Genomic DNA, 144,179 nt, shown 5'->3' on the forward strand with positions numbered 1-144,179 from the left:
TTTTAAGATTTATGGCACAAAAAGGTAGCCTAGGTGATTCACTTTCCTTAAATGCTCAGTGATATAATGGCTACCTGGCTGGAGCCCAAATATGATACCAGGTGAGGATACCAGCTTAATGTAGGTCATTTGTTAAGTGCCTTCTGGAACCTGAGTTTAGAGACACCATGTGAATAGCAATCAAAATTTCCAGCAACTGTGGTGGGGTGGCAAAAAATTAATGAGTTGATAGATTTTCTTTTGGCTGTCTTACCAGAGCTATGAAGATCAAGGTGAAACAGGCATGGTGCCTACAATGATAGTATTGGGTCTACATTTTAAAGTGCCCTGCCAACTTCAGGACATCATCCAGCAAAGTTAGAACATTTTTAAAATAACATTGATTTGGAAGACAGAACCAACATGTTTTTAAATTTATGCCACCAAAATTAATTGGACTGAAAGGCACTTAACTTTGGCTGGATATGTGCCCAGAGTGAGGACCCTGAACTATGAATTTTGTAGTAAGGGTAGATCTACATCTTTTCCTGGTGCTAAGGTAAACACTCAGATACATTAATGATTAGTGATTGGAAGTTTTAGTGTACAATAGCAGTAGTCTTTGTACTTGACCATCAGCATCTAAGTTTTGTATTGAAAAATATTTCATCCCATCTAAAAGAAAATTAACCTTACCAAGAATGTTTGGTGGTGGTGGTGGTGGTGGTGGTGGTGGTGGTCTTCTTCTTCTTCTTCTTCTTCTTCTTCTTCTTCTTCTTCTTCTTCTTCTTCTTCTTCTTCTTCTTCTTCTTCTTCTTCTTCTTCTTCTTCATCATCATCATCATCGTCCATTTATTTTCTTTGCAACAATGCAGAAGTAGCTTGCCATTGCCTTTTCTTGGTTTTTTTTTTTTTTTTCAAATTCTCAGGCTAGCCTATGTTTCTGTGATTTCCTGTTTCTCATCTAGAGAGGCCCCAACCTGCTTAGCTTTTCAATATTAGCCAAGGTCAGCTAGCTCTTGCTACCTAGATAGGCTTGAATAAGCTAACAAGCATGCAGACAATTAGAAATAGAAACAAAACAATTACTTGTTTTTAAAAAATGAGCTTACGGTATATATCCTTCCTAAAGGTCAGTTGGCGATAATGGCACTGGGGAAGGAAATGTCAACTGAGCAGGCTTCTGGGATGGTCTTGCCTGCCTTTTTCTGTTCTGATCCCTTCCAGGATCTTTTCCACAAAACAATTAATGGTAATGGCTGGGAGGGTGGGGTGGGGGATGGGAAGGGAGCAGGGGAGGATGGTGGAGGCAGGGAAGGTAATATCCAGCTTATTTCTGTTCAGTTTTGTAGCCTTATCCACCAGCATGTTTCATGATATTTATCTTGGAGAAGACAGGCCAAATATGCTTAAGTATTCTCAGTTAAGAATCATTATGTTTTAAAGGAATGATTGCTCTAACGTCCTTACTCAGGCAAGTTCCTTTTGTGTGTGAGTCACTGTGGAAATGGTAGTTTTGCAAAATGCAGTTAGTGCTTAATAGGTACATGACAAAGAATCTGGGGCAAAGTCCTTTGATTCTAGAGTGTGAGCATCTTGTCGCTGCAGAAGAAATAGGAGGTGCTAGAAGGCACTAATTGCAGCTGTGTTTATTTTAGTCCAGTTTTCTTTCAGCAAACCTGGACAAATTTTAACCACCATCCCTTTATTCTTGTGGATTAACATAGGATTATTATTTTTTATACAATCGATCCTTTCTCGTCTACCAGCTTCTTTGGGGAAGCAGAGTTTAGGGGTGATCCTACCTCTCATCAACTCTTGGTACTTTGTCTATTCTCCAATCAATTTCAGAATGTATAGAGCATTTTATTATAAAACCAACCCTCACTAGTGTTGATTTTCCATTCTTATAGATGAAACATGGATTTTCCCTGAACACATCCCAGTGTGAAAGTTATAGTACCACACCTTATACTAAATTGAGGATTAAAACTGTGGCTGTCCAAAATATTATCCTAAATTAATTTAGGGAAAAATGGTGTCAGGAGAACAGGTTGGAGCATGTGTCATATGTTCCATGACTGAGGTACATTCACACCGATAGGATATTACTGTGAAAATCTAATCCCTGAAAGTGGAATATTATTGTATGGACTTTTAAACATGCATCCTAGATTGAAAATGCCTCTAATGAGCAGAAATGAACCTGTGACTATCATGAGATAATTTTTTTCAAAGAACATGAGCCATCTGTTTTCCAGGTGTGCTACTGCCGAATCTCCAGATGGAGAGCAAGATCCTCCAAAATCGCTGGCCAGTTTATGGGTCAACCGATGCCTCTTTCCACTCTTCTGACTGTCCAAAAGCAGCTTCTCATTTTTGCTGCGCAATAAGAAAAAGAAGGCTGTATTTCTGTAGTTCTACTTCTTCCAACTCCTCCCAGCTGCCATTGTTTAGCTGTTCTTTATCATACAACAGGAAAGCAGCCGTGGGGTGTGGGGGGGAGGGGACCAGCTCTTAAATGAGGCAGTTCAGATAAACAGTTGTGCTGGGGTACAATTAGGCTGTCATGCTATTTGGCCATCCTCTTCCTGGATGCTACTAATGCTGAGGAACCTAAGTCTATGATTTTTTAAAATTATTTTTATTTTTCTAAAAAAATTATTCATACACAATTAACAAAACAATCTTTCAACTTAAAAAAAAATCTTACAACAGCTAGAAAAGAGGTAATCCCAAACAAATTAAAAATACAAATTAATAGAGAAAAGAAAAAGAGAGGGAAAAAATCTACCTTATATTTCATACTTATGAACCTAAGTCTATCATGCAACAACCATCAACAATCCCAACTTCATGAATTTGTATTTTGAAGCATCCAGAAGTGGCCATCCCTATACCATGTTGAAGCAAATTCCAGAAGTTAGAGATGAGCTCAATAAAGGATTGGTTCCTTTTACAGCATTTCCTTCCATTCTTGTCCTGCAACAACTTTACATTACAGTATACCATGGTGCTGAGCAAAAGGCCTTGTCTCAGTTGTTACATAATACTTCTATTCCTTAGATGACAAGGGGCTTTCCAGTGAGAATGTCCCCACCACACTTCCCCCAGCGTAACGCAACCATCTGCTCAAAAACATACTCAAGAAACTTATCTCTAAAATGGAATGAAAGGCACGCGTTTCAGAGTTTGTGGCATTCACCATAATATCTTCAGCTTTCAAAGCTCTGCAAGTCCAAATTGAATCTGTAGGCTAAGACTGGAAAGGATGTGAGGCTGATAATCATCCTTTGTTAACTTGGCAGAAACTTGACTTGAGCGAGAGTGCTTTTCAAGCCTTTTTCATTCCTTGGTCCTTTCAGGAGATTGTGTACATATCTATTTATTTCTAGCATCATTGGAGCTGCAAAGGCCCTTCCTGTACAGATTCCACTCAATTTGCTGAGCAGAGGGCAAAGCAATTTGCAGCACACTTATCTAAACATTTCAAAGTTTGCTTTGTCGCACTACAGAGTGAAGCACTGCAGCCTGGCAAAAGGCAATTAATCTGAAAGATGATTTTCTGTGTTTGCTGTTTTAAAAAATACACAAGAAAGATACCCTAAACAAGCATAGCTGTGTGCTATAGGTTCTTTTCTTATTACATTTTGCCCAGTTGTTAGAAAGAGAGACATGGGGAGGGAAGAGAATCCAAAGACTGTTAAGAGCAGTACAATGGATTTGTCAGAAGCAGAAGTTAAGGTAGTAGAGCTGTTTTATGGGCCATAGTTTAAATTGTTAAGATAATAAGTGAAAGCTTGTGTTTATGTTTTAACAATCCCATGGTTCTGATAAACTAATGTGAACAATCCTCTTCAGAAAGACTCATAAGAATAGCCTTGCTGGATCACACCAAGGCCCTATTTGCACATAGCATTTAAGCTGCACCTGGCTCTAAGTTGACTTAGGAGAATCCTGTTGGGCTGTGACACTTTGGCAACAGCTTGCAAGTTATTCAGTCCAAGCTGCAGCTACCGTGTCCTCCCACCAGACAATTCCCCTGTTGCGGTACTCTCCTGTTTTTCTCTGCAAGGAAAGCAGTGACCAATGATCTTCCTGGAGATCTATGTACACAGAGAGAGAGACACACACAAAATTTAATTTAATCTAATCTACAGAAAGTTAAGTTGAATGTGTCTTATAAGATTAAAGCTTCAAAACGCACATACACGGAGGCACAGCCCAAAGCTTTAAAAATCCTTTCTTACCACTATATTTGTTCTCAAGTGTTTTTTGACACACATTAATCCTAAGTATTACAACAGTAAATCAGTTAAGCTCTAGCCTTGTAATATAGATTTTTTAGTTTGAATCCCAGCAGGAACTTTTTTTAAAATTGTTTTTCTTTCCAAGCTTCCTCCTCACTTTATTTCACCCATTTCATTTCACCCATTTTCTAGTCACCTGGGGTAGAAGACTTTCATTCCAGCCCCCAAACAGCCCATAGGAAATTTACGATGAGAAAAAGGAGACAAATGCATTAGTGGATAGCATCTATTATTACTTGGCGCTTTTAAAATTCTGCTTTAACCAAAATATATCTGGGTACTATTTTGTGCTATTTCCTTGCTTCCTCGGCAACCTTTTTTGTGCCCCTTAAATCTGTTTTTGGGAAACAGCTGGCTGATTTTGAGCAAGATTAAGGACATGCACAAGGAGAAGTTCGCTCATTTAATAGTGGATGGAGCTGCTCAAAAGAAAAATAGGAATCTCCTGAAGTACCATTGATTTCTCTTGACCTGCCAGGATTTTTTTTTGCCCCTCTCATCAGAAAGGAATGAGCAGATATTGTAAATAGTCTAATCTTCATCTGAATATTCTGCTGAAACAGCAAGAATGTCAGAAACCTAAACCACCCATCAGATACAGTTGGCAGTAATAAAAGAAATGGAAAAATAACCTATTACAGGAGAGAATGAAGCAAAATCAATGCCTTTAGCCTTACTTATTTTTTGTCTTTAGCCCCACCACCTTTTGACTCTGGCTCCCTTTTGGTCTGTGCCCAGCCACTAACCATCTTCCACCAGCAATTTGAAAAATTGCCTGGGCCTTGCTGGGAGTGATGTGGAGGGATGATCTCTACTAGTGGAATATTTTAGGACATCAGTTTTCTGTGGGTTTGAGTGCCAGGAGATGACAGGATTAGCCATCTTGCTTGCAACCATGGCAGAGACTTTTAAAGGATACTAAGTTCGCCAAACCTCACTTTTTAATCAATTTCATAAATTGCTCATTAACTACCTCTAAGCTATTAGAAACCTTCAGAAAGACAAGTCTGAAAATGCCAGGTGAGTTTGCCTTCAATCCTGAACAAAAGAAAATTTTAATCATAAGCTTAAGAATTTAAAGAATCTAAAATAAACAGCAGAAAGCTAAATAAGATTTTGATTTTAGAAAGTTATAAATGGACTAAGGGCCCAGATAAAATTGGAATATCCAAATCTTTACAATAAGATTTTAGAATTAATTATAAAGAACAAACAGCTTCTTGTGGGAAATAGATCCTGTTTTGGTTTTTACAAGACATAACAAAGATAACCTATTTCATGATTTCAAAAACTGGACACTAGAGGGGACTAAAGATTTTAGGTAGAGGAAAGATATACAAACTTACAAAATGATGCAAAATGCTATAACAATAAAAATACTGAAGGAGACTTTTGAAGAATGGAATCAGAAAAAAGTAGCCACAAATATCAACAATGTCAGTAATGATGTCTGCTTCTATGGATAGACTGTGTCCAAAAGATGTTATTGAAGAAATGACAGATGTGGAACACATTTTATCTGACAAGATAGAGATGGTATTGAAAGTGGATTTACAACTGACAGGCCAAGAGGATGACTTAGAAAAGGATGCCTCACTGGAACTACAAAAGAAACTGGCTGAGGTCTTAAAATTTAAAAGGGAAACACAAATGACAAACCAAGAGAGTGACCTGGATATTTTTGTTCCTATTGGATTTACGAAAGAGGCTTGTTAAAGCCTTGAAGAATTCTGTGCAATGGGACAAAGAAGCAATGAAGAGAAATCAAATCCAATGAAAATATTTGAATGAACTAAAGATTAAGACTATTAGAAGTAAAAGAAAGGAATATTAAGTTGGTTTATTCAATCAAGGTTAAAATATGTGTTACTTCTGGCCACCCTTTATGGACTTTCTGCTGGCACTGGGTGATGATTTATGGATTTGTTTATAGATAAGAGATGGGATATGGAATGAACAGATAAATGTCGGCAAACTTTGAGGGGGTAAAGAGTCACTAAATTTGTTTATAGTGATGATGAAGGTTGGAGGTCATATCTTTATATATTTCTTTTCATTATATTCTTTTCTTTTCTTTTTCCTTGCACTTTTTACTCCACTCTAGTCTCTTTTCTTTTAGTTCATACTAGTATAATCATACTTGATTACAAGAAAAATTCTTAATATACACACACATACACACACACAATTTTCTGCATTTCTTCTTGTTCATCAACTCATACTGCAGCCCAACATTGTTGCTTGTACTCCAGTTAACTCTGCATTTCTTTCATTTTTTTTCCTTACGAAAACTGTCCTATTTTTTAAAGACAACTACAAACCAGTTGGCATTTTTATTCTGCACAGTGTTTTCAATTTCTTCTTGTCTAGAGGCACCCAACTTTGATTAGTGAAGAAGTTTATTTCATGTTACAGGTAATTTATAAAGCTATCAGGCAACATTGACCTCAGTTGGCTTCTCTTTCTCATTTTTTCCAATATGTTGGTTGGTTAAAAGTCTGTGATAAACAAAATTCAAATATTTTAGCGAGCTGACCGCACAATCATGTTTTCCTCACAGTATTTTTTGCTAGGAATGCTGCAAAGATTTATTTTATCCACATTTTAAAGCAAATTAACCTATTTTACTCCTCTGACAACTTTGCAGAATAGAATACATCTTCTGGATAACACACTCCTTAAACTTGGTAATGCAGTCCTTGGTTAAAAGAAATACATAGAAAATGTTCATTTCAAAGAAAAAATGTGTATAAAAACATTAGGGATGTGAGATTTGCCCCGTTCGACAGAGAAACTCTCGTGACACGTGTGGTTCACAAAGAAGGTTTACTCATGCGTAACGTAGTAGTCACAAGCAAAGCCAGGACTGGCTTGGTACAATTGCATCACTTGTTATATTCCCCCCTTCCCGTGCTTTTTCCCGCCTCGTGATCGCGTTGCGGCTGTGGGCTATTAGGCCCCCCAATGTCCCCCCTGATCGTTCATGATGGCAGGGTCGGTCAGAGTCCATTGTCCTTGATTGCCAGTCCCCCTCCGGCTGGGTTGGCCCCTCCCTGCTACGTGCAGACCCGCGGGTTCTGTGCTGCGTTGCGATCTTGTTTCGCTGCCCTGCGGCCCCGTTCCTTGCTTGCTCGCGCCGTTATCAGTTCATAATTAAAAGCTTCCGCTGCGGTTTTCCTGTTTAGCTGGCCGCAGGTGGCTCGTTAATTAGCGGCGCTTTCGGTTCCTCTTTTCCCCGCTAGCTACCGCCGGTGGATTCCGCGTGGTCTGGTTGCGAGCTTCCCTGCAACCCCGTGCTTCCCTGAAGACTCGTGCTGACCGAACCTGACATGCCGCCCCCCTGACAACTCCCCCCCCTCGGTCCTATTTCGGCTTCCCGGGGTATTTACTGTAAATGTCCCGCACTAGGTCCGGCGCCCTTATGTGGGTTTTACTCACCCATTCGCTGTGGGACTTGGGGAAATGTTTCCATTGCACTAGGAGCTGGGTCTGCCCCTTGTGCCTCCGGGTGTCCAGTATCCGGTTGATTTCGAAATGCTGCTCCCCCCCGACCATGATGGGTGGTGGTACTCCCTCCGCCTTGTGCCAGGCGTTCCCCGGCTGGTGCAACTTTAGCAGGCTGCAATGGAACACCGGGTGGATCTTCCCGAGGCTTTTCGGGAGCGTCAGCCTGACGGTCACCGGATTGATGATCTCCGAAATGGGGAACGGCCCCACAAACCTCGGGCTGAGTTTTTTCGATGCCTGGTGCGTCTTTAGGTTTTTGGTTGGCAGATACACCTGGTCCCCCACTTTCCACTTTTCCTCGGGGAGCCTCTTGCGGTCCGCGTGCTTCTTGTAGTCGGCTTTGGCTCTTTGCAATGCCGCGTGCGCCGCTCGCCGGGTCTCGTCGATTTGGGCGAACCAGGCGTCCAGGGAGTTGATCTGGGATTCCGGCTGAGGCAGCTCCGGCATGGGGACGAAATCTCTCCCGGTGGCTACTTTGAACGGAGAGAACCCGGTGCTCTTGTGGACGGCGTTGTTGTATGCCACCTCCGCGAATGGTAGTAGCTCCGCCCAATCGTCCTGTTGGTGCCCCACGTAGCAGCGCAGGTACTGTTCGAGCCCCCGTTCAGGCGTTCCGTGGCTCCGTCCGTCTGCGGGTGCGCCGCGGAGGATAGGGCTTGTTTCGTCCCCACCCGCTTCAGGAACTCCCGCCAGAACCGCGCGATGAAGTTGCCGCCCCGATCGCTGACGATACGTCGAGGTGCGCCGTGGAGTCGGTAGACATGTTGCACGAACAGTTTCGCCAGCCCCTCGGCCGTGGGGACTCGCCGGCACGCTACAAAGTGCGCTTGTTTGGAGAATAAGTCCGTGACCACCCAAATGGCGGTCTTCCCCTTACTCTCCGGGAGCTCCACTATGAAGTCCATGGCGACCTCTTGCCAAGGCCCGTCGGGTTCCGCTACCGGCTGGAGTAGGCCTCTAGGTTTGCCTTTGGCTCCTTTCGCTGTTGCGCACACCGGGCAACCCCCCGAGTACGCCTCCACGTCCTTCCGGAGCGTGGGCCACCAAAACTGCCGCCGGATTAAGTGGAGTGTCTTTACGAAGCCGTAATGCCCCGCGCTCCGGCTGTCGTGGGCTCTCTCCATGACCTCCCGTCGGCAACCCTCGGGCACGTACAGCTTTCCTTCGTGCCACCACAACCCCTCTTGGCCGGTTAGCGCCTCTCGGTTCTGCTTGAGCCAACCGTCCCGCTCCGCTGCCTCCGCGAACCCTTGCCTTACTTCAGACGCCGCGTCCCGTCGCTCCCCCTTGGTCTGGCTTCGGGTCACCGCCTTTGCAGCCAGCCTGCTGGCGGGGATGACGGAGTCCACGATCTCCTCCCGTAGGCTGGCGTGTTGGGGCATGCGAGACAGTCCATCCGCTAAGAAGTTGCGCTTCCCGGAGATGTGTTTCAGTGTGAACCTGAACCTCCCGAAGTATTGGGACCACCGTGCCTGTTTGGGGGATAGCTTACGCGGGGTCTTCAGGGCCTCGAGGTTCTTGTGGTCCGTCCACACCTCGAACGGTTCAGTTGCCCCCTCCAGTAGATGCCTCCACGTGGCCAGCGCCCACTTGACCGCGTACGCCTCTTTCTCCCACACCATCCACCTCCTCTCCGTCTCGGTGAATTTGCGGGAGGCGTAGGCGCACGGGTGGATGGCCCCCTCCGGGCTGGGTTGGAGCAGGACTGCTCCCGTTGCCACGTCTGATGCATCCACTTGGATTATAAACCGCCGGTCTGGGTCGGGATGGCGCAGGATCGGCTCCGCGGTGAACCGCTGTTTTAGTTCCTCAAACGCCCCCTGGCATTCTGCAGTCCACGCGAGTGCCATGCTGGGCTTGGGGGTTTCCCAGTGCCCTTGGTTTTTAGCAGGTCGGTTAGGGGAAGGGCGATTTGGGCGAAGTTCGGGATGAACTGACGATAGAAGTTCGCAAACCCTAGGAAGCTTTGGAGTTGCCTCCGGGTTCGCGGCGCTTCCCAGCCCAGGACATCCCTTACTTTCGCCGGGTCCATCTCAATTCCCCGGCTGGATATTCGGTAGCCGAGGTAGTCTAGTTGCTCTCGATGGAACTCGCATTTCGAGAGCTTTGCGTACAGCTGTGCCTTCAGCAGTCTCTGGAGCACCGTGCGCACCAGGCTCACGTGCTCCGCCAGGGTCTCGGTGTAGATGAGGATGTCGTCCAGGTAGACCAGGACGCCCCGGTAGAGTAGGTCGTGCAGCACCTCATTAATTAGCTGCATAAATACCCCCGGGGCCCCTTTTAATCCGAACGGCATCACGGAAAACTGGTAGCTTCCGAGCGGGGTGTTGAACGCCGTCTTCCACTCATCTTTTGCGCGGATCCTAACTCTGAAGTAGGCTTCGCGCAAGTCCAGTTTTGTGAACACCCTCCCCTTCGACAGATGCGACATCAAGTCCTTCATCAGGGGGAGGGGGTATTTGTACTCCGTGCTGATTGCGTTCAGCCCCCGGTAGTCTACGCACATACGGAGCGAGCCGTCCTTCTTCTCCCGGAATAACACCGGGGCCGCTAATGGTGACTTCGCGGGTTGGATGAATCCCCGTGCTAGGTTCTTGTCTATGAACTCGCGCAGGGCTCCCATCTCCCTCCTCGACAGGGAGTACATTTTTGGCTTAGGCAGGGTCGCTCCTGGCTCTAGCTCGATGGCGCAATCACTGGGCCGATGTGGTGGGAGCTGGTCAGACTCCTTCTCCCCGAACGCTGCCGCCAGGTCTCGATACTGCCTCGGGATTCCGCCGCCCGTTGGGGGTTCCCCGGGTCCGGCCCCTCGTTTTGCGGTCGCCTCGCCAGTCGCCGCTGCCTCCCCTCGCCTCGGGATCGTGGCGGGTCTCCGGGGTCCCGGCGCTGCTGCTGCTGCTGTTGCTGTTGCCGCCCGGGTCTCGGGCCCCATCTGCTCTCGCCCCGTCTCCCGGTGTCCCGGACCCTCCGCTTGTCCGCCGGTGGTTGCGGCTGCCTCCGTCTCCACGGCTCGGTCCCCTCTGCTCTCGCCCCTCGCCGGCCTGTCGACCCCGAACCGCACTGCCTCCGTCGTCCAGTCGACTCGTGGGTTCCGCCGCCGCAGCCACGCCAAGCCGAGTACCACCGCGTAGTCGGCCACCGGGACCACCACGAACCTCAGTTCTTCCCGGTGACTCCCGATCGTCATCTGGACCGGCTCGGTGTAATACTGAGCTGGCCCCCCCCCTGCCAGCGTGCCATCTAACTGGCTGAATGAAATGGGCTCCCGGAGGCGCCTCAGCTGTAGCCCGAGCCCCGAGACCACCGCTGGGTGCATCAAGCAGTGGGTGCAGCCCGAGTCCAGTAGCGCCCGTAGCTGCGCCTCCCCTCTGGATCTCACCCCCCGGACGTGTATCCTCACCCGGAACGGTGGGCAGTCCTCGTCTCCTATTGGGTCCGCGCGCCTCGACTCCCCTGCTCGCACTGGGACGCCGTTCAGTGCGAGCGCGCCTCGTTTCCCGCCGGCTCCGAGTCCTCTCCGGAGGATGCTGTCTCCGGGGTCGACCACCCCCGCGTCCTTTCTCGGTCACCGCCGCCACTGCCCCCTTCCGCGGTCGGTCACCGGTCCTTTTCCCGTTCGCACGCGGGGTTTTGACTTCGGGCCGTGGTGGGGCGCCTTCCCGCTCCGTCGGGCACTGCGCCGCTCGGTGGCCTCTGCCTCCGCATCGGAAGCACAGATTCGGGGCTCTGGTCGCCTCTCGCCTCCCGGTGGACTGCCGTTGACCGCTCCGTCTCTCCTCGGGGGTCCTCTCCCTCGGCCGGTCCCTCGTCTGGTCCCGTCGTCTTGTGCTCTGTTGGATCTGCCGCCACGCCGATTCCGCCGTTCCGGCCAGCCAGATCCAATCCTTCACTGTGGCCGGGTCGTCCCGCCCCAGTGCCCGTTCCAGGATCTCTGGGTTGAGTCCCCTCTTAAAATACTTCACCTTCAGGGACTCCGGCCAGTCCGCGAGCTTCTCGGCCAACCTCCGGAACTCCAGGGCATATTCCGATACCGATTTGCCCCGCTGCCTGAATTGTAGGATGTCGTCCTCCGCCCGCTTGGCGCTCAATGTGTCCTCGAATCTGTCCCGGAGCGCCTGCATGAAGTCCGGGAAACTCCGTAGTTCCGCCGCGTTGGCATCGTACAGCCCGATCACCCAGCTGGCGGCTTGGCCATCTAGCAGCTCGGCCACGTAGGATACCCTGTCCTCGTCTCTAGCGAATAGGTGACCACCCCTCTGCATGAACCCCCTGACGTGCGTCAGAAAGTGCGGCAGCTGTTCGGGGTCCCCTGAGAACTTCCCAGTGATACCTCGAAGTCTCAGGGCGTCTGCCGCCCGTTGGTCCTCCGACCGGGGCGCCGTGGGTGGTGCCGGCGGGGGTGTCGGACCGCCCCCCCGTCGCTCGCCTCCTCGTTCACCGCCGGTGGCCCCACTCTCTGTAGTAGGGTCTGGAGCATCGCCTCCACGGCGTCTAGGCGTCGCTCGACTCTCTCCTCTAGTCGGGCGAATTTCTCGCTCCACTCACGGTTCCGGAACCCCGAACCCCGGGTCATCGTAACGCCCGAATCGTCTGGTCCTTGGTTCACGCCCATCGACCACCGCTCGGATGGAGTGCGCCCGGCCCTGGCCGCTGCCCCGTCGCTCCCGGGCGGCTCCGACCGCCCTTCCGCGAGCCTGGATCCCTCGCGCTCCAGCTGACCCACGGATTCCTCGTCGCTGGTCATGCCTGTATTGAGAAAGAAAACGCTCTTCGGTGGTACCGGGTAGCGCTGACGGTGAGTCCTGGCTTTATGTGAGATTTGCCCCGTTCGACAGAGAAACTCTCGTGACACGTGTGGTTCACAAAGAAGGTTTACTCATGCGTAACGTAGTAGTCACAAGCAAAGCCAGGACTGGCTTGGTACAATTGCATCACTTGTTATATTCCCCCTTCCCGCGCTTTTTCCCGCCTCGTGATCGCGTTGCGGCTGTGGGCTATTAGGCCCCCCAATGTCCCCCTGATCGTTCATGATGGCAGGGTCGGTCAGAGTCCATTGTCCTTGATTGCCAGTCCCCCTCCGGCTGGGTTGGCCCCTCCCTGCTACGTGCAGACCCGCGGGTTCTGTGCTGCGTTGCGATCTTGTTTCGCTGCCCTGCGGCCCCGTTCCTTGCTTGCTCGCGCCGTTATCAGTTCATAATTAAAAGCTTCCGCTGCGGTTTTCCTGTTTAGCTGGCCGCAGGTGGCTCGTTAATTAGCGGCGCTTTCGGTTCCTCTTTTCCCCGCTAGCTACCGCCGGTGGATTCCGCGTGGTCTGGTTGCGAGCTTCCCTGCAACCCCGTGCTTCCCTGAAGCCTCGTGCTGACCGAACCTGACAAGGGAAAGGTTAGGAAATATGTACCTTTTGGCATAAATGCATATAATACAAAGGTACATTTGTGTTTTAAAAATAAATACAAAACCGAATGGTTTAATCTGTCCATCCCTAATTTTAGTGCCAACTAACATGGCACGAAAGCAGTAGATCAGAGAAAGAGTCCATCTTCTCCCCACACCAAGAATCCTGTTTCTAGGAAGGTCCTTCTGTTGCCCAGTATACAGGGATAAACTGCTTCTGAAGATGTGGATTTGGCCAAGGAGGCAGATTTAAACTGAACATCAGAAAGAATTCCCCAACGGTAAGAGCTGTCAACAGTGGAACAAGCTGACTTGGGAGGTTATTACACAGAGGTTGGATGGTGATCTGTTAAGATGCTGTAGCAGTGGAGTTCTGTACTGGAGAAGTGGTTGGAACAAACCATCTCCAAGTTCCGCTCCAGTTCTTAAATCCCATGCTATGCTAACGGTATTGTTCGGTTTTTAAAGACTAAGTACAGAATGGCACGGGGGCCTATGCCAATAGAGTATTGACTGCATTATGGGACTGAGCAGAATAGTTCCTGTTCAGTTTTACAAACCAACCTCTTTGTATCTGCATATGGGCTAAACTTCCAGGGAATTACTGACTGAATAATCGGCAAATGAGACAGAGCAATTGGATTAGCTATATTTGCAAGTTTATGTTGTAGTAGATCATCTAGTTTAAGCTGTGGCTCCGTGCAGACAAATAAGAGTTTTTCTTTCTTTCTCATCCCACTCTGATTCTTTTATGATATGAAAATGAGCAAAGCTACTGGAGGGAGCAATGCTGCAATTGCATATGGTTCATGGGGGTAACATCCGTTGGATCTGCATATTCAGCTGGATATAATTTTGCTTCCGTTCGCAAACTCCGCATCGGGTGACGAACACGACCCGTGGCCATCTTCCCTGCTCTGACACGTGGTCGTGGCTTCCTCTAGGCGAGATTGCGGTAGCAGACAGAGACTTGCTGTGAAGCTTTTTGGTGTCGCCTCAAGCAAGGTTAGTGTTCTCTCTCTTCATACTGTACTGTACTGTACTTTGTTTCATATTTTTGTGGTTAAAAAAAAAATACATATGGTTCAGAATGGATTAACTTTATTTACATTGTACCTTATGGGGAAATTTGATTTGGCTCGCGACCAATTTGGTTCGTGACCAGAATCGTGGAACGAATTAAGTTTGTGACCCGAGGTACCACTGTATTGCAGTGTATCCCTGGCTCATATGAGTTACCTGACTATGCTATTTTGGAACTCTGGTTTTTTTGTTTTGTTTTACAAGGAAGTGTTTTATACTAGATAAGCACAATTACGAAAAGCAGAAATGTTTTTGCCTGGGTATGTAGATGCTGGTGCCCAATGTCAGTTGAATGAAAATCTTTCATTTCTCCTGTTTTTTATTTTATTTTTTTTAAGAAACAGCTCTCAACCTTTTGTATTTGTATTCTGAAATGTATTTTTAGTGTTGAGCTTCATCATCTCTTTTGTAGAGTTTCAGAGGAAGAAGCAGAGAAAGAGGAATGGAGAAAGAGGCTGAACAATAAGTACTCACCATTCACTCTTCTCTTTGCCTTCCCTCTCATCTGGGGGCAGGCCCATGATCAGTTAATTTATTTCCCCTCCCTGCTTTACTTTTTCAAGGTTATCGAGCATGCTAAGTCTTCCTTAGGCTATTTGGATTGGCGGGGGGGGGGTAATTGTGGTATTTCTGCAAACATTGATATTGTTCCAGGTCTGCATAGAGCTCCCCTCTGTTTTGGTTATATAAAGGATGGCATTCAATATATGAGTTTTGCATACAGGAGAGATGTACTGTATAATACAGCTAATTTCTGCATCTCAGATTATATGAAAACATACGTGAAGGCAGTGTCCTGGAGGGCAACCTTCCAGCACTCCAGATTTCAGTTCCTAGAATTTACAACAATGAAGGATTCTGAGTCTGGGGCAGGCTGATATGGGAACCTCAGCGGAGCTCTCCTATGGGGATGCCACACACGATCCCATTATCTATTACCAAAGGAGAATCAAAGAATGAATTTCACTCTTTTAAAAACAAGAAACAGAGGAGCTGATCATAGCGAGCCAGCTTATATTGAAGATGCAGAAGAGGAGGGACAATAACATACATCCTGCAGGCTTAATGTGAATGCATAATAAAGTCACACGGCTTACAGAAGCAACTGGGTTTAAAGTATTAAGGAGAGCGGTGGGCATTTCTGGGGATGGTGGAATTAAAGAGTATAGAGTCAGATATGCAATGTCAAGGACAGAGATCCTGTGGCCCTTCAAAAGCTACTGAAATAAGCATTAGCTATGCTTCTTAGGGTGATGGGATCTGAGACTTAGCAGCATTGGGAGAACTGCAGCATTCTCCATTCCTGTGCTGCACAGACAGGCCAAACAGAAGGAAGGCATGCTAGTATGGGATTTATTAAATGTTAAGAATACTCATGTTGTCACTGTATTTTAATCAGAGATTAATAAACTCATACTCAGGAGCAGATTTTCTTCTGTACAGAGTTTAGAAACAGAGAAGCACAAGGAAGCTGGCTTTGAAGTATATGCTTACAAATCGAGTTTAAGAAATGATATTTATTCTGCATAGTTTCTCTGCATAATTTATTTTGATAGGGATACTGTTCTCTCTAGTATCTTTAAAACTGATATAGAAAGCACATTTTGGCAGGTGAAGCTGCTATTGTGCAGGTACTAGAAAAGCTGTGCCTACTAGATTTCTCTCTTCAAAGCCATTATAAACACCTCTGCCAACAATTAGAGACGTCCAGTGAAGATTGTAATTCTAAGAGGAACTAATGGATGAGCTCATCACAGATACCCCAAATATTTACAATGACATAAAAAAATTAGTTTGCCAGAAACTGACTGTGCTATAACTCAAAATGAAGTCTATCCATTTTATCATCCCATGTCAAGTCAACTCAAATAAAGAATTTAGGAAAAGGATTCACCTTTTATTCTGCTGCTATAGTGAATATTTAAAAATAGGGTTACGATGGGGAAGACCAATCTTCCCAAGTTCTCCTATCTTTGCACACAGAAAGTGTTTCTCCCCACTGCTTATAAATTGACCTACAAAGTTTCCCAGCTTGCAGATGGAACAATCAATCAAAAGAGTTTCTGAGCTTTGTTCAAAGTAAGTTAGGCTTAAAAAAGAACACTGGATTTCTCTATTCCAAGCCACAGCTGTTGCAATCTATGTCGTAGCCAACATCTTAAATCAGTGCTGGAGCTTGCTGGCTTGTAATGTGGCAACTCCAAATCTCTTGGAAGAAAGACAAAGTGAGATGGAATTCACTGATGCCATTGTCCGAACATCCCGGGGTGCATATAGGTTTACTAAAAATGAAAGACCCTTGCAGATACAGCCAGTAGCAAAATAAAAAATAAGCAAAAGAAAATATCAATAGTGTCTCAGTGAACCTGTATTCTGTTCAAGGACATTTTTTTCCTGAATATTCTCAGATTCAATTCAGAGTTTTAGATATTAGTTCTTAACTCTGTACAGATGGATATTCTCATTCAACTCATTTCCTGTTCTTTCCAGGAAGGATATCTGTAATCCAGTAGAGAAACAAAGAAGAGATTGCCGTGACTTGATCTGCAAAGGAGAAAACAAATTCTTCACAAAATGTCACATAGTTTTTAGTAAAGCAGTATCTTATGATAGAACTAAACATCTCTGCAATTCCATTTATGAAGCGTTTTAAGAATCTTGATAATTGTTTGTAAAAAAAAACCTCAATCAGTCCATCTCCAATACAAACTGCTTCCGGCAAAGATGTCTCCAGACTTATACCATGAAGCATTGTACTTTTTCATACTACCAGTTTGATCTAGTGGTTAAGGTACTGGAATCTGAGAAGGTTAACCTGGCTTCTAGCTCAGTCTTAGGCAGAGAAGATCTAACTGGGTGATCGACCACTCACTCTCTTTCAGCCGTAAGAAAAAGGCAATAGCAAACCATCTCCAAAAAGGCTGCCTAGATAACTACCCGGACTTGTCTATGCAGTCACTAGGAGTCAAGACTGACTGGAAGACTGAAAATAGAACCCCACACCCTTCCTTCCAATGCCCTGCTTTCCATAAAGCTCAGTTAATATTTTAAATGTACTTGTTTATACCCGATGCTACTAATTGTACTGGCCTTGCTGCTTTTCATTTTTTTTCCTTTTCCTTTCAATCCTCAGTTCTGCTGCCAATCTTGGCCCCTTCCCCTCCTTGGGCTAAACGTTTCCTCCGTATTTTATTTTTTTCCACTTTGCCGGCCAGTCCATGGTCTTTGTAGATGCTGTCTTACTTAAGGCCCAGGATTCTCTTTTCTCCCTCCCTGCCTCTGCTTCTTCAAGCGCCTTCTTGTTCTTTAGCCCTTGAGTCTAATTTCAAAAGCTTTCTGGAAGACCTGACCCTCTCCAGTTCTAACTGTGGTGCCACTCCCAGCAGAAGGCTCTGTAAAACATTGGTCCTGAGGGACTGAGGTCTTTGACAACACCTCCACCAATAACAATCCCATCCTTACTTTAAGCTTCGCTTAAACTGATCTTCTGGTTAGGACTCCTAGTTCCTTAACACTTACTCAGCTTCAGTTCTTTGGTTTTGGTTTCTCTTCTTACTCAGAAATCTCTCTCTTTCCTATTCTCTCTCATCTGCTAGCTCTCTTTGAATTTTTAGTTCAAAATCCCCTCTTTTTGCATTTCATTGTTTTTTTCCCCCTTCCCCATTCCTGCCTTTCCCATCTATTCCTTTATTCTTTCAAATAGGAACCAGTACATAGGCAAAGTCCTGTTTTGTTTTGAGTTTTAGAGTGGCTAGTAATTTACACATTAGATCAATGAAATATGATTATCCACAACTGCACCCCGCCCCCCTGGGTTTCTTTATTTAAAATCACGTTGTTTCTAAGTATGCAAATATGGGCAAATCATAACTTTTTATTTTTGATAATAGGGCAGAGAAAAAAAAGTTTATCTCCACATATTATATAAACTGTATAACTGGGAATAACCCAGAAATGTTACTTTCAGGGACATTCCCTTGAATATGTGATGGAGGGCCACGTGCATCAAAAATGTGGGGACTTGCACCACAGGCCTGTAATAGACCCATGTTAACTTAGAAGCCAGTCTCATATATATCATTAGCTTTTCATCTTGGTAAGTATGCACAGGCTTGGAACTGATGTTTACTGCAGAAGCCATATAGCACAAGCATAAATTAAACACATTTTAATATTTTTAAAGCAAAAATGCAAAGCCTGTCTCAAAGGCTCTTCGTGTAACTTGTCACACATGAGTAAGTGCCGCTAGCAATTTTTTTAGTAGATTCACCAACTTGTTTCTTCAAGTACACTGATTTCATATCCCAGATCTACAGTCCTTGTGGCCCATCAGATACTACATATATTCTCACAGAATTTAATTAGAATATTACCTCTGCAGGAACAGAGGAAGGTATAATATTGATAGATAACATCCACCTCTGGAATACATGCAATCAGTGCAATTTAAATGCTCAAGACAAGTGGCTGTACCTGGCTAATCTTGTCTTGGTTCAGACTAGTTAGTACTTGGATGAGGGACCAAAAGAGAATACCGGAGCTGTAGGACAGAACTGAGAAATAAAAAGCCACCGTCACCATATCCTGGAAGAGGATAAGACCAGACCACTTCCATATGGGTGCTAAGAAAAATGATGTGGACATGTCTATGAAGTCACCAGGAACCAAATTTGACTCAAGAGCACCTTTACTTTCGAAGAGTAGAATCTAAATTCAATAAAGCCAGCCCCTGTTATCCCTAGTCTCGTTATTCCTAGTTTTGCATATCCAGACTTTGGTACATGCATAAATGTTTTGCATATTCATAGTTTGGGACTTGTTTTTTGTTACTTTCTGTACAAAATTTCATATACAAATTTATTCATTTATTTTTAAGGGTTAAGGCTAGGTTATCTGTGCCTATATTTGCTCCTCCTTCTCACTCGGTCATGGCAGATTGTGCTGGGGCACACTAGTCATGAGATTCTACCCAAGCAGAATTGATCCAATGGAGTGATCAACAGCCCCCTTCACCATGATCATGAAAAAGTCGTGTGGAGCAGCGAAGCCAGCATGAGCCAGTTGTTCTGAAGGCCAGTTGCTACAACAAAGTCACGTGGAACTTCACCCATTGTGAGCATAAAGAAGACGATACCTTGCAGACAACAGCTACAGGAGGGCTTAATCTCCCAATTCCCAGATGCAAAATCTCATTAGTCACAATTTTGTTATCTATAGTTTTATGCTGCACTGGAATGCCACTTGTATTAGTATAACTGCAGCCGCTTATCTATCTAGTGCTATGTTTGTTAAATTCTAGACATCTTCTACAGTAAGATTTAAGGTAGCACCTATCTGATTTCTCTTTCTTTGGTTATGATTTCTATTACATGAAATACAATGAGGAATCCAAATTGTGCATGGCAGATAGAATGTAAACGTCTACTAGTCTACAGAATTCAGAGATATATGGAGGAGAATTATTAGAGGACAGTTCTATAGTTTCTTTCTTGTTAAGTGCTCAGAAGACATTTTTAGCTCTTTAGTGGGTGATAATTTCCTAGGCAACACAAGAGAAGACTATTTTTGACTTGATGCTTGCTGACAAGAAAGAAAGTGTTAACAGTCTGGCTTAAAAGAAAAGGGGATCTTGAGGCCAGAGAAACAGTTCAGTTATCTGAATGAAGGAGGACTTCTTAATATCCTCTTGAGATAATGACATTCCAAACTTAAGAGTTTTGGCTACTCGTTCTCTACTCTTTGGCTAAGCATATCTCAAATTTACATGTGAAATGCTGTTCTTGTCAGCAGCTTCATATTTCCTGGTTTCCAGATGTGCTAAAATCCATGAAGGACCTGCCAGAAGGTGTTCTTTTGCATCTAGCTCATTACTCTCGTAATCCAGTCAATCTGTTTCATTTGATCAAGAGTATGAATGGAAGCATCTGGCTGAACAATGATTTTATACAACAACAAAACTTTTGTTGCCGAAAGCAAGAAAAATCCCACTTGAACTTGGGAAACAATATATTTTCCAATATGTTTATTACAAAAGGGTCCAGTTGGTTCAGTGCTGGCCTTAATAACCAGAAGACCTGCCTCCTACCCACACAACACTTAAGATCTTCAGACGGATTCAGATCAAGAGATGGTCATGACTCTTTTAATTTTGATGGTTCAAAAAGTGCCATCAATTTTCTGTGACTTCAACAGTAGGGAAGTATTAAATCTCTCGGGGTGCACATGCAGCTGCCTTTCAACCTGTTGGGCTGTAAACTGCTTCCTGCTATTAAACATCCAAGGAACCAGTACACAATTCTCTCTCTCATTCCCTACAATTGCTGAGAGCCAGAAGCAGATACTTATTCCAAATGTAAAAACAACCTTATTGCACTCCCACGGCCAACATGCTGAAAATTTCATGGGGAGCAACCATATACCATTGGTCACAGACACACTGCAATTGGATTAGTGGTAGGGGAAATGCCAAGATCCTCACTATTGATCTAAATAACATGAGCAAGTAGAGAGCCCCAGTAGAATCTTTGTCCAGAAAGCAATCAACCATTATAAACAATCCCTTTATTTTTTATCCTCAAGGAACCTGACAGCCTATAAGGTGTAGGTCATCCATCATGAACATGGGTGCTAAGTATAGCAGAGGGAATTAAAGTTTCTTGACTGTCTGGGCAAGAGAAACTGAATCTGTGACTCAGGATCATGCCTGTACTTTTAGCTGTGCCAAGCTGCTGCCTGGTCTTTGCCTCAGGAAACCAAAAATAACAAAGAAACAGGAAAAGGTATATGACGCACGTGCATTTGTTCTGCAGGGAAAAGAGTACCCATGCTCCTCTTAATCTAATTTATATCACACTGTTTTAGGAATGTGGACTTACGCCTGGGTTTGTTTTACAGTATTAAAGATAGCTTGAGAGAGAGAGAGATATTTTAACGGCTTGTTTCATAAAGTTAAAAAGGAATGGCTTTCCTGTGGCTTTATGTTCTATAAAACAAAGAAACAAAATAAAGGCAAGACAATTACATTCATCATTCAAGTAGGACATGTGGTTAGGATCACTACAGAAAATGCATTCCAAGCAGTCATTCCACACTGAACAGCTGGAGATTCAGGAGCAATAAGCTTGCAGAACTGTTATGTTGTATAAAAGGCTGCAACTTTAGCAACTCTCAGTTGTGAGATTAGATTAGGGCCGCTTAGAATGACTAGACATAAAAATCTTATCCACCAAAGAGGAAATTACAAGTTTATTCCAGAAGCAATTTCTCAGGCTGCAATACTATACCCAATTCTATGTAAGGCTCAAAACTCCAGATGATCACTAGATGCTAGCAGATAATGCAGAAAACTCTCTTTGTTGCCATCTTCTGGTCATCTAGATTTCTGCAGCCTAGATGTAGTAGTTATTAATGAGTAAGATACCCTCTACCTTTATTCGAGTACAAGTCCCAAGGCTGCAGTGTACATGCGTTCTGTACCGGATAAGGGACTGATATTTCCTCTCTCACTATACCAGTGTTTCTATACTACTATAGTAGGTAAGAAAGATTTATATAGTTATGCCCATTCATATACTGATACAGATTATACTGTATTTACAAGAAGGAGAAGCCCTGAATATGAAGGGAAAATAAATATGATAGAATATCAGTGAGAATTAGTTCAGAATAAATATGTCTAGCTTTACCAAGTAAAACACAGGCATACAACTTTTTATTTCTTAAAAAAGCATCTCCAGCTTTAATTACATGTTTATATAAAGTTATAAGTGAGTTTGTTATTTCTTTTAACTGTATTTAGGCTTTTCTCCAATGAACTTGGTGCTATATATTCCAATAAAATCCAACCAGTGATTAAGCTGATAGACTTGGGCAGAGCATATACTATGAGCCCTCCAAGGTAAACCAAACTTGGAAACCAAAGACATGCAAGCTAATACTACTTTTATTATAAGGTTATAGTAAGAGAACCTTGCAAGTCTGATCCTTTTATCAGCATAAGAACTATGGAAGGTCATGTCTGAGACACCTTCTCAATTTCATATTTCTTCCCTGGACTCAGATTTCTTTTATCTGACCATGTCTTGGTTGTGGCTTATCCTCCTGTTCCTCAAGGTTATTCCTTCTGTCCATTACATATATTCTGCATCCCCAAACTCTCAGATTCAATCCCTGGCCTCTTGGAACAGATCTGTCTGAATGAAAGCTGGGAATCATACTTCCACCAATATAGTTACCGAGACAGATGGGCCAATCATCTTAAGACAGGGTCCTTTGTTCCTAAATATATATTTTAATTCCTTAAGTATATAAGAATTGCCTTGCTAGATCGGGCTAAAGTCCGTCTTAATTCAGCATTTTGTTCCTCACAGATTCCTTTTAACTGCAACTTCTTGAACCAAAGTATGAAATATATAAAAATAACAAAATAAACTTGTACATTAAATAACAATCTTTTGGAAATCTTTCCTTTCATCATTGAAAAACTGAATGCCTTATATGTGGCTCTTTCTTTTAATCCACTTATAAGAGGAATGTATTTTGAGATTTAAAATAATTAAAATTTCACTGATTAGCTCAAAGACAATGATTAAATGCTTTAAAATGCAGGAATGAAAACATTTTTTGCAGGCTGAAAGTCTACCCATATGATCTACTTTGCATGTTTTGACTGATCTGTGGTGGTCATAAAGAAAGCTAATATCTGGCCAGGCTTTTAGATGACCGAACCTTTGAAAGTATTGTTGAATTTTGAAAAATCAACAACACAGGAAGACTTTCCAGTTATTTTGGTTTTATTTGGAAGTCTCTGAGAGAAAGATTCTTACACTGTTACTGGTTGGAAAGTGTAATGAAATCTGAGACTCAAAATGATATATTTTTTAAAAAGAATACTTTGCAGTACAACACATGATTTACCAGAATACAAGAAGAGCAGTCTCTGGATGAGTAACAGAGTATATCACCTCCAACATTGCTTGAGATGTTACGGTACTATTTGTTACTTCTCTATCAAAGAGAATTTTTATGACTACACTGGTACATATGTTGTTTTACAACATAACCAGGACTTCCACATAGGCATACACAAGAAAGTTTACAAAAGTTTGAATTAGAAAATGTATTTCCATAAAATTAATTGATGGGTTGGAGATTGATTCAATACAAAATCCTTACATGCATATGAATTAAAAGGAGGCCATGTATTATCCCTCTGATCATCTCCAAACACAAGGATCTACAGAACCTGTTTTACCAGAATGATGAAACAAGCATGGCAATGTCATGACACAAACCCCACCTGTTTTTATGAGCATGTGATGCCACACTGCACATACAAAAGTATGGAGCTTGTATCATAATGCTCATTTTGTCATTTGCCTCCCTTTTCTCCCCGTGGATGCTGACGACTCCAATTTTTTCATTTGGTGCAATAATTCAAACTCTAGCTATTCTGAGGTGAAGACTATGTTTGACTCCTAAATTTCCAAAATTGCCATACTAAGCATACCAGAATGTTATGAATTCCTTATTCCACTGACAACAGCTGTCATCATCAAAGATAAAAGGACAAAGCTGTACTTTAGAGAGGGTAATATATTGTCCTATAATCCCTGAAGTAAGCTGCAAGACTACTGATTAAAGATCTTTGCTCACAGGAACAAATAGCCAAATATGGAACAAAGTCCCTTGTGCACCAGATCTCTTTCAGTGTTTAGTGTATTTCAGATGGCAATAAATGTTAAATAAGCAGAATTGAAATCTGTGTGCAAATTAAACTGGGGGGACTGATCCATAGGTAACTCCCTCCTCAAATGTTTGTTAATCTCACGGATATAAGAATATTTTATTGCTAACATCACTTGATACATTGGATCAATATATTTCTAGCTAGCTGGATAGTTAGCTCCAAAGTATAAGGGATCTAGATCATTCTCTCTTACAAATTAATCTTGGAACAAACTTTTGTTTTTGCTCAACTGAACCCATGAGGGCTTAACTGTATCTAAATCAGCTTTTAATTTACTATCATCAAGGGGAGTACTACCAAGAAATAAATCTCTAACTTTAATACCTTTCTGCTACTAACTATTAATTGCAAGAATTTATCCCAGTGGTACAGTAAAGGCTGGTATAAAAGAAGACAACTAGCGGATGACTAGATGCCAGAAACTGTCCCCCTTTTTTCTAAGTAAGCAAACCATTCTATAAAATTGATTCAAAATAGATTCAGTAACTTTCCTTGGCAACAGATTGAAAGGATAATGCTCCTTCCAAAAAAAGAAAAGAAAAGAAACCACACCAGTTTCAACTGCTGGCCCTGGTCCAGCTTACTTGTTGCAGATCACAGCCATCACAGAAAAAGCTTTAAATACAATTATATATTGGAAACAGCTTTTGCTCCATTTACTCTCAAGTAGAACAGAGCTGATTGGAAAATCCTAGATTCTTCCCTCCACATACAAACTAATCCCATATACTCTGCAATTTTTAAAATTTAGTGGCGATAAAAATGGATCAAAAGAAAGAATTTAGGCAATACATACTATTTTGAAAATCCAGTCTTCATAACAAAGAAAAAAAAGCAATTATTCTGATTTTTGTAATGTCTTTTTTAGCTGCTTAATTATTGCATTATAATTTTAAGCAGCAACTGGCCTATATCTTTAGTCATTTGGATTTCCAAGCACAAACTAGTGAAGTTAGTTGAAGAGATAACTGTAATCATTGGAAATGCATGCCAATAAAGGGTTCCAACTTTTCACAATTTTTTTTTTAAATCTGAAAGGCTTGAAATAGAAAAGACACTTAAACATATGTACCTTAAATAACTGTGGTCTTATTTTCAACAGATTAGATAAAAACAGTAAGTATATCATACACAAACATTGAGAGTGTGAAATATATCATTAAGTGGTATTCCCTTAATCTAGGAATCCTCTCTAATGATTCTAGCTGACAGCTGTAATGAACTTGCAAAATGGATTAACAACAATGCAAACCCTATTATATCCCTATTTGAATATGAAAAAAATCTGGAGTTAGAACTAGTAACAAGGATTTGCACTTTGTAAGTACTAAGAAGCTGATATATTAACATAATAAAAATATTCCTGATTTTTATCTTTTTGATAGATAGAGGCTGTGGCCAGGAGAGCCTTTGCAGAATTACATCTTCTCTAACTACTGAGGCCTTTCTTAGATCAAGCGGCTTTATTTGCAGTCACTCATTTACTTGCCATCTTTAGACTAAAATACTGTAATGTGTCCCATATGGGGCTTTCTTTGAAGACCATTCAGAAGCTTCAGCTAATGCAATATGGGTCAGTCAACAGCTTGGGGTGACTGACCCATGTTGCATTAGCACACCAAGGTTCACACAGATAAGACCAATACTATGAGAGCTGCATTGGCTGCGAGTTAGCTTCTGGATGCAATTGAAGGTGCTCACTGACACCTTTAAAACCCAGCTTGGGTCAATGCCTGAATATTTGCATAAATACATTTTCCAAGTTGCATCTTCCCACTTACTAAGATCTGGGAGAGAAGGTTTGCTGAGGGTCCCAATACCAAGAGAATGGCATCTTCAGGGACCCTGGGCTTAAGCCTTCTTAGTGATGTCCCCCCTCCTTGGGAGTAGCTTACGCCAGATATCTTCTCATTATTACATTTTCAGAGATCTGTAAAAACATGTCTTTTCAGAAAGGCATCTGGGGATGAGTAAGATGATGTTACTCCTAAATAGTAACACATCAAATTGATTGATTATAATGATACTTATTTTTGTTTGTAATCTTATTATATTAATATGGATATACTGAAAGAAGACGTATTAATATATTATTATAATAAATCAATAAATCATATTGATTAAATTATATTCAATTAGTAAATGCAAATTGTAGCAGCAAACAAACAGATAAGTACATCTGTAAATAAATAAAAACAATCTTTCAAAGGCCTTCATTCCATCTAGATAAATGACTAATAAACAGCTAATACACAATAATGTATTATATTAGTTATCCAAATTATGGAATGTTATGTTTCAAAGAAGCTCACTGGATCAGCTGAAATAACATGGTCTATGTATCCGTTGATCAATTTTTCAATTATAGAGGCTATGATGTTATTATTTTAATTTAGCAATGCACTTTTTATTTTACTTTATTTTGCTGCCTTCAAGTCAGTCTTGGTTCCTGATGACAAGTCCAGGCAGTTTTTCTTAGCAACATTTTTGAAAGCAGTTTGCCCTTGCCTTCTTCCTAGGCCGAGAGAGAGGAACAAGTCACCCAGCTGGCTTCAGGCCTAAAGAGGAACTAGAATTCACAATCTCCTGGTTGCCTTAAACCACTACACCAAACTGGCTCTCATAAATCTATTGATCAATTTTGCAATTGTAGAAGCTAGGATATTATTATTTTGATTTAGCAAGGCAATTAGAATACATGAATGTACTAAAAAAAAGTTCTCATATTGTTGTTTTACTTACTGGATGCAATGAATGAATTTCCCACAAAGTGAAAGTATAAATATATTAACTAGAACTAAAGGTGCAGACATATCTCTAATGTTTAATAGATGACAATTAGGGCTCTTTGTGATCATTACAGCCAATTACTTCCTTCCTCTTTGCTATTGGATATAGTACCCACTTGATACACTTGTTCTATTCTACTTCTAATAACAATGTTTTCCTTTCCTTTTTATTCTCCTTAAACATTAATCACTTATTCTCATTGTACAAAACAAAGCTGTCTCACTCCTGATGGGGTTTTCTTCTTTTTCAGTGCTAGAGATCAAGCATTCCATGAACTCTCATCTTGATATATGCCAACTAAAGAAATTCTGGCAATGATGCTATTCTTTATAGTGGGGATATTATATGGCATTAAGCAAATCTGACAGATCTGCACATTTTTTCCTCTGGGTTAAGGGCCTCTCCGTAAAGTAAGGGGTGGGGCCAGGATTAAATTTGATTTCATTTAAATTAAACTAAATTAAATATACTTACAATGATTTTTCTCCTGTCATATATTTCATAAATATCTCTTATCTGTCACAATAAAAATTACACTTGGGAATTGTTTTTAGAGGTGTCTGGCAGTTGCACAGACACTGTGCAAAAGATCATGGAAGACTATGGCTGACCAGAAACATATATCAAGATGTAAATTCTCTTTGCCTGTACAAGGAACTCATTTTAAGTTAGAAAAATAATTACATGCAGAAGAGAACATTTTGTCATGCAAGGACACATTAAATAAAACCCTCTGTATTTATACAAACACTGATTATTAAAAAAGAAGAAATTAAAACACAGTACTTGCAAAGAATAGTTTTGGTCTTCCTACTGCATCTTAGTTCACAAGGAGAAATCTCATAACAAGCTTGGGTGCACTCAACATACCAGGAGGCATCTCTGAATGTGTGCAGAAGTCTTTTAGGGCAATATTTAGTTCCTCAACATTCTGCAGAAGAATAAATGATTTCATCTGACGTAGCCAGGTGACATCTGATGATGACAGGGTGCGGGATTGAAGACTCTTTAAAACCTCATGGATGCTTTTGGAACTCTCAGCTGACTCTGCACATTTCGATAGCTCTTAAGGAAAAGACAAAGTAGCAGTTAGCAAGGTTTCTCGTTTACAGTGTATGTTATGATTCATACTCACTTTGGTGTTTTGCTTTTGACAGACTTATTTTTAAAAAATGATATAGAGAAACATTTACCAGATTTGAGATGAAGAAAGACTGTGAGAGACTCATAGCACTATGTTTCTGAATCCTGACATCTTAAATTTTGCCAGGTCCATCCTGGTCTGATGGGTCTATATGAAATCCTAAAGTCACACGTCCTGAGTCCAGTCTGGATGAACGTCAAGTCTGCTTATGCTGAGAAGATACAGGATGACCTACAGACCTCACTCTGATATTTATATGAAGAATGCTGCGTTGCACAATTTTTAAAGGCTGAGGTGCACCTTTATGTGCATAATTAATGACTGGACCCCAAATTATGAACTCACTCCATTTAAAAGGATTATGGGATGAAATGGCAACTTTGGTTGACATATATGGAAGATCCATGAGACAATTACTTGGTGCCACAGCCTCAAAAGAGGAGCATACATTTGTAAAATAACTCATCCTAGTACAGTCCCACAAATCCCTAATCTATGAATTAAAATAAAACCATTACGATTATTAAAATAATATAAAGCATACATAGAAGGATACTCAGAGAGGGAGAGAAGCTGTCGAACTGAAATGGAAAACTTTGGAAGGAAAGTGAATAGAAAGCATTAAGATGCTAGTTATGCTAATATTTGTAGTAGTGCAAATTGAACATTCCCAGTGACAATGTAAATCAAAGGAGTAGCCGAAGAAAAGCTTTCTTTCTGAACCATAGTTGGTTATCATATATACACATACATACATACATACATACACACACACACACACACACTCACATACACATACATACATACATACATATACACATACAGTGGTACCTCGGGATACGAACTTAATCCGTTCCGTGACTCTGGGCGTATCCCGAGTTGGTCGTAACCCGACGCAAATTTCCCCATAGGGTTCAATGTAAATCCAGTTAATCCGTTCCGCCCTCCAAATTTGGTCACACCCCGAAGCAAATTTTCCCATAAGGTTCAATGTAATTACCATTAATCCGTTCTGGCGTCCGCGGACCACGTGTCGGGGCGGGAAAACGGCTGGGCGCCACGCCGCGGGAAAACGGCCGGGTGCCGCGCGGCGGGGCGGGAAAACGGCCGGGCGCTGTGCGGCACGGCGGGAAAACGGCTGCGGACCATGTGTCAGGGGCGGAAAAATGGCCGCAGACCACGTGTCAGGGGCGGAAAAATGGCCGCAGACCACATGTCAGGGCGGAAAAATGACCGTACCCCGAGGCGGAGTTCACACATCGAGGTAAATTTTTGCGGCCGGAGCTGGTCGTAACCCGAAAAGTTCGTTAGTAGAGGCGTTCGTATCCCGAGGTACCACTGTATATATATATTGGTTATCATATTCTTGTCTTATAAATATTTATAGATGGGAATGGCAATTTTTTCACATATTTTTCTAATACAAAAATGAACTTTCCTCACTGTATGTCCTCTCACATCCAACCCTTTCTTTCTGTCCTAATATCACTTCTGGTGGTAAAGATTCAAGTTTATATTTTGGAGAGAAAAGTGTTCCAACAAGGGTTTGCCGATTTGTTTGAAATTTAATTTGAACAGAATAAAGAAATCAGCATTCAGTACAACTACTTCCAAATCTGAAAAATGCAGGATCATTTTCTTTGAAATCTCTGCCTGTGGGTGTATGATGACTGCTCATGAATAATTTACTGGGCCTTTGTGCCATTGTATCTTCTGGAAAGTATAGCATGAAATCATACTCTATACCACTGTTCCTGTACTGCAGGAATTAAATGGAGACAGAGAAAAATAACAAACTAAAGTCTACACCACTGTAGTTTATGCTGAAAAGGGTATTTTCAATGCATGTACTTAGAAATACACTCCATTAGAAGAAATTATGGTTCTTCATGTATTCAAGTACATCTAATAGCATAGTTCCTTATGTTTGTTATTGTTGCAGAGCTATCCTGGAAGTAGGCATCAAACAGAAGACAAGAGCAGGGCAGAAAGAGTGTGCCAAGACTGTCCACAGCAAGACACACTCATTAACTACCCAGGCCACCACATTCTGAATCAGCTGCAGCTTCCAATGTAGAACACACTGCAATAGTCCACATATGAGGTGACTAAGGTATGAGTAACTATGAGAAGGGATTCCCAGTTTAAGAAAGGGTACAACTGGTATACCAGATGAATGTGGGAAAAGGCAGTTTTGGCCACAGCTGCCACTTGCTCTTCAAGCAGGATCTGCAAATCCAGGAGGACCCCTTAACAGCTTATGTGTTCTGCTTGAGGGAGTGTCACCCATTCAAAGCTAATGATGGAAAATCCATGGCACTAGAAGAACCAAAAGCACACAGTCATTCAGACTTGTGTGTGCTGAGTTTGAGCCTGTACCTTCCCCTCCAGATTCTAACAGCCTTCAGGCACTGGGACAACACGCAACAGCATTACTTGATTGACCCAGGGTCAACTAGGTATTTATTTATTTTATTTATTAAATTTGTCCCCCCACCCATCTCCCCCAATGGGGGACTCTGGGTGGCTCACAACACCCTAAAACAATAAATAAATATACAATTAAAACCTATAACAATTCACATTCACAAAAATAAAAGGGAAAAAAATCCAGGAGGCCAATGGTTCAAGGGCCAGGCCACTAAGGGACAAGCCAACCCCACACTTGATGATCCCCCTCCTCGCCCCAGACCAGATGGCAGAGCCAGGTCTTCAGATCCCTCCGAAAGGCCAGGAGTGAGGGGGCCAATCTCACCTCCCAGGGCAAGATATTCCAAAGGGCAGGGGCTACAGCAGAGAAAGCCCGTCTTCTGGACCCCGCTAGTCGGAGTTCTTTTGCCAAAGGGGTCCGGAGCATGCCCTCTCTGTATGATTGGGTGGGATGGGATGAACTCATGGGGGAGAGGTGGTCCCTCAGGTAACCTGGTCCCATGCCATGTAGGGCTTTAAAGGTGATAACCAACACCTTGAATTGGACCCGGAAGCAAACTGGTACCCAATGCAGCTCGCAAAGCAGTGGTGTTATATGGGTCCTTCTTCGGGCCCCAAAAATAGCTCGCGCGGCTGCATTCTGGACCAGCTGAAGCTTCCAGATACTCTTCAAGGGCAGCCCCATGTAGAGTGCATTGCAGTAGTCTATCTGGGAGATAACAAAGGCATGAGTGACCGTTCAAAGGCCATCCCGATCCAGGAAAGGGCATAACTGGTGCACGACCCGAAGTTGTGCAAAAACCCTCCTAATACTAATTATTAGGTTATATGTATACTAATGATGCCCGACCTCATATCAACAAATGACCTCACCCAGTAGCTTAATGTATCTATTAAACAGGAGGGGTAAGAATGTGGAACCCTGTGGCACCTTCAAATGAGGGGCCTTAGGATCAATCTCTCCCCACCTCAACACTGACTGGAACAGGCTATGGAACTGTCACACTATGCCTCCCATTCCTAATCCTGCAGTCAGTCGATAAGAATAACATGATCAATGCTACTGAAAGCCACTGGGAGATCAAGGAGAACCAGGACAGTTGCATTACCTCCATTTCAGCACTGCCAGAGGTAATCAAGGGTAATCAATGCTGTCTCTGTATTATGTCCCTTCCTGAAAAGGGTCCAGATTGTCTACTTTCTCAAGGGCCCACTGAAGCAGTAATCTGACTACTTTCCGTTTTTAGTTAGAGACCGATGGTAATGTTGTAATGTTGGAGACTAGACAAAAATTGTCCAGAACCATTGGGTCCAGAAATGGGTTCTTGACAAGGGAGGACACTATTCCAAGGCAGGTGGAATCATCCTTTCGCTTAGACCTCACCACAAATCATCTCCTGGGAAGCCAAACCAGGAAGGGTATGGATATAAAATACAGATGGTCAGGTTAAAAGTCCCAAGATTCCTATCTACCCTCTCAGGAGTTAGAGGGTTAAACACTTCTCAGATAACAAGACAAGACAGTGCCTCAAGTCAACTCACACAGATTTGCCTAACTGGAGTCTAATTCTGAGTGGATCCAAGCAACTTTATTTGACAGATGCCCAGAATATTCCTCACATCGGTCCTGAAGGTTACTCCTGTGACCCTTCATTCCCCAACAGAAAGCAAATCACCTTGAACTGGGCTACTAGACAGCTACATGATGATTCAATAAGAACAGAAAAATAAGCACATTTTGCCACTCTTATTGCAGTGATGAAATATCTAACATAGCTCTTAGACTTGTTTGATCAGATTTACTTTTTGTCTTTCTCCAATGGCACTCTAGGTATTTATTCCATCATTTCAACTCCCAAAGCTCCTTAGGAAACCAGGGAGCTTCACCCTTCATCACAAGAAATATAAACAATTTTAGTAATTTATCACCTTCTTTTAAAATACAACAAATAATCTCTTCTTCCCATATCCCATCTCTTATCTATAAACAAATCCTCAAAATCTCGTTATTTCAGTCCTGATGTCAGCAAAAGTCCTGTAAGGGTTACCAGAGATAACAACATATCTACTTTAGCCTTGACCAAATAAACCAACTTTATATTCCTTCCTTTTTCTTCTAACAATCTTGATCTTTAGTCCCTTCAAATAATGTCCTAGAACTTGGTTTCTTTTCATTTTTTCTTTGGCCCTTCTCACAAAATTCTTCAAAGCTTTAACAAGCCTCTTTTGTAAATCCAGTATAGGAAAATTATCCAGGTCACCCTCTTGATTTCTTATTTGTATATCCCTCTTAATTATTAAGGCATCAGCTGGTTTCTTTTGTATGTCCAGTGTAATACCTTTTACCATGTCATTCTTGTAGCCTATCATTTTTAAATCCATTTTCAAATCAGTCACAATCTTGCCAGGTAAAACTTGTTCCTCTTCCATAATTTCCTCCTGGGTAAGCAGGGGTCAGAGAACCTTTTGCAGGTGTGTGCATAGGAATTTGCTCAGCATCTGTTGGACAAAGTTGTTTGGATTCACTCTCAGTTGGACACTGGCCTTGTTGCAGGTCCAGTGGAGATACCTAGGGAGGAGTCTTGCCCTGTTATCTGGGAACAGTGAACCTGTTGGACCTGAGGAAGTGGACAGTGTCCTTAGGGCTGTGAGCTCAGCCACCTGCTTCTTAGATCCATGCCACCCCTGGCTGGTTAAAGCAGCCCAGGGGTTGTCATGTGAGTGGTTTGTAGTGATGATTAATTCTTCCTTGAGTGAGGGGGTTTTCCTTTACCTCTTAAAGAGGCCTTGGTTCACCCCCTGCTCAAGAAGCCATCGCTGGACCTACTATACTGGACAATTTTCGTCCAGTATCTAACCTCCCCTTTTTGGGTAAGGTGATTGAGAAGGTGGTTGCGCAACCGCTTTAGAGGACTTGGAAGCAGCAGATTATTTGGATCCCTTTCAGTCAAGATTCAGACCTGGGTATGGGACAGAAAGAGCACTGGTCATCCTTTTGGATGATCTCTGGCAAAGACAGGATGGGGTTGTGCACTTGACCTCTCTGCAGCTTTTGATACCACCAACCATGGTATCCTTCTGGATTGGCTCAGGGGATTGGGGGTGGGTGGCACAGTGCTGTGCTGGTTCACCTCCTTTCTTTGGGGCCAATTCCAGTTGGTGGTGGTTGGGGAGAAGAGATCCCACCCTCAGCCCCTACTATATGGGGAGCTGCAGGGTTTGGTGCTCTCCCCTCTCCTATTTAACATCTACATGAGGCTGCTGGGTGAACTCATACGTCTCCATGGGGTGAGGTATCATCAGTATGCTGATGATACCCAAGTATACATCTCTGCCTCTGGCAAATTAAACAATGCTGTGAATGTCTTATCCAGGTACCTGGAGTCTCTGAGGATCTGGATGGGGAATAACAGGTTTCAGCTGAACTCTGGCAAGGTTGAGTAGTTTTGGGTTTTGGGGCCTTCTTTGGGGCCATAGATAGGACTATGCCATCTTTGGTGCTGCCCCAGATAGACCTGGTGTGCAATCTGGGGGTCCTCCTGGACTCATGACTCCTGTTCAAAGAGCAGGTGGCAGTCATGGCTAGGAGGGCTTTTCACAGCTTCAGGTTGTGCACCAGTTGCGCCCATTCCTGGATCGGGGGGCTCTGCTCACTGTCACTCATGCCCTAGTCATCTCCCAATTGAACTTCTGTAATGCGCTCTACATGGGGCTGCCTTGAAGAGTATCTGGAAGCTTCAGCTAGTACAAAATGCAGCAGCACAGGAAGTTATGTATGCCCCTAGAATGGCACATTACACCTTTGCTCCACAAACTGCATTGGTTGCCAGTTTGCTTCCGGCTCCAATTCAAGGTGCTGGTTCTAACCTTTAAAGCCCTTCATGGCATGGGGCCAGGTTATCTGAGGGACCACCTCTCCCCGATTATATCTGCCCATCCCACCAGATCTGGCAGAGAAGGCATGCTGCGGGTCCTGTCTGTCAAGGAATTATACTTGGCGGGCCCCAGGAGGCAGGCCTTCTTTGTCGTGGCGCCTGCCTTATGGAATCTTCTCCCCCTGGAAGTGAGGTTAGCTCCATCCCTCTTAACATTCCTCAGATCCCTCAAAACCTGGGTATGCCTTCAGGCCTGGTCCGGGGAGATCTTGCAATGGCTCCCTTACTGTGGCTAACATCATCCTCTTTTGTTTTTGTGTTTTTAAAATAGTTTTTAAAAATGAATGTTTTTATATATTTATTGTTTTTTAAATTAAGTGTTGAACACTGCCCAGAGTCATTTTTTTGTGAGATGGGTGGGTGGCCATACAAATTTGATACAGACAGACAGATTAGATGACATCTTTTAAACACAGTCTATCTATAGAGGCAGACATTCTTAAAATTAACTTCTGGGTCCACTGTTCAAAAATATCCTTCAGTATGTCCGATGTTAAAATATTTTGCTTCATTTTGTATTTGTAAGTTGAATGTAAGCGTTCTCCTATAATTGTAATCTTTAGTTCCTTCTACTTCCCTCTAGTCTCCAAATTTTTAAAGTCTTATCTGTTTGTTTGTTTTTTTAAGAATTCAAAATAAAAGCATTTTCCCACTGGAAGGATTCTTATAATTAATTCCAAAATCTTATTTCAAATTTATGTGGACCTTTAATACATTTATAATTTTCTAAAATCAAAACTTTAATCACCCTTTTGTGGTTTATTCCAAAAAAAAATTTTTTTTAAGTCCTTAAACTTGTATTTAACACTTTTTTTTTTTGCTAAGGATTAAAGGAAACTCACCCAGTGTTTTCAGATTTGTCCATCCAAAGGTTCCTAATAGCTAAAAAGCAGTTAATAAGCAATTTCCAAAAGTGATTAGAAAAGGAAGTATGTAAACTTAGTGTCCTTTCAAAGGCGCCGACCACAATTTGAATGAGATGGTTATTCCCTTGTCTCCCAGAGCTATAAACCCACCGGAGACCGCTGTCTTGCAGCTTCCTCATGAGCAGCAGCTGTCTGGAGCACTTGTGGGCAATCTCAAGTCCTCTCCTTGTCCAGAGAGGAATTACAAAGAGCCGGTGCATTCGACGGCTCTTCACTCTGCTGAGGTAATCAGCTCTGCTTTTTGTGGAGCTGTCTTCAGTCTACCATATCTTCCCCATAAGTCCCAGTTGCCATAAATTTCCAGACTTGATGTAACATCCCTAAGAACTAATAGTCTCAGAGACTCCACTGCCAACCCAGTGATGGAACTGAGGAGTTCCAGCAGGAATGTCACCGGTATAGCAGCAACAAACCCAATTTCAACGACAGGAACTCCCTTTTAGTTATCTGTGCTGCAATGCCACCAAAAGCTGTTAAGACTTCCTGAATGACAACAACTATCCCTCCCATCCTACCCTGGTTTCATGATTGGTGCCATACTTGAAATCATCAGAAGAACCACCACCCCCATATGAGCCCATCAGGCCTTGGTAATACATGTCAGGTTGGCCACTCCTCCAGAATAAGGTCATGGATGAGGGCAGCTTTATTAAGACCAACCTGGTGTTAGGCAGCAACAGCCAGAGGTCAGAGCTACTGAGGATACAGAGACTTGGTGCTGTGGCTCAAAGGTGGAAGTGATTTTAAGCACTGACTTTGCTTTCCCATGAATGGCCTACTCCCAAATTCCCATTGTATTTCTCTTCTGCTGCATGAGCGGCACAGTTGCCAGTAAGCTACTATGACCTATAAAGCCCTTCGTGGCATAGGGCCTGGCTATTTGAGACAAAGATCTGACACAGTCCCAGTCCCATCTTTAAACAAGTGTGATCCAATAGGACCTAGAAATACACCTTTTCTGCCGTAGCACATGTTCTCTAGAATGATATCATCTTGGAGGTTTGAGTGACCCCCATCCCTGCTATCCTCTAAACAGGCCCTGAAGACCAGGTGTCTTCTCAGACAGTGGGTTAAGGAAGTATGTCCCTTCTGAGGGAATTGTATCAATGCGTTAGTTATGTTGGTTTCCAGGTTATTGCCTTCTTTTTCTCTTTTATTATATTCGGTATGTTTTTAGCTGGTAGGCTGCCCAGAGTCATTATGAGTTGGGTGATCTTATAAATTTGATAAATAAATGAACAACGCCTAATTACCAAGGACAGTGGAAAAGTCTTCTTGGTTCCTGAGTACAGGAACTAGGGCTGAGTAAATTTTCAAAAGGGGGGGGGAGTTGAGCATCAAAATTGTTTTGAGCAAAGCATCCCCTCAAAGCTGCTTCATAAAGCTATGTTATTCCTTCCTTTCTAAGAGCAAAGCACTGTGGAAGGAGGCTGAAAGAGAAGTCTTCTCCTGCAGTCCTGACTGAAGTGGTTCCAGGTTGGGTGGTTTTGCCAAACAGAAATCCCCACAGTACAGCCTGATGTGACCCATCTGAGAGCCCTCAGTTCACACTCGGGGAAAAGGCTGACAGGACTCTCCTTCCTTGCCTCTGGCCCCAAGGTGACCTAAAAGGCTTTGTGGAGGCAAATCACCCTAACTCTTCCCTTTCCCTTAACCTGCAAAGTGAATCTAAATCATTTTGCACAGGCCCAGTAGGAATGAATGAATGAATGAATGAATGAATGAATGAATGTATATCCTTTCTTTCTCAAATTCAGACCATAAAACCATCAGTCTTTTTCCCTCCCTGCATTTAAAAGAGAAAAATACATTTTCCCCCTATTGACATACGTGATAAAATATGCCTACTGTCAGAAAAGTAGATTTCCTGTGTTGCTTGCAAAAAATCCAGAATGTCATCTACTTTATCTGCAACTTCAAACTCTCTTTCTCTCTTTTCTTCAGGCATATATGTGAAATCAGTACCAACGGGTCTTCTTAGCAAGCCAGCTGCTCTCATCTTTTCTTTTCGCCGCTTTTTTTTCATTTTCCTCTTTTTGTTTTGACTCAAGTTTGGGCTATCCCGGTGTTGCAGTTGCAAGTTATCTCCAATCAGATTTTCAGGCACTCCACATTTTGCTGGACTTCCATGTACATCGGCAGGAGTTTGAAAAACATTTTTCTGTTTTTTCTTCCGGCGCCGTTTTCTTGGGAGTTGTCCTTTATCATTCTCCTCTGTACATTTAAAGAAAACATAATGTAAATATAATAGGTGGTATGAAACAATTTGGCTATCTGGATAAAAACATCCCTTTTCTCCATGATGGTGGTGCTGAAGAATCTCTGATAAGTTAGAGAGACAGAGGGTTCAATTTGGCCATAGCTACTTTTATTCTTTGTTTAGCATAAACAATTCTTGTTTAATTGATTCATTGTTATTGAGTGGCATGAGCTCACACACACAGAGAAAGGAGAGGATGTAGTGATATGAAAGGAAATGCTGGGTGTAACTATTTGGTTTGGTTGGGGATGAGGGCTAAAGGGCTAAGGTGCAACTTTACAAAAGTGGAAGAACTGGAAGGAAGAAACCATTACAATAACACCAATTTTATGTCTCTTCCTCTTAAACAAACCAAAGCTTAGTAGAAGAGTATATACTCTGTAGGCAAGAAGCTTCAAGGTCAACTTGCAACATCTCCAGTTAAATAAGAATAAATAGTAAGGAACATGTGAGATCTCTCTTGAGATGCATTACCAGTCAGAGGAGATTAGATTAGAGCAATCACTGGTCTTATTTATAAGGCAGCTTCCTATGTTCTCAAGTACAAGTATTTTTCATGGCATTCCATTTTTGATGCAAATTTTTCTACTTCTTAGTGTCCTCCAGATATAATAGGACTATAACTTTCAGAACTCTAGGAAACTTGATTGTTAGTCATAATGGCTGGCAATTCTGAGAGTCAAAATTCCAGTAATTCTGGAGTGGGGCTACCATATCTGGGCTGCAAAAATCTGGATGGCCACTGGATGGCAGGAAAGAGTATATCTTTTGAATCATTTAATGATTGTCTGGAGCTTTGCAGTCCAGATACATCTCCATGCTGGTTTACAAACAAAACAGTGGAGGTTTTAAAAGCCAAGACCCTCCAAAGACATGCTAAGCTTTTGAATTTCAGTCTGAATGGCTGTGGGGTAGGTGGGGGGGTGGGGGTGGGGGTGGGTAGCAATCCATCACTGACCTACAGCTGTATAGAATACTCTTCCCTCCCTCTTGCCAGTATATGCTGTCCTCCTGGCGCAGCACTGTAGTATTTCAATGTAATCAGTACTCCTATAGTACTTTTCTGCCTAACCATCCCAGACTCAATTTCATTTTCCACGAGCTTACTTTAAAACCTTAAGCCCTTTGGGACAATCATAACTATTCTCTAGAAAGCACTATGTACACAAATGGCATGATAAAAATAATGGCAATGCCCTTTTATTCTCCCTGACTTCTTCAGAAGAGCTACTGGAATATTAACCCTCTGCCACCTATAAGATATCAGTTCCACGTCTTAAAGTTTTTCTCCCAAATAATGAAAAAGTCCTAATTCGTCAGCCCACCCCACCCACCCTGGGAAGCTCTGGGGGGTTTCAAATGGGGTGCTGGGAGCCCCCTGCAGCCCTCAGACTGGCTGGCTTGAGGTAAAACAACAGAATGACATTAGCGTGGTGTAGTGCTTAAAGTTTACCTTGAGCTCCTTGGAAGATAGAGCAAGAAAGCATACGTATATCCTATGCTCTCTGACACACCCATACCTCTGCAGATATTACATGATAAGACTCTGTTTTCAGCTAATGCCAACAGGAATGATAACACTGTTTCAAGTACGCATTTTATTTTGCTGCTCAGTTCCCTTGATTGTGAATGTTGTATTGTTTTTATCAGTTGATGCTAGCTTTGCCTTGATTTTATTATGTATTACCTTTGCCAGTGTTTAGTGTATCGCATTTCACATTTTTAATTCACCTCTACACTGCCCAGAAGATGCCCTTCACTGGGAGGTCTACAAACAGAATTAATGTGCACATTCACCTGCTGAGAAGTCAGTGATAAAAACATACGAGAAAGTCTGTTTTTGGTTTCTAAATGCTTTATTTTCACTAGCTTGGCTTCTGGCACCCAATACTCATCTGGTGCCTTAGCTATAATTCATCCCCAGCCTTTATACTAATAAATTTGCTCTAAAGATGAGAACTGCAATTTCATTTTTGTAACCTCTCCATTCTTGTGCTTTGTTATCTCCAAAACGCTTCCTCTCTTTTCATAATATCAGCACCAGAGTTCCAAGTTCTCCCTTAACTGACAGATGAGTGACTCACTGCAAGCAGTTCTGATACCTTCTGAGGAGGAGGAACAAAAACGCATTTGCAACTCAACACTGCAGCACAACAAAGGCTAAAATAATTTGCACTACTTACCTACATATAACAGCATGTTACATGTGTGACAACTGAAATAGACATCTTTTGGGATAATATGGGCAGATGAGAGGAAGAACGAAAGACAAACAAGTTCCAGCCCTCCAAGGGCTGGGCATGAAATGACACAGATGTTAAGCTATCATTGTTTAAGCTCCTTTTTTTAAAAAAGAAAAAAATGAAAAGAGAGATGATGCTTGAGCAAAGAGTCATTATGAGTTTTTTCTATGCTGATGGAAAACCATAATCCTATACATGTTTATCTGGGAGGCAGTCCAACTGAAACTCACCCATTAGTTAAATAAACATTGCAACCTTTGTTCAAATTCAGCATCCCTTATGTGAGCAGACCAAAAACTACATCTGTGTGGGACTATGAAGAATGCATGAATCATTTAGAATTGGTTGTCTAAAGCAGCTCACGCAAGTGCTCTTTCATGGTAGTCTGGCAATCTCAACAAAATACAAGTACTTTCTAAACAGGAATATATGAAAGGTTTCTGCAGGAAGCATATCCACCCTGTATTTATTTACAGCACATATGCCTTCCTTTCTACTATGGAATCTCTAGTAATATACTGTAAGAAGGAATCCTCAGTATTTTCTCATCTAAGTTACAGATTCAAACCAAGCATTAATTTCAGCAAAATGGTTATATCATGTGTCCTCTGGCTATGTCCTGCACAGGAGTAAGGTAACAGCTACTCTGTTCACTGGTTTGTCCATCTTCATGGGTATATAGCTTTCAAAAGAGTAGAGCAGAAGTTTACTCTTGAAGAAAACAGTATACTACAGCTCTAGCTGTTTACCAACATTAGATATTCAATATATTTAATATATGGTTGCAAAGGAGTGGGCTGCTAAGAAAGACAGTTCTTAGAATAAACAAGGGTTCTTTGTGAGCAACTGTGATGTTATGAATTATAACTATGCAATTAGGCTTGCTCATAGACCTTCAGCCACTGAAAATAATTAGTCCTGTGCTCACATCTGTGTGATGGCAAAGTTACAGCAATGAGACAATCATTTGCAAGTAACCATGAACACAGAAGGTGGCTGCTTAAAGACTATTATCTATAATTCTTCTCACCAAGCTGCCACCCTGGGACATGAATGGCTGACTGTATGTCATTTTGCACATTTTGGAGGGGTGGGGGAGGGAGGGAATTGTGCTGAAACACAGCATTCATGACAATTCTTTTACTGGAATAATTAGTGCTGCAATTGACCTTCAGGAAGTTATTGGGAAGTCAGCTCTATCGACAAGACAGAGGAATTTCAGGTAGAACACACACACAATTATTTTATATATATAAAAAATAACCAGCAACATTTCCCACCAAATGAAACAATTTACAATAAGGGGGAAAAAACCCTCTAAATTTTTTGAACTCTGAATTTAGAGGGTTCCCCCCCCCCTTATTTTAAATTGTTTCATTTGGTGGAGAATGTTGCTGGTGATATAAACCAGCAACATTCCCCACCAAAAAATCATCAAAACCAATATTAACTAAAAGCCTGGTCAGTGACATCTACTTCTAAAGCCTCCTTCAAGCAACCCAAAGACTAAGGAGCGTATTCTAAATCTCAGAGGTCATTCCAGAGAAGGCCTGACCTTGAATTTCTGCTAGGAGAATTAGCAGCTATTGCAGCATTTCTTCAATAGCCTGGGCCTGAAGGGTCCAGGGCTTTAAATAACGGTCAGCGCTTCTGCATTTTGCCAGGAAACTAACCGGCAGCCTTTGAACCAACCAGGCTGCCAAATTTTGAGCCAACTGATTTTTTTCCTACCACCTCTCCATTCAGACTCATGCACAACAGGTTGCAGTCTGCCAGTAACTTGAAGTCCAACCTTCAAGTTACTGGCAGATGTGCCAGTGCTTTAAAATAACTTTCTTTAGAAATGGACAGAGGTGGTTCATTGGCTAAGCCTGGTTTAAAACAAATTCTCCTGGCTGTTCTCTCAGTTCGAGGTACCAGAGAAAGACCTGGAACCAGAATGTGGACCTGTCCTTTCTGAAGATGTATAATCCTATCAAGAGCAGGAAGTATGACCACATTTCTAGAATCATGATTCCACACAGTCAGCACCACAATCTTGTTTGGAGCCAGCTTCAGTTTATCTTCCTTAAGCCAGCTGATAGCCGCCAGAAGGTAGTCATCTCAGAAAACTGCACCGCTTTGAAAAAGTTGTTGTGGCACATTGGATGTAAGCAGTATAGTGATTGTACTCGGTACCAAAAATCCTGAAGAACTCCCTCAATTATTTCATGTAGACGTAAAAAGGAATGAAGATAGAATGGAGACCCAGGAGCTCTGTATAAACTGCCCCAAATAACAGGGTAAAAAATCAGTCCAAAAGATCAGAAGGGAACAGCTGCAAAGCAAGTGCAGATCCATTCCCGTGTCCCTGAGACAATACAGAATAATATAATATGGTTGATGGCTGATAAAAACAATAGTCACACTCCCTCTCTGTAACAAAACTTCATCAAGCAATCCAAAGCAATTTTAATGCCATAGCCCTCTTCCTAAAAATATGTTGTGAAATATGCCGTGTGACATAATACCATCATACTGAGTTCTCCTATTACCTTTTCTCATCCCTGGCAGTGGTAGTTGCTGCCAGAACACACAGCAGGGATGCAGATTTTGGCAGCCGCCCATGTTTTCTTTAACTTCTATTTTCACCCTCATTCTGCAGAACTGAAACACAATGTTCAAGATGCCTTGTTTCAAAGATCACATTGGAATGTATTTTACATCTTTTCCAGCCTGTTCAAGCTGGTGTTCTCAACATGCCCAACAATTCAACTTTCACGGACATGACAAACATTCCAATGTGTGTTTAGGAGGCTGCATCTTTGAAAATGTTAACTGTGCCATGCAAAGATGGACACTGACCTGCATTACACAGGTAGTCCTCAGTTTAAGAACGAGTTCCGTTCCCAAGGTCTGTCCTTAAGTCAAATTTGTATGTAAGCCAGACCAGTATTACTGGATAATACTGTATAAGTAGTATTGTGTAATTAACTCAAACCATTGGGTATTTAACTCAACTCAAACCATTGTGCAATTAACTCAAACCATTGGGTATTTAACTTGAATAATTCTGTACTTAACTCGAATTTTGCTACAATAGGCTCCGTTTTTAACTATGGGTCATTCTTAAAACCAGGCATTCTTAACCTGGGAACTCCCATATTTCCCAAATTTATAGTTGCTAGCTGTTCAAATACTGTGCCATATCCTTATTCAAGTAACACCATACGAAGTAGAAAGAGGACAGTATTTATAACAGTATACTTTACAATATTAATTTCATGAGAAGGCAACTTATTATAGCGAAACATAAATATTATAATACCCCAAATGCCCTAATAAAAGTGCTGCTGGAGAAAGGAAGGCAGACAAAAGCTGCTCTTGCTCCAGCTGGCTTTTTCCTTCTTTGAACAAGGAGGTCAGTTGCCCCACCGGAAGGAAGCTGATGAGTTTTAACATTTCTACTAATTATTTAAGTCATTTTTATTGATTATGTGCCATCAAGTCGTTTTCAACTCCTAGTGATCACATAGATACTTGTATTATATTTTTTGTTTTTATTTTTAAACCATCCTGAAATGACTTGTGAGTATAAGTATTCATAATATAATATAATATAATATAATATAATATAATATAATATAATATAATATAATATAATATAATATAATATAATAATGTTCCAGATTAAATTTTACAATCTGAATCAGTATTTGTTTCTACTTTTTAATGAGTGATAGAAGAATTAATGTCAACACAGGTGACAAATGTAGTTAACATTTTAGTAAAGCAAAAGAAAAACTTATCAATACTCTTACATTTTACACAATATTATTACAAGGTGTGGAGGAGGGTGCTATGGAGTATGAGATCCCTGGAATCTTATACTCCATAGCAGGGCAAGGGCAGAAGTGGGGGAAAAATGGCAATCCCAGAACATTTTCCCTTGTAGCAGAATATTTCCTTTCATACATGGATAGTCTGAGAATGGTATGCTTTAAAACCCGAGATACATCTTGGCCAGAAGCACCTTGGGTCAAATCAGAAGTTGTTGTCCTGTGCTATTCAGTATGGGCTTTGTGAAAATTTAACATTGTTTAAAGAATAAGTAAGAGTTTAGGAAGGAAGGAAAGGAAAAAGAGTACCACATTTCTGATTTATTTTTAGTTTACTTCAGGAGGGGGCTTAAAAGGAGAAAATGGAAGGGATAGCTTTGAATATGTGTAATTGATGACTATCTTGATGCATTAAGACAGCAGAGTAGAGTGTTTTTTTCAAGCAATTATATCCATCAATCCTTTCAGATTATAGCGGTGGATTAGAGAGTCACTGGCTAGCAACATGATTGCCAAAGTCCATTATTTTGAAGAAATAGTTTTTGCTTTCAGTATCTAATAGAAAACCATGGACGGTACAAGAGTATTTTCAATACAAAGGAAGACAGAAAGCAAAATCAGACAATGTTTTCAGAAATACAGGCATACCTTGGAGATATTGCAGGTTCAGTTCCAGACCGCTACAATAAAGCAAGTATCACAATAAAGCAAGTCACATGAACATTTTGGTTTCCCAGTGCATATAAAAGTTACGTTTACACTATACTGTAGTTTATTCAAATAGCATTATGTCTAAAAAACAATGTACGTACCTTAATTAAAATTTTTCTTAAAATAAGACAATGAGGTTTACCACATTGACTCTTCCTTTCATGAAAGATTTCTCTGTAGCATGCAATGCTGTTTGATAAATGCAATATCTGCAAAACGCAATAAAGCAAAGTGCAATAAAATGAGGTATGCCTGTATTTTGTGATAATACAGTTAGGCCCATTAAAGTATTGCCCAATTATCAATAATCAAACTTGTGATAATTGAGATGCTATCCTTCAGCAAACTAGAAACAAAATTCTAGGTCCTTTCTTTGACAGAAAGTCACTGACATATAATGCAGACTGTCTTAATTATATCTGCACAGTAATGTTTTTTGGCAATTCCTTTAAAGGACTAGATGAACACTCTTAAAAGATTGCTACTTCAGCAATGGATAAGACAGAGTAAGGAGAAGAAGACCTCCCCCCCCCACATTTTCTTACAACAGCATCTCTACCCTCCAGGGAAAGTGTGTCACTAGAAAGAAATGTCAAGGTTTCATTACATTTTGTGCAAAGCTAAACTCTAACTTAATTTTCAGTGAAGCTGCCCATGTGCTGAATGGTAGTAGGGTTATAAATTGCATTACTGTAGTACTGTACTATTCATTGGGGATGACTGCCAGACTATTAATCTGAAAGCCTTCAAAGATTTGCCCACTTCACTTCATTCTGTTGGGTTTCAGCCTCACCCTTATAACAGGTCCCATGTGACTGTCACCTGTGTTTGGGACCACATTCATTCAAATGGCACTTAAAAAGTTTCAGAGAGACCATTGTCAACAGAGATTTAAATTTTATACTGAGAACTTTAAACAACCAGTCAGTAAGTAATCAAAACACTCATACAAAGATTTGGCCAGAAGAATGATATTCTAAAACTCCATCTTTTTTATTTAATTGTAATTGAAGACATGAACTAACATTAACTTGCCTGCTTATATTTATTGCCCCTACTTATCAATGCTGCATCAAAGTAAGCTTCAAGATTTACGCAGAGCACCCACATGAGCTGGTTTCACATCGATTTTAAATGGAAGGGACAACTGTGGCTGTCCAAAGAAGCTCTGTAGTGAGATGTCTGGTGACAAATTTGAAATATAAATAAATAAATAAATAAGTCCATGCAAAATGCCCTTCTGATGGAGACATTCAGGGAGCACTAAATTCATGACTGGGTTCTTGGATGCATAAGAAAATAACTTGTGTAGCCTGCTCTTGCTTTGATAAGGAAGTATTATAACCAATCCCAATATCACCATGGCTTTATGATAATATTTATTTCATAAAAGGAACCCAATGCAAACATTACAGCCTACAATATACTCAAAAACATTAAAATACCAGTTTGGTCATGGATTCTTCGGTGGCGAAGATGAAGGAGTGCTGTTGTTCAGATATTCAACAAACAGCAAAAGGGCCAAACTGGCATTGCTGGTGTCAGAGTTTGCAGATCCCAAATGACCCCCAGAGACCAGGGATGACAATGGGATGCTATACTGGCCAGCTGATAAAGCCTGCGGTAGCAGCAACAGCATGAATCTTTTTTTTTTTTTTTTAGGGCAAAATACTGAATAAAAGTAGGAGGCAGTTAAATTTACCTCCTTCTGAATGTTAGTTCAGTGAGCACCCTGCTCCTGATAGGGAATGGTAAAAGTGTCCTTCATTTTAACCTCACTGGCTGCATAGCCCCAGAGACGGCACAGCTGGGAGGTACAAACTCCACTAATATTTTGTAGCAGCCCTTTTGTGCTGTGCCAGAATGAGTTCCTTGCAAGCACTTGGATTTATGGTCTCCTTGGTTGAGTAGCACAATTCACTTGTTTTTATAAACAAAATAACCAGTATTAGGCAAGCATGGTATCTAGTGCTATCAATTCAATTTGGATCCGAATAGGTGAAATTAGGTTAAAAGCTTTAACGTGTTTCATTTATTCAGATGCACAGAAATGGGGAATCTGAACAAACAGGGATAACAGAATTGAGCTTTTGAGTGTTGAATTTAAGTAAAGAATATGTGATGAATTCAGATGAGATTGTTTAGATAAACAGTATTAGAATTAGAGTTTTACTCTATATGTAAAAAAGAAGGAGCTGGATTTTAATGCAAGATCTAAAACTGGCTGAAATTGAACATACTTATTAGTCTCTACTGGACATTGGTTTTAACTGTGAGAGAGACATTTTCATGCCAGCACAACAGATACAAAAACAACTCTGGAGAAAAAGCATAACACAGTTGCATAAAATAACCCAGATGTAATATGGGCTATTCTGTAAATGTCAACTGGCATCATGTTTAAATATATGACACAGCCACCTCTACACTTGAAATCAACCTTTTCCTTTAAAAAATCAAGTTCTCAGGGTTGCTAAAGCTTTTCCTTAAAATTCCTAAAGACCACTATACTGCATTTTGGCATTACTATCTACAGTTGAAAGAAACCTCCTACCAGCTTCAACGGAGTTTTCATACTGTATTACTAGGTCACACAGACAATTGGCTTGTGCAAAGCTGTCATCCTAAATCAGTCCATTCTGCTGACTGCCAACCTGATCCATGTTACCCTTGAGAAAATAATCCATTCATAACACAAGACAGGTTAATATCAGTGTTATATATGTGACTGTTACATGCAAGAGGAACAGCCTGAATCAACGGGGCAGTGTGAGGCTGCCCTTGCTTAATCCTGCCCTCTGTAGGAACAACACTGAAGATGAACGCCATCTTGCGGCTGTGGAAAACAGAGGCACTTAAAATCCCTCTATTTTTAATACATTAGTAAGAAAGGGAAGTTATTAATATCCTACGCTTGCTGCAGAAAAGGGATCCATGTGGCATTGTGTAGATGACTGGCATTCTCTTTTGCTTTATATGCTCAGGATTACGGAAAGAAATAGAAATAAAAATGCATTTTGTCTTGGCAGGAAGCAAAATCGAAATAAGTGTGGTTCAACAAGAATTAAATCATGTCTTGTCATTAAAACTATATAACTGAGTCTTTAAGTCTTCATATACTAAAATGTTGTAGCAATATAAAAAAACGAAATAATTTCTTTGGGGAATCTGTGATCGTGCTGGTCCAGCTCAGAAGCGGGCAACTTTTTGGTGGCTGAAGGCCACACTTCTCTTTTTTGGGGACAGGATAGGGCTGCAGTGGGATGGACCATGGATGGAGATAAGATTTTTTTGTTCTATTCACTTTTTAGGGGAATTTAAAAAAGAGTATGTTAAGATTATTTTAGGTTTCACATTACACTTTTTATATCTTTCCATGTTAAAATGATGGTAAATTATCCTTTTTGTTTTTGTTTTGCACTTGCACTTGGAGAAAATCTGAGGGTTAAAAACAGTGGGATTGTTTAGGTATCAGGTGGTCATAGGCCATTCCTGGAAGAAAACAAATAGAAAGGGCATTTTCATACAAGTTTGAATTGCACCGGTTTATACTAGAATTTAACCAGAACCATTTCAAATAATTTTGGACAGAGCTCTGTCTAAACAGTATTTTCATAGAGTTGCTACAGTAAAATATAACTGCTTAGGAGCTCACTGTGCAAATGTCCCAGAGACATCAAACACCATCCTGATTGGAAGGGACTATTCCCCAAAACAAGCAAAATTAACAAGACAGCTTTTTACTAAACCATCCACCAGATTACAGTTATTCTCATTAACACACCAAGAAGGAGCAAAAACATATTCATACCTTGCTTCTCCTTGATTTACTGAGTTGTGTTTGACTATCCAAAGCCAAATTGTGAAAGCATAACAAATGGAGTGAAATGGCTAGAGTTGAAATTGTCAGTCCATGATAGGATGTCATCAACCTTACTATGAAAACTATGCTGGTCTTTGACTGTAATGAAGATTTGATTTACTATAAAAAGAGGCATCACCCACCACATCAAAGGTCTTATAAGAGATAGGGGACCATGTAACATTCATGTACTCTTCAAGGAATTGGGGACAGAGGCTTGTAATCATCTTCCTGATCAGTAATCTAATCTGGGATGGTTTTCTTCTCCATACTTGACATTATATAGAGAGAAGGATAAAAAAAGGTGTTTGTTTGATTAAGTCCAGTCTATTTCACCTGGAATATACCATCCATTTCCTCCCTAAGTTTTCAGATGAATACAGTGGTACCTCAGGTTATGAACTTAATCCGTTCCGTGACTCTGGTCGCAACTCAAATTGGTCGCAACCCAAGGCAAATTTTCCCATAAGGTTCAATGTAAATACGGTTAATCCATTCCGCCCTCCGAATTTGGTCGCACCCCGAGGCCAATTTCCCCATAAGGTTCAATGTAAATACGGTTAATCCGCCCTCCGAATTTGGTCGCAACCCGAGGCAAATTTCCCCCATAAGGTTCAATGTAAATACGGTTAATCCGTTCTGAAACATACGCATTTTATTTTTAAACCACAAAAACATGAAAAAAAGTACAGTACAGCACAGTATGAAGAGGGAGAATGGGGTGGGGAGGCAGTTACTGTTTGGAGGGAGAGTCCCCCTCCAAAAGGACATCGGGGAGATCTCCTTCAGGGGTTTCCTCTCTTCTTTGCCTCTTAGCTGCAGGCTCAGTTCTGGGGAAAAACCTGTCTAAAGTCAGTTGTTTTTTCCTGCGCTGCATAACCCTCCGGAAATGAGCGAACACGTTATCGTTCATCATCATTATTCTTGCCAAGCCTGCTCTGCATTTTCTTTGGAGCCATGCTGACAAGCACACCAAAAACCTTCCAAAACACGATAAAACACACCACAAGCCTCACCGAACATCTCCTTGCTACCACGATCTCGCCCACAGGAAGCCGCAACCGCGTGGCAGCAGGGAAAATGGCCGCGGATCCGGTTCGTAACCCGAGGCGGAGTTCACAACCCGAGGTAAATTTTTGCGGCCGGAGCTGGTCATAACCCAAAAAATTCGTTAACAGAGGCATTCGTAACCCAAGGTACCACTGTATCTGAAAATGCAAAGTAGAGAATGAGCACTGTCCTTACTGGCCTTTTCTGTCATTCTTTTGCTATTAAGCAGAAACCTTATCAAACAAAGACTATAGTGAACACCAAGGTCACTGGCTCCTCCCATGGCCAATTTTCTTATCATCCTAAAATGGTTCTTGATTAATTATATTTTAAAGCCGGTTGTTCATTTTTATAGATATTGTTTTCAAAACACAAGCATGCAAGCAGAGTATATTGTGTGAAACACAGGGGCAGAGCGATACAAAGATTTCAAATGAGTAAATAAGAGCCAGCGTGGTGTAGCAGTTAAAATGCTGAAGTCAGTCTGGGGAGAGCAAGATCCAAGTTCCGCTCAGCCATGGAAGCTCTCTGGGTGATTTGGGGCTGGTTGCTCTCTTTCAGCCCAACCCACCTCACAGAATTGTTGTTGTGAAAGGAAGATTCGCAAAGAAAGCTGCCTTGAGCTTCTGGGGGAAAGGCAGCATGCAAAAGCTAACAAGCAAACCAACCAGATTTACAGCTTGGATTAAAGAGCTGTGCTGTACCCATTGAAGAATACATGTCAGATCAGCTTGCTATGTGTGCTCCAGGACAACAACACTACTTGGAGTAACCTAAACTTCACTATGAAATAATGAATATTGCTGATAAATGTTGCATAATATATTGCTAACAGATACATTATATTAAGTATTTACATGGGCATTTTTAGAACTTTTAGCGTGCATACTTAGGCACACATATACAAAATATAAAAAGGTTAAAGTTCTAAAAAAATCACAATTATTTAAACCCATCCTAGTGATTGTAATTACTATGACAAGGTGGTTACATCTCGTTTCATAAAGCCCTGGGGAGGCACGTTGCTGCTCTTCAGATTTTTGGATTAAAACTCCCACAGTGTTCAGCCACTGGAATGCTAGCTGAGACTAACACATCAGGAAGACACCCAATTGCCTATTCCCGATGCACTTTTACATGTACCCTGAAAGTTAGATTAATATATTAATGCATTCTCAATCTATCTTGATTTAAAAACACATAAATGTTTAAAATACATGATTTTGCCCACATAGATTTGATGGGGCCCATTCTAGAGTCAATGAGGAGAAAAATACTTGTATCTTTGGTTTTATGGATTCTGAGATAATCATAGTACAGTACTTGAAAATAGGACATATTGATTTCGGAAGTGAACAATTTCTTGGAGGGTTTGTTGTTCTTCTACCCCAATACTAATGATTCTTAAGATCTCATTCCCCAAGTCATTTTCATAGCATAAACAAATGAATTCCTCTGACACCAATGCACTGCAAATAGAAGCAAATAAATTACTGTTAAGCAGTATGCAATTTCAGCTGTCTTTGGCACATTTGATAAAAATGAATAGTGTCATCTTGTTCAGTCCATTGGGTAGTGGGGCAGTTAATCAAATTGTTTACCAGCTAGAAATGGAAGAAAAAGATGACAGAAATATTCATTTATATCTGTAAATATGCTTTGGCGATCCTTAAGAGTATTATAAATTTGTTTGGGCAAGAATATACCATTATATAGTGAAATCTAAATTAAGATACTGCAAAAGACATGTACAAATCCTAGCTGCATTAAAAAATTGAAACACAAAAATTGAACAGATTAGAGCAAAATAATTCTGTATTTTTTAATGTAACTGGCACAGTACAATAACTTAAAAATGAGATAGCTAAAGTGATGAAATGGACTGCATCATTTCAAACAACAGATGAAATGTGCACTACTAAAAAAACACTCTTCAATGAAAAATGAGCATGGCCAGAACCTTTGTTATGATGCAGTAAACTTCATTGTTTTGTTTCTACTTGCAAAAAGGTTTTGGCATGAAGATTTAACTAGGAGAAAAGGCAGGATATAGACCTAACAAACAAATTAACAAAAAATAAAATTATGTTCCTTATCTGCAATTGAAAGTAGTACAACCATTTCAGCACCACATTCTTCTCTATGGATATACTAGATTGAAGTCCATAACTAAAATCTGTCATCCAGTTAGTCATGATTTAACATGTAAAACATTTGCAAAATTGGAACAGTCAGGTTTGGCTTTACAATCTTCTATTTGAGCAGCATTTTGGCTGTAACTTTCCCTTCTGAAATGTGAAAATGTAGAAGTCTATGAATTTAAGGTAGAACATGCACTTAGTAACTTTGCTAAGCTTCTTTAGCAGCTTGATGGATTTGTAGCTTTCCTGTCAAGATTCTGTTTGTGTTAAATTTATGTTATGCACGTAAGTGTTAAATTTATGGACAGGGTAGTTGAAAGTAGTACAAAAGTTCAAGCATGAGCTTGAAAAAAAATCCAAGGAGAAATGGAGCTGTAAAAACATCATACAGAAAAATTTTAAGCAAAAAGCTATAGGCATTACATGTGATTAAAGCATTCCAACATTATTTTGCTTTTTTTTAAAAAAAAAAAGGCAACCAATAAGCAGAAATAATACAAAGTGAGTTATAAGGTTACTGAATTTTGGTGCAGTTCATATTATCTACATCTTTCCATCTCAATTTGGGGCCTAATACAAGGTTTTTAGTTTCTAGACATATAGACATTTATTTCATATTACAGGTAGTCCTCACTGAATGAATGACCACTCGTTCAGTGACTGTTCAAAGTTACAATGGTGCTGAACAAGGGGGACTTAAAACTGTTCCTCGTAGTTGTGGTCATTACAGCATCCCCATGATCATGTGATTGCAATTTGGGTGCTTGGCAACCAGCTTGTAATTACAACAGTCACAGTATCCCACGGTTATGTGATCTCCATTTGTGACCTTCACTGCCAGCTTCCGACAAGCAGTCAATAGGGAAGCTGGCAGGAGGTCACAAATGGTGATCACATGACTGCAGGATGCTGCGACCATGTGGGATTTGCCTAACAATGGCAACTGGAATTGCTGCAACTGCTGTCATAAGTCAGTGTGGTCATGTGACATCGCACTTTACAAATGCATTGCTTAGCAACTGAGTTGCCAGTACCAATTATTATCATTAAGTGAGGACTACCCGTACTGAGACAGATTTCCATACATTCATGTATCTATCAGAACTATCAAAACATCAAGAACTATGGACTACGGGGGAAAGGCCAAAAGAATTATTATTATACAAAAGTGAAAGGCAAATATCTGCTTACCATATTTACTCACGTATAAACTGGGAATTTTAGGTGCCAAAATACACCCCAAAAATCGGGCTTGGCTTATCCGCGGAAGGGCTTATCTGTGAATATACTTTCTAAAAATGCCTGTATTCCCCATATATACTTGCGGATAAGCCCATCCACAGATAGCAGACCCTCAAATTTTTAACCCAAACACCATGAAAAATGTGGTAGGCTTATCCATGGGTGGCACACTTTTCATGGTATTTTAGTTAAAAATTCGAGGGTCAGCTTATTCATGGATAGGCTTATATGCAAGTATATAAAATGGTCAAAGATGACTTTTGAGCAATTTGGTCAACTTTTTAAAGAGTTGTTTTGTTTATGATACAGATTTCCAGGCCTTTCCTTCCTTTAATTTACTGTTATTTTGTACTGCTAACATGTACACTTTTTTCTGTTAGTTTCCTATAATTAAAAAAACAACTATGCACAAAACCATTGTTAAGGGAGCATTTAATAAATAGAGGTCAAAAACTGTGAGAATTACTTATAGAATATGGTCATTAGCAAACCAGCTGTTGGATGTGATACATCTTAGACATTAAGATGTAAGCATAATTATCCTGCTAATTTAATGTTTGTGTATTCTGTATTTTTGCAAACGCTAAATTTAAATGACTTTTACTTCACCTTGGTTATTTGCAGCCAATTTTAGACCAACAAACTCCTCAGAATCCAGTGAATAACGATTAACTCTAGAGGGTCAGACTCATACTGGCCACAAATCCCCATTCAACCACACTGGGATCCTGATCTACTTCACATGGGTTGTTGGGAGATAACAAAGACAGTGCTATGCTCTATATCTTCAGGTCCTTGCAAGGAAGACAGGATACAGATGAAATCAATATGTCACAAATAAGATTGTTACTTCGGCTTTGGAAGAGAAAAGGAAAACCAAACGGTTGTACAGCACTGGCCTATGATCGTTCTAGAGAACTGATAAATATTGTTTTTTGTTTAAAGAACAACCCTCAGTTCATCTTTGCTAAAGGAACTGAAAAATACAGTATCTCATTTGTTTTAAAATGAATAAATAGAAATTATAGGAATGTTAACCATGATTTGTCAAACAAACCAGTCAATGTTAAGACACAGAGGTAGGCGGAGAGGTGATACTTCATGCTAAGTCAACATCGGCAAACAAATTATAGCTTAGCATGATGAATAAACCAGACTTAAGAGTCCAACGAAACATTTATGGAATAACCAAAATGCTGAAGTGGCAAAAGCTTTCCTAAATGCCTGACTACCACTGGGGCTTGGGGAGCATCCCAAGTTGTCAGGATCCTGAGAAGACCTACTCCTGCAAAGCCTTCTACCAAAGGAGCCAATTACCTCCAGCTTAATTAGCCACTTCTTTCTATTACTCATCTAATCCTTCCCTTCCAAGCACTATCAAACCATCTCAAAGTTAATCTACTTTCTTTATCTGATGGAGTAAAAATGTTTAATGTAAAGAGCATCCAATCAACCTGAGGAATCAGGATGTGGATAAGGCATGATGTGAGTAGAGGAATATGTGCATCTTCCTTCGTGCACCTTTGGAAAACCAACAAGATTCTGCCTGCAACCCCTCATTGTTTCTCCTTTCTGCAAGTGGTCTGCTGCTGCTGCTGCTGCTGCTATGACAACAGGAAGCCTGCTGCAAATCTACAGGGGAGAAAAGGAATATGAGGCAGAAAAGAAGAAGGTGGTGGTGGCTGTTGGGTGAGAAGGGCAGGGAGAAGAAAAAGTGAGGGAAGAATGGAAAGATATCTTTAGGGAAAGCACACATACCATATATCCTGCAGTGATGTCATGAACTTTGTACTGATCATAAAGGACACAGACATAGACACACATGAATCTACCTTTTGGGGCAGAACATCACAATGTGAAGCAGTCAATGAATTTTCTCCTAGTGAAACCCTGAGGTTTATAATATATAGGGCTGCCCCCATACATGATTTCCCATATGTATTCCAGATTCCCCTTCCCCTCCCCCCCCCTCCCTCCCTTCTTTTGCTTCTTATCATGCCAAAGACTGCTATTTGGGGAACATTTCTTAGGGATGGGATTAAACTTTTTACTATTATTACAAAACATTCTCACTGTATTGAACACTTGTAAGCTATATGTGCATGCTGAAAAAGTAGAGGAAACAAATGACTTTGTATACCTAAAAAGAATATTTACCAGAAATGGGAAAATGGATTGGGAAATTTTAAGATGTGCAAATGTTGGCAGAAAGATAGTAAGGGATCTGTTGTGATGAATATTTGTTGAAAAAAACAAAAGGTTTTGGGATGGGGATTGCGCATCCATCCTTGCCCTACTTGGCTTCTCTGCAGCTTTCAATACCATCGACCATGGTATTCTTCTGGACTGACTCAGAGGATTGGGGGTGGGCGGCACAGTGCTGTGCTGGTTCACCTCCTTTCTCTGGGATCTATTCTAGTTGCTAGTGATTTGGGGGAGAGATCCCACCCTCAGCCCCTGCTCTGTGGGGTGCCACAGAGGGTTCAGTGCTCTCTCCGCTCCTATTCAACATCTATATGAGGCTGCTGGGTGAGTTCACCCATCGCCATGGGGTGAGGTATCATCAGTATGCTGATGATACCCAGTTATACATCTCTGCCCTGGTGAATTAAGCAATGCGTGGACGTCTTATCCCAGTGCCTGGCAAGACTGAGTGGCTTTGGGTTTTAGGGCCTGCCAGTTCTAGGACTATATCATCTTTGGTGCTGGATGGGGCACTGCCCCAAACAGACCCGGTGCACAACCTGGGGTCCTCCAGGACTCAAAACTCCTGCTTGAAGAGCAGGTGGCAGTCGTGGCTAGGACGGATTTTGCACAATTTCATATTGTGCACCAGTTGCACTTATTCCTAGATCAGGGGGCTCTGCTCATGGTCACTCACCTCTCGATTGGACTACTTCTACTGTTCTCTACATAGGACTGCCCTTGAAGAATATCCGGAAGCTTCAGCTGGTGTAAAATGCAGTAGCGCGGGCAATTATGTGTGTCTCTAGAACAACACACATTACACCTCTGCTCTGCGAGCTGCATTGGTTGCCAGTCTGCTTCAAGGTTCAATTCAAGCTGATGGTTTTGACCTTTAAAGCCCTAGATTGCATGGGATGGGGTATTTGAGGGACTGCCTCTCCCTGATTATATCTGCCCGTCCCATCAGATCCGGCAGAAAAGGCATGCGACAGGTCCCGTCTGCTAGGGAGCTACGTTTGGCAGGTCCCAGGAGGCAGGTCTTCTCTGTCGTCGGACCTGCTTTATGGAACATCCTCCCCCCGAAGTGAGGCTGGCTCCATCCCTGTTGATTTTCTGGAAGTCCCTCAAGACCTGGTTATGCCATCAGGTCTGGAGGTGAAGTGAAGCTGTTGAGAACCACAGAGAAGACCTTGAAAAAACTAGGCAGAGACAGTCATTACATAAATGCAAGCATGCTTTAAACTCTGGAAACAGAGAAAGCTTGAGGAAGGAGCCTGAACTAGCTCCACCCTCATTCACTAGATAATAAAAGGGAGGGAAGGGAAAACTCAGTCAGGCATTTAAAATTATGCTACTATAGCCACTATTAATCCACTCAAACTTGTAGATTTTGTTTCCTGGCATGACCGAAACAAAGCCATTGTTGAATATAGTCATCGATACAATTTTTGCAGGTTGGCAGTTTTTGAAATCATTAGACTTTTGTTGCCAAGTGCATACTATGCAGTATTAACTGGCTCTTGTTTATCAAGAGGAAAATAAACCCTCTCACAATTTGTTTTTTTATGAGAAAGTATATTCAAGTTATTGTAAGTTTTGGTTTACCTAAGTAATATATATATAGTTTTCCTACACTGTGAAACTCAAAGCAACTTCCTCTGAGAGTATGTGATGCCCTGTGGTTCTGTCTCCATGTCCAGATCTGCTTAACTCAGATCTAATGTAGCTACATTGTGGACTCTTGGACTATACCCCAGGGCTAAATTATGAACTGCAGTGGATTGGACACAACAAAGTCACCATAGGGAGAAAAAGAAAAAAGATAAAAAAACAAGGAAACATTATTGGCTTATACTCCTAGCAATCACTGTATCGTTAATCTAAGAACGGAACACTATTTTGGTCATAACTAATCACCGAGATCAGTAGACTTTAACACATTATACAAAATAAGTAACCCCTTGATTGTGACTCTACAACAACATACGAACATGATTAATGCTAATTCCTTTGTCACATTTTTCACTTCTTATTTCATAAACCAGACAGTATGCCTTTATTCTAAAAAAAAAAAAAAACTGTTTAAATGAACAGATAATCAAAATACACTGGGACTGCCAGAGTCCAGAATTAAACAGCTTGAAGTTATTAAATTATTGCTGATTGATTATTGATACCTGCATTAGATAGCCAATTAGTTAAATACTGCCCAGATACTGAATCCCAGAGACAAAAACATCAGCGGACTTACTAAAATGTTTTAAAAAGATGCTAGTGAAAATGAGGATCCTATTTTTTCTTTAAATTAAACAAGTCATTCTAATGTTTCTTACCATCCTTCTAGTATTTCTTTCACTATCTATGACATGTTTTAAAGCAGCCTTTCCAACATGGTGCCCTCCATACATGTCGCAGTACAGCAACACAGCAATAAAATACAAATTATAAGCCAGGCCAAACAGATTTAATGCCAAGATTAAAGAAATAAACACTTTCCTCATAATTATAATTTAATTATAACCTTCTGACTAACACTATAATAAAACTGGAAAAAAATTGAAAATCCTAAGAAAGTGTGCAGCCAGATAATAATCTATACTGAATTAATTCCCCTTGATGTTCCTTGTCTTCTTGGCCTCCAGTTAGGCAATCTGACATCAATCAACCCTTTCATTCTGTCTGAACTATAAACACCTGTCCATGTAAAACGGTAACGAAATGGGTGCAAGGATACGCGATATCCAGTCTTGCAACATTTTCCTACAGTTTTAGCTTTATTGTTACATACATGCCATGACACTGGTGTCTGTTTACTTACCTATCTGGCATTTTTCTTAAGAGTACCTGCTCAGAGGCAATCACGATATGACGGGGGGCTTCCTAGCATGAGAAATCTCCTCCCCACAAGGTCTCATGTTGCACAAAAGGACATGGCTGAACTGAATACCACATAGTTACTGTTCAGAGGGGCATTCACCTTCCACAAACCAGCTGTTTCCTTCATAAAAATCGATGGGAAGAGATAGACTAATGTAGACTTATTTGCCCTAAGCAATCCTTAATGGGGAAGGTAGCCGCTACATATGCATAAAATATATTCAGCTTCCACTAGAATTAACAGTTTACATGCCTATTGCATTGATACTGCGCTTCTTAAAGGAATACAGTACTTGACATTTTGATAAAGTTAACACCTATCTTTCTATATAGATAGATTGTTAAGAATGGGAAAAACATAAATAATATTTTTAATTTTTTCTGCTGTTTAATCAGTCTCTTCTTAATGCAAATAGGAAACATATCACATTAATTTGTATTATGAAATGTAAAGGAATGTGTTATACTATTTGAAATTCTATATACGGAATTAATACTGAATCCAAATTATTTAATGTTTTGATTTCCCCAAAATCTACTCTTTCCATTCTTATGCAAACAATTCTTTAGTTAAGGATACCTCATTTGATATATTTGAAATGCTTGTAGCGTGTAGATTCACCCTTTGTTAATATTTACAGTAGTATGAAGAACAAAATAAGCAGTGGCTTCATCCCCTCCACCAGATCAAAACTCAACCAAATTTAAGCTCAGTAATGCTTAATTAAGCTGATAACAGTAACCAAAGAATGCTGAAAATAAAAATCAACTCAAATTAACAGACGTTATGAATACATTTTCTGTACTGAACCGTCCCTGAGAAATGTAGTTTTCTACGTACCAAGAATGAAATTGATCTGGATATTTAGAAATATGACACACGGATATGGATATAGATATAGATATAGTTATATAGATATAGAGTGCCTGACAATAATGAAATTCTAGAAACACACAAGAAGCTTGAACAACTGTAGCTTCTAACACAGCCTCCCACTGTTAAACATGTATTGTGGTCTGCAGACTCATACTACTTGTTACTTTTTTACTATAAAAGCACAATAATGAACTTCCTGCATGTACAATGTTAACATATCATGAAAGACATTTCATTGCCGAAACAATTACTCAGAGCCGAACATCTGTCTGGGATGTTTTCATCTGGATTCCTACACTGATTTTAGAATGATTTTCTGTTCATATGATTGTACATCTTAGCAGACACTTTAGTTCACACATGGTTGTACATGCCTGTAAACTGATACAACTCTTCATTTACCTATAGCTTACACGTTTAAGCACAGACTTAGAGAAGAATGAAGCATTTTGTCTTACCTAGAGCACTAGTATTACTGTCCTCAGCGCAACTTTCAGAGTGTCCTTTATTGTTTTCATTAGAAGTGGCTGGAACATAATCTTCAGGAGGTAGAGTCACGGTGTACATTTTTCTTGAAGGCAGAATCACACGTGTTTTATCTAGAAGAGAATAAACAGAAAACTGAGGAAGAGGAGTTGTGCTACGGTACAGAAGACTTATGGGAGCTGTCTACTAGGGCTATGCAAAGCACAAGTAGCCACACTTACTGCATCACTCAGCAACTTGCTAAAGAAGCCTGTGTATCTGTTCCTTTTAGGAGGCCTAGGCCAGGAAACAGACTCCACAAGGACTACTGGAACTTTACCTTATTGTTGCAGGGTATAACAGAATCTCAAAAGCCTGACAAAGTTTCTCTCGTCCCCCTCTTATGCCAAACAGAATCAAGGCAGGGCAATCTTGAGTTTCTTCCTCACCCCCTCCTCTCTTTCGGGGCTAAAACGATATTGATGCAATATTGCATTCCTTCTTCAAGGTTGTCTGTACTCCTTTACACCATGTGGCTGCCACTCTGCTATACCAGAAAAAGGCCTCTTTGATGCTGGCAGGTCCAGCACAAATGCCATACATGCTCTAAATCACCTTTTCCCCTTTGAATCTAAATTGCTCTGTGGCCCTATTGTCTACTTTGTTTTGAAGAATAAAGGGTTTTTTTGCTCTCGACTACAGTCAGAACTGAATGGAGTAGCAGGTAGACTGAGCGATTACCAACTCTTCTGTTCACATAAGATGAATAGATTCCTTTTTTGATGGCATTTTTTTATTAATTTTATTAAAATGATTTATATGGTCACCCATCTCAGCATAGTAACTCTCTGGTGCCCAACAATTCATAAAAAATATGCCAGGAAAGGAAAAACAATAAGCTAAATATCTAGATACAATTCCAAAAAACAATCAAACCCACATATACAATGCAGTGCAACTGAAATTCCTAATAACATGTCTGGGGGAAAAAAATAATCAGCCTCACACACTGGACTCAGCTAACATCTTGCCCAAAGCCTGAAGGAAAAACCAGGTCCAAGGCTCTATGGAAGGCAAAGAGGGTTGGGGCCATCCAAATCTCAGGGAGATGTTGTTCCAGATGCTATAATGAAGGACACCTCTTAGATCCTTTTAGATGACATTGTTTCATGTAAGGGACCTGGAGTAGCTTACCCTGCTTGATCTGGTGGGAGAAGCAGATTAGAGACAGGCAGTCCTGCAAATAACTTGACTGTGTGCCATGTAGGGCTTTACAGGTGATAACCAAAATCTTGAATTACACCCAGAAACCTAATGGGAGCCACAGCTGCTCATGAAGCAATGGTGCATTAAGAACTGGGTGTGTCACTGCATTGTGGACCAGTGGCAGCCCCACATAGAGTGCATTATAGTAGCCCAATCAGGAAATGACTAAAACATGAGTGCCAATGAGCAGAGCTTTCCAATCCAGGAAAGGGCACAACTGGTGCACAAAATGGATTTGTGCAAAAGTCTTCCTGCTCCTTAAGCAGGTGTTTATGAGTCCTAGAGTTATAAGTTATAGAAGTCCATCAGGCATCCATCCATATGGATATCTCTCTGCAATGTGGAAGCTGCATCAATTTACTATCTACCAAGATACATCCCTCCCCAGTTCCATGTTGAGGTGGAAGACAAACTATGGATACATGCAATCTAATATGCAAAACCTCGCAGACAGGTAAGACTGAACAAATCCTTCAAAAAAGTTATTTGCCACATACAGGAGCACTGACAAATCAATAAAGCAGCATCACCTTTTGCAAACCTCACACAGCTGTTTTGTATGCTGTTCCTATTTTGCTCTGCTAGGGAAAAAAGTGAAGCAAGATGGCTATGTAACCCTTTGGATTCAATTCCAAAAGAAATGTTTTGGTGTTATGTGTCTTTTCCCAAGATCATATGGCAACCTCTACAGCTGATTTTTCTCACAACTTAGGAAGAGACCTGGTTGCTTTAAAGAATTCCAGATAGCTGCTATACAGTATGCAACTCCCACCCCAGACACATCAATGGAACTGATGATGCAGAGATAGCTGTGGATAACTTATGAAGCAGTCTCAGAAGCCTGGAAATATACATGGCTGCTTTAATGATACAAAGAATGGTGCTTTGTATGTACTGTTGCACACTGTGAAGCCTCTGTAAATATTTGTAGACAGCGCCCTACAAATACAGTCATTATGGATATTTTAGCGTGCATATAAACCATCAGCTGTACTTTTATCAATAGCATCACCTGATCTTCAGCTGACTGGCACTGCATTAGTGATTTCCCTGATATATGTGAATGCTACAGTTTACAGTGAAGGCCGCTGGGGTCTAGCGGTTAAGGCGGTAGTTTAGGAGCAGGGAAACCTGAGTTCTAGTCCTACCTTAAGCACAAAAGCCAGCTGGGTAACCTTAAGACCATTCATTCTCCATTAGCCCTAGGCAATGGCAAATCACTTTTCAAATGCTGCCTAGGAATCTGCAAGGAGCTGTCCATGCAGCTGTCAGAATTCAAGTCTGACTCAATGTGCCTCCCCCCCCCAAGTTTAAATTATTACCTTGCTATGATCTGTAGGATAAATTCATTAAAAAGCATAATAATTGCCTGACAGAGTAGAAGAGGAAACAGAAGAAACACTGCTTATAAGCAATTATAAGGTATTACTGAAAAGCCTTTTGAAAAACCTTAATAGAACTTGACTATACTTGCCAATGCAATTGTGGCATTATCTTCATTTTCAATATGAGAAATTTAATGTAGATTAATGAACAGCTATTCCCACATGTATTATTGTGACAGGCTTCACACAGGGCTGGTGCCCACTGGCTTTTAAAGGAAAATACAGATGTTCCCGAATACAGATCCTGTACATTTCTAAGGGAACTCTCAGCCCATTTTCTTGCATACATAAGAAGAAATTAGGACATTTCAGGAGAAACAGCGGCTTTTCTCAGCTTTAAAAAAAAGCACCAACAAATTTCCCTTTTCTCCAAATATTTTTAATTACTAATGGAAAGTAATCCCTTGCTAGAGGTCAAAGAGAACAGAGAAAAATAATGCAGTAAGATGCAACTGATTAATCATGCAATCTGAAAAGACAGACATCAAGCTAAAAATTAATGGAAACTATTCAGGAAATTCATTTCCCTAAATTCAGGCTAAACTGCTCAAACTGTCAAGTCCTGAGGATGATTTTTCCTTCCACTGTTGATTAATAATGAGGTGTTAATCAGGGCTGGAATTAATTAGAAGGAATGTGAAAAATTTTCAGGGTGTTAAAAGCTCTTGGACAATACTGGGATTTTTTTAAAAATGTAACTCTTAGATGTACCATCTTAATTTCCTGTAGACTTTCTTATTCATAAATGTAAATGTAAAAAGTTTGCAGGAGACCTACAGCAAACTTCCAATAGCCTTGGCAGAGTTTTCCAAATTAGAATTGGGTGCTCTTAGACAGGGGTAAACAACTTGATGTCCCAGGGCCTCATGCAGCCCTCAAAACTTTCCATAAGCTGGAATTAATATGGCTACTAAATAGTAAGTTTTATTTTCAAGTACATCTACATGTCAATTACATTACATTTAATTTTTGCTTGGCCCTGTCTTCATCCACTTCCAAAATGTTGAGCTTGCTCACTGATGTGCTTGAAGGGGTTTACAGATGAACCAATTTCCATTCTTGAAGACTTTATGTTCCAGCTTTCCAGATGTGCTTTTGTAGAGGGCAGATCATCCTGCTGCATCATTTGCATCAGGACTAACTGACCAATACACTGCAGAAATGCAGTCGTGTTCCTGGTTCAGAAGCATTTCCGTGTGTCCTGCTTTAAAGAATGCAACGTTCTCTGCAAAAGAATGCCACTCAACATCCCAGTTTCAAAACAAAGAGTCATGATGAGGAAGGACAGAGTCCTGAAGGTACCCATCCACAGCACCTATTAGGACAGCGTTTTCCAATTTCGGCAACTTCAAGATATGTAGACTTCAACTCCTAGAATTCCCCAGCCAGGGAGTTGAAGCCCATACATCTTAAAGTTGCCAAGGTTGAGAAACACTGTAGGAGACTGAAATGCATATTACTCATTAAATTCCCTGTTATAGTATACATGTACTGAAATTATATATTTTTTTAAAATTTGCAGTAATATATACTGTAAACTAGCAAGTGCAATCCTGACCTGTCCTGTTCTTTGACTATTCTTTTTTTCTTTTTGAGTGTTTGGCAACTCAACCCAACTTTGATTAGGGGTTCCATTTGTGTGTCTACTAGGGTAACAGTAGGAGTAAGTACTGGTGCAGCTAGTTAAAAGCAGTTTATCAGCAGACCCAGCTCTACCTAGCAGATAATTTCTTGCTGGACCAGACTAAAATAAGAGCCTGCTCCCTGCATTCCCAGCTTATTGATCATGAGGCCCTGTGGTGTCTTCTAAGCTTGCTATCTGCTGTGTGTGATCACATTTTGCTATATACTAGGTCTGGCAAAGCATTTGAAAGAAGTCCTCTGCAACGAGTGGGAGGGCAAACAAAGGACCTTTTCTGAATGCGTTGCAGAGTCCTATAATCACAAAGTTTTATTATGGCCTTTAAGCCAGAAAACACTACACAGAAGCAGATACACCTAAAATATATAGATATGAGTAAAACATAGGCATAAAATGCAATAAAATAACATTATTAATATAATAGAAATAATAAATACTAGCGGCAATCACCAAGATTAGCACTAATCTTCAGTTGTGGGCAGAACAAATAAAACAAATATAGGCACAGAACTGGGCAACCTGGGAAGACAGATCAGAATCCTAGTCAGATAGAAGCAGCAGCAAATAATCGTCCTACTCTCTGCCAAGGAACTGGAAAGGGATAGATGACTGTCATCCAAGGTTCCCTCTAAACAGAACAACAGAGGAGCATGTGGCTCAGGGACTCCACAGGTCCACCTCCATATGGGCATACGCAGCATGTAGAGGGATGTTTTATAAGGCCTCCGCAGGATTGTGGAGGGTAAAGCATCCAACCTGATTAAGATGAAGGCTCGGTGAAATTTCAGAGTTCGAATGGAGGAGAGATAATATGATGGGACATGCCCATTCGGAAAAAATTCACAGACTGTGGGGTTAGATACTAGGTTTAGACTGGTTTGGCAATCAATATTCCAGATACACTGCTCGATTCCTGGCATTTTCCAACCCTAATGGACAAAGACTATCCAAAAAGAGACCTAAAGACTTGAGTTTGCTATTAGCTCTTGTTAACCAGGTTGATTTAAAATGGTCTCTGAGAACCAGAGGGGCTAGACCCCCATGGAAAAAAATAAACTTTAACCAAAAATTAATGAGATAGTACCAGTCTCTGGCACCCACGGAAACCAAACGTTTCTCTAACCATAAGACAGCATTCTTCACGCATCTCGAAACTGCAAGGATAGCTCTTATAAACTTGGACTGGACAGCTTCCAGGAGATCTGAACACCATAAAGAAGCTGAGAAATAACCTTAGCAAGAAAGACCTTGCAAGGTGCAGAAATAAAGTGTGCTCCCTTTGAATGGAAAAATCTCAAAACAGCTGAGGAACTACGTTAAGCAACACTGGCCCAATAGGAGAAATGTATGTTCCAAGATAAGGAAGCACTCCAATATACAGTATTTATAAGTATGTACCTGCTCTATGGGAGTCCTGTTAATTTGCCATCTATGCATCCTATAGTTAGGTTGTGCAAAAACTAACCCTTTAGTTGTTTGATAATTTATTACAAGTTGTTCTTTTAGGCAAAAGGAAGCTAATGCTTTCTCATTCCCACCTGGGAGATCGACAAAATTACTATGTTGTCTGCATATAAGCAGACTGATAGCCTGATTTGTTGAAATAATATAAGGGGGCTAGAATGCACCCTTGCCTTACCCCCTTTGCGTGATAATAGCTCCAGAAAGATAGCTCCAGGAGAAACATCTGACTCTCAATGAAACGTTATAATAGAGAGTCTGGATAAGAAGCAGCAACCTTTTATCCTTGAGGACTCCTGAAGTTTTCCCCATAGTTTCTCAAATCAAGAGCTGACTTGAAATCCGAAATGTCTACAAAAAGGGTCCCATTGGGCAGTAAGGTATATTTTTCAGCTAAATGCTGCAGGACCATACAATGATCCAAGGTTGAACAGTCCCCTCTAAATCCTGCCCACTCCTCAGTAAGGACAGTTTCACTCTGGAACCAATCCAATACTTTTAAATAAATGTATTTTGCATATAGCTTGTTTATGGCATTAAGAAAGCTAATAGGTCTACAATTAACAGGATCAAGTCTATTTCTTTTATTCTTATAGAAAGGGGTGACAATGGCCTCATTCCACTTGGATAGAAAACATTCTGTGCTATGAATATAAGTAAATCAACCAGCACTGGAGCCCACCAATCTTTATTCTCCTTTAGTAATTCTGGGGGATGAAATCACCTCCAAGAGCATTCCAAAGTTTCAGTTGTGTGATAAGATCCTCAGCCTTATCTATAGATAGAGATGGCCATTTGGGAAGTACATTACAATGGGGACCACTACTGGGTTATATGATAGTTCTAAGTGGAAAGCTGTCTGAAAGTAATTCTGCCAAGTATCTGCAGATATTTGACAGATAGGACATGAGCATAGGAGAGCAGCTGACTAGACTCTAGAACCAGGCTTCTTGGCCTTTTGGCTAAGATCATGTGTAATATCTGTTCTTATAATGTATTACTTGTTGCTAATAGAATTTGTATTAGGGCTATGATTGATTTTTATCAATTTTTGATTGGCTACATAGATACTATGTTTTTCTAGTCTTTCACTATTTTACACCTTTTTCATTAGCTTCTTTTGTCACCACTGCTTGCTATGGTCTCTCATGCAACAGAAGTCCAAAGATATGGGGTTATAGACCTGATCCGCTAAGGGGCTGATGTGACAACCATGCTCTTGATGTTTAGTATCAAGTTGTGCTGTCTGTGAACTATGAGATTACTGTTCCGCACATCCTCCCATTTGCCATTTGTTGTTAGAAACTAGATTTTTGTCTTCATATGATGGTAAATATGCTATAGATAACTCCTTATTAGAGCTGTAATAGCCAAAGTGTTATTTATAAAGAGAAGAATTGGTCAGACACCAGAAATGTTGGGAAAACAGAAGGCATGGGTTATAACCTTTGAACATTTACATAAGAATAAACTCTACTGAACTGAGGCTTACTTCCAGGGAAATATGCCTCTGCTAATTTCTCATGGCACAGAGTTTAGAAATTACTAAACCTATATATAAATGAGAATCGAATAGCTCTACTCCCCCATCCCTTACTGATTCAAGGAACTTTGCCTAGATTATCATCTGACAATGCTTGGGAAGATCTATGCAACAGAAACTGAGAGTTAAAAGCAGCAGTTCATTGATCCAAACCATAAAATTATGGCTTCAGAAGATTATGAATAATCAACAGTCATATTGATAGTTATGTCATGTTAACATAATCATCCAACAGAAGACAAATTCTTGTTGGAAAGGCATTTAAAATGTCATAGTCTACTGTGCAAAGTAATAATTACAGTCTGTTGCTCCTTCTTGCCACAGTAATTAACTGCAAAAATGAATTGTTTAATCAGTCTGCAGAAGTTGTTTATTCCAATATTACACTGCCAAAGAGTCTCTCATGAATATGTATAGACAATATTTGCTTTGCTTGCCAGTGTATCTCCAGTACTCAGTCCTCAAAATAAGAGACATTTTTAATACAAGACAAGCAAAATTTTGTTAGTGCTGTATGTGCAAATGGTAGCTTTAAGCTACTAGCTTTCCTGAACTGGCAAAGAAGTACATCTGTTCTTATAAATCAACACAAGTAAAGGAATTTAGAAAGAACCCACATTACATTTAAAATACCATGTTAAAAACAAACAAGGGTTTATGGCAACCTCAGATTATTGTTTCTAGCAATATATCTGCCACTGTAGAGAAATATTACCAATATAAGGAATGTAGAAGAAGATATTACTCTTTCTCAATAATTCTGAATTTTTATTCAGTAATAAATTCTGATTCTTCTAGCTATTCATCATGGGGCACACTTCAGAATTTATAGTAAATATGCTCCTTTTCTATGTTGAACATGCACTATTACAGACTCCCAACACTGTTCTCAAAACCATACCTGAAGTAATAATTATGAAATTGCAGGACTACAGACTATTCACTCCTTTGCTCTCCGATCTCCTTAAATGAATGCTGCTAGGGCTTTTTCAATAAACACTTTGCTATAAGCCTTACAGCTTTAGGAGACAAGGGAAGACTTCATTTTATATAGCCTGAAGACGACCCAGCCACTTGTTGCCAAAAAAATTCCCTAGATATGTCCATGAAGATATGTCAGGAATAAGCTTGATTCAAAGTAGACTAGCTTTCATGGTTAAAAAGAATTATCAAAGTACTTGACAAAGACAGAGCAGCCTGGGGCATAAAATAATAACCATTTAAACGTACTGCAACCTATTTAAATCAATGGACTTAATTTCACTTAACTAGTTTTGATCAAACCTTCCCACTGAAATTAATTCCCTGTTGGAACTAGAAATCCCCAGATTCCAAGGCTGCATAGCTGAACGTATCCTGAAGTTGAGGAAAGCTGTATTAGATTAATATATCAAGCAGGGCAATGAAACACTTCAGGTTCTGAGGCAAAAAGGTGTTTTGGAACATGCAGAAGTACACCTGTCTGCAACTCCTTAAACTAAATGCATCTTTTCGTGGGACTGTGGTGCAACTGTCTTCATATCCAGAGAGAAATGGACCCCTAATATCAAGTGATACATATATACATACATGCATGCATGTACAATAGTCCATTTTATTAGGATATTCCAAAGTGTGAATATACCCTCTTTTTTAAAAAATGCATTTTTATTATTTAGGAGGGCCATATAACATAAAATAACATTACTAGTTCTGTTTATTCTTTGGGTTCATGTCAGGAATTGTGCAGTTTTATACCTTTTGAAAATGCTTCCTAGAGTATACAGGTAGTCCTCATTTAGCAGCCACAATTGGAACTGGCAACTTGGTCATTAAGCAAAGTGGTCGCTAAGTGAAACCACAACTGTGCTTATGTTCTTATATCAGTTTTCCTTTGCCTTACAGACCTGTGAAGGTTGTAAATGCAAGGACTGGTTGTAAAGTTACTTTTTCATCACTGTCGTAACTATGAATGGTAACTGAGAACTGAGAATGGTAACTGCAAATGGTCACTAAATGAGGCAGTCGCTAAATGAAGACTACCTGAATAGGACACCAATGAGTTAACCATTCACATAAATTTGAGTGAACTTGATTAGAATGCTTGATTGTATGATATCTCTTATATGTTTCTCAGATTATAATATCAAGCATTGTGTCCAATTTGAAAATGCCAGACAATATCTCAGACCAATAGGATGCATGCTTTCCACAAGTGAAAGGATTTCTTAAGGGATTGTGTTCCAGGAAAAAATCTTAATTCAATGCATGGCCGTTTTGAATGTGAAATAATGTTAACCAATCTGTATCTACTATTCTTTTCAGCTGAATTCTAAAGGGTAATTACGGAGCGTCCACCCATCAGCATTTTAAAGATGATAGTTAACAACTCAGAGATGCGTTGCTGTTTTAGTGGCAAATTATCAAAGGTGACTTTTGTTTTGCAATTGCTGGCTGAATATTTATGGTAATATGCTTTTACCTTCTGAAGTTAATTTTTGTACTTGCTAATATATTTTTTTTAAATGCTAATTGTTCATTGCTATTGTTCTCTCGGTGAAGTACTATTAATGTTTTAAAAATATGACTTGTAATACAGTAATTCAATACTGAAATCCAACATAAAGGGCAACAGTTATCAACCACAGTCCTTACACTGATGCACCTGAAGTCAAGAGCCTTACTGTACCCCATGGTCTTGCATGTATCTTTGCAACAAGGATGAAATTAAACCCCAGACAAATCATTTTGACTTCATCCAACACCCTTTTCACGTTACAAAGATTGAGGAATCATCCAGACGCCCTGCTTGTCATGGCATGAAGATGGGCCATTAGCTGTTTGTTGAAGACAGGCACTGCTGTCTGCTCCACTTTGAAAGTGGTTTTTCAGTTTCTGCCAGCACAAACTGTGGCAATTCAATCTGGAGTAAGTTTAGAGGCAGGTGCTGGCCCTGCTGCTGGAGGCTAGCTAAGGCTTCTACAGACATGCCTCCCAGTCCCTGGCTACTTATTGTCAGGGCCATTTGCCTTTTAACAGCAGGAGGCTTAGGGTTCTCCTACTGTGCAAAAAAAACCAAACTTCTCTTACCAACTCATCAGTACCAGAAGAAGGGGTGACAGAAGAAGGGAAAGTGGGTCTTTTGGTGCCCAGTTCTCTTCTATCAGCAAACTGTAGTACATCTGCCTCCTCCTTCCCCTCAGTTTTAGTGCTTGACGTGTGTCCTGAGATCAAGAGCACTGGACATGTGTGTAAAAAAATCCCTCACAGTTTCAACACTACAGTGCCAAAGTTGCAGGAGACTGGGCAGATGTACTCTGGTTTGGCTGGCAGAACAGCTGAGGCTGGGCAGCCAGCAGCCCAGTAGAGAAGCTGTCCACGGGACTTTGCTGCCAGCATCCCCAGAGTTAAAACAGATTGGAGGGACCTATATATTTCACAGATCCAAGTATTGTTGCATCAAGCCAACACTGCTGACACTGATTGGATTTGAATATCACAGCAAAGCAAAATGGAATTGGCTGGGTACTACAGATAGTCATCGCTTAACAACCATTTGTTCAGTGACTGTTCAAAGTTACGGCGGTGCTGAACAAATGGTACTTACGCCAGCTCCCTGAAGTTACAGCTGTTGCAGCAACATGGTCACGTGATCAAAATTTGAGCACTTGGCAGCCCACCCGCACTTTCAACCGCAAGGGTACTTCAACTCCCCCACCTGCCTACCTTTGCCATCTTCCTTCTGCCAGCAGCTGCCTCTCATAGGGCCAGGCTGGGCGTACCTTGTCAGCAGTGGGAGGAAGACGATGAAGGTCAGCTGGGCACAGCAGGGACTGCAGAGCACAGGGTGGCGGAGGAGGCTGGGGCTTTGTGCTGTGGCGCTGGGGTGGCTGGCTGCGGCATGGACCTTGAGGTAGGCCTCCTCAGCAGTGGCAGAGCTGGGGCTGAAGTAGAGGCCTGGCAGGGGGAGTGGCAGCCAGCTGAGACTGCTGAAGGCCCTGGGTCTCTACTTGAGCCCCAGAGTTGCCGCCCCTGAGGAGTGCCACTGTGCAGGGTAGCCAAAAGGGCAGAGATGCGGGGGGAGATAGGCAGGTGAGAGGAGTTGAAGAGAAGGCAGAGGAGGCAGTCCCTTACCTTACCGAGGCTTGGGGCTGGGAGAGACCAAGCTGGCAATGGCTTGGATTGGGGTGAGTCCTTGCCTTATAACCGGTGGGATCTCGTTCACAAAGGCAATGGGACTGCCAGGATTGCTGTTGCTAAGTGATGCAGTCATGTGACGTCATGCTTTACGACCGCATGGCTTAGCAATGGAAATTCTGGCACCAATTATTGTTGTAACTTAAGGACTACCTGTATCTTAATATAAAATGTGAAGCCAACAACTAACAGTATTTAAAAGAAACTGTTCCTTTGATTAATATGTGGAACCTACATCTGATTAGGAATATTTGTCCTAGTTTTCAGGCAGGAGTTTCACCAGCTCCTACAGAAGGAGAGAGAGAGAGACAGACATGCACACACGTTACCTTGCACACTGGAATCTCCTTCCACCGTTGCCACATTCTTCAGCTCTTCCTGAGTTGAAATTGCAGCCTTCAGAACAGCAGTGCTCTCCGTGCTTGAAGAAACTACATCAGGAGGTACAGGAGCAGGAAAGAGTTTTTCCAGGACTTTCTTTCTGAACACTAAAAAAGTTACAATAAAATAAATATGTTATAGTCTTGATAATGCAAGATAAAGCTTAGATACTTAAGCTTCCTGTCTCAAAAGTCTTCTTTAAGCAAGGAGCAGTCATTTTCATGCAGGAGAACCCACCAAAGGAAGAACTCACATAGCAAGATTTAGGAACCAGTCACATCTGTTAGAAACAAAGGACATCAGTGGTCCCCAAACTGTGGGCTGCAGATCTTGGGGGCGAGGGTGACAGTGGAACTATTACAAAGAACCAGTGATTCTCCAAGCATGCATAGAAACGGTTTCCTCATCCAAACAAGGAAATAAATACCTTGGGGGAGAGGGACAGGTCATAAAACAAATCTTTCTAGTTTTCAATTATTTTACTTTTTTTTTTTTAATTAAGGGTGTGGCTAGGGAAAATTGAACAGAAGGGGAAATCTTGTCACCATCTTTTTGGACCTTTTAGCAGGTTGTCAGAGGGTTTTCTCCCCAAACAGGAGCATTTCTGTATAGATAGATATAGATGTAATCCTATTTTTTAAGTTGTATGCATATGTTGCTGTGATTAATAAAATACAAAGCCCTTTAAAAGCATTACTCATGATTACTGAATACATATTAGCTTTTTGTCGTATTACATTTCTATTAACAGCCCCTAGACATAGAACTACTGTCATGTGGGATCTGCCAAATGTCTTAACATAAAAAAGGGATCTTTTTGTTCAAACAGCTTGGGCACCAGTGGGATACAGGATCTCTGCTGATCAGAACAGGACCCAGACATCTTTCCCTAACCTCCAAAGACAACTAGGATTATAGATACCAGTTTCAACACATCTGGAGGGCCTCAACTGGGGATGGTTACTTTACAGGCTGCAAGAATATCAGATTAAGACCAGGAAGGTCCAGGTTCAAATTCACATGAGCTACAGAAGTGCACTGGATAACCTGGGACCAGTCAATCTCTCTCTCTTAGGAAAGGAAAAATTGGAAGAGGGAGCACTACATATGTCACTTGGAACTCTTGGAAGAAATGCAATTTAACAAACTTTACTTACAATTTCATTAAAAGTAACCTAATGCTGGCTGTCAATTTGAGTTCAAGGGTGAGCTGTGTATTTTCCTCTACATATGCCCATTAAAGAGCCAGCCAATTTTTCTATGATTCGGTTCTGGGAACTAAAGTATTCAGTGTTGCTCCAAAGAAAACTATTCATTATGAAATGTGCCCACTGATGATAAATATGAGAACAATTGACCTAAGAGGACATGGACCTAGAGAAAAGTTAGAGAGGTTATTAGCAAATATGGCATTTTATTAGTACTATGATGAACAAGGTTCTAGCAAGGGATTGAAGGGATTGAATCCGAGATAATTTCTTCTTGGCCAATCCTTGGTAGCCTCCAGGCACTTGGTCAGCACCTTTACTGCATCAACTGTTTGGCACAAGGCCACGATATATAACTGGATGTCATTCACATATGATTGATACTTGACTCCATGCTAATGGATGACCTCTCCCAATGATTTAATATAGATATTAAAGAGAGGTAGAGAGTATACAGAGGTCCGGGACACTCTACAAAGTAGAGATTTTTCATCCCTTCCATGCAGGTTATTGTAATTAATACCTTAGGAAAGAAGAAAACCATTGAAGAATGGTACCCCACCCCAATTCCTCCTAATCCCTCAGAGGTGGTCCGGAATATTATGGTCAATGGTACCAAAAGTTGCTGGGACAGCAAAGAGGATTAGAAGGGTTGCACTTCCATGGTCCCAGACTCTCCAAAAATTATATAGTGCATTTTCTGTGCTGACCCCCAGCCTAAAACTCAGCTACCATGTGTCCAGACTTTCTGCCTCTTCTAAGGCTCTGAAATTGTAGCACTACCACTTTCTGTACTACCTACCCCAGAAAGGGGAGTCTAGAAATTGTCCAACATAGTTGGATTGAGTGAAGCCTTCTTGAGCAAGGATGTTTCAGTCTTTTTCATGAACACACCCCCTCAGCCAAAGAAGCATTAGCCACTGCTTGGATCCAACCTACTGTCACCTCATGACAGGAGAGGCAGGGATCCAATGAAGAGCACCAGCCACTTCCTCAGGACTCATATACTCAAACTGATCACAAAGGACTTTACAAGACGAAGCTCAATTATCTCCATTGGCACTGTCCACCTAGAGTCCAACTTGATTTGGATCTTAGTGGATTTATCTGCCAAATGCTGCAGTAATTCTTCACAGTCAGCCTTCAGGTGTTTTGGAGATCTTCCTTCCTTAGGAGGGAACATGTCACCTTAAAAAGGGCCACTGGATGACAAAATAATTCCTTTTTGCTACCCAGGCTGCCAACGTGTAGGCTCAAACATGAGTTCTTACCAGTGACAGGTCAGATTCAAGGCATGTCTTCCAATAGCACTCTAAGCATTCCTCCATTTATCTCCCTAACCTCCTCAAAAACCAATGAACTGGAATTCAAGAGGGGGGACATCACTCTGGTGCAATTTAGTCAAGTGCCATAGTCACCCTCCTTTTTCACAGATGACCAGGGTCTGACTAAACTATCAACCAGATCCTTGGGAAATTCCCAAAGCACCCTCTGAAAATCATCAAGATTCATTAGGCACCTGGGGTAAACTAATCAAATAGGTCCCTTCTTGCTACAGAAGGGGGTCACCCCATGGAACTTCATAGCAATCAGAGAGCAATCTTGTCTTTGACAAGGAACAAAGCTCAGTGCCTCCCACTTTCAATTATGTGTGACTTCCATGAATAGGACCATGGTTGTTATGGCAGCCATTAACTTCTGGGCAACTCCAGCCACTGCACCAAGGGAAACTAGGTTGAAGTCTCCCAACATCAGCAGTCCTGGAAATTCCACCACTACCCCTAGGTCAAATAGCCCTGGCAGTGATGCCACTGTGCAGCAGACAGAGCCATATACAAATACAAATCCAACTGGCCCTTCCGGCCTAACCACAAAAATGGGTTCTCACATTCAGTTATCTGTGGAATAGTGTGTGTAGATGTTGGTAGAGTCTCATAGATGACAACAGTTACTCCACCCCAGGGCCACAGATGATGCCAGACCCAAAATCTGGGTGGGCAGATTTCTGAGAGGGGAACACTCCCTCCTTTCCTAACCCAGATCTGCCCTCTCATCCACAATTAAATAATGGATAAGAAATGGCTTTATAACTGGCAGACCTGGCATTCAATAGTATAACACTCCAAAATCCTGGAGATCCACAGATCTAATACCCCGGCTCTTGGGATGAGGACTGAGAGCTGAAATTGGTTGGAGATATCAACCCTCCTTTCCCCAAATGTAGCCTGTTGTCAATCTCCCACCAAATTAAGGTTAATATTATTAATGTCCTGTTAATTATGTTCTAAACGTTTGGAATTTGTATAATTATAAGGAGCTCTGGATATATTGAACCTGGACTACTAAAAAAGGTGATTCTATATTCTTTGAATGGTATATATGCACTAGATCCCAAAGGCTGGCTTGGATAATGTAATCCTATAAGGTCTAGATTTAATCTGTGATTTAAAAATTATATTGCAATTATTTACCATATTTTTCCGACTATAAGACGATACTTTTTTCTAAAATCCTTACCCTAAAAACTGAAGGGCGTCTTATTCAAGGAAGTCAGCCGAGAATCGCGGTTGCAAAACTGCCCATACTTTGTTTCTGCAGAGAGACTTCCTCCTATTGCTAGCCTCCAATCACGAGTGAAATAGCTTGTCTCCCAAACAGACTTCCTCCAATCACGAGCCTGATGTAACTGACGTCAGCTGATGCTGAACAAACCAATTAGAGGAAGGCTGTTTGCAGAGACAGGCTATCTGCAGTTTCACTCGTGCTTGAATGTAATCAGTTATGCAAAAGAGCCTGGAAATAGAGCTGCAGAGAGACGGTTTGGACCTCCTCCCACCGAGTGTATCAGGTAAATGTTAACTAATTACTAAATAAAAATGTGTTCTGCACTATCTTTAAAATACTGATTTTTTAATTTTGGGCTGGAAAAGTGGGGGGCATCTTGTACATGGGGGCGTCTTATTGTCGGAAAAATACGGTATATATGTTATTACATTGATACTGTAAAAACTAGTGGATTAAAAAAAAATTAAACCTTAGTTGATCGTATTATTGAATACAATCAACTAAGGTTTAATTTTGAACTATTGACTGTTCCCTTTAACAATTTTTTGTGTTTTTATTTTTCTTTCCTTTTTAATTTTCCCCCTAATACTTTTTAAACTTTTTTCTTCTCCTTTGTACTGTTTAATATATATAACCTTTTCAATAATTAATTAAATGAAATTTATTGCTTTGTTCTTCACTGTTATTGCTGGAATTGGTTCAAAATCAATTAAAAATAGTTCTAAAAACACAAGCACATTTTAAGTGTTCCTCTTCTTGATACAAAGATTCATCCCAGAGGAAGAGCAAGATATTTTAGATCAGGCTGATTCAATACTGATCACTGACATTATTGATTTCAAGGTGGCTATTCATTCAGTGTCACAGAGTATATTATGGCTCAAGGTAAGTCAACACTTGACAAACTCCTTCCACTGCTCATACAGTAGTTAAACTGCATGACGGATCATCCTTACAAGGCAGATATCATCAAGTAGGTCCCCTTTCCTTTAGAAAAGTCTCTCTGGGCTGTATAGTGGCCTAAATTCTGTTCCTCATCTATTAATTATTTAATCCACCAATTAAAAACCATACACATTCATGGCCCTAAATTGGCAAACTTCTTCTATATGCAGATGATACCTTTATTCTATCCCTGACATAGCAGGGTCTAAATAACCATTACTGGTCTGATTCAACACTGCCAAGAGGAACAACTGATAATCAGTTACCAAAAAATTCAAGATAATAGTCTTACCTAAAAGACAACAGCCCACAGGAGCACTATCAACAACTGAACTAGTGAACACCTTTAAATAAATACTTTGTGGTTGTACTTAAAGCCAATGTGAGGAGAGTTGCCCATGTAACTTACATTGCCAATCTTGGACAACGTAGTATCTTAGCTATTTTGCAATTGCATCATCTGCAAAGAAACTGTTTTCGGCTTGCTGCCATCAATCTCTTTCAGACAAAGATTCTGGCACAAGTTCTATTTGGGGCAACGCCTGGCTCATATACAGTAGTAACTTCAAGCCACTTGAGAATGTATAATCTAGGCCCTAAGGCACATATCTGATGGCTAAACAGCCATCTAATAGAACAAGTTAAGACCTTCAAATATCTAGGGATTGTTTTCTACGCCACAGGCAACTGCAAATCCCATGCCAACTATGTCAGCTTAAATGTGCATAAAACAGTTTCAGTTTTACAATCTTTCTACTTCTCCAAAGGAGCCCAGCATATACCCATAGTGCTTAAAGTCTTCTCAGCCAAGATCCAAGCTAAGCTCCTCTCTGGAGTCCAGTTGGCCCCTTACAAGTCATTTCTTCCCCTTGAAAGAGTTCAGTCTAAATCCTTGGGATCTACTTTCCAAGTACCCCGCTGCGTTCCAAACGTGAAGCTTTGCTGTGAAGCCAGCCTACTCAAAATAGAAACTTAGGCCTGGATTCACATACTTTCCTACTAGCTTAAGCTTCTTTTTTTCCAGCTGGCTTGGCCCCTTTAATTATGACTGACAGCTTCCAGTCTCTTTGGTGTCAGGCAATACATGAAAAATTAAAATCTTATGGTTTCTCATGGGAGCCATCACACTGATGGGCTACGAATGTGCGCTAGACAATCTTAAACAACATGCCACTGACTTAGAGCTTCAATCAGATTTGCCCCTCTTGCCTGGAAACATCCTTCTGAGCCCCTCTGCACATTTACTTCACCCAGCCAGACATCTCAGTTGCATAATGACCCTCAAATTCAGAAGGGGTCTGTCCTTGGCTAGACTCAATGGCCTCCCAACAGCAGTTATTGAAGGGATATACCAAACATCCCTTTTGAATGGAGATTGTACCCACGCAGTGGAGGAGCAACTGAAACCCTGGAACATGTTATATTGTATTGCTCCCTCTATGCTGACGCTCACCAGGAATTACTATTTCCACTCATCACCAAACATTCTGGTCGCTCTGATTCTTTCCATCTCAAGTTGCTACTATCAGACCAATCTGATTCTACATTGACGATTACAGCCAAATATTGTTCCATAGTTTGTATAATATGCCGTAATTTCTCTTCAAACATTTCCTAGATATTTTCTGTTTGGAAACATTTCAAATGCAGCTATCCATTTAGTTCCTACTTTTTAATTAATGTTTCATGTCCTTACTGACAATTGAATCTTATTTCTGTCTTAATTTCATTAGCTACCAGAGTTATTCTAACAATATAGATAAACAGTCACTATAATTGGACCCTTTTAGTTTTGAAACCACGTTCATTCTTTATGTATTATCCGTCCTTACACATTATGCCACATTTTTTCTAGCTGTAATAATAACTTTTCCATAACAACTTTTCCATAGCTTTTAGTATTATAGTTGGTTCTATATATTTCAAATTGGTAATTTTACTATTTTGTTATTCTAAACAATTATTTAGTTGCCTTATATAAATTCTATAATGCTTTACTATATTAATTTTTATACCCCAAATTCTTAAATTTTAACTTACAATTTTACTTGTATTGTTATATGTTTTTATAGCTTGTTTTACTCTTAGTTGTGACCTTTTGTTTTGTTTTGCTGGTTAATGACCGAAATGACTAACCGACTACAATCTAGGTTTTTCAGAACTGTATTTGCCACTCCCAATGTGTAGCTAACACTGGCCTTAGGTTAGAGTCCAGAATAGAAAACAGGGTTTAGATAGCAGAATAAACTTAACTAGACTCCATCCGGGCTGCCCCGCCTCACTTTGAATGGTAATTTCCAATCCAGCTGGAAGAAGGCCCTTATCCAAAAAATAACATCTTGGGACTATTCCCAGCTGATTTATGTGCATTAAATAGGGACCAGGCCAAAGATCACACAATGCTTCCTGGATCTAGAGCTGCAGTTCAGTCTACATCAGCTATCTATTTTCTGTAGAACCCCAATTATATTTGATGGGAGAGTTCTGGCTTCTCATTTTTATATACTAGCCCTGTGTTTCTCAACCATGGCAACTTTAAGATGTGTGGATTTCAACTCCCAGAATTCCCCAGCTGCTTAAAGCTGCCAAGGTTGAGAAACACTGCACTAGCCTTTTCTAACTATCAATGGACCTTTACAAGGGCACATTACAATATTCCTTCTCTGCTGCTGCAGGGCAGGTATCTCAAAACTTCTAAAATCTTCTGCTTGTGCCCTTGTGGTATGAAAGAAATTAAAATATTATATATGCATGTTTACTTTATAGATTTTATTTGGCCTTATGCAAAATATGATTTATCATTTTTTGGTAATAATGACAGAGCAGTCCTATGGCTATCATATAACCTTCCTATTAGCCAACAAGAATTTTCAGGTCATGTAAGTTTTACAAAGTTTTGTTACCTAGCTTCAAGAATTTGTCAGATAATGTCAGCCTTGTAAGGCATTCCAGACAAGAAGCATACCCAGAAGTACTAGCTCCATCTATCTTTACTATAAGATTACATTAACAGAATGCAGCAAGTCTGAAAGTACATCTCTTCCCCCCCCCTTGCCTTTACAGTCTAAGAAACTAGGGAAGGTCCCTTCTGAGACGTTTGCAACACCCACATTCTTTCTGAGGACTCAGCTGCCACTTGCCTGACCATTGTCTAATCTGTGGCTCTTCCACCTATCTCCCAAGATCATTCCCACATACCATTATAGATAAATCCATTCAGGAGACCATGTTTCTCCTATATTAATTGTCTTTTTATATTAGCCTGTCTATTGTTACTTTCCTTTTGCTGGTCTCTAGCCATAATAAAACTTTTTTTTTTTTAACTTGACCCCAAAACAATGAGTTGATGCTTTCCCAAGTAACAACTAAAAGGAGATATGGGAATGTGCTCTGGGTCATAAGAAAAGAAAAAAAGGGGGGAAGGTATCAATATTTTGTCATTTTAGTTCTATGTCAATATTTTAAAAAATCATTTGTGCTGAAATTTATACACAAACAAATTAAATTAAGAAAGAGAGAGAGAGAGAATGGGTACCAGAATCAGTGACCACCTCAGCTATTTTCTTATTTGAACTGAAAAGTAAAATTGAGCTACCTTAGCCACACAACATTTTCAAATCATAAAAGATATGTTAACTTGGGCTGAGGAAGCAGTGGCCCTCAAGATATCACTGAACTACAACTTCCATACCCTTAGCAAAGATGACCATTGGTGAGGGACCTTGGAGTTAGAGTTCACCAACACCTGAAGGGGAACATTTTCCCAGTCCTTGATGTACCTTAAAGACAGGAAACATATGCTTCATTGTGAACCTAGCTCTAACCAAGATGAAATCCTGTTTGTTTCCAACATTATTTGGAGATGTGAATAGTAGGCATAACTTACATGGAACTATGTAATTTTTATTGTCAATCATACTTGTTTGAAAATCCATGCAAGCCCTTTTGAAATAATAGGTTTTATGAAATGTCACCTATTTAATGTACCTGGGCGAATGCTTTGTGCTCCCCTCAGCCCTCTCTATGGGAAGGTTTTGCTTTGGTATGGTTTGTCTCTTTGCCACTCAACTTTTTTTTTTTTTAATTGGCAAAACACCTAGAGTTGTTACTTGTTCATTGATACCTCAGGCAGATTCACGTACAGAATTCACAACACTAAGAAAACTTCAATAATGCCATATTTATCAGAAAAAGCCTGAGAAGAAAATGACATCTGCGCAATAAGGATTGCTACTATAATCCCCAAGAAAATAATTATTAGATTCCTAAAGAAACAAAATCCTTTCAGAGATTTTTTTTTTTTAACTTCAGGCAAAAGAAAAGCTGGAACATGTAGCTTTGCTCTTTCAAATCATAGATTGTTTGTATTCTGAATAAGGCACCCGAAAGAACAGAAGCCATATTTAAACTTCTTTTGCAGGGAAAAATTATATTCAATGTGCACAGGGAGATTTTTGCCTCCTGTGGCAGGAGAAGCCAGCAGAGAAAAGAAAATCTTCACAATGCATCCTTATGGGAGCGGCCATTAGGCACTATTTAATTTAGATATGCCCATAAGCAAGCTTCTGCACATCCCAACGTAAAGAAAAAATATCACAGGGAAAGGAAGGGGAAGCAGCTTTCAAAAGAGAGGGCAACATTTATCAGTTTCTGTAACTTTTCTGAAGACAAACCAACACCTGGACATATAGTTGTACAGGGTGAAGAAACATCTGACACAAACACACACGCAGGAGAATATAGCAGCAATACAATTTTGCAACTGAAGGCAAGTAAGCTCCATATTTGTCCCTGGCCCAGAAATGCAGTCTCCAGATCCCTAAAGTTTTCCTATCAACCACCTGCAGCATATACATGCCCCTGCCCTCACGAATTAACATCTTGCACTGACAGAATACATTCAAGGTTATCTATTACAGTATTCCAATTCCAAAGGAACACTGGCCAATACAACATCTGTTTTCACAGACAGGAACTAGATGTTAGCAGTATTTGCCATAAGACCACATTGAATGTGGTCTACAAGAGGGATGGACAACCTCATTCCTCAGGGTCTCTTGCAGCCTCCCAGTCCAGCTTCTGCAACATCTAGAACCCTCTACTGAAAATTACTGGGTGTAGCTTCTGTTATTTTAAGGTAGGAAACGTATATGAGCATTGGCGTCAGCTCCAAAATAGATCTAATGCAGTTTTAAAAAGCTAAGAAAAATACAGCCCCTTTAAATCCAGGAATCAATCCAACAGTGTGCCTTAACCAACATGCACCATTATGCGCTGCAGCTCCTGCCTTCCAAAAACTGTAGTCTTTCACTATTCCTGCCTTACAATTATCTCTAGTATTAAAACACTCTAATATACTGTCTTGGAATCTGTCTGATGTTTTATATCTCATCGCTCCCCAACATTTTGAAAAAAATAAAAAAAATGACTACAGAAACATCAGTTAGCCTACTTACAGGGGTTGAGGAGAAGTTGGGGTTGTCTTATCACTCGTCCTTCCTTTTCTTGTTTCCAATCCAATGCTACATTGGAAAGAAATTATGTAATAGGATTGGGACTCTGTCTTTCAGCAGGCTCTCTCTGAAAACTGACAAAAATGGGGCTGAATTTGGTGTGGCTGGAGAAGCCAGCAGAGAAAATTCTCACAAGGCATCCTTATGGGAGAGGCCATTAGGCAGTGATTTGGAACACTGCCGACTGCTCTGTTCTTAAGCTGCCCCCCCTCCTGCTCACATGACCCAGAGTAGAACTATTATTAACCAGGGTGGAAAGAATTCCGGAAACCATGCTCTGTGTGCATCCCCCACTTTGTTTTTAAGCTCAGCTTCCCATCACCTCAATATCCAGTTAATCCATTTTCAGTTACTTCATTTCACATTTTCTCCTACAAATCATGTTCTCAAAATTATATTAACAGTTCAAAAACTTAAATATAATTAAAGATGGGGGGAAGAGGAAATGCAATAGTGGTATCTAATGGTACACTTAGAGATGAAGTTGCAGTGCAGGCTGGCCTAGGATATATCCAGAAACTGACTACAAAAAATGTGACATCATCATAGGAGGTTCAGAATGCATGAAGAGAAAATTAGCCCCCTGTTTTGTATTTTCACTAGAACCAATTACAGAGTACACCAAATTGCAAAGTGGAAAACCAGTAACATCTGTTTGCTTCTTTTCTTTTTCTATTCAAAAAAAGCTCTTGCTAAAGAGAACCTTTAGAAACAATCTTGTCAATGGACAGTACTTTATTGCTATCTTTATATAACTACAGTTATCCATAAAGATGAATTGTTGGCAGCTTATACTAGTAAAATATCCAATTAAACAGTATTAATACACATAGTTCAAACATACAGAATTTTATACAAAAATCTTCCCCCCAAAAAAGAAGATAAATGCTGTAAATATAAATAAATGATTGAAAATTACTGCATGGAAAAAGGCCTTCACGGGACATCTAAAAGACCAGAAGGTTAACACTTAGCAAGTGTCTCTGCAGATGTCATTTTGGTGTCACTATGAAAAGAATTATGCTTATTCTTTGACTGTAATAAAGATTTAATTGATTTGAATTGATTTGAAGAAGAGAAGAGAAGAGAAGAGAAGAGAAGAGAAGAGAAGAGAAGAGAAAAGAGAAGGACTCTGCTCACTAGTGATCACTTCATTTGGCACAAGTACTTACAATAGATACCTATGAGTGTAGGCAGATCCTAAGCTGTTTAGGATTTCAAATATTAAAAACAGCACTTTGAATTGGACCTAGAAAAATATTACAGCTACTTTCAGGTGGACCTCTTGATGTGTACAATTCATTATCAGAGTTTCACAGGGCATCCCAAGTGAAACTTCCAACAGTCAATCAGTCCACACTGATTTTCATTTTGTCTATTTTCTCTCAATGAGAACAATACCCTTTAGTAAAAAGATCCAGATGAACAATGCAAATATCCAAAGGGGTGGATCTTCCATAACATTTCACTCCCCTTAGTTTGAGTGTATGACTTTAACATCAAGGACACTCACTGCTCAACCACTTCCCCTGAACACCAGAGAGGTTGTGAGCATTTTCACATACATACCTGCAAGTTCATTTTTTTAAAAAAAATTTAAATAACAGGAAATTTAAGCTTCTTTGTTTAAAAAATAGCTCTGCATTTCCTCTTTACTTTTTCCACATTTTGAATAAAAAATATTTTCCTGTATATGGTCAGTGTACAGGAGAACACCTTCATATACCCCCCTTTTTAAATAGATCTACCGGTATACAAAATTCTGGGCTGTAAAGTATGCTGGCAGAAATAACTAAATATGTACATTTATTAATATAAAATTCAGCTATCTACATTTTTCACAAACAAGCTATGTAAAAACAAATGTGATATTAATTATTTTAAATTAGAGATCAATATTTTTGCAAAGAATCTCTTCCTTGTCATTCCTGGATTATTACTTTTTAAGAAAACTGCCCCTGGAAATTGATAAGAATTGAAAGCTAGTATAGGATAGCTTCATTTTTCTATTATATTTTATCATCCCCTCAATAGTAAAAAAATAAGCTTTCATCTATATCTATATTTAACAAGAAAAATCAGATTATTTTATATTTTTTATTTGTATATCAAATTTGTCACCGCCCATCTCATTGAAATGACTCTGGGCGGTTTACAGCAGAAATAAAATCAATTAAAATACAATATAAAAACAGTCTTAATAATAAATAAATTGCAAGAATGATGGAGAATTGGGAAATAACTCAGGGAGCGTCATTAGGATTAGATTAAGATTGAAAGCTTTTGCTAACCAAGATCTCCTATTTTATATACAAAGAAAAATATTTTTCAGCTGAAGAACAGAATACAAAAATAAACAATAGCTATTTTGACTAAGCTTAAAAGAATATGTGATGACAAGCAAAGAGTTGTTGCCCTTTGCAAATAAAGCAAAGCAAATAAAGCAAAATAAAGCAAAATAAAATTCTAAAATGAAAAAAAAAAGGTAAAACCTACACCAATTGTGTAAGAGTTCTTTGATCTGTGTAGACTTCTGATGAACTGATTTTGGATAAATTAAAGTTGAATCTGTTCCAATCTCACTGGAGAAAGAAGCCAAGAATTATAATGCTACAGGAATTTTAATTTGGAAAATGAATTAAAAGTGCAGTTGAGAGAGAGAAGTATGAAGCATGCAGAAAAGACAGATGACACAGAATGTACAGAAGTAGCAAGAAAAAATAAAGTCCACTTGAAGTTTAAATTGGCTCCAGTATGCCCCAGCAAAAACCATGGTTTTTAAAGAAGTTAAATTGGACATGTTCATATATAATACATGGATATCTTCACTGAGTTCCTTTGGAAATAATATGAAGAGGTTTGCTACTGCCTTCTTCCAGGATATATTTTTTTCACCTTCCACATCTAGCCTAAAGTCCTCAGATTTCCTTTATATGATCTCCCATACAAATATTAACCACGTCCAACCCTGATTACTTTTTAAAGATCAGCCAAGGTCAGCTAGGTTCTGCCATCTAGCTGGGCCTACATTTCATATATGGAGGTTTACAAAGCACAATAGTTGGAATCCTGCAAACACGTTACCGCAAAATCAGGCAAGGCATTTTATAGCATGCCCTGGCGTATGAATCTGGCCGTTCTTATCTTCTGTGTTCAAGAAGCTTTTTCATGGCACACAGAAGTCTGACACCAGACATCCCCAGTTCTGGATTGCTCTGGGGCAGGTATCTTGGCTGTGACTTTGTGGTGGCTGGTCAGGTGATACTTCCTGATTTTTTTTTTTTTTAATGAATATTAGGGGGAAAAACTAAAGAGCTAGGATCAGAATCACCATGGTTGGGGTGGTTCCAGGTCTCCTATATTTCTCACTTCATACCGAATCCTGAATGCCAACAGGGTAGCCTGCAAAAAAGCAAGCAAAGAAAGAGCACTGGAGTTATAATAGCCCGATTTTGTGGCTTGCTGTTTTTTGGTTTGGGAGCCAGAAGACAGGGTTAGCACAGAGCTGAGGTTAAGGCAAATTAAACTATAACTAACCTTGCCCCCTCCCCCAAAAAACCACTTTGGATAAGATTCTCTGCTTTAACAAGAGTTTGATTCATGGCCAGGCTCCACCCATGATATTAGAGCCAGTGGTAATTTAGCTTGTGTTTCACAGAAATGTAGCCGCGCTCATTTCACTCCATTATGCTCCTGCCATAACGTTGTTTCTGTAACCTTCTCACTTGTACAGGAATAATGGCCAACGCCCTAGACATTTTTGCATCTTCCGCATTAGAATTTCATTTTAACAGCAGATATGATGAATGCCAGCCTACCATATCAAGGTAAAAAGTAGAGAAATAGAAAGACAGTAGTCAAGAATGCATTTTGGCCCATGCTAGGCTAACTGTTTATTGCTGTTTCCCTCTGAATCTAGCCAGAAGGATTTTAAACTTCTAAGATTTACTCCACAAATCTTCCCAACATAATTACAAGCATAATTTCAGTATAATGTAACTCCATTAGTAGGTAGTACATTGGCCACTCTATTTTATCTTCTCAGGTTTAGTGACAGGGCTGGTGCAAATCATTTGCAGCCTGAAAAATAAGTTGCCAACCTTTCCAGTTTCAAGTACAAAATCCCACTGTCCTCTTATTTCAACACGGACAATAGGACAGGCTATTTTATTATATCTGAAAACTGTAAGCTAATTTAGAGGTGACTGAGAGACCATGTGACAATGTACATTTTATCCTCCAAAATCTTGCCCTTGGTCAGTCACTACCCATTCCCTCCCACCCGCTCAGGACGAGGCTGCCTCACTCTGTGTAGGTCCATCTCTGGAAATAGATAATTTCAATTTCAAAATTGTGGTTTGGCACATTCCTGGCAAATTAGTTTTTTCAGTTATATAGGTCAATTCACCCCAAGGTCCTAGGTACTGTTAAAAATATTCACCATGCCCTAATTTTTATCAGTATGTGATACAACATTAGAGAAATAAAAGTAATACTACATAATTTCATCAACCACTCAGTGCAACATTCTTCAGCACTCAGCTTAATTCTCTTGGCTAAGATTTTCCAACGCACTTTCCTTAACAATCGCAGGGACCTTTTCCAGCTAAGTTGACATTCAGCATTACCCCACATTTTGGGAACTTAGGATGCGACTTCTTAATAACAAAGTCCAGCCTTTTCTGATCTGGCATTCCTCCGATGTGCTGGACGGCACATTGGCCACGCTTCCTAGCGATGGGGTGGATTACCTGGAGGCGAAGCTGAAACAGATAAACCTCCTTTGCTGTTCCATCTGTTAGCTTCGCCACTCTGGGAGCCTACTGTGCCACCAACCCAGGTGAAAGGCATTACGAGCAACCCACGCTGTTTGGTGCCCTCTTTCCACAGGCTTCTTCAGATCTTCTCATCCCTTAACCTCAGAAGAGACTTCTGGCGCCTTGTCCATGCCTAGGACACAGACAAACCCTTCTTCTCCGCCGACCGCGGCGAGTTCCACTCCTGTACTCGGGGGCCGATTCGACCAGCCCACTCCCGGTTACTCCCGGTTGCTCCCTGTGCTTCCTGCACAGCGGCGTCCTTGTCTGCCTGCTGCCCCAGCTCGCCCCGCCGCCTCACCTTCTCTCCTCCTGTTCAGGGCCATGCGTCCCGGAGAGGTGCGCGAGAGCAGCAAAGGCCCACCCCCCCCCCGGGGAGCGCCGGCAGCCTCCCGCGCTCTCCTCCTGAGCCGACCCGCTCCCAGCTTCCTCTTTCCGCCCGGGCGTATCTATCCGCAGAGGCCCTGGCTTCCCATTGGCTCTCGCGGCAAAGGGGGGAGGTTCCGACGCCAGCGTTCCGAGGGCGGGGAAGACCTCCCCTTCAGGGCTGCTTGGCCGGGGACTGAACCGCGCCACGCCTGCTGGGCTCCGGAGGGGAGGGTGTGGGAGGCCGTGTGCGGCTGCGCAGAACGTGAGAATTCCGCCTCGAGAGTGGTTTTGACAGCGGCGGCAGCAGCAGCGGGCAAACCAGCTGGCTCAGCGCACAGGCGCTCTTACGGAGCAGCAGTAAGAGCACCGGCAGCGCCTGGACCGCGAGAAGGGAAATATCCGGCGGCGCAGTTATCTGAATGTGTGGCGTGCGCGCGCGAGTGTATGAGACCAATATACAAGGGAGATAATGTTCTTATGCATACTTCTCTGCCTCTTTTCTTCTTCTTCTTCTTCTTCTTCTTCTTCACCTTCACCACCACCACTGTTATTACCACTATTATCTCCTCCTGCCCCGGCTTCTCCTTCACCTGACTCGTGAACGCAGCATGCAACCCACTATATGCTAAATGAATAATGCACTAGAATGTCCGCGCTGAAAAAGGTAAGCGGGCAGCCAATGATCAGATAGCCCAAGACCCTTGTGTGGTGGCGGCGGCGGCGGTGGTGGTTGGGAGGCAGGAGGGGGCAGCTGAGCATACCCCCCACCTCCAGGATATCTTTTGCCGAAGATTTAAAACGAGCAACAGCGAGCGAAGATCCGTGGCCAGCGGTGAATTAGCGCTGCAAACTCTCTCATGCGCGGGGGGGGGGGGGGGGGGTCCGAGGTCGAGAAGGAGATGGAAAGAACTGGTAGGATTCCAGCTGCTGCTGGGATTAAGTCATGAGGGCACTACGAGGGGAGCTCTGCAATTGCTGGTGCTGCTGTTGGGATTTGCCTTGGCGGGGTTGTTCCGTGCGAGGTCTATAATAGCAGTTCTTGGGGGACAGAGGGGTCCACCTTGGGCTGTTGGAGTCAAAAGCCTGGAGAAAGGGGGCACTTTGGCTTGGTTTCTCTCTGGGTCTCTCGACATGGCGTTGATGGCGAGACGGTGCTTGTGGGCTGGGGTGGCATCTGTTGCGGGGGCTGTTTCGGGTGGGGTACAGTAGCAGGGTAGACAGAAGCTGGGGAGAACAGGAGTTTCAGTGACAGCTGCGGTTATTTCGGTCACGGAGGGGGAGTATTGCGTGGGGACAGAGCCACTACCAGCATTGATGCTGCTGAGAAGTGGGGTACAGTGGCTGTTCTCGCTTCCCGACGATATGGATACAACTCGTACAAGATGGGGGGGGGCTTAAAGAAACTAGAATTGATACTGGGGATGACTGAGAAGTATTGGGGTGTCAGTATTGTGTCTTAAGTTCCCCATCTGTTCTTTGAAGGGATTGAAGCCACAGTACTGTGTATGTGTGAGAGTGAAATCGCCAAGAATGAATTGGGGGGATTGGTTGAGAGAGCGACGGTGGAGCTACGTGTGGAGTCTCTGTTAGAAAGCGCGAGTGAGGAAACCTGAGAGGGTGGTCGTTGCAAGGGAATGGCTGAAGGAGCAGACGCGACGGTGTCCACTCAAAAGCCAGGCTCAGTTGGGTCGTGAAAGGACAGCGTCTCTTTTGGACGAGAGAGTACTTTTTCAGAAATAACTGGGGAGGCACTGGAGATGTTCTCCTGCTTGTGGGGTGGCCTCTATCGTCCAGATGTCACACGAAGGAATGGCTGGGACTGCGGTGAGTGTCTCCCGAGCTAAGATGGGAGGATGACTGAGGATGCGCTTGGGGAGTCGGAACAGATGGCTCCGGCGCTTCCGGAGAAGCTAGACGAAGAGGAGAGGATCCCGCTGCTGCTGGAAGCGTCGGGGCGAGAGGGACGTGTACGCGGGCGCGATCCCTGTTCTTTTGGCTTGGGCGGCCGCTGCCCAGCGTGCCCTCGCTGGAGCTCCGCGCGCGTTGCCGCTCCGCCGAGTTCCGGCAGTGCAGCACCGTCCGCTGCTGCGAGGCTGCGGACTGGCGCTCGCCTCGCCTGCTCATTCCCGGGGTCTGAGGTGACGGAGGCTCTCTCAGCGGCAAAAAAGCGCGAGGGGCCTCTCCGACGAGCTCACTCCAGCCTCTTCTAGAGAGCTGGCGAACACTCAGCAGTGACAGGGGGCCTTTGGGCCCCCGTTTGCCTAGCTGTGACTGGTGCAGCCCCGCTAAGCTGCGGGTAGGGGGGCGGGTTATTCTGCGCGCTTGAATTCAGGCGGACTGACCCCCCTCCGCCGCTGCCCCCGCATGTGCCAGCGCACGTGCAATGAATCGCACGCGGTCCCGATTTCGAGAGACTTGGAGCTGCGAGGAAAGCGCGGAGCCGTTTCATTGCCTCCTTAGAGAAGTAGACAGGCAGCGTCCATCCCATTCCGCTCGTTAAGATCTGTTAGAAGCCGGGTCGCTTGGAGAACAACAGTCCAGACAACTCAGAAGCCGCTGGGCTACCGCGGTTAACCGCCTCGTCCTTCTCCTCCTCGGCTCGCTCCGAGAGAACGCAGGCGTCTACGCCTACTAGTCCCGAGGCGAGGCCAGCAAGCGGCGGAGTTGTTTTTAGGGAGATGGCAGGGTAAGCAAGGCATGGTGAGAGATGTAAACCGAGGGCTCGATGGGCTCCTATCACTTTGAAGAGTCTCGCGCGGAAGGGAAATACCTCCCGTCCCCTTCGCTAGGCACTGCCGCCTGGCGCGGAAAGACCGACGGCGAACGCGTCTCGCCTGGGCAGAGGAAGGGAAGGGAGCGAAGGCTGCCATGCCCCATTTCGTGCTAAACAAACTTCTAAAGCTTCTCTTCCAGGGTTTAAGGCATTGAGCAAAAGCTACATATGTTCCTTGTTAAATTCTACACCGGTTTCGATGACGTACACAATCAAGGCTTTTGATTATATTCCCGAATACTTTACTCGCCCTTGGTGTAGGAAAACATGAAGTGCAAAGTGCTGGGTGGGTGGGGTGAGCCAATGGACATTTTTTCCTCCTGAACAAGAATGGCCCTCTTCAGACCCTACCTCACAGGAAAATAACTACTACTCTCTCTCGTAAGTAACAGGAGAAGGAGTAGTTAGACTGAGCAGTTAATTACACTCTGTCTGTACTTATTCTTGGGAAGAAGGGGATCACCCAGGGATGGATTAGTTATAAAATGGGAGAACCAAAAATGCTCAGTCCTGAAAAAAAGTTATTAACTCCAGCACTGTTGTAGCTGCCAGATAGTTTGGTGGTGATGTCAGTGGCTTGACATCAAGTGCTAGGTCAGTTTTATACACTGGCATTTCCAGTGTGGTGGCTTAAACTCCAAAGAGTTCCTCAAAAGTTGGCTTGATGAACAAACCATTGGCTTGTTTCCCTTATTCAAATTGTCAGGCCTATTTTCATGAAGATTAGTTGATTAATGCCACTTTGTTGTCCTCAGTTGCTGTTGATTTTCTGCCAGTTCTAAACTGGTAAGAAAAAGGTCTTTCTTAGGGTAAAAACAGTTATATAATCCTGGTGGACTATCATATTCATCTGGTGGGTTGTCTGACACCTTTGATATTGACATTTCATATCAATAAAACTTATTTCAGACTCTGAACAATAACATCAAACATTGTCAGTCAGTATTCCATCTGAATGCAGACCATTCACTTTAGACTATTCATATAATTATTCCTTTCTAAAAATTATGGGTGCAGCCCTGATCTCATTTGAAACTGGACATAATCTGCTATAAGGGGAATTGGTATTTCATTGTTTAGGTAAACCCTATTTGCCCTGCAAAAGAATATACATACATACATACATATCTCCTCTCGCCCCTATGGGTGGTATGTGTTTTTCTCAATCTCGGGTCCTCTAGGGAGTTTGAGGGTTCTGCACAGTATCTTAGCTGTTCCTAGCCCTGCACTCTTCTGGACAGAGAGCTCTGATGTTGTTCCTGGCGTCTGTTGGAGACACTCCCAGCTTAGGAGTTACAGCCCTGAGTGCTCCTACCACCACTGGAACCACTTTGGCCTTTACTTTCCACATCCTCTCTAGTTCCTCCTTCAGGCCCTGGTACTTCTCCAGCTTCTCATGCTCCTTCTCCCTGATGTTGCTGTCACTTGGCACTGCTACATCTATCACCACCGCTGTCTTCCGGTCTTTGTCTATTACCATAATGTCTGGCTGATTGGCCAGTACCTGCCTGTCTGTCTGGATCTGGAAGTCCCACAGGATCTTAGCCCTGATATTCTCCATGACCTTCTGTGGAATCTCCCATCTGGATTTGGGGGGGTCTAGCTGATACACTGTGCATCTGCACAGTTCCTGTACACAATGCCAGCTACTTGGTTGGGCCATTCAGTGTACACTGTTCTTGCCTGCATCTTACACCTTACCACTATGTGTTGGACTGTCTGTGAGGCCTCTTTGCACAGTCTGCACCTTGGGTCTAATGTGGTACACCCCTGCTTCTGTGGATCTGGTGCTTAGTGCCTGTTTTTGTGCTGCTATGATCAGTGCCTCAGTGCTGTCTTTTAGTCCGGCCCTTTCCTGCCACTGGTAGGATTTCCCAATGTCAACCACCTCAGCTATGTGTTGATGGTACATCCCATGCAGGGTCTTGTCCTGCCATGACACTTCCTCTACTTGAACTTCCATGTCTGTTGCTGCCTCAAGCATTCTCTTAGCAGCTAATCTTTGGGTGCCATCTTACTGATGAACTCCTGGATGCTCTGGGTTTCATCCAGGACAGTGGCTTTGACACTCACCAGACCTCACCTGTCCTCTTTCCAGCTGGTGTGCAGTCTCTGGGTGCTGGATTTGGGGTGGAAATCTCCATACTTTGTGAGGAGCTTCCATGTTCTCCTTTGGCCAACTCACTATATTGGCAAGGTATATGATCTGGCAGAGCATACGTGTTGATGGCATGGGTCCTGTTCTTCCCATTGAGCTGGCTCTTCAGGACCTGTCTTATTCCTTGGTGGTACTTGGATATTGCTGTTTTCCTTGCCTCCTCATCATGGTTCCCATGTGACTGTGGCATACCAAGGTACTTGTAGCTGGTTTGTATGTCTGCTATGGGGCCCGCTGGTGGTTCAACCCCATCAGTCTTAACTACCTTCCCTCCCTTTACTACCATCTGGCCATACTTCTCCAGTCTGAATGACATCCCAACATCTGCACTGTAGATCCATGTCATGTGGATCAGCGAGTCAATATTTTGTTCACTCTTAGCACACAGCTTGATGTCATCCATGTAGAGGAAGTGGCTGATGTTAGTTCCACTCTTGAACTTGTATCCATATCCAATCCTTGTGATTATCTGGCTGATGGGTTCAAGCCTATGCAGAACAGCAGTGGGGACAGTGCATCAATCTGGTATATGCCTTGATGGCCACTTGTATGAGCTGTCTTGAGTTGACTTCTAGTATTGTCTTCCACAGTCCCACTGAGTTCTTGAGGAAGGTCCTCAGTGTCCTGTTGACTTCATATAGTGCCAGGCATTCACAGATCCATGTGTGTGACACTGAGTCATAGGGTTTCTTGTAGTCAGTCCAGGCTGTGCTCAGATTGGTCTATCTAGACCTTGAGTCTCAGGCAACTGCTCTGTCTATGAGCAACTGGTGTTTTAACCTCTGGTGTTGTTCCCAATGCCCTTCTGAGCTGTGCTCATGTACTGGCCCATATGGTCCTGTAGCTTGGCAGCTATGATGCCTGATAGGACTTTCCATGTTGTGAGGAGGCAAGTGATTGGCCAGTAGTTGGACAGTGCTGTTCCCTTGTGGGGGGTCTTTCATGATCAACACTATCCTTCCTTGTGTTAGCCAGTCTGGGTGGGAGCCTGCTGCTAGCAGCGTTCATCTGTTCATCTGAACACTGAGCAGAGTTCATGCACTGCTGTTAGTTTCTTTAGCTAGTGGGTGTGGATCATGTCTGGGCCAGGTGTTGTCCAGCTCTTCGTTTTCTTGACTCGCTGTTGGATGTCTGCTACTGTGATGATGACTGATTCCTGTTCTGGGAGATTGCTGTGGTCTGCTCTCAGGTCCTGCAGCCACTTTGCACTGGTGTTATGTGTCTTCTTTTTCCCTGCTGTTGGTGGCTCTGCTTTTACTCTGTTGTTGCACTGCAGTTGGGAATACACCTTGGATGGTTATTTGGAGAACAGGGCATTTATCTTCTTGGCCTCTGCTTCTCTAGTGTATCTCCTTTGCCTGGTAGCCAGTGCTGTGAGCCTTTGTTTAGCAGTCTCTTGGGCTTCAGATGGAGTCAGACCCTTGTATTTTTTCAGTAGCTGACTCTTATCCTTAATCTCCACACCCTTCTGTAGTTCCACCAGTTGACTAATTTCTCCCTGAGTTGCCTTGATCTTAGCCTCCAATCTCATTTTCCAGGGGGGTATGTACTGCTGTTCTTGATTGAGCTGCCAAGCATCTCCAGGATTACAAAGGCTGTATTGTATACCAGTTCATCAGTTTGAGTTATTGTGGTAGTAGGGATTGTTGGGAGTGCTTTATTGGTATCTTCTAGCATACTATCTGATGGTACTTCTCCACTGAGCCTTGGTAATCAGTCTTGAGGGTTGACTGTAGCTGGTTTAGCCATGATCTTATGCCTCTTATCAGCTGCTGTGCTCTGTAATGGAGGGGGTGGCAGTGACATTCCAGCTTCAGGTGTTGGCTGCACATCCAGTTGTTCTTTGGGTCTTCTTGAGTCCAGGATGTAATGTGTAGTTGATCTATCTCAAGATGTGAGAGCAGCTTCCTCTTCACTATGTTGATGCATTGGGTAACTAGCTGTTTCTCAGTTAGTGTGGATATAGGTCTTCTGCCATCCATAGTTCCCTCATACATTTCATATATCCCCTCTCATTAGGTCTACTGTTATAGTAGCATTCCATCAATTCCAGGTTCTCTTGTCTCATCCATGTGTGGTTTGTTCCAGTAGCCCACTTATTGTCGGATTGTCCTGGTTCCCCAACATCTGGCGTAGACCTTGTTAATCCAGGCGACGTCTCAGCTGGCACCACTCTCTTAGTCCGTGTCACTCTCATATTGGAGGTAGGCAGGTGAATTTTTAGTGGGTCTTTGTCCAAAGACCTCTACTGGTAAGGTAGGTACCAGCCAGGATTCAAACCCTAGTCTCTCGCATCAAAGGGCAGCACTCTAACCACTACGCTATCCAGCTGCCACTCATATTATAGTATATATGAGAATGTATAAATAGAATGTATGGGAGCCAGTTTATTCTAGTGGTTAAGGCACTAGGTTAGAAAGCAGGAGACTGAGTTCTAGTTCTGCCTTAGGCATGAAAGCCGGCTGGGTGACTTTGGGCCAGTCACTCTCTCTCAGCCCAACTCACTTCACAGGGGGGTTGTTGTGGGGAAAATAGGAAGAGGAAGGAGTATTAGGTATGTTCACCATCTTGAGTTATTTATAAAAATAATAAAGGTGGGATAAAAAAAATCTAAAAATAAATATCACTGATTGATATGCAGCTCTTACTAAGCATTTTCTCACATGAAAATAATAATTAAAAAAGGTGATATGCAGATACATCTGTATGGTTTCCTTCTCCATCAGTGGGTTTAATTTATTTAGGCTATAAATAGTATATATGAGAGCCAGTTTGGTGCAGCAGTGAAGGCACCAAGCTAGAAACCAGGAGACCGTGAGTTCTAGTCCTGCCTTAGGCACCAAACTAGCTGGAGTTTTTTTGGTCAGTCACTCTCTCTCATCCCTAGGAAGAAGGCAAGGGCAAGCCACTTTCAAAAATGCTGCCAGGAAAACTGCATGGTCTTATCCAGGTAGTTACCAGGAGTCAACACTCACTTGAAGGCACACACACACAAAAATAGTATATAGGAGTAGGCAAAAAAGCAGAAAGTAGGATCTCAAGGGATATAGATCGATGGTAAAACAGTATGACCAGCTGAACCTACAATACGAAAAAATCACTTGTGAGTTCTGCAAAGTAATTTATATTACTGACTAGCGCTGCCTAACACATTATATCCATAGTATAGTAAACAACAGTGATCCATACAAACTTTATTTTTTTTCCGAAACTATGTATCTGCTGCAACTTTGGGGGGAAAAAGGAGCACTTCAGTTCTAATAATCACAACCTGTCATTGATTACAAGGAAGACTGCTCTCTAATCCAACATCAAAAACTAGAGGGTGATACTGGAGATGAACTTTCTTCTTTCCATTTTAATGCTATATGGCTATAACTTGGAGGTCTAGAGCAAATGCCATTCTTTAGAACATGGTTTCTCAAACTTGGCAGCTTTAAGACGTGTGGACTTCAACTCCCAGAATTCCCTAGCCAGCATATGCTGGCTGGGGAATTCTGGGAATTGAAGTCCACATGTTTTAAAGTCGCCATGGTTGAGAAACGCTGCTTTAGAATATTCATCCTTATTGTTCCAGAACTGCAATTTTGGGCATACAGTGGCACATTCACCCACCCCAGAGCAGCTGATAGAGGAGAAAACCACAATGTTTTGCTTTCTTTTTTTTTTAATTAAGTTTTTGTTTTGTTAGTCACTGACATATATGTATAACAAAATGTTTTTATGCACTGTTTAAGCATTGAAAGTGTGTATAATTAACAAAAAAACTCACAATAATTAGACTATTAGTAGGAACTTGAATAGCCAGTACAACAGTTTTGTAATTTTGGTAGATTTTAATGTGAAGGATAAATTATATTTTGCACTTATTTGATTATAAGAACAATTAAAATGCAATTACATCAAGTCAGATAAACTTCTACCATTCTCCTGCAATTTCAGCAACAGAGTACTTAAGTGGCCTTTTTTTCTACTTGAGTATGTCACTGGAGCCTTTTCAAACTACGTGAGTTAAAGGAAGGAGAACAGCTGCTGCAGTTCTGTTTTATTCACTGATGCAATGTTGCTAGATGTCCAGCGTTCAGCATACATATATACCCATCATGCTATTCCCTTTAGGGATAACCAACATTGTGCAAAGCACAGAAAAGGAATAAGAAATAGTAAGTTAAATACACTAAGCCAAGAGGTAAGAAAAGGAAAAGGAAATGCAACTAAATATGGTTTTACAGCAACACCATTTACTGCACATCTCCCTGTCTTTATGTCCTTGCAATCCTTACTTGTTTCTACCATATCCATACACTATATTGTGTTTTTGCTTTTTAAACCTTATTTCTCTCTTCTAGAGGATCTCATCAACTTCATGCAATGTGACTTATTTAGTGCCCCTCTTTCTCTCAATCCATTCTGTGCTGATATATTTTGCAATTTGATTCTAGTTCATTGACCAAACCAATGTACTTATTTCACACTCGCTTTTAGTTTCAGTCCACGTTAATTTAGCATTCATTCATACTTCGCCCTGCTTTGTTTTACCACATACATAAATACTCTATTCCCACTGCATCCAATTCACTTTTATGTTTCTTCTGACCTACTCAGTTCTCACTTCAGTGTAACTAAGTGTGCAGAAGCATACTGTTAAATACAGGTATTTTGAATGAGCTATAATGAATGTTCAACAAACATTCATTTTTTACAACAGACCATTATACCAGCATCTGCCCCTCTTTAAATGTTTCCATCCATTTTCGTATCCTCTGTAGACATTCGACCAAAGTACACAAATTCACCTATTTTAGTTTTTTGCCATTTATGTACTGTATAATATAGAATAATCCACTCCTTTTTCCTTGTTAAACACAAAGTACCTTGGTCTTTGATACATATGTTTTCAGATCCATGCTCCTTGTGGCATCATACAGTCTGTCTCAGCCAATAACATGGCATCATCTCCAGTCAAAAGTGCATACACATTCATATCTCCAAGCAATACACTGCTAACATCATCATAAACATTCCTTCTATATTTATCCATAAATGCATTAAATAATCAAGGGGGACATTGTACATCCTTCTTACACTCTGCATAATGTTGTATACATGAATGGTTTATTTCCAATATATACTGCTTTTACTACACTCAGCAATCATGGTTCAATTTCTTATTCATGCAAATAACCCCCAATTCAAGTCTCTTTTTTTATTGTATGATTTCTTTAAATCAACAAATGTACAATAAACTTTATTTCTCACATTAATATGTTTTTAAGTTATCTGCTGAAGAGCAAAGATCTGGTTTGTACATCTCCTGACTGGCATAAAGCCACACTATGCTTCCCAAATTCTGCTCCTTGTCATTTCTCAAATGGATTCAATCTAAATGAATAATAATTATAATTTATTAAACTTGCATGTCGCCCAACTCTCAGGGACTCTGGGTGGCTCACAACAATCATAGAAATTACAATAAAATAAATTTTAAAATAAAAAAGAAAGATATAAGATAGCAAGCATGATGAGTTGAGGGGTCTCATTCTCCCTCGCCAATTGCTTGGGTGAGGAGACAGGTCTTCATGGCTCTTCTAAACAACAGCAGGGTGGGGGTCATGCAGGCCTCAGTGGGGAACCTCATTCCAGAGGGCAGGCACTGCTACAAAGAGAGCACATTTCCAGAGTCCTAAGAGATGACATTGTTTAATCGAAGGAACCTGGACCGTGTGAACCCCTCAGGATCGAATCAGCCAGGCAGATGTTATGGGAGACGGGTGGTCCCTCTTCTGAGACTCACTTAAACTAATCCCCCCAAAATTTATTCTTTCTACCTTTATTTATTTATTTATCATATTTATATAGCCGCCCATCTCACACAAGTGACTTTTTATATGGGAACAAAAGGCATTCTTCTAATCATGGATACAAGTCTCCACATATTAAACATATTACAGAGCCACTCCATAAGAAAACTAGATCCACATTTTAATATTTTTCCAGTTACACCATCTATTCTTGTATACTCATCATTTTCCAATATTTTCACAGCATGTATGACTTCTCATCATTTTTGGGAGGGCATTAACAATCATTTGTTTCAGTTTCATTCTGTGATGTATCACTACCATTTCCATACAAATATCTCCTTTCAGTATCCTCTCAATTCAGTTTCTGTCCAAATCATTTCATTACTTTTATTGATAGTTCCATTTACTCTGCTGGATGTTCTTTCTTTAGGCTTTTTCACCCACTTCCAAAATATATATTTTTTTACATTTTAATCAAAATCATTCTAAATTTTCTCTGATTCCTAACTCTCTTTTATTATTCTTGTCAACAATTATTTTTCTCACTTTTTACATTACACAATTTTTTCTTCCCCACTTTTTCCACCAATAATTCTCTTATATGCCTTCACACCTTCATTCAGATCTAATACTCCCTTCTTCTTTCAGTGCCACACAGGATTTCTTTCATTTCATTTTTGTTCTTTACCATTTAATCCTCTTATGCTCCAGGTCACAGTCTTCCATATTCCATGTAACCATAGCTATTGACCTATGTCACACCTTATGCCTTTGGTGAATCACGTTTTCCAAAGCTCTTTTACTAAACTAAAGAAAATTAGGTTAGCCATCTTATTCACACCCATACACAGGCAGTATTCTATTCTAGTGGTAAGAACACTACCAGTTAATTTTTTTTTGTAATAATTTTATTAAACTTTACAATTACAAAGATAAAAGACTAATACAAACTAAGAAAAATATAAAAAATAAAGAAAAAGTGGAAAGAGAGAGAGAAAAGAAAAGAAAATATATATAAAGAAAAAATATATAAAAGAAAAGATATATAAAAAAATGACTTCTCCCTCCCTCTAGACAAGTATAAACAATTTCAGTAACTAAACACCTTCTCTAGTATTTCAATAAAAAAGATCTCTCCTTCCCATATCTCATCTCTTATCAATAAACAAATTGTAAAATCCCATCATTCAGTCCTAATCAGCAAAAGTCCACTAAGAACTACCAGAAATAATAACATATATATTTTAACCTTAATCAAATAAATCCATTTGGTATTCCAACTTATTACTTCCTCTGAGAAATAAAGCAAAAGAAATCTCTCCACATTTATAAACAAATCTTTAAAGCCTCATCATTCAGTCCTGATTTTTTTAAAAAATCCATTATTAGCTACAAGAAACCACAGCATATATATTTTAACCTTGGGTGAATAAATCCACTTTATATTCCTTCCATATACTTTTAAAAAGCTTGATCTTTAATCCCATCAAATAATGTCCCACAAGTTGATTTCTTATCATCTTCTCTTTGTCTTCTCTCAGGAACAGCTTCAGTAGTTTAACACATTCCTTTTGTAAATCCAAGATAAGAAGGCTATCCAAGTCACTCTCCTGATTTATTATCTGTATGTCCCCTTTAGTTATTAAGACATCAGCCAGTTTCATTTGCAATTCCATTATGGCATCTTTTTCCATGTCACTCTTATAGACTGTCATTTTTAAATCCATTTTCAAATCCACAGCATCTTTTTCCATATCACCCTTGTAGTCTGACATTTTTTAAAAATCCATTTACAAATCCACATTCAAGTTAGCCTCAGTTTCTATTTTGTCCAGTAAAATCTGTTCCTCTTCTGTAGCCTCTGTTAGATCCATTTTTATAGTGGCGGACAATCTTGAAAGTAATTTCTGAGTACATTGCTCCCAAACAGCTTTAATTTATTCTGTAGTCAGATAATATTACTCCATTGTATTAATAGGTCTCTTCTCCTTTAATTGTAATCCTTAGTTCTCTCTGGTTCCATCAGGTCAAACTTCAACCTATCATATGTTTATTTTCCAATCAGCAAAATTTTCCCATGGGAGGATTTCTTACAGTTAATTTCAAAATCTTCATATATACTTTTATAAAATTTTAAACAACCCGCAGGGAATATTCTTTCAAGTCCATCTGGCCCCTTAACTTTCCAAAATCAACATTCTAGCCCCCTTTTGCTGTTTTCCAAAAATTTTTTTTTTCCTTTTTAATCCTTAAACTTACATGAAACTTCTTTCATCCAAGATAGAAGGAAACTCTCCCAGGATGATGAAACTTGCCCTTCAGAAGGTTCTTAACATCCAAAAAAACCAATAATAAGCAATTTCCTAAGGTGGTTAAGAAAGGAAGTGGGTGAACCTAGTGTCCAAATGAAGGCACCAAACTGCAGCTTAGGCAGGATGATTTTCCCAAGGCTCCCAGACCCCTCAAACCTGCTGGAGATAGCTATTTTATGATCTTTTCACGGGGAGCCTCTTTATGGAGCAAACTTGTGGGTGATCCTAGTCTTCTTGATCTGGAGAGGAGTTCTGAGGAGCCAATCCATTCACTGGCTCCTCCCTTGGCCATAGCCATTGGCTTTGCTCTCGCGTAGCTCTCTTCAGTTCACCATTGCTTCCCCAGAAGTACCAGTAGCTGTCTATTTTGATACCTACCAGTATTCCACAAATGAAACCAAAGCCCAGTTTTTCCATAAGCATGCTGTAGCATTTTGATGCAAGCTAGGATCTCTAATCCAGAGACTACCCTACAAGCAAACACACTGTTGCCTGCACCCCACCAATGGGAGATACATGCAGTGTATTGACCCATACTTGGGATACCAGTGTTCAACAGAAAGATGAGTTCCCTTCTTTAAAACTGAGGGGATAAGTCCCTATGTTAATCCCATCTTGTCAAGCAGCGCAGTACTTAAAAATTAACATTTAAATAAGCACCACAGGAACACTATTATGTAAAGTTTATGTGACCTCATTTTGTTCCCCTTGGTATTGTCAAGGCAGATATGATGAGAAATATCTTTATTCTGGAACGTGCCCTTTTCTTCAGCATCAACAAATCTCAGAGTGTAAACATTAAAACCTGTGTGTGCTGGAGAGGAGGAAAAACGTGATCCATGACATATTTTAATCAGTAATCTGAATGAATTTTATTTAATTTTTTTCTCCACCATGAGGTGACTACATTCTGATTATAGGAGGAATTCAACATTCCTTCCAATTCTGGAACAATTGGGTTTGACACATTTAATTTTAAAGCTATTGTGTACATGTTGTATATTTGTACTACTAAGATTATATTGTGAGACAACATAATTGCTACTGTTTACACTGCTTGTCATCAGCTCTTTCACTGTATCAGGCCCTGAGACACTAAGGGGAGGGCCTGGAGATGCTATTGTGCTATGGACGCCTTTTCAGATGCCTGCTAGGTTCTATGCCTCCCCTGAATTTTTAAAGAAACTTTCAATTTAAAAAGATTGAGAGACTAGCTTCCTGCAAAACAAAGCATCAATCTTTGATTTCAGAGAATATTTCTAGCTTCTACCTATAACCCAGAGACATTTTTAGAAAATAACAGTAATAGTTTGCCATCTTACCCAGAAAAGAAACACAAATAGGAGTTGAGACGATAGGAAGCATTTGGGACTGGTGGTGAGGGAGGCAGGACTTGAAAGGATAGAGGGTAGCTTCCCCTTTTCCCTTTAGTAACATTTTTTATTTTACTAAATTTTTATTACTCATCCTGCCCATCACTGGAATCATTGACTCTACAATATGCCATCAGAATTCCAAATATTTCCACTTGTCAAAAAGGATTGCCTATGTTGATCTCAAGTAGAAGTCTTTCCATGTGTTCTTCTTTTATATATTTTAAAGTGAACCTGTAGCTGGTTTCATAGAGTTATAGCATACACACACACACATGTAAAACAATACATAATGTAGTAGAAAAATAGCACCTAAGTGCCATCAAGCACAGGCAATTCAGGCTGACTAAAGTTTTATAAAACTTCAAATTAAAAAAAAAAGTTCATATTATACAATCTAGAGGAAGCCAACGTATATTATTTTAATTTGCCCAATGTCAGCATAGACTGCCAAAACTACAGAATATATGAGAGTTGTTATCCTCTGTACTTTGATTTAATGCTGTATTTATTTAGTTAACTTGTATACTGCCTAATTAGCAAAAGTCTGTGTAATGACTTACAAACTCTGCATAGCACGTGTTTATACGCCACCCAACTTTGCAGACTGGGTGGTTAACAATATAGCACAAATAAAAATGCATATAAATAAAACTTAGGATACCAAAACCAATGTATAAAGACAGGTCACATCTACCATCTGCACCAAAAGGTTTTTTGGAAATCCTTTTGGAAAAGGATAGTTTTTAACTATCTTGTGAAAGGTAACCACCCCATACATCAGAGGCAAAGTGTTCCATTTAATAAATCAATAAACATAATGGGTAGTAACTACAGTACAATTTTCCTTTAGATATTTGTCCCAAAGTCTAGTTGGAATAACTATTATGACTGACTGATATTAATGAATATCAGTCACTATTAAGGCTGACTGATATTAATGAATAAGTTACAGTCAATTCATACCATAAGTTGAAGTACTTGGAAGAGCTAGAAGTTTGATAAAAGTAGTAGAAATTGAGAGATTCCTATCACATGTAATATATAGTGATGGCACAGCCTGTTGATGAAGTAATTCAGGTGGGCTGAATGGTGAGATTACAGGTAGTCCTCACTTACTGACCACTTGTTCACCATTCAAAGTTATGATGGTGCTGAAAAAGGAGACTTACAACTGGTCCTTGAAGTTGTAGCCATTGCAGGGTCCCCATGGTCATGTGTTCCTGATTCTGGTGCTTGGCAACTGGCATGTATTTACGATGATCACAGCATCCTGCAGTCATGTGATTGCCATTTGTGACCTTTGTAGCCAGCTGGGGAAGTTGGCAGGAAGTCTCAGATTGCAGTCACATAACGTGTTTAATGACCCATGGTGGTTTGCTTAATAACCACAGCCAGAATTGATGAACTGATGTAAGTCAGGCACGGTCATGTGACATTTCACTTTATGACTGCATCGCTTAGCAGTGGAGTTGTGCCCCAATTGCAGTTGGTAAGTGAGGCCTACCTGTAGAGCAGAGTTGTGGTCCTCCCTGCAGCATCCATTTTTGTAGTAATTCAGAAGTGGGCAGCCCAGGGGGACTGAAATGATCAGACCTTTTTTTGCATCTTTGACAGAGGTTTAAAGAATAATGAGGTTAAACCTTGAAAGGCTTAAGGCTTCTGTTACACTTTAAAAAAACTGAATTCCCATCCTCCCAAGATTGAAGCAACTTCTTGTGTTTTAGGGTAGATAAAGGAGAAAAATGGAAGGCTTAAGCTTAGGCCCAAAATGTCACCCTGTTAACTTCAGTAATGTAATTATCTTCCTAGTAGTCTCCCCACCTCACCCCATCCCCCGGCTCCCAGCAGGGCAGAATGAAAAAAGGCAGCTCCCAATTCACAAACTATATATTTTTATGACAACTATCTTCCCTTTGGTTCATGGTCATGTTCCCCTTGATAGTACAGCCAGACTCAAACCAGGTAAAACAAATTTCTGTCTTGCTATCTTCCTCCAGTGTCTGTCTTAGCAGGGGATCCAAAGCAAAATGTTTTCCTCACAGGGGATTTTTGAGTATGTTTCTGCAAACTCATCAGAGAGTTTTCTGCTTGTTCCTGCTGTTGGAGGGAGGGAGGGAGGGAGAGAGAGAGAGAGAGAGAGAGAGAGAGAGAGAGATCTGGGCAGGGCAGTGAATCAGCAAAATCCTAAGAAGGTTTGTACTCATTTTGGCATGTGGCACATGGTATGGAGTCCTTAGGTGTGCTTGGGGCTGTTGCCATATGCCTTATAATTGGCTTTAGACATCATGCTTGTTTGTTTGTTCCATTGATTATATTTAGATGTTGCCCAACTCCAAGGTGACTCTGGGTTACTTGCCATGTAAAACAAACAAAAAGATACAAAATATAATATACAACATGAAATATACAAAAAAATCAACATCTTCCAGACAGCACACCCTAAATCCCAAAATCCGTCTAACAAGGGGACCACATCCACCCTACCCCAAAGCCTGGGAGAATAATCAGGTTTTCAAGCCTCTGGAATGCCATCAGGGTGAGAGGTACGCACACCTCTGGAAAAATGTTATGCCTTGTCCTTTGTTTCATGCTGGTATAGCATGTTGTATGAGCCCAGACAATGCAACTTTTGTTGATCACTCATTATTAATTGCAAATCCAGCTGTTGCAGCTTATTCAAGAAATCATGCTTAAAACAACCCATTACTTATAATCATAGATTATAAGTCTCTTATAATGAGTCTTTAATATTTGAATATTTGGCTCCCAAGTAGTATTGCTGAACTGCTGAACAATTTTTCCCCATTTGAATCAGTGGAGATATTATAAACTTTGGTTAGATCATATCCAACAATTTTACTTTTTAGATTCATTATTCAGCAGATAGTCTATCCTTGAAAGTTATTGGAAATACTGACAAATTTAAAGATTGCATTATGCCTATTTGTATGTCAACAATACTAATAATATATTAATATTTATTATTGTCTATTATCAAGCTCAGTCCGGTATTACTTTCTCTGTTTTTGAGATTTGTATCAGAGACACATATTTATTGTGATTTATAGGCTGGATTCACATATTGCCTAAATTATAATGTGATTTATTTGATTTACCTTGATATGTTGCTTGAATCCAACCGCTGAAACTTAGTGAACAAATTATAGTTAAATCATGATTAATGCAATGTATGAACCCAATCACAGAATGCATAACTTTTTGTGTTTTCTCTATGAACTAATTGTTACTGGGCAGGATAGATTAGTACCATGCGTTTTAATTGAATTTGATCTCATTTGTAGTTTGTCATATTTTCAGTGTTTTGATACTATTAGTGTTTGGTTTAAATATATCGTAGCTCATCTTGGGCTGTCTTATTGGTAAGACAGAAAAAAAAAAATCTAAATATTTCCATTATTTGTAGAATATTTAAAATAGGAAGGGTATAAAGGAGATTGGAAACTACTTACATCATATAGGAGATAACCCACAATTTTCCATCTGGTGTTGGAACATTGAGTTCTAATTAAAAATTGAAGTAGATATCAAGCTTGAAGTCTTTAGAGGAATCTGACCTACTAGGATGTATAATGGGTGTTTACTTTAGGCCAGTGAAGCTTACTGCATATTGGAGTTTGCTGTACAGTAATGTTATTTAAGTTTCAGACTAATTCCCTTTGCAATTTACAATATTCAATTAAATTACAATATTCCATTAAATTATTTGTTTTTTTTTAATTGATTCTACAGTATGAGATATTCTATCCTCCCTGTTCCCTACTTTCTTTTTTTAAGGCAGAACTGAGAGTTTCTATGCTCATGTGACCCAAAGCAATATAACAACTCAAGTTTTAAGACATAATTTTCTCTGATTAATCTTGAAGTTTTCCCATTAGAGTCACCTACTAAGATGGGGAAAAAATATTCTGCCATTATTTGGGGGCTTTTTGCATTTATAGCCTCTGGCAAGAAATCTTGGGCATTCTATTATCTTGACAATAGTTGTTAATTGGGCAGTAAAACACAATTGAGACATTTGAATGTGTATTTTGTACTAGGGACTAGTGTGGCTCCTAAAGTGGTCTATGATTTTTATGGTATATATTAAAAGTATACACCTTTTAAAATATTGTTGGAATCTTAGCAGATGCCCTGTTTTGAGTTATGATTAATTTCTTCTATCTAAAGACTTGTGCCTCTCAGTTTGTCAGTAGAATGAGGCTACAGCACAAACACTTCTGTATATAGTCATGGGACTTCCTGATTATGTAGGAATATATTAGTATATACCATTACAGAATATTAAAAACAAAAATAGTTCAGGAAAGATCTTTGGTCAGAAGTTTCTGGGATCTACAGAATGTTGGCTTCTACCAATATGGGTTGTGTGTGTGGAATGCAAGACCCAGGCAGCGTTCTTTATCTTGTATTCTGCACTATCTGCCACTTCTGAATACCTGGAAAATATAATCTCATTTGGACTGTGTCATGGGAGACTTGTTGGGATATGTGATTAGATCTGCCTTCTCCAGAAAAGAGCACAGCAGCTGTGCTAACCTCTTTAGGGGTAACATATTAGCTGAAACAATACCCAAATGCTCCAAACCAAAGGCACCAGATGAAAATCAGCAGAGCTCCCAAACTGCAGCTTTGATTATTTAAATGGAGTTCAGTGTCATATTCACTAACACCTTGGTTTAAATTTTAGCTTGGGAATTCATATCCAATCTTTTGCCAACCTTAGAGATGAGTTCAGAACTTCATGGTCTCCTGAAAATTAGTTGAGGATTAGAGAAATGAGGATCAGCAGCAAATGAATAACACTACAACTCAAATTTCTGGATAACATCCTCCAATAGTTTCATGTAAATCAGGAACGGAGACCTTTATTGGGAGGTGCATCCATGTGTGTATATATGCACACATGCACAAGCAGAGACAACCCCTCCTCTTTTTCCTAGTGATGTTAATTCAGCTGACCCTGCTATAAAGGAAAGGGTAGAGCCCCTCACTCTCTCCATACTTATCTGTTCCTCCTAACTTGCTCATGCCACCTGCTGCTGATTTGATGAAAGAGCCTTTTTGTGAAAAGTTCAGTGATTACCAAGTCTTTTTATCGCAAAATCAGAGAGTCATTTCTAGTAGTTTGTTTTATGGGTCTATGAAGTTATGAGGGTCTTCAATCAGTGGGGCCTTGGGAGAAACCAATCATTTTGCTTTTTTAAGCATTGTTCTTTGGTAGGCCCAATTAGGGCCAATCAGGAGAAGGTAGGAGGGCTGTTGAATTGGGTTTCAGTCTCAGATGGGACTCAACTTTAGAGAAGAGGAGGTAGAGAGTATGTAATGCCTTTTGCATGGACAGGTTTTCATGATTTCTGAGCCTTGCAGAAATGAGGATCTGAGAGTACTCTGTGTGTGTGTGTAAAATACAAATTTTAGTAAAGGTTTTAAAGAAAACATGAAAACTAACACAAACTAATACAGAATAAAGAAAACAAAGAAAGAAAAAGAGAAAGACAAAAGTGCAGAAAGAAAAGATAAAAAGTAATAGAAGCTTTCGATTTCCTTTACAGCAAATATAAGTACAATTACAAAGTCATCTTTTACTCTATGATAACAAAAGAGCTCTCTTTTTTCTATTATCCGATATTTTTCTCTAATCATCAAAACCACAAATCATAAATGCATTTTTTCCTGTTTCATGCAAAAAGCCTATAAAGGGTTTAAATGTAGATACTGCTTGTTCTCCAATTAAAGAAGTCAATTTAGCCATCTCTGCAAGTTCCATCGTCTTCAACAACCATTCCTCTGTTATGGGTAGTATCGAACTTATTTACTTTTGAGCATCTAGCAGTTTTGCTGCAGTTGTCTATATAAAAACAAAGATCCATGTTTTTTTTCCTAGCTGTCTGTGCATTAATCCCAAAAGGAAAGTCTCTGGCTTCAATTGTACATTAGTCTTTATAATCTTCTGAATTAATGTATTTATTTGTATCCAATTTTTTTTGTTTTTTTTTACACGACCACCATACATGATAAAATGTCCCTTCATGTTGTTCACATTTCCAACAAAGATTCGAAGTAACTTTATACAGTCTAGACAATTTCTCTGGTGACAAATACCAACAATACATCATTTTATAAAAGTTCTCTTTAAGGCTAGAGCATAATGTAAATTTTAATCCTTTCAACCAAATATTTTCCCACTGATAGATTTATATGCTATAGCCAAATTTTTCAGTTCATTTTATCATACATTCTTCCACTTGTTCTTCCTCTGTCTCATATTTCAACAAAAGTTTATACATTTTAGCAATAACATGTACATCATTTGTACATAGTTCTATTTCAAACTCAGTCTTGTATTGTTCAAAAACATAAAACCTTTTATACATTTTAAACCTTTCCGATAATTGTATATAGGAAAACCATTGACAAATATATCCTTCTGTTATCAAATCTTCTCTTGATTTTATTTTACAATCCCCTTGAGAAAATTCTAGTACATCATGATATATTAACCATTTATGTTTACTTATAATTTCTTGTCTATAAAATGCTTCTTGTGCTGAAGATTTATATTTATTCCATACTCTGTGAATGGTCTGCCTGACATAATGATTTTTAAAATCCACATTAACCTTAGCTTTGTCATACCATAAATATCCATGCCACCCAAATCTCATGTCATGTCCTTTTAACTCTAATAGCCTTCTGTTTCTTAACAACACCCACTCTTTCATCCAAGCTAAACAACAGGCATCAAAATATAATTTCAAATTTGGTAGACTCAATCCTTCTCTTCCCTTTGTATCTTGTAGTACCTCATATTTAACTCAGAGTTTTCCCCCCTGCCCATACAAATTTAGATATATCCTTCTGCCATTCTTTAAATGGTACATCAGTTGTCAAAACTATTGAAAGTTTCAGCAAAACCGAAAAGGATGCATTTTCTGGTCCCATTCTCAGGTTGGCTACATGTCTCAGTTCCAAAACCATTTCTGAGAAGGATCTATCTGTATCCTCTAAAATTTTTGGGGTTGAGCTGTCATACACAACAAGTCCAGAAATTAACATTTCAGACATATTGTTAGATGTCTAAAATGTTAACGTTGCTGTCCTCAGTGGAGAACTCACCTTTGGTTTCTCAAAAATGTTGCTATCTTACCCTTCCCCATGGAAGCAATTACTGTATAATGGTCAGGTAGGTAGCCCAGCTGTGCTGCTTTAATCAGATAAAAGTTGAGACATGGAAGCTGTTCAATTTGCCTTTCATGTATTCAATTCATGTTCTTAGGCTGAGGAAGCTAAAAAGTATCCATAACAACAGGGCAGGCAGAAACTACTGTACAGATATATCCACAGTCTCAGTAAGGAATCTGTCACATTGGAATGGATGTCTGTATAATTCTATAGATAAAAATCTCTTTGATTCAAATATGTTGGAAAAGATGGATTTTAGATCCATTGGCATAAGGAAATAGCTGTGACTCAGAAAATGTTTGTGCATGTACACAAGGTGTGTTGTGTAAGTTTTTTATATTTTGATCATATACTATCCATAACTTTCACCTCCTTTTAGCAGTTATTATGTAAGGATGAAAACAACTGTCTTTTTAGATGCAGTAAAGCTTCATATTTATTCCCTGATAGTTATCTGTGCTTAAATTAATGGGTTATATATAAGAGGGCATGTTAGGGTTGTATATTTTATTAATGCCTGCAGAAGAGTATTCTTAATATAACATCACAATTTCCTGATTTTCTGCATGTAGAATCCATAAACCCATAGCCTCTGGGCATTTTGGTTAGGGAATTATGGGAGTTGGTCAAACACATCTGGAGGGCATGAGGTTACAAAAGACTAGCCTGGAGTTATGTTTTCTAATATAATTTTGTTGGTTTAAAAGCATGACACTCTCTCAGATTTCAGCTACTTTGGCTTTATATTTGTCTTAAAGAAGTAAATCTGGCCACAGGAGTATTTAAGGAAAAATACAAGATTTCTTTTTACGTACTCAGCTAACCCAATGAGTTTAACAAAGATGTTAAAAAAATCATTTTCCCCTTGGGAGAGGATAATGTGGGAATGTTCAACTTAAAAGGTGATCATTTGCAAGAATTATTGGAGGTAGTTGTCAAATAAGCTTTTGTATCCTCATGGTATTTATTACTAGACAAGCAATATACATTTGTACTAGCTGAACAGAGTGGGAAAAGGGATCGACAGCTCTTTTGTATTTGGGAAAAAAAGGCAGTAAAGAGAAAATGTTCTATTTCTCATCTTGTCAGAAAGGACCACATCCATTAGTGCAGGGAGCTCTAAATGCAGGAGTTTTACTTCAGCAAAGGCTGTCAGAAGACTGTCTTAATAGGGCTGATCCCATCATCGTATTTCTAAGATAGGTGCATGTAAATGGATATTTTAAAGTCTCTGCTGGATTTAATTTTATAACCACAGAAGACTTTTCAGATTTTGGTCTTTGCACATTATGTGAGAAGTTGCTTAAATTATCTTTGAACTACCTCACCCTTTAAGATATTCAGAGATGGTTTGCTACCATAATGTAACTGGAGTTCTTATATAGCTATGTATTTACTATGTTCTACTTAGAGAAGCTTAGTCCTGTGTATAATTTACCCCATCTTCTCTGCTTTCAGTCAGGGACAGTCTCTTCTCCAAATATACTTCTGAAATTCTCAAAATAAAAACATCTATTTATTAATAAATAAACTGATTATTTGGGGGGGGGATTATGAGGCAGTTCAGACTACCATCCCATTTGCTTTGAAGCTTGCACAGTAGCTACTTAAATTATTGCTGAATACTTTCAGGATTTTACCCTTTCCACATATTTGTTGATATATTTAGTGCTATAATCATGGGCATATTTATAATTTTTGCAAGTGTAAAGCTGGAAGTGTATATTAGCCAGTAACACTGCCCTTAGTATCTTTAAGATGGCTAATAGCTAGAGGGTACTTTGACCTACCTGCAATTCACCCCACAAGTTCATTGGGAAGTTAATTAACTTCCATTCATATAAAATTAACCTCTTCACCATGCCCCAGGCACTGTAAAACCAAAGGTCTTCTTGAGATGACAAATTCCATGTTTCATGAATATAATTCAACGTTAAGGTCTTTAATGTTTATTTCCAAAATTGTATTAACTTCTGTAATGATTCAAAACTATAAATAGACAATAACTATGTATATGAGTTAATGACAAGCCAGCACAAAAAAAAAAAGATCCAAATATTTTTAGAGGTTATTTCCTGATGAATTAATTCCCCTCTTTAATCATTAGAGGTATATTTAACATTTCTTAACACCTAGACCTATTGATTCTCCAAAATTGGATATACCAGATCTTCAGATATATAACAAACTTTTATTTTTGTTTTAATTCCTTATAAAATTGAAATGTTGGTTTCCATTCAGGTGCTATATTCTTAAGAATCATAAAATGGCAGTTGCCTCAGAGGCTGCTAAAGCATCTGGGCCATTTTGTTTAACTAATATATGTTTCAGTTGAATATATATTTGCAAGTGAATGTTGTAAGTAAATCATATTCAAAATGCAATTTATCTAAGTCTTTGAAACAACCATTAGTAATTAACTAATTTGAAATATTGATCCTTTGTTTGGCCAAAGTATTCTAATAAAGCATCTTCTGTACTATTTTCAGAATAGGGTTAAAGCCCACTGTCATCCTAAGGTAATCTCAGTTTAGCTTTTGCCCACCACAAACATTTTCTCATTAACTTACATATTTGTCTAAAGTATCTAATAGGGATTAACAATGGAATCCCACTTAAAATATATTGGTCTCAATGTAGTATTCATTTGGATAGCATTAATGTTACCTTAGAGAATTAATGGAACTTTTAACCATTTAGTTTTGTCTACTGAAATGGCACCTATAGATGTAGACAGATTTAATTCATTATACTATGATGTATTTCAAGAAAGATATAAACCCAAATACTTTATAGAGGTCATACAAATTCTAATCTTAAATTTATCCTTCTGAGATTATTTTTGAAAAGTCTTTGTGTTCTAAAAATGAGAAAGAGAAGCAATATGCTTCTATGTGGTCTAGAGTTAAAGATAAACTTAAGAACTGAATTAATTTTGTATTAATATTGATGAATATTATATGGATCTTTCCTCCCCTTTTGTTAATTAGCTACTGTTTTCCCTTTTTTTGTCACATTTAGTTTATTTTAATGACTAAATATATCTAGGGTTTTCTTCATTGTATAATTACTAAATATTCTTTTGGTGTGGTTGATTGTAATGGAAAGATGGAATATAAAACATTCTGAGGTAAGATCAGTTGGTTCATTCATACATACACACACATACATATTTTGTCTCAAATAGTAATGGCAACTGCATGATATATAGATCTGAGTAACAGTAAGACTGAGAATTAGTTTTTGCATTAATTTTGAGTCCCTGCCACATTTTAAAAGTTTCAAGGTGATTCATCTGTTTTAAATTTGAATTCTACAAGGTAGAATGTAGGAATTTCAACACTGAGTTTGGGTACACATTTAAGGTGTATCAAATTTAAGAGAGTGACCTTCCCAAGATCTCCTGTATGGAAAGGCTAGCATAGGAATAGAATTTCAATCCTATGCACAGTTTTGGGATTAAGATCATCTGAATATGGACATCTGCATGGAAAAAGGGGGACAATGACAAAATACATGTCTGGATACAAGTACTACAGCCAATTGTGTTGGACGTTGGGGAGCAAGTACTTAAGTATTTAAGAGTGGGAATTGCATCATTACACTTGGGTCATTTTTGCATCATTGTGGTTTCCTGCTGCTCTTGCTACTTAACACAGCAAACTTTCCTTGCAAGCAAACATGAATACGGCTACATTGCATATGTAAAGATCCTTTTTTCCCTAACTTATCTGGCTCAAAACTGATCTCCATGGGTATTTTGAGTATGTATATTCTAGAAATAGAAGCAGAAGCTTCCCTCCCTACCAGTGTTCTTGCACATGGAGATTTCTGATGGATATATTATTACTCATTTGTTTGTTTGTTTGCTTCCTTTATAATCTGCCTGTTCTCCAAGAGGGATGGGGATCTGAGTGATAGTGACTGGTCCAAAGCCATTCAGCAGGCTTCCATGGAAGAGGACAGATTTGAACCTGATTCTCCCCCTGTCCTCATTGAACATCTGGATGAAGTGAGACCTTGTCAGTGGTGACATCTCGCTCATGCAGGTCTATCCACAGAAAGATCCGCTTAGTGCCTAAGTTTTCTTTTGGTTCCTTATTTTTCAGGCATTTTCAGAAAATTCCCCCACCCTCTCCTCACCTTCAGGGGCATGCTATAATGTGTGCATACTGTATATGAGCAAATTAAAACTGTACTGTGCTATAAATACATTGAACTTGTCAGTTAAATTCTCTGATGTCATGATTTTCAATACTACTACGCAGTCCAAAAACAACTTGCAAACAGCTTTTTAAAAATGTGGAATATAACGGTGTTTCATTGCTGTTAAGACAATCAGCCCTATGTAAAATATTTTTCAGAATTGGCCCTTACATGCTGCCTAATAGTGGCAAAGGAAGCTTTTCTTGCTTTTCTGTTTTGGAAAGAAAATGTGACAAAAATGGTGTCACTAGCTAGGATTATGCAGTAGGGTTGTGCAAAGGATTCCAAAGAGTGTTAAAGTAGCTGCATCCTTTGGAGGGTTCCGTGGCTGCTTCACAGGCTGTCTCTGGCTCCCTGCATCTCTGTGTGAATGCACAGCTGCTTCACTTTCCAGGCAGGAAGCTGCAGCTGCCAGCAACTGGAGGAGCATCTCTGAAGTGACCTCATGAGCTTTCCAAAGGAGGCAGCTAAGTTAACATTTCAGAGGGGGGGCTTTACTTCACCAACCTGCTTTGCAAGTGCTCTTGTCCAATGTTTTGCCCAGCCCTGTTGTGTAGGAACCACTGCTCCTATTGATAAGTAATTATGAGCAACAATGTCTGTTTTTAAGACCAGGCAGGTAGCTCTGTACAGTCCTTTTAGGTAGACCAGGTCAGGAAACACACACCACAGGAATTACTGTATTCTACTTTATTGTTATAAGCTTATAAGATTCTTGAAAGCTTGACATAGTTTCTATTTCCCTCCCTTTTTCACCCAAGAGAATCAAAGCAAGGCAACCTTCATTTTCTTCTTCCCTCCTTCCTCCCTTCCAGAGTTAAGCTGGTGTTTATGTTATGGCTGCCACATACTTTCTTCAAGACTATCTCCATGATTATGACTATGATTACGTGCCATCAAGTCATTGTTGAATCTTTTATGACCACATAGATAGATTTCCTCCATGATGATCTGTCCCTAACCTGGTCTTTCAGGTCTTCTAATGATGCACCCAGGGCCACTGTAACTGAGTCCATCCATCTTGCTGCTGGCCATCTTCTTCTTCTCTTTCCTTCCACCTTTCCCAGCATTAGAGCCTTCTCCAGAAACTATCTCCCTACAATATAAGGCACTAAGTATGAAAAGTTTTAGGTGCTTAATTGCATTCCTTTCTCTAATCTGCTTTTAAAAACATCTTACATTTTATATATCATATTCACCTATGGGAAAGCCCCTCCCCTCCAAAATAATTACCTGTGAAACTGATAGGGTCCTCTTACAGTTGCTGATGATAATAGAAGCTGTTGAAATGAAAAGCATGGACAGATAGTCGACTATAAACAGATTGCTGAAAAACCTGGATACCTTTGAAAATTAAGATGAAGATTAGCCTGCTGATTTGTGACATTCACCTTTTCTTCCCCTTACCTTATCTTTGTCCAGTTCCTTGTTCCTCTATTCCCTTCCCTTCCCTTCCCTTCCCAGAGCAACTACCCATTATCCTTAATCTATCTCTAACCTCTTTTATCTTCCTTCTTTTTGATTGTTTAAACTAGAAGGCGAGGTGTGTGTGTTACTGTATGTGAAAGTGGTTTGTGTGTGAGAGAACAGTTAGTGTATGCAGAGGGGTTACAGTGGGGTACCTTATTTTACAGGCCACTGATTTTAATCAGTAATTATACTTTTCTTTTTTTTTAATCCTGGCTCTGTTCTTTTGAGCAGTTTTCTCACACTGATTCTTAGCTAACAAGAGTATATTTTTTTCTGTTTCTGGAATTAGATGAAGGTTTGAAGTATACTAGATTTCAGATGGATGGGTTTTGGATTCCCCCCCCCCCCCACACACACACACACTAAGCATTTTTAAATCTTGCTTTATTTATTTACTTATTTATTTGATTTATATCCTGCCTTTATTTTCTACATCTTAAGGCAGCGTATATGATGTTCCCTCCTCCTATTTTCCCTACAATGGGAACGATTGACAACTCTGTGCAGTGGGTTGGCCTGGTACCCACCATACAGCTTCCATGTTTAAAAGAGGATTAGAACTTGGGGTGTCCCAGATTTGGTCCAGTACCTTAACCACATAGTATACTTTAACTTGCCAGTGTTTTAAATTTCTTGGCAAAGTGAATGACATTTACAGGGAAACTGGATTTTTCTGCATGGTTTATGCCTGCTGAATTTTATATGGTTAGGTCCTGATGATGTGCAGGAAATTTTACATAGCGTTCAAACTTTTATTATTATGTTACTCTATCCAATAATAAAAGGAATTTGGTGCCCTCTGCTGCCAGCATTTGATTCTTTTACAAATAGTTACTGCTGTTGGCTACTGCATTGCTTTTTATTAATCTCCTGTCATTCGTTAACACTTTTTTTTTTGTTCGGGGAAACTAAGAATAGCAGAATCTTCTGCTGACCGTGGTACTTTTATTTTAGTTCCAGAGCAAGTACCTTAATTCCAGCAGTAAATGCTGTGAATGGAAAGTTATTCTGTTCTAATTTCTAGTGGGATTCATTTCAGAAGATAATCCCTTTTTTCTAAACTTATCAGTTGCTTTCCCTCCCCCTTTCTCATACACACTCGTCCCGAAAGTATCCAAATAGTCCATTACCTGTCTTTTTTTAATTTATTTTTTTATGTATGTATGTATGTATGTGTGTGTGTGTGTGTGTGTGTGTATATATATATATATATATATATATATATATATATATATATCTTTTTCACTGTATGTACCCATTTGTTTGTTCTTTTTATATTCTATGGTTATATATTTCATTCCACATAAAAAGTAACAATTATTTCACCATATAAAATCCTATTAAAGCTATGTATGAGCAATAGGTTCAATGGAAGCAATAAATGTGGCACCTTCTATAGATTTATATATAGTTATTATACATATTGGCTTCAACTGTACAATAACAAGTTTTTAAAAGCAGCAGTTCTGTTAGCTGGATAAAATATTTGCAATATTTACAATGGATGTTTCAACCAGTATTTTAAACAAAGCTGCTGATAGATTCCAAGACCATTTTCCCCTAGCCTGATTTCCTCCTTTATCATACTTCTGTCATGCTAAATATTATTTTCCTGCCTTTCTCTGAAATGTCTTTCATAATCCAGATGCTATACACCAGTGTTTCTCAACCTTGGCAACTTTAAGATGTGTGGACTTCAACTCCCAGAATTCCCCAGCCAGCTGATACATCTTAAAGTTGCCAAGGTTGAGAAACAGTGCTATACACAGTGCATATCTAGGATAATGTATATTGCATACTTTCCATATAAGGAACTCCAAGCCCAAGATTTGGAACAGTTTCACTATTCTCAGTGCAATCCTTAACCATTGCCATTCAGTTGAGAGAGAGAGGAGTCACATCTTGTTTATTGTTGTACCCTCAACTGAAGTAGTTAGCATAATCATGTATTTACAATCCCACATTTTTGCAATACCCCCTGCTAAGGTTTCCCCAATATTTTGTCTGCTTTTCATTCTGCTTGCCAAATATGCTGGGAAGGAGGAAAATAAACCTCCTGTGTTCTTTTTACTACTCTCAGGAAAAGGTGGCATGATAAAACAGCTTTCTCCAATTCGTCCACTGCATATAAGATGGTGAATTATCTTAATTTAGATTATTTTATATAGATTAGTAATATCTTAAAAAGTCAATTTAACTTCTAATTATATGGGGGGATGTGTGATCTGCCTTTGATAAAAATAAAAAAAGGGCTTTCTTGTATAAGATTAATAACATCCTTGACATAAGAAAGAATAAAAAGTAGATGGCTATACAGTAAAGTATTACAAGATGGACAGAAATGTAACGTGTGGCTGAAGTTCTATGAAGGTTTAAAGAACTTTTGGGGTTTAGAAAAGCCTCTTTCAACTGAGGCTGCATCAATAAGCTTTAAGATCACATTCTTCTCCAGCTTGGCTTAGAAACTGAGTTTAAGGCTGCTTGGAAGAATAATCTGAGCATCCTTCTATTTTGAAGAGAGACCCAGGGATACCTTGGGGTTGTGAGAGGAGAGCTTGTCCAGCATTTATTAACACTGATATAATGCATCCCAAGCCTTCAAAGTATTTCACCAAAAGCGTTGTAAATTTAACCAGTATTATTTATTCTAAACTGTGCACAAAGGAACTGAGGATGGAATGGGATCTAGATTGAGATAATAATAGTTTGCCTAAGGCCAACTGGTGACTTAAACCAGAGATGATTATTGGCATCCTGTATTTAGTCTGTTATTTCAATTTTTGTCAAGAACCAGTTTATATAGCTTTTTAAAAACAGTGCATTGAATACCATTTCTACATTTTGATTACAAAAGCAAATACAAAACATGAGAATTAGATAACAAGATATGCCCCATAAAGATTGCTAAGCAATGCTTGATTGCGATATGTCTGTGTGTGTGTGTGTGTATACATATATACAGTACATACATACATACTGTATATAGGAACACTGACATTGTCTATGGAAGTAAATTGCATTCATTTTTACATTTTACACAAAAAATGTTCAGTAGATAAAAGATGGATGACCTATAGCTCTAGACTCTTATAATGTCAAAAAGGAATACTAAAGGGGAAAGAAGAAAATCCAAAAAGGATTTTCAGTTTGGTATTGTGATAAAGGTTGTTTGCACATAAGAAGGCAATCCAGAATATTACTCCTTCATGGTAATCTCAAAGCGTAGACCTTGAGACCTCATAGAATGAATCTGCAATAAACTGAAATAATCATTTGCGTACTGCTTAATAAAATTGCAGGTGAAAGGTATAGGGGAGAAGAATGTTCAAGATAGATACTTTATGACATTCAGGCATAAGCCTTACTCTGAGATAAGGCTAGCTCTTGGAATTTGTTTTTAATAATGTGATTGAAGCTAATTTCATTTAGATGGCAGCATATCTCCAATGCCCAGAAATGTAATTGAGAATTACTTGTTCTTTCTTCAAGGAGCTTAGTGCAGGGTTACATGGTTCTCATCCATTATACCCTTAAAGCAGGGTTCCCCAATGTGGTCAGTATCAACCCCCAAGAGCCAACAGGACTATCCAAGAATTGATAGCTGGAGGGTCAAATGGCTGGAGGGTCAAAATTATTATTTTCATATAATAAATGTTTGGAGATCAGTGAACAATCTGAAACTTCATGAAGGAGTCGAAGAGCTGAAGAGTTTGGGGACCCCTACCTTAAAGGAATCTTTTGATGAATCAATTAGACTGAAACAGAGCCATAGACTCAGTCATCCAGTGAGCTTTATGGCTGAGTGGGTTTAACACTTGGTCTTCCCCAGGCCTAGTCTTAAACTTTGACCACTGTAAGCATGAAGAGAAAGCACACCAGTCTTCCATATGGATTTAAGTGCAAGATTTAAGTGTTTACTCTTAGATTTGCTTGCCCTAGAGTCCCACTTGAAATTACACAGTATATGCAAATTGATTTGCTTACTACTTATTTGCTTACTACTTACTACTACTACTTACTACTATTTAAACATTTATATCCCATAAATAAAAATGATTCACATAACCAACTCACCATACCTGCTATGATGTTCAAAAACTGTAGCAATAAAGCAAGATATAAAAAAATAAAATTTCAATGAATGCAACTGTTCACCCAATAACATTACCTAGTGGCAAATGTAATTTTAAATTCAAAGAATGTTGGTTCTAAAAAGTAGCAAATGCAAATGAAAATTCCAATTCTTATTTTTCTATGGCTTCATTGATCTCTTCCCATACTTCTTCATGTCTTCTGTTTGTCTTTTTTAACTACCTTAAGTAATAGTTTTAGAAACAGATAGAAGGAATGCATTAGTAATCTTAAAAACATTCATTCAATTATCAATGTGTATACATGAAATTAATAAATTGCTTTCTTGTCCATTGTGTTATGTCAAACCATTGGTACCATTATAAGGAAAGTATCAGATGAGCCTAAAATGCATATAACAATTATGCTGCAATTACTTCATAGTTACAGTACTTTTGAGATGAGAAAGAGACATAAATTTGGCAGATTGATATTGTTGAATATTTTAATAGTTAAATGGTGCTGAGAATGTTATGTGATAAAGTAAATTTGAAAAAAATTGTCTACAATATCAAAACAGTGCTTAGATTCTGCTCTACTGGTTCCTAACCTGTACTGCAGGTGTTCCATGATCTTAGTGTCAAAATAGTAGTAATAGTAGTAGTTTTAAAATGCCCCAAATCTCATGAGATTTGAAATTTTCACTTGAAATCTCAGGAGATTTCCGCATCTGCACATGAAGTCTCTTGAGATGTCTACTAAGAACACTGAAATTCCTCAAGGTATTCTTGCAGGATATTGGTAATTTTAAATATATATATTTAATTGGGTTCCATAGACACAATCTGGAGAGAAGATCATGCATGCCATCACTGTGTTCCTGGTTCTTTTTTTATGTAATGATCTACTGCATCTTTAAATGATAGAGAATTTCCTAAGGGATTTCTAGGTATTTTAGGGGAAATTGGGAAAATGTTGCATAAGTTCTATCTACATTGTATGAGAGAATCTCCAATGTGGATTTCAAAATTCTCCTCCACCCTGCAATATGCAACTGGGAATTAGAAGTGAAATTTTTTTTGCATTGTGCTTCTACATTAATTTAATTGGAGACTTTCTTGTACTGAAAAGAATTTCTGCCCAGGGATACATCATGGCTTAAGTTAAGGTCTGCATGTAATCAAACATGATTAGAGATGACACTTACTTCATTATTAATCCTGTTCCCTGGGATATCTAAATTGCTAAAAATATCATCATTTGGGCAGGTTCAATAAATCTCAAGTTCTGGCAGCTTCTTTAATTTGCCCCAGTTCATTCCATTCCATATAGAAAGCTGCCAATTATTTTCCAGATTGGAATTGCTCTGCTGGATGGTTTGGTGCAGATGCAGAAAAATATTCAGTGTTCATCACTGGCACTGCTGGGAAAGTTCCTAAAATGAGCTTTATCTTGACCCAGGATTTCTAGGAAATGATCCACCCCTATCCTTGTTTTTGAAGCTCTGTTTTTTTTTTCCTTTGAGATGCCATTAGTCAAGGTGAATTGGTTTTTCTATACCATAATGAAAGGATGTTTGATGTTTTTGTTTTGTTTTAATAATAAAAATGGTATCAGAATTCTTGAGCTCCTTGAAAGATGCGTTTTAAATAAGGGGAATTTTTAGTCTAATTTTCTGAGCTGGAGATGCCTACAGAGCTGCTTTGTGTGTGTGTAAAAAGTGTATAAGTAAACATCATGATATATTTCATGATATTTTATTTGTTGTTGTTCAGTCGTTAAGTCGTGTCCGACTCTTCGTGACCCCATGAACCATATTGCGCCAGGCCTTCCTGTCCTTCACTGCCTCCCTGAGTTTGCTCAGTTTCATGCTCATTGCTTCAGTGATGCTATCTAGCCATCTCATCCTCTGCCGTCCTCTTCTCCTTTTGCCTTCAATCTTTCCCAGCATCAGGGTCTTTTCCAAAGAGTCCTCTCTTCGCATTAGGTGACCAAAGTATCTGAGCTTGAGCTTCATTAAGATACATTTTTCTCAACTTCAGATTTATTTACATTTTAGAGGGTTGTGTCTGAGACAAATTTATCATGAGGAGAGGCATATTCAGGGCACTATTTTACAGGCTGAACCACATTCTACTAGTTCTTCATACACAAACACAGAATAGTATTCCTCCTGTGAAATGATGAGCCTTGTTTGTTCTTTCTGAAATCTCCCATTCAGACAGCATGACAAATATGAGGACCATATTTTTTTAGGTTAACCAGAATTGGCAGTAAATTTGTTTGCATTTGGGTGTGGTGGGAAGGAGTTGTATATCCATGCTTTCATCTTATTTATGAGACCATTAAGTTATTATTTAGCCTCCTAATAGATGCTGTGTCTCTCAGCTTTTCATAACAAATAGGACTATTTTAAGACATAAGTAAAATGTATGTAAACCATGGGTATAGAAAAGGCTACTTGTGGTTATTTTATCTGATTCCCTGTTACTTGGATGAGGGTGATCTCTCACAGAATGGCACAGGCTTGGTGTTTGCTCTTTGTAAAACTTTTTCTGACTCTCTGAAGATGGGAAGAAAGCAGGACACAGAGGGGTAGGATTAAAAGAGGAAGAAAGACTAAGCTTGAGAGTGTCTGGGAAAAGGAAAATGGGGTGAAAGCAAGGCAGTCTTTGGAGATTTCTAGAGAATAATAAGTTTGGAAAATGGATTTCTAAAAATGTGGAGAAAAGGCCAGAAAGAACGTCCAAAATGAAACTAAAGAAAGGAGAAAGCAAGGTGGAGGATTGGTCTCCTCTGACAAATCTTGGGTCTTGGAGGTAGCAAGACAAACACTAATCAGTAGAATTACAGATGCAGTTCTGGGCAAATGCTCCTTTCTTTTTAGTAAGTGGGAGGCTATTGATAAAAATTTAAGTACTCTAGAAAGCAAGGTAGACCAGTGTTGTAGGGGAAATAGTAAATTCTTACCCTTTAACCCAATGAGAAGATTTGATGCCTTGAATAAAGACTGCATTTGCCCTGAAGCATTGAAGAAAGCCATTCTGTGGTATATGATAGGAGAGAAATTGAAAACTTGTCATTTGCAAGCCAAGCCCTGATTCCTCTGCAGGCCCTTTTCAATCCGTGGAGACTGGATTTTAAGGGGTCCTTGCAATTGATCGTACGTATACATTCTGCAGGCCTTGCATTTCTCTGCTAGTTCCAGATCTTAGGAAGGTTGGGGTAGTGAAAAATTAGGCAGAGTTCATGAGAAAAGAGATCAGGATGCTACAGTTAAATCCAACTTCTGTCCCATGTGCTTTTCAGTTAGCTGAAGACTTGCTCTGAAAGAATGGAAGGTCAGAATATCAAACAAATATACTTTTGGTATGATATGACCTTTAAGCAGATGTGCCAAGGGGGGGAAAAAACTGAATTATAAAGAACACTCTGTATTTAACAAGATATCATTTCCTTCCTTTCTGTAATAGCAGGAACTATCTTCAGTGCTTCTAAATCTAACTGAAATGAGTCATGAGGACTTCCGATTTCTTGGACCAGCTATTTATATTAGCTTTGGCCATTTGTCCTAAGTAATGTTTTTTGGATAGTCTGCCTTCCTCCATCAGTTACGATTGCTAGCAAAGCACCAGCTTTTCAGTAAAAGTAGCAAAGCAAAACTAGCAAAGCACCAGCTTTTCAGTAAAAGCGGATTTATAGGAGAGAGTTCCCAAATATCTTGTGTACCTTCAGTATGGAAGTCCATTGCACCTCTATTTTGTATCCAGTTGCCAGTTCTATCCCAAAAGAGCAAAAGTTACCTTTAAATTACTTCCTTTTGCTTAGTGATGCTATTAATTTCAGATGGGGGGGGGAAGCTAGGCACTTTTGCCTCAACAAGTATCCTAAACCACCTTCCATTCCTCACTTGTTTTATTGTAACAACCCAAGAGTGACAAATTGGCTTTATTGGGGTCTGCTGCTGCTGTTCAGTCAGTGTGTCTGGTCTAAAATGGTGCAGACTGAGGCATTCTGGGAAACAGTGTTGACAGGCCCACGGAGCTGGAGCAAGCTTGTTGACTTTGTTTTGGGGCATGTTTTGATGGGAGGGAGGGAAAGAAGAACGTTTCTTCTCTAGGATTGTTATTGTGATCCTTACATATCCTGGCCCAGCACATAGGTGTTTGAAAAGGGCATAAATTGGATGCTCTTTGCCAATTAATTCCCCCCCCCATGCCTAATTAATATAGTTACTTTCATTAATTATCTTTCAAAAGTTTTCCGGCTATTCTGCAATCATGTTTCACTTACCCTGCTCTGAATGTGTTTTATTTTATCAAGGAAGGATGCATTCCCAATTAGATATTGTTGGGATTGTATTTTCCTTCCAGTGTTGAACAAAGTTTATTCTAGCTGTTGTGAGCATATAGCTCATTAAATTATGATATTTCATGTTAATTTTCTGAGATTATACATAATAAGAACAATTCTGGTTTCATTTCAAATTTAAATTCCAAAGTTTTATGCATTATACTTTGTATGTCTTTCCAATATTACAGAGTTTTTACACGTCCACCACATGTGATAAAACGTTCCTTCTGTATAATGGCATTTCCAACATTTATTACTGTATAATTTGCCCATCTTAGATATTATTGATGGAGTTGGGTACCATCTATCAAACATTTTGTACCAATTTTCCTTTAAGTTATAACTTGGTGTAAATTGTATAGATTTAGTCCATAATACTTCCCATTGTTGTATTGTAACTGTTTCTTTGAAATTCTGTGTCCATTTTGTCATACATTTTTTGTTTGTTCTGTCTCTGAATCATATCTAAGTAAGAGTTTATATATATGCCCTAACAGGTATTGTTGATTTTGTATGAGAGTTTCAAATTCTGTCTTTTTCCTTAATAACCCTCCTTCCTTTTGAGATCTGATTTTTATCCTTCTCACTATCTGTACATACACCAACTATGGTATATTCTAGCCTTCACTACATAGTTCTTGTTCTGTTTTTAATTTACTCATAGAATCTGAGTGAACCATATCTGCATATGTAATTACATTTTTCTTGCTGTAATTATCTCCAACATGAAAGGTGTTTGAGGAAGAAGATAGGGGTGAAATTGTTGGGCTTATTATTCCCTTTGTGGCATTCCATACTTTTATCAAACTTTGTCTGATAATATGTCCTTTTAAGTTTTTACCCTCTTTTGTGGCTCTGTACCATAAGTATCTATGAAGTCCAGTGGACTTTGTTCCTTTGTTTCTTGTATTGTTACTTGTTTTTAAATGTTTTTAATAATTTATAAACTGCCCAGTCTCTGGGAGTTGGGCAGCATATAAATTTAATCAATTATGGTTGGTTGCACAATCAGCCAGATGTTTAGACTGGATTTGGCATTTTTATCCACCTATTGAGTCCTTCCCAAGGACCAGGGATAGGCAGATGTTGTTAAAGGTATCGTTGCAGGATGGAAGCTGTTCCAAGTAAAGCTGCCTTTTGCAATTGACTGATGGTGATTTTATTATTATTATTATTATTATTATTATTATCATCATCATCATCATCATCATCATCATCATCATCCTGCAGCAACTTCACTGACATAAAACTAGAATATAGTTTTTGTTCAAGAAAACATTTACCTATATTAGCCTAAATTGATATGATTAGAGAGCATCTCCACTGAGATCAAAGTTGGCTATTCTTAATGCTAAGACAAACGAATATTTCCAGTAATCTCTTTTTTATAATAATGTTATTAAAGATTACATTGTACAGATAAAACTAATACAAACTATAAAAAAGTAAAAAAGATAAAAAGTACAAAGAAAAGAAAAAATATTTTAAAAAAGGAGAAAGAAAGAAAAGAAGTAACTTCCTCCTTCATTCCAGCAAGTATAAACAACTTTAGTAACTTATCACCTTCTCTTAAAATACAACAAACAATCTCTTCATCCCATATCCCACCTCATTCTCTAAAAACAAATCTTTAAAACCTCCTCATCCATCCTAATCAGCAAAAATGCATTGAGGGTTACCAGAAATAGCAACCTATCTATTATAAACTTGATCTAATAAATCCACTTGAATTCTTTCCTTTTACATTTTTATCTCATTTTCTGTCATTAAACAAATCCCACAAACTTCATCATTCAAATCTAATCAGTAAAAATCAATAAAAGTTACCAGAGATAACAATATACAGTAACTGTTTTAACCTTAATCAGATAAATTTAAAATACAGCAAATAAACTCTTTTCCATACAACCCTTATCTATAAACAAAACTTTAAAACATCATCATCCGGTCCTGGTCAGAAAAAAATCCATTAAAGATTTCCAGAAATAGCAACCTATCTAGTTTAACCTTGCTCAGATAAACCAACTTTATATTCCTACCCTTGTTCCCAACAATCTTGATCTTTAGTTCTTTCAAATAGTGTCCAATCACTTGGTTTCTTCTCATTTGCTCTTTGTCTCTTCTCACAAAATCATTGACAACATTAACAAATCCCTTTTGTAAATCCAATATAGAAAGGTTATCTAAACATTCTTCTAGTCTATTGTTTGTATGTCCTTTTTAGTTATCAGAACATCAGCTGGTTTTCTAGTGACATCCTAAAGAGTGTCATGCATGAGCAAGGATTTGATCTCCCCAGATAAATCCAACTCTCTTAAGTCACACCAGACACACTACATCTGCAAGAAATTCTTAGTGATATAATTCTACTCTTAGTTCAGGTGGTCTGGTATATCCATCTTTTTTTTTTTTAAAAAAAGCTATAAATAATTCATTGTGACCCATGCAGTCAAAAGCCTTTGTTTTATCAAGATTGTAAAACCAGACATCTTTTCGGAATTCCCTTGGCCTTACCATTCTCAATCAGATGCTAGCAATGTGATTTTGGTGCCATGACCTCTTCTGAATCCAGCTTATACATCTGGCAGTTGTTCCATATATTGTTGAAGTTTAGACTGAAAAATATTGAGCACTGTCTTACTAGGCATATCCTTTAGACACACACAAATACACATGCACATTTAGTATATTGGTCACTGAGTTAAATGTTTTGAGATAAACTGTTGGCATGTTTGTTAAAAAAACGGCCATGTCTCCCTTTACCCCATATTATCTTCTACAGCTGCATTACCATGACATGGTCCTTACACAGTTGCTCAATATGTACTTTGGCTGGGTCACTTAATTCATAAATATTTATAGTTATAACCCTGCAGTATAATTCTCAAAATGGTTAAATTAAAATAATGCTACTATCGGCTAATTCAATTTATGAAATGACGCAAACAGTTTGTCTATCTTATATTTAGATTTTCAGCCTCCTAAGAAATATAATTCAGCAATAATCATATATGTTTTACTTAACTCGGTTCTTACTCAGATCAGGAGTTATATTTGCTGAATTATTAGTAACTGATTGATCTTCAGATACCAGGAATATTGTCCAGAATACTGTTTCAGCCACTCTTTGTGTACTTTTCCAAGACTCCTGATCTGTTTTTTTAATTAGAGATTAAAAAAGAAATTAATTTTTCCCCCATATGCAAGAATGACCCCATCGCTGTACAGGTTGTTTTCATGATTATTTCTGTACTTGTAAAAAGCTGATCTTTAGGTGTGGGAAATGGTTTTTCCATGCAAACCATTATTATTATATTAGGATAACTGATTTTTTTTTAATGAAAAATTACAGTGTCTTCAGTCAGATGCCACTTGAGAGCTCTGCATAAATTTATGAGCCATTTGCGTAGCCAAGAACACATTGCTTTCCCAGAGGAACAGCTCTCACTGCACACATAAGCCTACAGCACATAACACATATTTTAAATGTTGTCTTTTCCGTATTAAAAGGGTTTTGTGTTGATCTAATTCCTCTATGTGGAGACAATACTAGCATAGCTGTTAAATTACACAAAGCAAAAGGATAGCCATCTCTCAGCCCTCTCTCCATTTTTTATAATAGCTTGGTAAGACAAGTTATTTGCTTAAGTAGAACTGATAGCCTGTTGATGTTCCTGGCACCTGGAATGCAGGCTTGAGTTCACCTGATTGCCAGAATGGGAGTTAAGCTCAGCGTGGAAAGCTATACATTCAGTCTGACCAGAGACAGAGACGCAGAGTTTGTGGAGTTGAATGGCAACAAAGCAACCTTTTGATGTCTCTCATTTATTTTCTCAACTCTTTTCTTTGAAGGGGAGAAATGGATTGATTCCACATTAAGAATAGCATTGCCTTTCCCCGGGCCCTGCCTGATCCTTCTTCCATCTCCCCTCGCTGATGAAATAGCAGGGGCCATAGCTGGAAAGCGGTTGCTAAGTAGGGAAAGATGAACTGTAGAATGTGTCATCTTAGAACACACCTTGGACTTCGGTTTTACTGAAAGAAAAGTGGTGATATTGCTCCCTTCCAGGTGTTCCCTAGGTCTTCAGCTTCCATCCTTCATTTAAATATTCTAAGGTGGCCAGTGAAGCCCATTAGTTTCCTGTTAAGTTATTTTAATTTAAAATAAATTTTAAATATAGAAAATCAGATGGGATGGGAAGCCCGCAGATCCTAAATAGGCCTCCTCTAGCATGGAATGCCAATAGGCAGAGCGTTGTCCATCCCTTTTCAAACCTTCAAATGAGCATCAATGAGGGCTCTCTCCAGAGAGGCATGCCCAGGTTCTGACATTACTGTTCTTTAGCCTCAAGCAAAGATTATGCTATTCTCTCAGACATTTTATTCAGTCAGTGCGCTAATTTTAAACATACATGCTGCTTCTTTTTAAGGTTCATCTGGCTGCTGCTTTTATTGTCTTGTTATTGCATATGGTCTAACTTTTAAGTACTGTTCTCCATTTTTATTTTGTGCTTTTAGTGTCTTGCAAGCCACCTGGGGAGAACCTGGTTTTGAAGGGCAGCGTGCATATTTTAAATAAATATATAAATAAAGTAAACAGCCAGATACTTTGTGGAGCACACCATTTGTAACTCTTGCTTGCGTGCTCGCTTATCTGTTGATGTCCTTGGCTGCAATAGAAGTGGTGCAAGGCCATGCTTTTTTTAAAAAAAAAGTTAAAAAAAAAATTAATCCCACATGCATTGACGCTTATTTTTTGCAGAGGGGTGTGGGTGTGGGGGCTTCTAACATTTTGCTATTATTTTTTCCCCGTTTCTGTTCATTCCTCATCATAGGGTTTCTCAGCCTCTGAAGGGCGAATATAACCACCACAAGTTCTCCCACTGCTGCTACTTGTGAATACCTGCAACGCAAACAAAGCTCAGACATTATGGGGACAACTCAGGTACTGTTAACTTCCTAGGACCAATGGCTCTTTTTGCACAGAATCAATAATTTGCGCGTTGCCCAGAGAAATATAGTAACTCACACTTGGAAAGTAGTACTATAACTTGTGTTGAATTAACTCTTTTATTAGATAGCCTAAAGTTTGTTGCATGCTGGTAAATAAAGGCTTAAAAAACTCACAACCAACAAATAAGTTTATTGGTTAATAAGACTGCAACTAATATGTCAGTATGTATCCAATTATACATATTTTCCTGGTTAATAAATAACTGGTTTACTAAGAACTGTAACATGAATCTATGACAAAAATTAAACTCTGCATGCACTTTTTCTCAAGTATTCAGTCTTCAGAGAGTTCACTGGAACATATTTCCTAGCAGGAAGTTGAAAGGAAGGCAGACAGGCCAGCCATATAGGAATTTCAGCATATCTACTTTTAAAGGACTCCCAATAAATAGGTGGAAAGTGGAAACTCCTGGTCAGCTTAGCATCTTCAGATTCTTCCTGCGTTTATTCACAAACTGTCTCTTAAAGGGTATCCCAAGCTAGCATTTTTTCTAACACAGCTCTGATGCATCCCAGACTAGACTTTATATTCTTAAAAAATCTAAATAAATTTGTGTCCTGACTTAAAAGATAGAGATACGATGCCTTTTCCTGAAACTTTTGATGTTGTTGGAGACCTTAATACAGTACAAAAATCAGAATGGAAGCAAACGGTCTAGATGTTATGTTAAAAGACATAATATAAATGATACTACGGTAGCCCCCTCTAGTGTATATTTAGCCAAAAAGAGAAGAGCTACTAGTAATAAATTCCATGTGTATGTACTTAAAAGAAACAATATATTTTTATTCATATTAGCATGTATATAAGCAAACTGTAATAAATGTTGATGAAATCCTTGGCATACTCAAGGCCTGCCTTTGTTTTAAGCCTTTCATTTAATGGTATTTCAAATCTGCTTGCTTTTGTGTGTTCAGTTTAGCTACATAATTTTATAAAAAAACCAGATTTGTACAAAGCTTTTCAATGCAACATATTACTAGGACTAAATTATTGGCAGAATTTTGATTCTCCTTATGGTGGAATTGAATTAGGTTTATTCCATTTTGGAATTTTCATTTATTAGAGTGCTATTAGGATAATGTCCTAGATCAAACCTTTGCACTGAACACAGAGTGCAATCATCTTTTTGTGTCAGAGGAACAGTCATGAGCATAACATAGCCTATGCAATCTCATCTTGGGGGGAAAAAAATCCTTGTGTGCCATTTGTCACATCTGAAACCAAAGTTTATTTCACCAGGAATCCATTAGTAAAAAAACTTCAGTATTAAGAAATGTTATATCGCAGTAGGGTATTTCCATCACTAAGTGATCCAGTCATAAAGTGTGATAGCAGTGCTTAGCGACGGCAATCCCTGAAGTCCTGGTAGCCATTGTAAACCAAATACCACAGTTGTTAGGTGAGGCAACTTCCTGCCAGCTTCCCCCAATCAAAGTCAGTGGGAAGCCGGCAGGAAGTTGCAACTCCCAGGCCTGCAGGAAAGTAAGTGGTTGCTTCTGGGTGGGGGAGGGAGGGGTGTGTGTGCGAGGGTGCGGGGAAGGGTCTAGGAGGGTGTATAAGGGTGCAGGGGAGGTCAGCAAGGGTGAGAGAGGTATGATGTGATTGGGGAGGGTGTATGGGGATGTGCAAGAGGTGCAACATGGGTAAGAGAGGGTGCACAGATGGGGTTCCCTGCCAGCTTCTCATTGACTTTCTGGGGAAGCCAGCAGGGGAGTTTGAAAATGGTGATCACATGATTGCAGGGCACTACTATTTTGATTTTATATGAATGTAGCTGCTATGTGAGATCCAGAGTCATTCGAACTAAAGATGATTCAGCAGAATTTGCAGCCTGCCAGCTAGCCATTCTATTATTTTTTTTTTTAAGTAAAGTATCTAAAAAAAAGTTAGTTGGGGCAGGGATCCTGTTTCATAGGATAATGTCAGTTATGTGAGAGAGAGTTGTGGGAAGCAAAATACCAAAGCTATCCATTAGCATAACAGCAGACAGAAGGAAACAGGGCTTCCTGTCCAAAAAAGGGGGCCATCTACCCTGTTGTATCACTCAGACAAGTGAAAGAATCTCGATAAATAGGGTTCGTGTTTGATACACAGCAGTTGCTGGAATTCTTTCACAATGTCTTTGTAGATTTTCTTTTACTGATCTGAGCATTTGTGTCTTTGGAAATCTGTTCTTCAAGCTTTTGCCTTGTCAGCAAAGGGCAGCTCTAATCACTTTTAATTCAGACAATGCTGTGGGTATTTCTACAGATCAGTCACGTTGACCTGACGGATGTCCCTCAAAAAGTTTTTTGGTGATATGGGCTTACAGCTGAAGAAATTATTGTGCGATGAAAGCAGTACAGTCTGTCACCCCCCTTTTCAACCACATTCAAAAATTAATGTAAGCACATCACACAATATATGTAAGAAATTTTCTAAATTTTTCTTTGCCTTAAGGCAAATTCCCTTTTATCAAATTGAACTGCTTGTCAAAAATCCAGTGCATTTTCACAATGGAGAGATTTTGTACAGTGCATTTCAATTGTTCCTGTGAGAGCCTTCATCCAAAACTATTCAGTGTTCTTACCTTGAATGTACAAGTCAGAAAGAAATAAGGATTCAAGTAGTAATAAAGCAAGGATGATTCCAAAATCCACAACAGAGATCTCTAAAGCATGAGTGACATGTGCTTGTTATGGGTTGACAAAGACCCACTTGTGTACACCATCCAGCACATGTTATGCAGCAACACCTTTGGATTAGGCCCACCCAAGATTTGGCAGTGAAGTTGGATTTCTCATTTGACAAAGAACTCATGCCAGTGTCAGCTTCCCACCTCCAGTACTTGCTTGTAAATATTTTTCTTACTTCAAAATAACACAGTTGTTAGATAAAACCAAAGACCTACATAGACTCTGTTTAGTCAAAAATTCTATATCTCACCTGAGTGGACAGTGCTTAAGAGTGGCACTAAGGAATAATTGTTTCCTTTTTCCCTTAGTAATCCAAAGATGGGTTTTCTACACTGAATGATTAATAGTCACTGATGAGCTTTTCCTCCATTAACTTACCCAATCCACTTTTAAAGCTATCCTGATTGATGATCATCACTATATAATTCAGTAGGCAATCCCATAACTTTGAAGACGCAGCATGTGAAGAAATACTTCCTTTTATCTGTTTTGACTGTGCCACCCTTCACTTTTATTGAATGATCCTCAGTTCCAGTATTGTGAAACAGGAAGAGTTAAGCCCCATTAATTCAGGAAAATTTGCTTCAGAGTAGGTATAGGATTGCACAATGACACATATTGTAAATGTTCTACATAAATAAAAGTATGTAGAGAGGCACATCAAGGTTCAATTAAATAAATAATGGCACAAATATCACTGCAGTTAAGAACAAAATGAATATTCATTGCATTAATAATTTTGTTGATGTGAACTGAAATTAACATATGACCATCTTTAAAAATGTGTCTGAAGAAATGGGTATGAAACACATTAACAATTACAATAATTAAAATAACTGACTGAGGTGCAAGTGTTTTCTGATGGATCTTTAATAACTAATTTACCTAACGTCTGATCTTAATGAAAGCATGCTGTATTTTTAAACAAACACATTCCTGCTCCCTTTCTTCCTTTAGTTGTCTATGATTCATAAGCTTTTATAGGCCTTAATTTTATGTCGCTATGTATTTTTCTCTGTTTGGGGACAAATTGTTTTCTAGATCTATCATGGAGATTGCAATCAATAGTAAATAAGGCTATATATCACATTAATCTTCCAGGGTTAAGCATCCTTTGGATGTTTTGCAAATACCCCATGGTCTAGTAGAAAGGGGAGATGGGGAAGGCAGTGAAGTTTCCTCTTTTATGAGCAGTGAAAACAGCTGCTGAAGAGAGAGTCACGGTTAAGCAATATGTGGATGGATGTGTAGTATAGTCTTGCTTAAGTGAGATGATATTTTTCTTCTTACAGATAAAAATGTACCACTAAACCACTGTCGATATCCACAGAGAGCACCTACGAACTGAACAAGAATAATGATAACAATAGAAACTAACCATAGCTGTCCACTCTTCTTGTATTGATTCCTGCCATACGGCCATTGAAGAGCAGGAAAAGGTCTCCTTAAAGACATCTTGCTTCTTTCCCACAGAGTTCCGGCTCTGCCCTTTTCACAACCTAGTCAGGGAAAGTTGAGTTACCACAGCTGGGTTGCAAACATCCAGATCACCATTAGATGGCAGCAGTGAGATATACAAAACTCTGAACTCTTGGCTGCCATATAAGCGTCATCTGGATGTTTGCAGCCCAGATCTGGTAGATGTGTAGGAAATGCTTCTGATCTTCTTCCTGCAATTTGTCAGGATAGTGCCCTAGACAAAAAGAGAACCATAGAATGTATTCATATACGTGCTCTGAAGTAATGAGGGAAATATAGATAGGACAGAATCTGTTCCATTAAGTTATCAGTTTGGTTTAAAAAACAAACACACACGTGCCCTGTGGTGACCGTGAGTGGTTTGAAAAATCGGGTTCAACAGTTTTATTAAGATAATACTTTGTATGACAAAGCACACTGCCATATATTTTCCAAGGGTCCTTTTCTCCTTACTTCATAAACCTTAAGTAATATATAATTTATAAAAACTGAGCCCATGAAAGAGTTTACTGAAAGTAAACTGTATTTGAAAAGTGCACAACAGCTCTACCACATCTGACCCCAGGACTCTGGCTCTGTACTGGGGATAGCTCTCTGTCTTTGTAGCCTCAGGCAGCCTGCACAAACCTCGAAAGTTTATGGAGATTGTGATAGGTGAAAAGATATATATCCTAGACTGTACCCTTGGCACATGTGTGCATATATATCTATATGCCAAGTTGTTCCAGTCTGCTATCTTCTGTGATTACTAGGAATCTGGGTAGCTTTCAAATTATACTTTGAGAAACAAAATGTCCATGTGTCTTTAGGGAATCTAGTGTGCTGTAGTGGAATTACCTCAGTTCAAGAAGCCGTGAGTTTTAAGACATGGTTTCTACATTTTATGCTCTTTTGATAATGGTACTGATTAAAACGTAGCTTTTCAAATGAAGCGCTGGAGGAATTTTGTATAGTCCTCTACCTAAATGTTTCCAGCAAGCAATCAGAAGCTGGAGTATACTGCATTATCACATGCTAGATCCAGCTGATTTTTTAAAAAAACTAACTGCATCCATGTCCAGCTTTGCTGGTTGAAAAGAACCATGTGGTCATAGAATATTTTGTATGCTAAACAAATACGGACTCTATTCCTTTTTAGGATTAATAAAACAGGATCAATAATCTTTCTAGGCTAAAATTCTGTTTTGCTTGCATTTGGTTTAGTTTTCTGTAGCATTTCTTTGTTTGGAAGGGGACTAATTAGTTTGGGACTAATGGACAAACAACTAGAAAAGACTTACAGATGATTGTTTTCATACATGGTAATTGCAGCAAGATTATTTTATGCCCAAAGATGGAAAGACTCTGAAATACCTACAATGGAGGGATGGTTGGTAAAGATGACAGAATTTGCAGAGATGGCAAAGTTGACCTGTTTAATTAGAGAAACAACTTTATAACTTCATTTGTCAGTGACTGGAAATCATTTATGGACTTTTTGCTGAAAACAGAAAAAATGTACTTGTGATTTATGGGTCTGATGATTAGAAAGGGTAGATTATGCAAAGAAGGGAGTTATGATGTAAACTTAGAGAGGATAACATTTTAATGCATTTATCACTGCTGTAAAGTTTGGAAGGCATTTCTTTGTATTTTGTCTTTTTCTCTTTTTACCCTATTTCTCTCTTTTCTCTTTCACTTATCTATTCTTTTCTCACCACTTTTCTATTAATTTCCTTGTTTTCTTTTTCTTTAAAATGTTTTTATTTTGTAAAAATTTTCAATAAAAAATTATTTTAAAAAAGGAAGGAACCTAGTTCATGTAGTGCACTATTCACATTTGGGATCTTATTATATTGCTATATAGGTACATTGTATTTTAAAAAACAAATCTGTACCCCCTATTCAAATCAGAGAAAAGTAGAGACAGGCATGAATAGGTTAGGAATATGCATTCTTTTCCAAAACTTGACTAGCAGTGATGTTCTAAATTCAGTCTAAGAGTAGCAGACACATCCCAGCATATCGAAGGGCTACCATATTTAGTCTGCAAAAGTTTATACAAACCCTAGATGGAAGCAAAGAGTTAGGGGTCTCTGTATGTGTGCTACCATCTAGTGGTTGCTGATTGTTTTGCAGTCCATATATGATAATTGTCGTTTGACTAAATTATGGAACTTAATTGCAAAAGGAAAACTTTACAATTAAAATACAGGTAATCCTTGCTTAACTATGGCAATTGGGACCTGAATTTCCATTGCTAAGCAACATGGTTGTAAAGTGTGACGTCACATGACCACACCACTTAGCAACAGCAGTTCCAGCACTTCCACTTGCTGTTGTTAAATGAATCCTGTGACATTGTTAAGCACAACATCACATGGTTGCCATTTGTGACCTCCTGCTGGCTATCCCATTGACTTTGCTTGCTGGAAGCTGCCAGATAAGGTCACAATGGCAATCACATGACAGTGGGGAAGCTGCGATTGTTGTAACTACAAGGGACTGGTCATACGTACCACTTGTTCAGCACCGTTGTAAGTTCAAACATTCACTGAATGAGTGGTTGTTAAGCAAGGACCGCCTGTACTGCTGTTCTTAAAGTACCAAGTGTTAGTGCTTACGTATGAAACTGGGCTGTAGAAATAAGCTGGGAATCCTGTTAGTGACCAGGCTTCCCTGCTGCCCAACGTGATCCCTCCCTGGCCTGGTAGTGAAGTTCCACCACTTTTTGGTTATCGGGGACTTCAAACTCCAGGCCTTTGGGATTGGATCTGGAAATGCCCAGGAGTTCATTGCCTCCAAGGCAACTATAAGCTCATATCAGGTGATCTCCTTGTTTTTTCCTCAGAGATGTTACATGAACTGGCTATGGAGAGAATTTCCATCCCCTCTTTGCCATGGATCAGGGTCAGATCATGCCCTGATCCAATTGACATGGACTGTCATTTGGCCCATCCATGGGGCACACAAACGTCTCTGCCCCTGGTGAATTAAGTGATGCTGTGAATGTCTTATCCTGGTGCCTGGAGGCTTTGAGGGTCTGGATGGGGAACAGCAGGCTTCAACTGAACCCTGGCAAGACTGAGTGGCTGTGGGTTTGGGGCCCTTCTGGTGCTAGAGCTATGCCATCTTTGGTACTGAATGGGGTTGCAGTGCCTCAGACAGACCCTGTGAGCAATCTGGGGGTCCTCCTGGACTCAAGACTCCTGCTAGAAGAGCAGGTGGCAGTTGTGGCTAGGAGGGTCTTTGCACAGCTTCGTGTTATGCGCCAGTTGCACCCATTCCTAGATCAGAGGGACCTAATCACTGTTACTCATGCCCTGGTCACCTTCCGTTTGGATTTCTGTAATGTGCTCTACATGGGGCTGCCCTTGAAGAGTATCCAGAAGCTTCAGCTGGTGCTAAATGCAGTGGCGTGGAGAGTTATGTGTGCCCCTGGGGCGGTACACATTACACCTCTGCTTCGCGAGCTGCACTGGTTGCCAGTTTGCTTCCAGGTCCAATTCAAGGTGCTGGTTTTAACCTTTAAAGCCCTTCATGGCATGGGGCCAGATTACCTGAGGGACTGCCTCTCCCTGATTACATCTGCCCGTCCCATCAGATCTGGCAGAGAAGGCATGCTGCGGATCCCGTCTGCTAGAAAATTGCATTTGGCGGTTCCCAGGAGGTGGGCCTTCTTTGCTGTGGTGCCCACCTTGTGGAATCTTCTCCCCCCGGAATTGAGATTAGCTCCATCCCTCTTAACATTCTGTAAGTCCCTCAAGACCTAGCTATGTGATCAAGCCTGGGGCTCCCAGGGTACCGGGGGGATTTTATGATGGCTCCCTTATTAATTTTATCCCCTCCTATTTTGTGTGTTTTTACAGATTTTTTATGTGTAATTGTTTTTATGTATTTATTTTTTAATTGTTGTACACCACCCAGAGTCATCTTGTGTGAGATGGGCAGCTGTATAAATATGATAAATAAACAAAAAAACCCGTTCAGGTAGTCCACATGGGGACCTAATGGATCCAGATGTTTTTCACAGGGTGGTTGGGGAGTTCCCCAGCAATTTCTCAGGCAACCTTGCCCAGTGCCTGGAGAGCCACTCACAATGGGAAGTGAGCTGGGTGGGAGGTGAAACTGCTTCTGAGCAGCCTCTTTTTGCAGGCTCTGCTGTATTGTGTCCTTGGGGCACAGACACTCTGCAATCTACTGCTCAAGTTTTATTATTCTGCTAGTTTTATCAGGATTCCAGAGCTCAATATCTGTCTCTGTCCATCCATCCATCCATCCTTAGATATACAGACTCCTTTTATGTGCAAACCCTCCACTTGGACCAGTCAGACTTTACTTCCTTGGATATTGCCAAATTCTGCCATACTGTTATTATCAATCATTCTTGAAAGGGAAATCATTTTGGTCTGATTCACATAAAATTGAATATTTAATGAATTTAGACAAGGAGATGCCATTATGGAGATTAGCAAGCTTTTCATGGGCTGCTGCTTATCAGGGAGATGATTTTATCAAAAGTTTCTAATGTTTCTCTGTTATTTTATCTGCTGTAATAACAATATTTCTATGTTCTTACTGATTTTTGCGCATTTTAATGCATTTTATTAATATTTGGCCACTTTTATGTAGGTTTTATCTTATTTGTTATGACCGGCAGTCAAAGCAAACAATAAATATATTGATTGACATATTGTTATTAAAATTAGGTAGGAGCTGATTTTCTCTCATTGTCCTTTGATGACTACAATAGAATGATCAGTGAAGAGATACAAAGAACCTTATGGTTACATTCTTAACTACTGTATATCTAACAGCTTGAAATTTAGAATTTTAGTGATATGAATAGAATACAGTGCTTTTCAGACTCCTGCCATTTAGTTTTGGTTAGGGATATAGTCTTAGCTTTAAACAAACTGGGATTTCTCTCTCTTCAGCTCTAGTAGGCTTGATTTTTGTGTTCTTTCTTTCACATCCCTATTCAGACATTGATTCTGAAAAATAAATAATAACAGGAGCAGATGTATGAGGACTGCACGTACATGCACTGAGTGGGTCATGTGCATTGGGAAGGAAATAGAAGATGAAGTTCATACCCACCTTGTCATAAAATAACAGTTCCTCGTACAGTATGGTCAAGAATATAGCAGCCCAATTAAAGGTGAACTATGTTAGTTCTCTGGTGTCTCTACTACATTTGCACTGCCTCTTATTAACCTTGGAACCAAGTCAGTTAAGTCTTTGGTTATAACCCCTCCATTCCTCCTATTTTTAATAGGTGGAAAAGAAGAGGTGGAAGGGCAAGATCAAAGATTCGTGGAGGACTCCTGCAGAATCACGTGGACATTATTGCCTTTCCAGTTGTCTCACCTAATATAGTCAGACATGTACAGACTTACACTTAAGCCTAGAGGATAATTAATGCTAAGAAAGATGGCTACCTTTTAGGTACCTGTCTGGCTTGTGGTAACAGGTACTATATTGTCATTTCGTGCCTTGCAATGAATCGTTTTGCATTCCTATTTGGTCGAGCCGAGGAAAAGGATATTTCTGCTGCACTGAGTTCAGTCAACAAAATGGCTGGAAGGTTTTAAATAGAAGTAAAATTATAAAAGGTAAAATCCTAAGGCTGTGAGCTGTGGGGACCTGAGTTTTCACTCTGAATCAAAGGATCAAGGGTTAGCCTGCTGACTGAATGCCTGGAATGTTGCCTCCCTTTGAAATCATTTTGTTCATCTTAATTGTGCTTCACTTTGCTCTGATGTTTTCATGCATTTTCATTCACACTCTGTAGCTTGCATGCTAAAAGAATATGGCCTCATGAATAAAGCTTGAGATATGACTCAGTCTGTCATCAATGTGCATGACCGTGTTTAAATAAATTGCTTTGAAGTATAATGTCATTGCCATAAAAGAGTCACAGAGGAAACACTCTGTATATGCTTTATTAAGCTTTCTAACTCCATGTATTTCTTTCGTCTCAATGTTAATTTAGAAGGAAGGAGTACTAGTGCCAGACCTCATGCAGGCATGGCTTGATTTTTCAGATACTCAGCCCCCCACACTCAGTAACTATTTAGCAGCAAAACTTTCCAGGACTCCACACAGGGAGAAGCTTTATTGCAGACTAGAAGAAGTCATGTTCATATTATACACAGACACACACACACACACATATGATCAATTCCTGCTGCATACAAGAATCTAGCTATATATTTAGATGTGGGTTGAGCACTCAGGATTTAAATCCTACATCTCTTTCTCCCACTCTTTCATGGTAATGGACTTTTACTTTTCTCTTCCCAGACTGCACTGTGTTTAGGTAATGGGTTAGTCTGATTTGAAACTATATGTTTCACGACTTGCCATCTTGAACCCTCACATCTCCCTGTATTTTCTCCTTTCCTTTCTTTCTTGAACCTGAAAGTGCCAGAAACATCTCTCCCATGCGTACCCCTATGGTTGTACTGTAGCAACTTTGTGCCTCTCCCTATATTTCAATCTGTTCAATGACAGGAACTGACAAAGTTCCCCCCACCCTTTGAAATGTCTCTGCTCTTCCTCTTCCTACCTGGGGATTTCAGGAGGAGAATTTCCATTTCTTCATAGGCCAAAATCAGAGACTTTTTCCCCCTTCCAGAATGTCCTCTCCCTTCTTGGCATCAGGCAGCAGGAAAATTGAGAATGAAATTACATCTCTACTTCTTTGTCTAAAACTCACTTTTAGTTTCAGGTAGAGCAATCTCTGTCTCCCCAAACTACCCCCCTCCTCTCAGACCTGTTGACAGCCAACAGAGCTTGAATGTGCGGCCAGTCATATTAGTTAGATTTGTAAGGCTATTGCAGAAGGAACCATCAAAGGAGACAGGTGGAGTGGATGTCATCTCCTGCTTTCCACAGTGGCTTCAGGTTTGACTACTGTATACCTTCCAATGACTCAGATATTTCAATTTGCCTCTTCTATGCTGGGGGTCCAAATTTTTTTTTCTACTTTCAAATCCTCTCCTTACCCCATTGAGATTGGGGAGGGACAGAGGTTTACAGTGGGCAAGATGGCCAGATTTTTCACAATATAAACAAAGATTTGCATGCATCACAGCAGTTTTTCTTGGACAAAAAGTGAAGCTCTTTGTCAAGCCACTTACAGCAGATCACAATCAAGAAAGCTAGTTTCTCACAGATTCTGAGTAGGCAGGTTTATTGCAATGAGAAGGAGTTATGTTACAGAATCGTAGAAACCATCCATGTGTAACTTGGCCCTCATTTATTAGTGAGTATGTTAAGGTGGGGGCTCCCTATTGCCTTTGATCTTCTTTGTTTCTTGGTTTAATGAGAAGGATGCTAATTGCTTAATTGATAACACAAAATGTCAATCTGCAATATTATGGAAACATCCATTTTCATTCCCAAGGTCAGAGAATTCCATCAGGGTCTACTAGACCTGAGCTTCATGGGTTTACCTTCCAAAATCTCTGAAGTGTGGGGGGAAATGGATAATGAAACAGAAAAATGATATCTTCCTCTTCCACTTGTATTCTGCCACAGTTCATCAAGCAGAGTTGGATAAAAAGCTTCTGAGGTGACCTGCCAAATGAGTTTGCCTAGAATTCACCTGATACAAGATTCTTGATATCAGGTCTGTTCTTTATATTCTTTAATCTGGCCAGTTCAGTGTCTTGCATTCCAGCTCCCCTCCTAAACTAACAACTGAAGTCAGCAGTGTATTCTAACACAGATCACTTACCCTGCTGTAGGCAACAGAATTTGCAGTTGGCAGTCATCTGTTTAATGAGATTATTGAATGTAGCCCTCAGGAATGTCATGAAATTGGTGTAGTTCTCCAAGTCTGGGCAAATTTGTATCAGAAAGGGAATGCCCATTTGTTAGCTCTCTCAGTCACTCGGCCAATAATACAGCCTATGTAAGATGCATTGGTGGATCTTAGGTATCTCTTGTCTCAGGCAGATGTATAATTCATATTGAAGGAGGGAGGGAGAACGTTTGCCATGATTTCTATTATACTTGTCACGTAAGGAAACAGGAGTTGAACATTGTAGAGCTTTGGATGCTACTAGATCATGGCTGGGGGATGTCCCAGAGCTGCCTGTTCAGGTAAATTCGGTCTCGAGCTTTGCTGAGCTAGTTGATTCGTTGCCTGGATTAACTGGTCCATCTGAGTTCAGTCTCTCTGAAATGGAAATAAGGCTTTGGCAACCTGATCCACAATTGGTAGAACTGCCAAGTGTCCATGGACACTGTTTTAATCCTGGGTCAGGCTTCTCCTGGCGAACTAGACTGGAAACAGATAGTCAGTGAAGGATTCAAGAACTTTTGATTAGTGGATTTATTGTAAAAAAATTAATTAGGTCAACCAATACCATGGAAATCTTTCTTTTGTTTCCAAGTAGTCCCACATACATTACTTATAAACCAAGCAAAGACATTTCTTAAAACTGAAAAACCACTCTTAGAGTGAACAATGTCAGTAGTGGGAGCCCTTAAAATTCTGTTCAGAGCTATAAAATTTTGTTACAAAGACATGATTAGGATTGGATGTTAAACTACTGTTGTGATGGGCATTGCAACTTACTGTTTTTATTATGTCTTTATTTTGTGCCGGAATTTTTGGTGAAATCTTATGCATACTCCTATTGTCTCCCATTTATTTATTATTTCAGTTTCCCTTTATATTTGCATATAATTAACAAACAAGTTCAGAGGAATTTTTTTAAAAAGGTCACTAGAGTGTCCCCCCCCCCCATCACTATCCTTAACTGAGACTTTTATTGGGAAGCAAATTTTAAAATGAAGAGGTTTGTTTCACATTTATTTACTGACTGCATTCAGTACGAGTGATTTAATATCTTCTATTCCAAATTTTTAATTTTCAAATTGTTGTGGAGTTACAAGTAGAGAGATAGAAGCTTTTGCTACGCTAATGATAAACTAGTTCTTTGAGAGGATGGCTTACAGACAAATGCTCACTTGATTGTTCCTCTCAATCACTGTCTGAAGTCACAATTTGCATTAATTCATTATCAGTATTTAGGGTTGAACATTATAAAATCTATTCGTGCAATGCTGTGAAAATACATTCTTCATTTCTTCTGTTCTTCTAGATCTTGAATCCCAGCACATAAATACAAATAACTGTTCTAAAATTGTAATAAGATTTACCATGGATAAATCACTGTTCATTCTTGTTTCAGTGGAGATTAATAATCACAGCTGAGCTGAACCATACATACCGAAGGATCATTTAAATTAATGGACTAAAGCACATAATTATGGTTGGGAACTGAAGCATTCTGGGTATAAATATGAACATTCTTGAATGTGGGAATCTCACCCAGGTAGTAAGGAAGCAGGTCTCATAACTATAGCAGAAAGGAGATTTATTTATAGGAAATATAGGGATAGGCAATGTGTAGCACTTATATCTTCCATGAAGAGTCCTCCATGAGCATGTTCCTGGGATGAAAGGGAGAAGGAAGCAACCTTCAAACGACAATCTCTTACACAAGAGATGTCAGAATGATAGATAAAGAGGGGATTCAGAATACATGATTAACTCAATTTACACCCCACTCTTCCCTTAAGGTCAGTAGGTAATTACTGTAAGTGTTGAAAAGTGAGTGGCATTGGATCTGCACCTCCAAAAATATTTATGCAAGGTTAACATCATTGATTTCTGAAGAGTTAATAGTATACTACACTACCTCTAAGAATGTATCTAAAACCTACGGAATGTAAGCGCTGACAGCAGAGTGCAGAATGGTTCTTGTAGGATCCTGGAATAGTACATTTTCCCTTATCCAAGTTGCTATAATGTGTATGTTCCAATTTAGCTAGCCAATTCCCTTTCAGTAAATATTGTCCTAGATGCCATCAGGGAGCATCCATCCAACAATTTGTTCTGTCCTCCAGCTTTACTTAAGGTCATAAGAAGAGCCACATTGGTTCAGAGTAATGGTTTATCTAGTCTAGCATTCTGTCCCATGGTGCCCAGCCAAATGCTTATGGGAAACCCACAAGGAGGAGCTAAGAGCAATAACCCCTTCTCACTTGTTTCCTATTGCTACAAAATTTTCCTGGAATGAGCATGATTTATTTTTTTTACATTTCTAGACTGCACTGAAGTTTAGTACAATAGAAGATTCCTTCTCTATCCTTATGCCTTGATGGAATGAAATTGTCACACTCATCTTTTATGGGAGAAATCCTTCTTGAAAGGAAATGGAAATGCAGTAGGTGTCTCATGGAACTTTCTATGTAGCACCCAACAATAAATCTTACTCATGGTGACCATCTCACTGAACAGACACCAAATGGAATTTATTTTCTACACTGCTTTTCTGCCCAAAGAAGCTATTTGTAAATGTACACTAAAACCTGTCTTAAATAAAACTTCACAAGACAGACCTTAATAAGACATCAAAATAAAATCAACAGTGCCTCAAAACAATAAATTCAAATATTAAGACAACATTAATTATAAAACAACAGGTAAAATAATCGGCTGTCAAAATGAACATCTGGTCCTGGAGTAGTTAAATTTGGATTTTTTGTTTGTTGTTGTCATTTATTTATATTTATTTAGGCAAGACATTTAAATAATAAAGACAAATTCAGGCAGTCTAGATGCTACTAGCATGAGGCCCAGACTAACAAAAATCAGAAAAAACTCTAGTGTGAGTACATATAGTAAAAAAAAAAAAGAAAGAAACGAAACGAAACGAAAGGAAGGTGTACTTGCATAGTATCTATAAACTGCCCCCCCCCTTTCCTGCAAGCTACTAACAGCTAGGCTGAGATAGTTCTAAAGCTAAATGCTCTGTACAGTCAACAAGTGCAAAGGCTGTAAATTCAAATCCTGTGAAAGGATTGAACATAGAACATCTAGAATGAAGGTTACCTATGCCTGAAGAGTCCCAATATGGATGAAACTAGGTGTGTAGTGCCTCCTCCTGGTCAGTAGTTAATATAACATATAGGCAATTCATATTGCTGCACCCTCAAAAGTAACTCAGAGGGGTAGCACAATTAATATAATAAAATGCTAAAAAATAATCTTAAAACATAATAGAATATAAAACAAATGCCATGAAAGGCATTCCAATCCAACAACTGAAACAATAATCCCAGACAGATACACAAATATTCCTGAATAATGCCTAGGGGCCAGCCAGGTCTTTAAAGCCTTATGAGAGGTAGGCAGGGTGGGGCTCACCTGGATCTTTAGGGAAATGGTATTCCATAGGGCAGACACAGCACCAGGGAAGGCATGTCCTTCTGGGTCCCATAAGATGACATTGTTTAAGAGATGGGGCCTAGAGCATGCTAACCCAATCAGTTCTTACTGAATATAAAAATATTTTTAATGTATCTATATTGGCATCATTTATTAATGATGCTTTATGAATGAGTTGGTTTAAAATTCAGTAAATCATGGGAACTTTTATTATTGGATTCTGTAACTGGGTTGCTGCAGCTGAGAAGTCTCTATTTTTGGCTACTACAGTGTGACTCAAACCCACGGTAGGTTGGCTATTATTGGGGGATGAGATCTTTTAAATATTTGGGTCCTAAACTGTTTTGGTGATAGCTATTTTGTTACAGAGTGGTGTCAAGAAGTTAAGTAGGCCAAGTTGCCGACAGGCAACCAGTGTAGTACTTTCATTATTAGTATTATGTGGTCTCAATTAGCTACCACTCTTAATAAGTGGACAGCTGCTCTCTGTATCAGTTGCAGCTTCTAAGCATCTTCAAGGATAGAGCCAGCTGCAGTGCATTTGAGTAATCTGCACTAAAAACTGGGAGACCATGAGTTGTAGTCCTGCCTTAGGCACAAAGCCAGCTGGGTGACCTTGTGCCAGTCGCATTCTCTCAGCATTAGGAAGAAGGCAAGGGCAGGCCACTTCCGAAAATGTTGCCAAGAAAACTGCATGGAGTTGCCCAGGCAGAGAGGAGTCCAAACTGACTCAAAGCACCACCAACAAGTATCTTTACTAATAAGAATTTATTAAGCCAGGGATCATAGAGGCTGAGCTATCCTGGTCCAAGTAGATCATAACTAGTGCACTAATTGAAGACAACTTTGCTGATGAAGTCATTTTTGCCACTAGTGAAGGATTGGGGTCAAGGAGGATCACAAAGCTATTTGAAAGGAGTACTGTATTGTCCATAATGCACTATTCTGTGGGATCTTCATTTGACTCTCATTTGAATGGAATTACAATAGGAATTTAAAATCCTGCAAGTCTGAAATAATGTTTCATCATATTGCCCTGAAGAGTTATCATAAAAGTAGATTGAACTCCTTGCCTATATTTATATTGAGCTAGAATGACTGGTTGTACAATATGTCAGGTCAATAATAGTGTAAATCCTAAGGTTAGTGGAGACTACTGGACGTTTACCTATCTTATGCAAAAGAACGAGCAAAGGTGATAAATAACTTGGAATGAGGCTCTCACAGTTCTTACTGTATACTATAAATTTCAGATAGTCCAGATGTGGCTACTGTGTGAAGATAGTTCAGTTTCTTTCTTTGATCTTACTGAAATGATGAAAAACAAATTATTCGACCAGCAGTGTTTAGAATGCAGAATTAGTCTCTTTTCTTAAGAACATCTTAGAGAGAAAATCACCAATAAAAGGCCTATGGGGACTCTTCTTCAAGAAACTCTGGTAGTGTTAATAGATGCTATGATTTTGCTTTCCTCTAGATCAGGCCTGTTGAATGTATATCATCGAATTTAACAGAATTCCTCCAAAAGTATTGTAAGTTATTGATACTCAAAAACTGCAAAGCCTGAAAAAGGCAGGTGTTAAAAAGCATAGTGTAGAAATATTGTATATCTGTATCTACATGTATATCTATATCTATGCAATGTTCTGCTATCGTTAACATTTCCTGTGAATATGGAGCCCTGAAATTTAACAGAAATTATCAGAGAAATTTAGTACAGAATGACTTCATAAACATAACTACTTAAAATGATGTACAATCAGACATGAATCAAAAGGATCTTACAGCCAATGCTCCCTCAT

The 144,179-nt window shown here is 39.8% G+C and overlaps 1 protein-coding gene and 1 pseudogene across 3 annotated transcripts; one reads left to right on the forward strand and one right to left on the reverse strand.

Annotated features, from left to right (window-relative positions):
• Positions 1–14,274: 14,274 nt before the first annotated feature.
• ERICH1 (glutamate rich 1) lies at positions 14,275–86,315 on the reverse strand. 3 transcript variants are annotated; one of them, XM_007429813.4, is made up of 6 exons: positions 86,183–86,315; positions 70,782–70,940; positions 58,973–59,113; positions 37,095–37,460; positions 27,682–27,876; positions 14,275–16,817 (listed from the first exon to the last, which is right to left on the reverse strand). In XM_007429813.4, the coding sequence occupies exons 1-6, from the start codon at positions 86,205–86,207 to the stop codon at positions 16,744–16,746; spliced, it is 960 nt and encodes a 319-aa protein (XP_007429875.1). In that variant the 5' UTR covers positions 86,208–86,315; the 3' UTR covers positions 14,275–16,743. The 3 variants fall into 3 exon arrangements, with proteins under 3 accessions (XP_007429875.1, XP_007429874.1, XP_087992905.1); XM_007429812.4 differs by lacking the exon at positions 86,183–86,315 and adding an exon at positions 85,816–86,176; XM_088136779.1 differs by lacking the exon at positions 86,183–86,315 and adding an exon at positions 85,816–86,176 and having other exon boundaries at positions 27,598–27,876.
• Positions 65,676–65,783, forward strand: LOC112540825 (U2 spliceosomal RNA; annotated as a pseudogene).
• Positions 86,316–144,179: the final 57,864 nt, after the last annotated feature.

This window comes from Python bivittatus, unplaced genomic scaffold, assembly GCF_059951505.1.
Source record: "Python bivittatus isolate LINGU-HERP-01145 unplaced genomic scaffold, Pbiv_v1 ctg000020_np1212, whole genome shotgun sequence".
NCBI lineage: Eukaryota > Metazoa > Chordata > Lepidosauria > Squamata > Pythonidae > Python > Python bivittatus.

Excerpts from the sequence above, each read along its gene's own strand:
- ERICH1 (XM_007429812.4), bottom strand. The coding sequence starts at position 85,915 with ATGCCTTTCACCTGGGTTGGTGGCACAGTAGGCTCCCAGAGTGGCGAA. Across the intron at positions 37,461-58,972 it reads CAGTAATACTAGTGCTCTAG|AGGAGAATGATAAAGGACAA; the intron begins GTAAGACAAAAT and ends TTAAATGTACAG. Across the intron at positions 27,877-37,094 it reads GGAAATCTACTTTTCTGACA|AGCTATCGAAATGTGCAGAG; the intron begins GTAGGCATATTT and ends CTTTTCCTTAAG.